The following is a 107,526-nucleotide window of genomic DNA, read 5'->3' on the forward strand; positions in this document are numbered from 1 at the left end:
TAAGAACCATTAGATGGCAGTAGGAGTCTTCCACAATCTTCAAGATCAGCTAGGCGGCAAGCAAGGAAACTCTATTCGAAATTAGATACCCCGCCTTTCAAGCAAGAAGACTAACCCCTCAACCTATGCAGAGGAAACTGTCTTGAAAGCAGACTGGCCACCCGAAGTAAGAAACCCCTTGTTTTTGGATGATAGGAGATTTTCCGTTGATAGCCAGGGAGAAGAGAAGATCCATTTCCATATGTCATTGCGAGTCCACTATGAGAACTAAGATCGGGAACTACCACTCAAGGTGAGCCCTTAGAAAGCCAGATTTGTGGAGAACGCGAACATGCGCGGGAGACTGAACACACCGTTTATCTCTCTGGCACACCTTTCAATGAATTCCGTGCTACCTTACCGTCTCTAGTACGAGATTCTGGAGCACATCATTCTTTCATGCTAGCCCAGCGGCTATGCTCAACTTGATATCATTTGATACCGTCACTCCTACTTGCTGGAAATACTTGTTCTTGAGTTGGGTCGACACCTATCTTTCTTTTTTCATGAAATAGCTCAGTCCATGGAAGTGAGTTCTGGCATGATTGCTAGCACGAATGCTTTAGGGATAAAAGCGCTCTAAGCTCTACTTGATAGTCTGGGGTAAAGGCATAGAGATCACTAGAAGTAAGTTCCGGGCCAACCCTAAATAGTTCTTCTATCTGCTTCGAGAAGAGGAGATGCTTTCATAATCAGAATTAGTAAGGGAAAATCTGGTATTCATCCATGTACGAGATGAAGGAACGCAGCACACTTCCTTCTAGGTCGCGGGCCATAGGCCTTAAGAGAACTAAACTAGTCGAAATCATGAATAGCACAGGCACCCAGATATTTTTGGATTCCTCACAGTGACTCTTTTCTTTCTGGAATCATTAAATAGCTCTGGCAACCCGGGAAGGCCATCCCAACAAGTGGGAAAACGAACCTTGTAGGTGGGGTTTCATGGAAACAAAAGGATTCTAATCCGTTATGGAATATGCATCCTGTCCCGTATTGGAAGTAGAATGAAGTGAGTGGAAGGGTATCATTTCTGTTGGAACAGTATCTAATCCAATGAGGAACTACGCCATGTGACGAATAAAATAACTTTGGAGCTGAGCAAAGCTAAGGATGAATGCAATGCAATCCTGAATCCAATGAGGAACTACGCCATGTGACGAATAAAATAACTTTGGAGTGGAGCTATTGATTATTGAGGGGAGGTGAATTCCTTCTACCTATCTGAGGATTCGGCATAGACTTTTGATTGGACTGTACGAAGATCTGTCTTGTTTCGCGATGCGAGGAAGAAAGCTGCTCCGCTCTGAGAGGTAGAAGAATAATCCGTTCTCGAGTCAGGGAAGCACGGCATGGACAAGGAAGTCAAATCCCACGAACTTGGCACTGTATCTCTACCTATGTAGATTTATTTGGAATAGTTCGATAACCAAGGAGCACATACCCTTGTGGGTGAGATTGGAACTCATATCCTACCACCTCTCTACTCGTATTATTGGATTGGCCTGGGCCTAGAGCTGTAGAATCAGTAGTAGCCCGTGGGGAATCAGCGGTAAGCAGAACTTGATTTGAACGGGGCCCACTAGACTTACTTCTCTATTTCATGATTTCATGTTATAGCGCGGGCTTCCATCCCTTTTGGAAGAACCAACTGGGGACGGAACGTAAAGGCTCACTCATCTAGATCCGGCACATCACAATCCATGGCTAGGGCTAGATGATCACCGGCATCATCAACAATAACAGCATGACCCGGCTGGCATAGGGTTCGGCTTATCTGTCTTCTATCGCTCTACGAGAAGGCTCTATCGCTTCATCCTTTTCAGGATCTACCAATGGCAGTATTCGGTGATCTGGCCTGTCCTTTGAGAACAGTGACTGGAAGGATGTCCTACCGCTTAGGAGTCAAGTATCGGATATCTACTTGGATGAAATCCGGTCGGGTAGAAGCATTTCTTGTGATATCGGAGAGAAGAGATGGGCTCATGCTTTACACTACTTCCCGAGGTCCACTAGAAAGGATCTTCTTACTAGAAAGGATCTTTACGACTGTTCCCATCAACACTTAGAAGAAAACGGAGAACTTTTTTGATCTCCAAGAACCGGCCCAGTAGCCCCCGAACTAAGGATCCATCCAATACTGCTTACTTCATATCTCCTAACCCAAATGGATTTTCGACTTCTGCATTTCAATGGGAATTTGGGCATCAACCGGATTTTACTTAAGAGATCGGGACAAAGAGTTCGAAAAATCGGAGTTTTAAGGATAGAAATCAGAAGTAAAAAGTTTTCCATGGCCCGGCTGAAAAGCGCTTTAGCACCCTTGACTCCGTGGAGATGCAACCTTTTTTCAAAACAATTGACCCTCCCAAGGTAGTTGGCTAGTCCTCCAGGCGCCAATAAAAGAAAAAACAGACCTACCAAGATCTGGAACTGCATATTCATAAAAAGCGTATCCCTGAAAAGAACATATATATCCGCGGGCACTCTACTTAGTTAGCTGAAAAGCGAATATGGGATTTTGCACCATAAGCAGATGCTGGTTTTTCAGATTGGAAATCTACTCTCCCAAGCTCCACTCGATCTTTTGCAACTCTTGGTCCCCTTAAAAGTTCTCGGGGGCGCTTAGGCCAGTCATAAAAAGAGTAAATAAATAAATATGTCCTGAAAAATGCCTTGAAAACTCTTCTCTCCTATCCAATGAGCTCTAAAAGGACAAGCCTTTTTCTATAGACGAATCGGGCCTAGAACTCACTTTTTATATCCTACGCTACATTCATTATCCCAAGAGGGGCTGGAATGGAACGACGGATAAAGCTTCTAAAAGCGGGCTTCTAGAGCATGTTCCATTATCCAGGTAAGAAAGAAAGACTGTTGCACTCGCTCTTTGAGCTGCCTGCGATCGACGAGGTTGATCGGGTGAAAATGAACCTCAACCTATAAAAGTGCCGGGACATTTCTCCAAATAGATATAAAATAAAATAATCTTTTAGTCCCTCAAAGTCAGAGGCCAGTCCCAAAACATTTCTTGCAGGACCACCTTTCTCCAGGTCTCTTTTTTATTGACTTTGGCACCCACACGTATAATGTGAGGAGAGGAATCCAAATTCGATGCATAGCTGTCCCTCTCTTCCCCGAATTCCTCTGGCAGGATCCCTTACTGGAAGGGGGGTAAAGTATCTACGCTCTAGTCGTATGTATCCTGAGAAGGGAGTGACCTAAAACGGAGGAATGCTTGTTCGTCTCATTCGGATATGTATGGCCGGGGTCTGGTAGCTCCCTATGACTATTCCTATTGGGATGGCAATCTCATCTCGAATCACATATCGTGTGTTCGATGTTCCTTTCGTTCGCATATCTTTGAATCGAATCAGCTTCTGCGGGCGGGGGATAACCGAAATAGAAGTGCTGCCGGGGTGATTGACCATTAGGATCCAGTCCTGTTCCTTAGTTTGGTTTTTCCTACCAAGGATCCAATCCAGCTATGCTATAAAGTTATGTTAGTGGCAGATATGGATAGAGTATGGATAGAGAAAGTAGCAGCTCGCTTTCTTTCGAAGACGGGGTTGAGAAGAAGGTAAGGCAGCTTCTTCGATCCAAATCTTATGAACAGATTCATTCATTTCAAATTAAGAATCATACGCAACCTCAAAGAAAGATAGCCCTCCTCTTTACGAGCTTAGTAACGGTAAGTCCGTTCCGTTAATGGATGGGCACGAGCGAGGGGCGGTGATTGGAATAGTGACTCATTGGCTATCAGATAAGTGAAGCCACCCAAAGCTATTCTATTATCATAAATAGAGGTAAGAGCTCCTCAGTTTCGTATATAGCCCCCTCCGATCCATGGTGGATTGTCTTGCTTTTCATCAAATAAGACCTAGCAGCTTACTTAAAGAAATGAAATTCTCGCTGGGCAAAGCTTTTTCTATTTATATAGGCAGCTCCATTCCTTGAAAGCCAGTCAATACTAGAGTAGAGCTCAGAAATCCTTCCTGGGCAGCCTGGTTCCAGCTCCCTTCATTCCTCTGTGAGAATAGTTCACGTATAATACTTTAGAGCGAGTAACTAGTCTTTCTATTCGCCTTTCTATTCTAGTAATTCTACGTTCCTCATTCTATATACGATACGTTCCTCATTCTAAAGCTAAAGTAGTGACTCTAACTAGAATATAAGACTTCACCTTCAACCCAAGCCAAGCTATGAAATAGGGATCATGGAAATCGGGCACACCCGAGTAAATCTAGACTAGATGATCTTGCGAGGCGATGCCAGACCCAGAGTATAATGTCTCCGGGACTAGACTGGCTAGAAGGCAGTGCTTATTAATATCGGAGCTGAAGTGCGGATCAGTCGTGAGAAAATAAAATCCTTTGAATGGATCAGTGAGTGTAGGAAAGCCGGTTCCGCAGGATCACTTATGTTATGTGATTTCGTGGGAGATGCTTCTGAATCAAAAGATGCTGTAAAAGCTCAGAAACGAGGCTTCTCAAATTCTTTTTGGCATGCCCCCTCTACTTCTACCTGTACCGATTCATGGAGTTGACACTAATCCATTCTTTCTATATTTCTTTCATTCTCTTTGATTGGTCAACAAAGAACTTTGACTCGGGCTCTTCCCCTCCCTCTTGGAGGAATATAGCCATCCATCAAGCCTACCCCAACATAAACAGGAATCACCTGATAAGCTGAGTGATAAAGCTATCAATCTATCCTTTGACTGGCACTTTAGCAGAAAATCATGAAATAAACCTGGGCCCACTAAAAGTCCTTATTTAGGGAATCTTACTTACTTAAGAAAATAATCAACTGCCACCACCACATCATTAAGGCCTGCGCCTTCAAGCCCAGTGGAATTCTCGTTCGGATGCTATTCTCGCTCAAAGATCTCAAAATGTCGTATCGAATCGAAAGGAGAGCGTCAATTCTCTTATTTCAGCATCAATCTGAAAGAGTCTTAGTCCCATAAGGCCGAAACTTGGAATTGACTTGATAGATCTTCTGCTTGTCTCTCGAGAAACTTTGTATTGGTCTCCACCTCAGCCCAGTCTAACTCTGCTGATAGACTGTGTTTATATTCTTCTACGAGTAGCCTGCCCAGCAATGGAACGTATGAGCGTTAGTTGGCAATGGAAATGGGTGCAATAAATCAGGTATCTAATCTGGCTAGAGAAAGGCTAACTTCAAAACTCAGGGCTTCTCATTGATAGCCATAGTAAGAGGTTTGTCCTGTTGGTGGTTGATTCAAAACTACTTCCTCTTGCACAACTATAATGGGAACTACTATAATGGAATGGGAGAGGAGAAAATACTCGAGGAGAGGAATATCAACTACGTAAGAAGCTTCCTCAATAAGAGTGGCTGTGCCAAGAGACCCTTGTTGGAATTGATCTACTGCCAAAGTGGAGTGGGAATATATAAGAAAGTCGAATGGATCTGTGGAACTCCCCCGAATAAAGGAATCAAAGAGTGACTCGCCAGACTGGCGATCAAAACAGAAATTATCCTCCGGTCATCCACTTTCCATCGAGGGAGAGTCGACTAGCTTAAAGAAAGGTGCCGGAAGAAAGAAAAAGATCCTAGTCTCCATTTCAGAGAGTATAAGCACAGGAAGAAGGTATCAGGAATGCTGGTTCGGCGGAATAGGGTGATTGGTAAGGCTTCATCCCTAAAGTTATTCAACACGTGGCTACTAAGATAATTGGATTCCTTTTTCTAAAGTTATGCTCGTAAAGCTGCAAAACTAGTAAACTTATCGACCTGTCATCCGTTCTTACCCGAGCTGAGTCTTGACTTCACTATCTGTGACTTAGCCCCACATTCTTGTGCCAAAGAAAGACAGAAGGAAAGAAACCTAGACTTGGAATCCCGGCGCCTTGACTTTATATGACAATTCTAGATGAACTGGGCTAGCTAACCAGACAAGAAGGAGGTCCCGGGCCTGGACCGGCACGATTCTAGTAATTATACGTTCCTCATTGGATCTCGTGGAGTGTACTCTTCCCTTTGTTTAAGAAGAAGTTGGTTTAAAGAGTAAGAAACACTTATAGACCATAAATACTCTTTCTCACATAAAGATCCAACTTTTCGGAGCGTAGCTTAAGGCCACACCTGTAGAGCCATGGCCCTCAATAATTCTATACGCAAACTTATCCTTGCGGAATGAGCCATTCTGGGCATCAACGAAAGAATCCATAATCATTGACGAAGAAGACAGCTGTTCAAGCAGTAACTGAGGTGTTGCATTGAAATAAAGTAGCATTGCGAGATACGAAGAAAGAAGCCGGAAGTCTATATGGAATACGCTCTTTAAGGTCGATTAAGGCTTGTGTGAATGTTGAACATCTGCTACCAATCAATCCCATTCCCATTCCCATTCGTATATGGTATATGACGCCTTCTTAATTGAAAGCATCTCCCGTCGAAACCGCTGAAGAATAGATAAGATAGGCCCGCTAGATTGGCACCCCCGTGGAGTAGGCTAGAGGCTCATCCGCGAACGTGGAATCAAGAGGGTTTTTTATGGATGTGACAAATATATCTCAAGCTGAGGCCGCTAAGGAAGTGCCAGCACAATCATGAACTGCGCCCGTCAGAGCTTCTTCTAGCAACCCAAGAACTCCGGCACGTCTGAGAACCCGTGTATTCCGCCGTGTATTCCGTGTTTTCTTCCTGCTTTCTGCTTTCTTGAGGAGAAAAGGGGCTCGTAGAATTAGATTCAAATAGAATATGAGTGAATATCTTTCGCTGCGCACCAGTTTACGAGCAAGCATCCTTCGTGGATCGGGAAAGGGAATTCGAAGAAATCGTATCTTTCATAAGTCCGATCTGCTCAAAAATAGAAATGAAATGGTGAACTTGCCTTAGAGAAAGAGGAATTCTTACTTCCAATCGGAATCGTTTTTAGGCAATACAGGGAACCGTCCCAAAGGGGCTAAAGTATGTGTGGGTCTCTCTCGTCGAGTAGACCTTTTCTCGCTCTCTTTTTCTTGCAAGAGTTGTACCAGCTTTGAGTGAGGGGTTGGATCAAATCAAGAAGCTCAGCATTGAGGGATCAAGTCTTGCTTGAATCGATTTTCTTTGACTGCCTGAGTGCATATCCTCACTCTGTCTCCAGCTTTTCCGAAGGATTGCTTATCCCATGCTTTGAGCGCTAGTTTGGTCTAAAACAGTTTCTTCTTTTTTCAGAAACATTGGATTTCCTGTGACCGGGAGCTTTCTTCACTACGGGGTGGGTTTCCACATGCTCAATTCATGGCTTTGGTCCAGAGCTGGCAGCCGGAATAAGACGAGGATTGGGGCATGATCACTGCAGCCCCGCGTAAGATATTCAGCACAGGAAAGGAAGCTTCATGCTTTTGGATCCACTCAGGATTCACTAAGGCTCGCTCTAGTCTGCCGACGATGCGTCTGGCCCCACCGGATGGATTGCTCCAATAGAGTAAGTGCCCCGAGGAACGAGATCGGTCAGGTTCGCATTCTGCAGACAGTCAAGAAATCCATGTTTCTGGCACCTTCTACCGGAGAAATAAGAGATTCTTGAATCGAAATCAATGAATCGGATTTTACCTTTGGGATGGGAAGTAGATTGCTGGAGCAAAAACTTCTAGAGTGAAATGAACAACTAACACCTAGGTTCTTTTACCTTACCTCCTAGGCTGCGCTGCGAAAAGCTTAGAGAATCAAGAATCATCCTCTGAGACTAGTTCTGTACACGCGCTAAAGTGGCGCTTGCTTCAAACTGGGTTGCCAGAGCTGGCACTTATCGATATAGAAACAAGAGCAGGGCTTGATATGATACAAACACAATCAACTTCCGCATTCGAGGGCAGAGGTATCGGCACTTGTGGAGTAAACCTGACTCCGTTCGTGTTAGGACATCCATCCTTCCACTCACAGCTATCAATCCGGTATTGGAAGCTAAAATCCTCTTCTCTTCCACTCCACATGTCGAGATTGCATTGCAGTAATAAGTTTGTCTATGAAGAGCTAATCTAATTGTATTAGTTTCTATAATGGATTTCTTATGTGGAATACTAATGGATAGGGCCTCGTTGCTAAGTGCTACAAGATCTAGTGCACTGGAACTCGTGGTTATGGACCCGAATCCTTTAGTATGGAACATTGTCTTTTCCAAGTAAAAACCCCTAGTATATGAAAGAATGAAAAGGTGCTTTCGTTCTTGTGGAATAAGAAGCCCTCGTACCTTAATGAAAGGAAAATAGGAATTTTTCGTTAGGTATTTGACCAAATAGGATTGTCCAGTTCCTATAGAACCTATCACTAAAATACCCGATAGGGCTAAGCGGAACGAAAAGGGTTTTCCATGAGATGGTAAATGAAAACGATTAGCCCCACACGAGGTTTGGGAATAAGTGATTGTCTGATAATGAGCAAGGAATATACGTCTTTCTGCTAAAGAGAATCTATTAAACTCATAATTCATTAGATCCTTGTTAGCAATGTCAACTAGGTATCATAAGTAAATGGATCTCGGTTGTTCAATCCTTTGATAACCAAGGTCATTCTTTGCTAAAGAGAAATGATCACTATGGGTCAGACTCAATAGAATTGGATCCATTCCAAATAGCGAGAATTAGGATTCTTGATCCCTCTCAATCTCTCTTTCAATTCGAGGATCCGGAGAGGTGTTTTCATAGTCATCTCCGAATATTTTCGATTTCATTTTTCTATGATATGTCTTTCTATATGAAAATTGGTTATTTACGATGTACGATGATCCCTGTTAAGCATCCATGGCTGAATGGTGAAAGCGCCCAACTCATAATTGGTAAATTTGCGGGTTCAATTCCTGCTGGATGCACGCGAACGGGAACCTTTGTCGTACCCCGATTTGTTGGGGTTGGCACGTACCGACCGACGGGGCCACAGAAGATGAAGGAGAGTGCCGAGAAGATTCAACTTATTCTAGATTAAAAGCTGCTCAGGACCAGGTACGCCGACCACGATATTTGGAGTTTGCAGTAGGTGATCATGCTTGACTTCGGCTTGAACCTACAAAGGGTGTGATGCGTTTTTAAGTGAAGGATTAGGTATAGCTGACCGATACATCGGACCTTTCTTGGCCCATATACCCCTAGCCCTTACTCCCTTGTTTCGGTGGTTGGTCTCTACCTTTTTCTGTCTCTTGGCTAGTTTGTCTTCCTCTTCTTTATATTCGAATAAGTGGGCCAATCTGGCTTTGAACCGGATTGCTAGCCTAAAGCTAACAAAGAATTCCCGCCCCCTTGTAAATCCAATCCCGGAACTACAGCTGAAAAGGATCGTGCAGTGGATGTGTCGGGTTCGAAACTTGCTCCCCCACGTCCTGAGGACAGAAATTATCGCTTAGCGCCCTGGGGAAGACTTCTAGACTGCTGTGGGAGCTCGAAGGAAGCAGAAGCAAAACCTGCTTTCTTTCCAACCTCCATGGGTTCCTCCCTGTATGACATAGTCCATTGGATTGGGGCAATGGTACGCACCTATGTTTGGTGTCCCCTCTCTCACTTCCTCGTCAGATCCTGGTCCCAAAGGGCAATACATTGAGTCGGAAAGACGGGCTTTCGTAAATTCCATTCTGTAGCCGAACTAGCCCCTGGATCAGCTCTCATAGTGGGGGAATCAGAGTCAAGTTAGGCGCAAAAGAGGGGGTTGACATCATTCGTCGTGATTGGATCAATCAGACTCCCCCGCAGGAAATGCCAAGGGGCGCCCTTTCTCATTATCATCTACCGCCCATTTCTTCATCATCTGCTGCTGCCTTAAGTGCGTAAAGTAGGCTCAGCTTCTTTGGTTTCTAAATATCTTGTGGTAGCCGAAGGGTCCGCTTGTTAGATTGAATTGAATCTTATATAACCTACGTAGCTAAAGAGAAAATAATAATAGTCTAAGTGGACCTCTCAAAGGTATAAATAAGTAGACATTAGTCTTACAGGTTCGGTCTTTTTCTTTTTTGTTATGATGCCCACATTTCATACTTCTCAATTCTTATTTATTCAAGGGTTCGTATGTACTGAGTGACTCTAGGTCTATTCAGATGCAGCTTCAAGAGAGCTTTATTCGGCCTTTGTATGACCGTCTTCCCTTCCTGTCTATCTCCCTTCGGTCAGGTAGTTCTGCTTCCGATGCCGGAGGAGCAGGGTGGGATAGAAGGGTAGTTTCTGAGTTCGAGATGTCTGAGCTTGGAGGTTCCGCTTCTCTAATGTGATAATAAAGCAACAAAGCGCTCATCCCTTGCTTGTTGACCCGAGGGATCCCTTCGTGACGGCCTCTAGATTGAACTAGGGCTTTGCTTCGCTCGCCTACAGATGATAGTCTTCACAGCCGACAAGCCCATTCCCATTCATTCCTTCACAGCTGAGTTTGTCTTGTGCAGGAGATGGAATGTTCACAAAGCACGTGCATCCGAAGACTCTGAGGTTTGATTTGAATAGTAGAAGCTTGTTTCATAGGATAGGATTCTATTCTATTTGCTTGCCGGGAAAGGTTTGGGTTGGGAAGCTTAGCAGAGGGAGAGGTATCATACATAGAAGTCTTGAAGAGCATGGGGCCCCCAAGGTGAATGTGAATGGTGACGGGGTGACGGGCAAGCCTGCCGCTGGTTAAGAAGTGGGAAACTATCCGGAAAGTAGGTATGCACTCACACAGAAAGAAAGAGTGCCGTAGGAAATTGGAGCGGGGATTCTCTAGTATCAACTAGACCTTTTTCCGTAGTGCCGTTGGCCAGTGTACCATTGACCACGGGCGAAGCGCCAGGTTATGGGGAAGTCAGAGTCGAAAAAGCATAGGCATTTCCCATTTCCATAAGGTCAGATCTCTATCCAGTGCCTGCCGTGCCGGGATTGTCTAGAAAGGATTAGTAGTGATTTGACAGTTATACGAGCATGAAAACTAAAAGTATGACTCAATGATATATATGTGAGGTTTTCTTTAATAGAATGTAAGGCAGCAGAGTCGACGGTGTCACATTCTATATCTGTATTGATCGTCCGATCGCAGCAGACGAAGCATCAGTGCTGGTCACAAAGAAGTCAGCTCTGTTGAAAGCATAAGCGCCCAAGGAATAGGTTGGGTTGTTTTCAAGTTGCCAGAGATAGATTTCTTAAATCAGTTCAAGTGGCTAAGAGGAAGCTCTTTTATGAATTGGGACATCGGCAGGTATATAATACGTGTGGGAAGTCCAGTCCTGGCACTTACACTTAAATAGGAGCTTGAAAAGAGATCTATTCTATCTGAGAGTTGAGGCTTATTCTTAAGTAAGTAGTATCCTCTTAGAACAGGCGGGTCTTTAGTCGCGAAGAGGTCAGGTCGAACAGTGGAAAGTATTGGATTTCCATATCAATAATATCTCCCAAAAGAAGGAAGTTGTTCGCCAGAGGAATCAGAGTCTGCGGGGGTTCTTCATCAGGAGGAAAGTAGAAAGTCGTCTGGCATATGACTGTTACGAACTAAAAAGTAGAGATGAGTCACCGACTCGTGGGACGATGAACCAAGTCGCCAATTGGCGATCTGTTTTCTAGAGAGTATTCTGTCCTGTGTTGGCTATCTTCTGGCACTGTCTTTGGTCAGGGATTTGCCAGGCCGGAAAAAGAAGAAGGCGTTGTTCCGTACATTCTCTTTATTCGTTGTCCATGCTGCGTTCTATTATTTAATACTCAAGTCTGCCTCCAGATCCAAGGGAAGAAAGAAGTAATGGCTCTCTAAACTCTGTTTATAGATTTATGGATCGGTCAGCATAGCTTTTGGCCTAGAATTTCAGAGATGCGAGTGCTTTAGCGCTAGTTCAATGAGTTTAAAGTTACGAACAAAGAAAGAAGACATATTGCCAACTAAGATGAGTTTATTTTTTGCTATTTTAGCTAAGCTAGCGTCATATTACTGAATTCATAAGGTAGGTTGTCCTGCTTATTCTTGCATATCCCTACCTAGGCAAGGGAAGGAAGAGTGGGTTAGCGGGCTTTCTTCACATGTTTATTTTTTTTCCTAAAAGGAAGAGTGGGAATGCGGGCTGTTTCGAAAGAAACTATGAAAAAATAAGATTTATCGTCCAATCGGACAGGGCTCGCGAACCTAGTCTAGTATAGTGGGATGAACTCCGCGCCTGCCTGAAAGCATGAGTGCCGAGCCTGCCGGGGCATTATCCATTTTAAGTTTCCCATCCTGTTGGCTGCCTTCTTCTTAGCCAACTGAAGAATCGGTTGAAGTCCATTGATTGTGCAAAACGAAACACACTTTCTTCTTTTCCTCGTACCGTCCATAGAGGGCAAGAGTGATGCCTAAAATCACGGGGAAATGCAGTTTTCGAAATCCATATTGTGGTTTCCAGAGGTCAAATCTGCTTACGTGATTCATGTGAGAACCAAGGCCAGCTCAACCAAAGCGTGCCATAGACTTCAGTGCTTCTTCAGTGCTTTAAGAGAATCAAAAGTACGATTGTATTTGTGGTCATTGGACGGAATAGGCCCGTCACCTTTCGAATCGAACACAGGAATCATCTGAAACAGGCTCATGAACCCTTGTTTTGGAAGCGGAATCTATCATTCCTACTCTTTTTCTGGTCTCGGGCCATACCATAAATCGTTAGAAAAGACGATTTCGATTAGTGAATGGGCGCGCTCCTGCTGATCCTGCACTTGATTGACCTTGCTTCTGGACTTGATGGAAGGAGAGAAGTCAACCTTTCCTGTACCCACGGATGATATCCTGAATGCAAATCTATGGATGTATGAAACCACGAGAGGGAACTGTCTACTAGACCCGCACCAAAACAGAGCTAGCCTTGGGAATGGATGAGATGAGTTCTAGTCCGTATTTTAGGAAGGCCAGTGCTTGAAATGATGTTTTCTAGCTGGAAAGCAGTTGCGCTAACGCTTTCCTCTTACTCACTATCGCGAGTCTAGCACATCCTAAGTTTTCTTGCTTGGTTCAGCATCCAATTAGGGAAGAACCCCGCCCCGAAATGAGTTTGTTTCTATGGCAGAAATGAGCTTAGCTTCCTTTCTGGAGTGAAGTGGAAGCATGAGTGCTTACACGAACGGAGGAAAGCGAATTACTTACTTGCTTGGGGCTCGGTGGAAAGCTATTCCACTGGCCGGATAAATAGTGGCTATCCCGGCACCTTGACTTGAATTGAGTTGACTGCTTCTTAGCATTGACCTCTTAGCCGAGTTCTGTCACAATCGCCGGCTAGGCTGCTTACTCGAAAGGGACTGACAACTCTTTGAGGCCGGTGTGAATCTACCCATTTCTTATCCATTGGCCAGGTCCCTGTTCTGTCTTTCGTATTCTACTCGCATTGAGTGAACTGACACATTGATTGGTATTGGTACCAGATGTGAATGAATGAGATCATTTCTGTTTGTCGGGATGGGATGGGAGCTGATATCGGTCCTTTGGACCTTGATAGGTGGAAGGGGAGTTCATGAAGTCGGAAGTTTGATACAGCCTAAGATTGGATCTCTTGATATCTGACCTTGTTTCCAATTCGGCTGCCAGCAGATCAGAAAAAGTGTGTCCAGCATTCAAGTAGGCAACCCTATTATTCCAAGCGTGGGCCGGGGCAATCATTCCTTGCTGCTAGAGACTAGAGAACAGACAAGAGATTTGAACCGAGGCTGCAATCAATCAACGGCTTTCCTCCCTTCTTCGTGTAGTGTAGATTGGCAGTACGGGAGACTGTTCTTCTTTTGTTATTGGAGTCGAGGTACCCACCACCGGGAAAAGGAAATCGGCCTTCATTCGTTTTTCTTCGTCGTAGTCGTTTTCGTCCTCGGCTAAGGTATCATCAGATATAGAAGAAGCAGAGAGTGGGGTAATAGCAAAAAAGGAATATAACTCGTCCGAGGAAGTGGGCTGTGGCAAGGTCTCTTTCGTAGAGAGGGTAAGTTCTTGCACCAGCATAAGCTTTTCTTGCACCTTCTTTAGCATAGGGTTGGGTTGGAGGTGAAGTTATGGCTCAGCTTTCTTGATCTGCTTTCTTGAGTGACAGTAGTTGTTTCTTTTCGAATAGGAAGTCACTCGGATTCGGATAAAGGAGAAGGACCACGATCAGAAAGAAAAGGGGAATGCCGAACTGGATACTCTGCTTAAAGGAATAAGCCTCCCTTGGATAGATCGAAGAAAGAAGCACTGTGCGTTACCAGGTGTAGTGGAGAAAGCAAGGGCAAAGGTTTCATCAGAAAGAGATGCTCGAGCGATACCAGGATCACGATACGATTAATCTGATGGCGCAGCACGAACAGGAAATAGATAACCGCAAGGAAAGGGAACAGTTTAGTCCCTCCGATCCGTCAATCAACGATAGGGTTACCCAGAATTCTAATTAATAGGAAGGTTGGACTACCTCGAATGGCAACATGCTCGCTGATTCCTACCACTCCTATCTACATAACTGCTCCAGAGAAGGGAAGGCAGATGTCGAACCAGCGATTGAGTGTACTAGTTCATTTAATGATTGCAAAGCGGAGGCTAAGGACATAACGAACAGTGCGCAAAGAAGAAAGCATGGGCATGGATACGAGACCAGAAGGAAAGAACGATCACCGTAATGCGATTAACCAGAGTAGCCGCCAGGGTGCAGTGCACCCTACGCTTTGAATTCTTCTTGGCAGCTCAAGACCTTTCTTGTTCGTTCCTTGCTCCCAGCAAAAGAAGCAGCTTCTTAAGTGGATTTATCCGGGACTGATACTCTTTTCCGAACTAATAACCAATGATTTCCATTTTGACCAATGGATACAGCTCATGGTAAGACAACATATGGCTTCTTCCTTGAGGGAATGTTCTAGCCGCCTCCTTCCGCCGTGCTTCCTCCGATCAAACAGCTACCTAGGCTTCCTCGCATACTCGGCTTTATCTAGTTTAGGATTGACTATTCTCTGGTGGATTATCTGGTGTCATAGTAGGAATCACCCCTTTCTTCTCAGATGGTCCAGTATATTGGTCAAGGCAGCTTGCTCCAATCATGCTTTGTTTATTGAATGAAGAGTTCACTCGTAGAAATGTCCGTTCTTTCCTTTGAGCATATCCGTTTGATTGCTCGTAGCGCTAACTAGCATAGCATCCGTTTTCTTGCTTGGTTTCTTTAGTATCACAAGCCACGGATTGAGCAACTAGCGCGGTCGGGTAGCTGCTTTCCTCTTTTCCAACCTCTTACCAACTCGGGATGGCCTCCTCTCGGTCAAGGATCCGACCTTCCCCTCGCTCCGGGGTTCTATACTTTCGATGCTTCTCTCGATAGCTATCCCCTGTTTAGTTTCTCGGCTTCCTATCTCTTAGGAAAGACTAGCTGGATCAGGTTAAGGGAAGGAAGTACGGGTCAAGTAAAGAAATACAACTGTTATCCACGAACAACCTTTTCTCATATGAATACCGTGCGCCAGTAAGTAGTCCATCAAAGCTAACCCGGGTTAACTACTCTCTAGGAAGCTTCCCCGTCCTAATCTAAGGAATGAATGAGGGAAAGTCTTGTCTCTTCTTTTCCGACACCCACTTCTGGATTGCCAATTCTCAGATTTCTCGGTTCCTTCTTTGGCTCGCCTTGACGGATTACTTCGATTACTACCGGACTTCCAGATTAGCTGCTTTTTACGCTTCACGCCTTTCCCTGCTGGGGTGGTGTCTTTCGTAGTCAGAAGCCTTGTTTGGCCATCAGGCATTATGTAGTTGGCACGGGATGCGTACTCCTCTCCTCCTAAGAAGCAAGGCAAGGGATTTTTCGCAAACTAGCGCGTTGTCGACGATGAAAAGAATGCGAACCGAAGACCCCTTCCTCTCGAAGTGCGGTGCGTGCCATCGTAAGTGTGACCCTCCATCTCATATTTATTCATTCAGCAGAAACATAAATCTACTCGAGGAATCACTCCTTTCTTCTTCATTATATATAATCTAAGGTGATAAAGAGTAGGATTTGGAAATTCCTGATCCCGCCAAAGCAAAGTCCGTCCCTCCTTCCTGACGAATGCTTATTTGCCATCTAATTTCCCAGAAGAGCAGAAGTATATCTGGGGATCGTCCACATTGAGGACTTGCCATTTGCATCTTTCATCTCAATGAAATAGTATTTTATCACGTTGAGGATTTCCCCGGTAGTTGTTTTGGTCTAATCTTGATTACTAATCATCTGGCTTAGCTCGACCTACCAATTTAACTTATCCTAGGGACTCGTTCGTTCACCGTGGACTATACTCTACTAAACTCAGAGTCGAGGTCTCTTCTTCTGGAATTGATCCTTTTCTGAGTTCGCTTATCAACTTATCTTTCCTATCGTCGTACTGGTTAAGGGTAGAAATCCAAGGATAAAGGAGAGGAAAAAGCGTTCATTCTGCCCAATGCCTTGAACCCGTTCGGTCTCCCTTAATTGTGATTGAAATGACGATGGCAACAGGTTTCGCTTCTGCAGCGGGCATATTATAAGCATCAGCCATAAAATCTAGAGATCGCAATGCGTTACCCACTTTTGGATCCGTAAAACGGAGAACATCAGTCCATAGAGGGACTTTCCTGAATTAGTGATACGAAAAAGTAAACGAATAAATGTGGGAAAAGTTGGGGACAGAAAAAGTTCCGTAATCGTCCTATTTTTTCGTCCTTGTGGAAGCGAGAAATGCGTAACGACTTGATTTTTAGATAGAGGATATTGGAAAGAAGTGCGTAGGTAGGCCTCAACGTGTTCATTGAGTAGCTTGAGGAAGTTTGCCATTGTGAGACGGTTAAGGCCACCCCTAAACTCCTGGACCAGTCTACCAGTGCTAATACTTTTCCCCCACATCTTTAAAGGAATCCTAACTTTGATGCCCCCACTATCTGTAAAAGAGACAAGCAACCCTGTCCCACCAAGAAAAATGAGAAGTTTCTCAGAGGTAATCTCCTCCCAGCAGGTCTAACTTATCGCAATAATTTTTGAGTCGCATTAAAGAAATTTGGAATTCGTGGAATGCCTAACAAGATGGTGATCCACAGTAAGAAGATAGTATGTAACTAGAGGGCGAGAGTTGTAAGCCAATAGGGGGAAGTAGAATGCTCAGGTGGGAGGAATCCAAGCCTAAGCACCGGATAACTCGTACAGAAGGATAGAGGAAGAGAACCGGGTGGCTTGACACCTGGTGATGTTAGAAAGAAGACAAGTGCTTATGCTTATAAGGAACCCCAAGGTTAGCTTATAGCTCTTGAGTCTTATCTTATCCCTCCTTCATCCCTATTGCTTCATGCTATGCTTGTACGACTTCTTACTGATTCCTATCTTCTCGGCGTTGGCTTGTACTTCTGCTTATAGGGTACCTGCGTTCTTCATCAATACTGAAAGCGGATGGACTGTTGGCCAAGCTAAGGCAAAGCCGAATCTCAACTAAATCTGACTTATTTTCACAGAGGAAGAAGCTTCTTTTTAGCCTAGTGCTTAGAACGAAAGCCATTGCAAAGAAGCGAAGGGCGCTAAGCGGGGATGGTCAAAAAGTAGAAACTTATACTTTCTGGTAAACAACTGGTTAGAAAACCGTATCCCTGCCCCATTAAGCGTGCTTGGGAAAGACTCCAGCTTTATGAAAGAGGTAGGCCCCCGTAACCAATTTGAAAGGGACACTGGCCTACTAGGAATTTGCAAATAGAAAGCCAGGACATGAAAGTAAGACAGATAGGAAAGGGGATACCTAACCCCCCACCCAGGAAAAAAACTATGTGTGGTCATACTCTCTGCCACAACTTTACTTTACTTTTGCCCCTTTCCGCCCTATGGTTCTTGCTATTTGTGGGTCCTTTCCAAAGGGTTTCAAGTGAGATAACTAGTAGTGTAGTGCAAATAGTGGGCTCGTAGCAGGCTGTCTTAGGGAGTTTGACAAGATCCCAAGTTTGATTCTTTTCAAGTGCTCTTAGCTCCTCCAACATGGCCTCTTGCGGCTCCTACGAGCTTAGCTTACTATCAAACAAACTTATATCCTGCTTTTCATCTGTAGGTTTTCCCCCATTCATAGGTCATCTACTTCGGCTTTTCCTTCTTCATCTTGTTGTTGAAGAATATCGTCTCCATCCATTTAGGGAATTCATACATCTGGACTCGTTGCCCATTCATTTCACTTCTGCTCGCAGCACTTCCGTACGGGCCAGCAGTGCCTAAGTCAAAGCCTTTGATTCTTCTCCCTTAGTGAAAGTGGGGCAAGATTAGACCTATGATGAGACTACCTATTAGTGTGTTGCTTTGGTGCAAGAGGTGATCCTATTTTATCATTCGTTGAGGAGAAGAAAACTGCGAAGGAAGTGATAGATCATGGCACCGGGGATGATGCGATTCAAATATTAGGGAGGCCACATCCAGTACCACACATTTTCTTCCGTGGATAAGAAAGCCTATTATATTATATTAAGTAAGGGCCTATGGCTTGGGCTACTGTGACATCTGTTTAGTCATAACTGCTTTTATAATTAATAAAGGCACTGCGGCATCTGTAATGGACTACCTTCCGCTACTGTTTAGTCTGTTCTCTTTAACTGTCCCTTTATTGTTTATAGGACTCGTATTGAAGTCTTGGAGTTTTATTTTACTTGATCTTTCTCACCCACTAGACTCTTTCAATATCATATAGAAAGGATGAATTAAATATCATTAATCAAGGCGCGTAGCGATTAAGGTGAATCAAATCCTCACTCTGTCCTTGTGTTCATGATAGCCCTAGGCAGCATAGTTGGTGTCCTGTAGGAATGGTTGTAGAAGGTAGGCAGTCCCAATCCTAGCCCATTGCTTTTACTTAGTCCATACACTCCATGGCTTACATGACATATCGGACATACTACAGCATGAGGCATACTGGACAGACTGCATAGGCTTAAGTAGTAGACTCATGGCTTACATACTGGACAGACTGACTCCTGTAATGCTTATTGCCAATCTAGCTAATGGGCTGACTTCATTGGCTTGCTCTCCTCACCTATGGATTCGTATTGAAGTCTTGGATGATGTAGTTTATCAATCTTAGAGCATGGTTCGTACCATACCTGTAGTGCCGTTCCTTGTGGTTCTTCTCCTGTGGTTGCTTTAACGAGCTGGAAGCGCCCTTCGACCGGCCCAGCGTTGCCGAAGAGGATTCGAAGACAAATGGCAATGAAAGGTTGTGGGAAGAGCTTATTTGAATGAAAAGAGCAGAAAGAAGCAAGTCGGGGTGAAGAAGACGTACGGTGAGACAAATACTGACTTGTAATCGCTGAGTCTACTGACTTGTATTCGCGGAGTCTATAGTATGCTCTTTTCTCTCTTTCTTGCAACTTCGTTCTTTTCTTTTTTGCATCCTTTTCTCAATGTCTTATTTGATCTCTTCCACCTTGCCTATGCCTATCGGGTATCCTGCCCCGGTGTATGTACCATAATGGATTTTAGCATAAGAACAGTGCTCTTCCTCGTTGGCTCGGTCCCCCCTCTCTCGTTGTCAGTTTGTCCACTAATTCTTCTTACCAAGGCACAAATCTGCTGCATCTATTTCAAGAGTTGCACCTCACTCGTCACCACGCCATATTGGCTTTTCTCTTTCCACTGCCTCAGCCACCACTCCTTAGCTGCATAATCCTTGACGAGATCGTAATGTTTAATTAGTTCCAGCCACGCTGTGTCAGATTTCATTCCTGATGCATTTTTCTTTTATTGTCTGGTGATTTTGAAAAGTCGGCACCCACAGATCTTCAGTGCGAATATTAGAGCAGACAACTCAAAATCGTGCGTAGGATAGTTATGCTAGTGGGCAACTGGCCTTTCCCATAGGCTATGACACAGCATAAGAAGAAAGCTTCGCTCAGCCTAAGTCAATAGGGTATGATCCGTCTCTGGCACGGGCATGGCTAGAATGGGCACGAACTGGTCATTGTCATAGGGATGCTAGCCATGGTGTAGTAGCATGATTATAATAGGGTTGAGGTCAAACTTTCTATTTGAATAGGGACCAGTTAATATATACATTTTGAAACTAGAAGGTGTTTCCTTAGCTTCAAAGTCTGGGTCGAATAAAGAGAAACTCCACTGGTAATGTGAAAAGAGCCCTACCCGCCTTCATAGAAGATAAGACGGAACAAACTTCTTCTTTGAAACTAGGCTAAGGCTTGTATTCTTTAAAGTATTTGTTTTCATTCTTTACCTTTCTTGCAGCTTTGGAAAGAGTTATCCAGCAAAATGAGATTCAAGTCCCTTGCCCTGGTACTTTCCTTATGATAGATGGTAGTTCGGTCGTTTATTCGCCCTCTCCCTAGTTTCAGTGAAGAATTGCTTGCTCTACCTACTACAAGAAGAACCTATCGTAGCATACTATGGAAAATTGAAGGGTGTGCGGACTTAATGACAAAGATTAAGGCCAGTACCTGTGTGTACTTGTGGTGTGGTATAGTAAGTGGTAAAAGGCAGGCTACTAAAGCGTCCGATGTGTGCACCTTTTTCACTGCTTCTACTAAGCCTTTTTGCATGGATTACGAACAAGACCCTCCTTCATCCCTATTGCTTCATGCTATGCTCTAAAAAAGCATTACCATTCATCCTCTCATTTTCCATAAGAGCAAAAGCAAGCTCAAAATCCAGAAACTGCGTTCGCAGCGGAACGGAAAGAAGACCCTTCCATTTTACTTTGAGGTGAAATGCAGAGAGTACACCAATTAATGTCTGCGAGTTAGGCACCAAGAGCAATAAGAAAGCGTTGGAAATGTTGGCTAATGGATGCAAATCTCATCCTTTGTCTTTGAGTTTATCTCTACCGCTGACGTCCACAACACTGCCTGGATTGAGACTCATTATCTCCTCCTGCCCCTACTTCTATGAGAGAATCATCCCACTTTAAGCCATATATCCCCCACATTGCTAATTAGTTTCCTTGCCAAAGTTTTTATTTCGGTATGTTATTTGAATACCGAACTTCTGTTCAAGCTATTTTTTAATAACCTTCACTGCAACAGGATAGATCCCTTTCACTTGAGATTCTTATTAATTATAGAGCTATCCAACCTTTTCTTCCTTCTTTCCACATCAAATCCACAGCACGCATGCTCAGGTTGAAAAGTCTTAAGTTAGACCATCTTCGCCAACTTATGCATGGATCCAAAAACGATATTCCTGCTTGACACACTTTGCCTTTACCCAGGATCACTCTTCTTCGGAAAAGCATACTCCATCTACTTTTTAATAGCTCCACTAAATGCTATTGCGTGAGGGTACTGTGCACCTACTTACATCTTAGCCTTGTACTGCGCCGGGTGCTTTGCTCACTATGAAAGCTGGTAATAAGATTCGATATAAGGAATGACTCAGCTACGCTTCCTTCTTCCGCACCAGTAGCTTCTAAGTCCAAATAAGGTTATTTCCTGGTCAATCGATCACATGATGACTTCTTCAATAACTCTTTGACCCTAACTATGTATGCATCTGCTTTGCCAATAATGAGATTTCCAAGCATTCCAGGCTTTGACACCACCTTTTTCTAGGCCATGTCAGAGCTAAAAAGAAGTTGTTAATTGATAAATAAAAGCAAAGAGATTTGAGCCATATGCATAAAGCTTAAACTTACTTATTGGCATACGAGCAGAAGCACAGGAAATGATGAGAGGCGCGCAGCGATTGATTACTAGCATATTCAATTAGACAGGTTTCTTTTCAATCAACACAAGCAGCAGGCGTAGCTTTTCATTCACTCGCTCTAAGCACGGGAATAGAATAAAGGTATGGGTCCCCCACCTTACCATCCGTTCTGTCAGACCAATTGCTAAAGAGTTTTATTCGATTTGAGACAATCAGGAGATGGGCCTTTCTCAAATTGAACAGCCGGCCGCTACTAAGCTATACTATATATAGGCTCTAAAGGTCTTACTTTAAGAGTACTCCTATTATGTATGGGTGGATCCGCTCTACGTAATGAAGCCAGCCTAATTGGATAGCAGCAGGACTTGCGAAGTACCCAGGCAGGATAGTAAGCTACTCATAAGGTTTTAGGGAATGGCGTTTGGACTCCAAGTCTATGCCTCCAACCATGTTACAAGTGCCCAAGTCTAAGTTCTTCCAAGAGTTCAGACAGGGGATAGGGTATTTACCGGTAAGCTCTTTCTCAATGCATATTTTAAAATCGATGGGGGTGGGTCGGATTTGAAAAGAAAGGACCCCTATTACGGAAGTAGCTCAGTCAGTCAGCTATCTTGAACGTTCTTTGCAAGCACTATTGAGCACTAAGCAACTCTTGCTGTCCCTAAAGGGCCCTTCTACCTTTTCAGAGATAGCTGGTACATGACATCCATTATATGCTATTTTGGAAGTGAGAGAATGCACAACATACTGACAGATAGGCCAAAGGCTCCCTTGGCTCCAAAAAGGAAGGACGGTGCCCTCTTTCTCGCTACATCGGTTTTCGTTTGGTTTATGCTTGCTTTCGTACTGTGTGTGATCTTTCCGACCTCTTCTCTTCCTTTCTTTTTGGCGAAGCGAAGAGAAAAAACGGGACCATGAGCACAGGAGCCGCAGGCGAGGGTACATGGACCGCATACAGGGTAGTTCCCCGCACTTGAAGCATAGCCCACGAGCACGGCGATAAGTTCGTTTGGTAAACAAACGGCTCTGCCCTAGCTTCTACTTCCTAGTTTAGTTGATATCTAGGTTCCAGTGTAGTAAGTCTTCCAAATGTATAAACACTTTTCTGGTGTGGTTGAACCTATGATTATGATCGGTTGGGCGATCCGCCTATAGCCAGCCTTGGTCCAGGGCGAGCATTCACAAAGGTTTTTCTTCTAAAGGAAAGAGGGCTAAGAAGTTCCAGGTGAGCGATCTACTCATCTTCCTGCTAAAGGCAATCTCTATTACCGGAACGTTTTTTCTTATTCTTTACCCAGGCAGGCCTATCTCAGTTCCGTTAGTAGTTAAAGAATATAAGGTACCATGATGTATTATTAGTTGGAACCAAGCATTATAGAAAGTACTAGTTATTACAAGCCTAGGTAGAGTGCTTTTATCCAGCCAGGTGAAGCTCCACTCAACAGCTTCCATCCGCTGGGCTCTTCTTTACAGTACAGGCCATCAACAAGTAGAGGAAGGTCGATTGGATCATGTCCGAATCCCATTGCAGAAGAGTGAAAAGCAGATTTATGTATACATACCATATGACTGAACAACTCTTTTGACTGCAGACCCGTAGGAGGAAGGTGGAGTTAGTTAGATGAATTGCACCCGACATGGCTCGATGCGTCGCAGCACGCCATCCGTGGAAGAACACACATGAATAGAATAGGCCTCCATACTTGCCCAGCCCACAGCAAGCATCAGTGGTGGTCACAAAACCTGCACATTGTAATTCGATCATAATGTGAGTGCTTCCCCAGAGGCAGAAGCTGAGTCTACAAAAAGGTGGGAGCATAAAATGTAGGTGAGTCAATTGCGTGTGGCCTTCAAGTATTTCGTATTGTAACAATATTCAATCGGCATCCAAACAAAGGTGCATGTACGGTTCCTAAGGGATACAATTTTGTCCTAATCAACCAAACAAGCAACGGATTGAGCAACTAGCGCTAGGCGCATCCGTTTTCTTGCTTCATCGAGAAAGATTAAATAAGTTGATAGCGCGATCTCGTACTAACACATACTCTCTAAATATTGAAGAACTTGCATGCGGCCACAACCGCGGTATGAGTTCTGATCTCAGACTTTGTTTGGGGGCTGCTTGCCCCTTCGCGTCGACAAGGAAACTGTGGACGACAATGGGTTTAGAATTAGAATAGAACGAGGACCCTATCGAACAAATAGAGGAAAGGGCAGAAAGGGGCAAAAGTAAAGTCTAAGCGACATATGGCACGAAAAGGAAATCCAATTTCGGTAAGACTTGATCTGAATCGTAGTTCAGATCCAAGTCGGTTCAGTGAGGGCGACCGCGAAAGTCACCGAATGGGTTCGGTCCGTCTTTTCCTGATCTTTGTTTGTCCCCCCAAAGGCGTGAGAGGACGTTGCAGATGTCCGGGACGGACACGACTTCTTCTAACGCTAGAAGACCACAGGAAGAAACCCGGGACCAGAGCATGTCGTGAAAGACGCACACGGGGCGGGCGTGCTTCGACCGTGTCTCCGGGGCACAGTTGAATGTAGATATCATGAACGCGAGGATAAGGATACCAGGCCGAGAAACCCGGGCAAGTACTCTACTCCCCTAATGTGCCGATCGCTAGCGCATCCAGGGCCCCGGCGCCCAGCTCCGCTGGAGAGGCCGTCACTGATCTTAAAAGTGCGTCTGCGGTTCGGATAGACTGATTCTGCGAACGCCTAGCCCCAGGAATCAAGAAAAAAACAAGTGCTAAGTTTCATTTCAGATCAGTGAATAAACCGAAAAAAGAGACCTTTTTCGCTCGGCGCCGCACTATGCTCCGCTTCAACAAATGAGAGTTTTCGGTGGAACCGGTGAACCACGCGAGCTGGTTAGATGCGTGGGGCAGAGGGCTCGTAGTACCTGATAGCGCAGCTATGCAGTGGAAGGGAAGGAGCCTAAATCGACCCCCTTCTTTCTTTTTTATTCAAAGACATAAAAGCACAGTACAAAGAGATTGGACTCTCGGATGAGACCTTGCAGCTACCGTTCCGACGCGCCCCTGACCCTATCTTGATTAAAAAAAACCGAAAACCCTCTCTAAGGTGGAGCCTAGTTGAAGCTGTCATTCAAAGAAAAAATGGGAATCAAAATCCACTTTTAGGGATATAGATGAAGTCTCGCTCAGTAAAGAGAGTTGTAGATTCGTAGAAGAGGATCAGAGTACGCGCGCTACAAAAGGCAGCTAGCCAATGAAAGTAAGTGGAAAGAATATAGTACTTTTGTACTGACCCCTCCGGGGCCCCCGGTTGTTTTGGCGCGCCCTACCCCAACGTTAGACTATTGCCTTTTTAGCCTACGCTTGCTGCTTGCAGCATGGATTCGATAGATCTATCGAATCCATGCTTCCCCCGCCCCGAAGCGAGACTCTATCCAGATCTCAAAGAATAACGAGCTAGGCGGCCGGCGGGCAAAGAAAGGGGGCGGGCCGGCCGGTCGGGGCCTTGGCGATACGTTCTTCTTTCGAAGCGTTTTGCCAATAGAGCGAGGGCGTCCTTCTGGGGTGGGGCGTTTACTTGAAAATGACAACCGCCTGTTCCAGCAGCGGGGGCCTTGCACGAAAGCAAACCGCCCGATTAAGTAGCAGTTGCTTCGCTGATGGGCCCTGCGAGGGGGGCATTGTCCCTCAGTTCTTACCAACCTCAGGTGTGTAATCGACATCTAACTTATTATCTTCTATTTTTCATGCAAGCTACTGAGATATGCCTCAGCTGTCCATTTCTTATTCATTCAGGGCGCCCCTAGTGGACTTGGCGGTGCTCCTTTCTAAAACCAGAACAACTCTGAACGTTAGGGAAAATAAGGGAAGACCACCTGAGCGAACCGACCGAAGGGACTTTCTTACTTATCCGAACCGAACGTTAGCGGCTTAAGCTAAGCCTATCACGAGCAGCGTTGCTGCTTGATCGGCGGGGAGGAAGATCTCCAAGTATGGGGCAAAGGATCAAGCGCTTTTACTTTGCTTTGTCCCCCGGGATCCACCACAGGTTGGGTTTGAGAGCCGTGTGATGGGTGACTATCTAGCACGGTTCAGAGAGCACGTGTATGTAGTCTGCGCTGGTGAATGGAAGCCCCCGCCGCAAAAAAGAAGCGGCTTTTCCCACGGCTCTGTCACCATTGACTCTATTTATTATTATGGTAAATCATTGTATCAAGATGTCAATCTTAGATCTTATTTCAGTTCGATACGTCCACCTACGAGACTCACCTTTGGCTTTCGTCTCGGTAGGTGTATTATTCTACATTTTCCCAAAAGGACATTCATTCATTTCTTTCTTCCCCGTCGACCACTACGACTAAAACGACGCGACAAATCAAGACCCGGAAAGGATAAGGGCCGGTGGTGGGCATTTGGGAAAGTCGGGCCGATCGGGTGTCTTCATTCAAGCGAGGGTACAGAGGAAGAACGAAACGAAGTGAGAGGCCGGGGGGCAGGGAAAAGAGTCGAGTCGATCGACCGGGAGAAGCAAAACGAAATCAGGATTTGGCCGAAAAAGATGCAACGTTATGGATACCATGACCGATCACCATCGAGAAAGAAGAATTTTTCTAAATCACTTCGGGTGAGCGGGGCCTTCAAGCATCCGAAATACGCCGGGGTTGTAAATGACATAGCCTTCCTGATAGAAAATGACGACTCCTTCATAAAAACAAAGTTATTCAAGTTCTTTTTTTTACCAAAGAAGTCCCGCTCTGACGGCCCGACGAGTCATCTACTAAAAAGGACCCTCCCCGCTGTGCGCCCCTCCTTGAATTATTCGGTCATGCAATACTTTTTTAATACAAAGAACAAAATGCATTTCGACCCCGTCGTAGTTCTCAATCATTTCGTGGCACCGGGTGTGGCTGAACCATCTACGATGGGGGGAGCGAAGGGAGGAAGCTTAGATAAGAGAATACGCTCTCGCATCGCTTTTTTTGTAGAAAGCTCGACCAGCGATAAAAAGTGTTTGGCCCGAGCCAAAAAGAGGTTGATCCACTTCATTCGCCAAGCGAATGATCTTCGCTTCGCGGGAACAACAAAAACCACCATCTCGCTCTTTCCTTTCTTCGGTGCTACCTTTTTTTTTTCAAGGGATGGGGTTGGGGTGTATAATAACCCATTTTATGAGTATGCCCGGGAACAACTCCTAGGTCAATTAAGGATCAAATGTAGGAACCTCATGGGTAAGGATAAGGTAATGGAATTGATAGAGAAATTCATAGACCTAGGTAGGATAGGCAAATTGATAAAGGGAATAGAGATGATGATAGAGATCATACTGAGAAAGAGGAGAATTCCGTACGGGTACAACTCTTATTTGAACGAAGTGCAAAAAATGCGATCTTTTTTGTCTAATAGAACAAACACTAATACCTTAATTGAGTCGGTAAAGATCAAATCAGTTTATCAAAGTGCTTCTCTGATTGCTCAAGACATCTCTTTTCAACTGAGGAACAATCCAATCTCATTTCGTTCCATTTTTAGTAAAATAGTTAAGGATATTCCATTAATAATGCCAAAAGGGGTGGAGGGGATACGTATTTGTTGTTCTGGTCGATTAGGGGGTGCGGAAATAGCTAGAACTGAATGCGGAAAGTATGGAAAAACATCTTGTAATGTATTTAACCAGAAAATCGATTATGCTCCTGCGGAAGTATCTACTCGTGACGGAATTTCAGGTGTCAAAGTGCGGATCTCATATAGTCAAAATAAGAAGGGACGTGCTATATCCGAAACGTACGAAATATAGTAAATATAGTAAATGCAGATGTAGTAGGGGTCGCGAACCGGATGGTACACAACTTGGTTTTGGAAGATATGGCACCAAAAGTAGTAGAGCTGGTCGTCTTTCATATCGAGCCATTGAAGCAGCGCGTCGGGCTACAATCGGACAATTCCGTCGTGCTATGAGCGGACAATTCCGAAGAAATTGTAAGATATGGGTAAGAGTTCTCGCAGATCTTCCTATTACGGGGAAACCCGCAGAAGTTCGAATGGGAAGAGGAAAAGGAAATCCTACGGGTTGGATTGCTCGTGTGTCCACGGGACAAATCCCATTTGAAATGGATGGTGTGAGTTTGTCAAATGCTCGACAAGCCGCTAGATTAGCGGCGCATAAACCATGTTCGTCAACCAAGTTTGTTCAGTGGTCGTAACGTAATTGGTTAGTGGGGAAAAACCGGGCCGGGACTCAAAATAATTTTACGAAGTGTTTGTTCCGGAAGTGGAAAGACAAAGAGGGATAGGGAGCTCGCCTCCTTCTTTTTTGTAATCGCCGAAATGGAAATTGTACGACGACCCTTCTTGTTCCAGGCATACGACCCTGAGACGTGACGGTGTCACTTTTCCGGCCCGGTAAAGTGACAGTTATATAAAAAAGAATAAGAAAGAGAAGCGTGATGTTGTCAGCAATCAAATTATCGTAAATAGATAGTATAGTACGGTTGCGTTGTTTCAATTTCTGTTCGTCGGTCCTTGGGTTACGAAGAAGAAGATGCACAAAGACTCCCATGTCTTTCTTTTGGTTGGAAAACCCAACCTGCGATTTCAGATAAGTCTTTCTGCTTAGAGCAAAGCAAGAAGCGGAGCTACAATCATGCTTTCTTAAGTATGGAGAACAATATTTTACTTAGTTCATTTGAAACGTCAGTACTACTCTGTGCTATTTGTACTATTATTTTAGTAGGCACGGCCACGTGCAGAAGATTAAGGGGGGAACAGACCTCACTTGGTAAACGACCGAGGGAAGATGAAATTCTTGACTTACCCCAAAAGCGAATTTGGAAACGGGGGAGTCATCATCCTCCGGTCAACCCGGAAGCCCCACAAATCGAGGGGGTCCCGGAAGCCCCTCAACTAGAGGCGGGGACTCCAGTGGCTTCCCCCGTCCAAGTAGAAGAAGTGAAGCAAGAAGGACACCAGAAATGCAGGGACATAATTGGAATTCAAGATGAATCACGGTAAACACTTGTAGATCTTTCAGCTACACCATATGACCTAAAGTGAGAATAACTATTCGTTCTGGTATCACCCCTCTAAGCACCTCTTAATGATCCTAATTACCTAAAAAGAGAAAAGACTGGGACCGTCTCAACTGTAGCAGGGGTAATGTGCCCAAGAGCTCCTATCCTAGGCTTTCCCAGGCACCTAACCTAGCCTTGACATAGCATTCCTGTCTACACCTCTAGGCTACGAGCAAATAGTATTTCTAATACATAAATTAGAGTGCTTTGTTGGCTGAAAGACTATGGAATTAGAGAAAGAAACAGTCTCCCACTGGCAATTCTTCACAAGTTCGAAACTTAACACGAACCCTTGATCGCTGTAGCTGAAGTGGTAAAACAAGAAAAATTGGTTCTTTTAGCCTTTCCTTCCCTATTTGACTTTCCTTATTCTAAATGGGAATCTTTCTTTGAAGAAATAAGAAAGGACTACTTGGAAAGTGACACAGACACTGGTACATCAGGAAAACCTTTAGAACTCACCGTTCAACTTGATCTTCGCAGGAAAAAGCTTCTTCTCTATTAGGACCTAATAGCAATAAATAGACCAGCCAGGCGAGTGAGAAAGGAGGAAACATTACTCTCTTTCTGCAAAGTCCGAGTCCCATTTGATGAGCCAAAAGAACCATCTCTATCTCTTCTTATATTCCAGAGATTACTCGCTCACCTACAATGCTTTGGGCCCAGTCTTCTCTATGCATGGATGGCTTTGAAAGAAAGATAACTAGAATCAATCTCTTCTCCTAGGAAAAGAATCGGATTTCTTCGAAGAGCTGCGAACTTGACCAGAAGAAAGGTCAGTGTAGAGAAGCTCGGTCAGTGATAGTCTTCCCCCGACCGTATTCTGACTAGAAAATCTGGCTTCTATTACAATTACAAGTTCCGTTCCTAATGAAACTACTCAAATAAAAAAGTACGTGTACAATACAGAATTGTTATATGGGAAGTTTACTATTGGATATAACATGAGAAGAGCAAGCGGAGAACCTGTGCCCTTTATCATAGGTCATGCTATTTCTCTTTGGAAGATTCAAGTGGGAATGCTGCGCCCAACATGGATGTCTATGCTATTATTGAGAAAAAATGAATCAAAAAAGCAGCAGAATACGAGAAGGATTTATTTTCTGAAAGGGTGTATACATTAGAGTGTACCTGCTTGGTAGGCATGAAATCACTGACAAAGAGTTGCCTAGCTCCGATGAAATTGCAAGCATAATTTGGAATTTAATAGAAGCGGGCATAGCTAGGGGTGAACCACGAGAAGTTAGAGCAAGAGCTCCGGGTAGGTATCGTAAACATCCTGAGTGTATCACGGCATTGAAGCAGAAGAAACAGAAATGTTTTCCTTTCATTGTAGCCGATATAGAGACTGTTATACTAAATAATGTGCTTGTACCTTATGCTGCGGGGCTCTTAGTGGTGAATCCGGGGGATGATGTGGCTGCCATGGATGATCAAATAGACACATATTTTTTTGAAGATTACAATTTGATAATACCTTCCCTTGAAGAAAGGAGTACTAAAATGTTGGTAGATTTTATAGAGCGTATAGCCAAACTGGGATCTACTCACAAGGGCGTGAAAACAGTTTACTTTTCGAATCTAATTTCTCGATCCGATCGACTTAATGAAGTTTTTAGCCAGTCATATGGTCGAGTACACCATCAAACCGCTGATGAGGAACAAGAAGCTTTACCAGTTATCAATTTATAGGAAAAAAAGGGGGAATAAGAAATTGGTGTTCCATCTACGAGATTCATACACTCAACTCCCTAATAGTCTAGAAACATTGGCTAAGACTTTATGTCCGCACTTAGGTTCAAAAGGCTCAATAGCACATGACGAAGTTCAAGTGTCTTCTCTTCAGGAGAATAGAGCCCAATTGTTGGATTATATGGAGCTGGATATCAGTCTTTTAGGTGATGTGATGCTTCGGGCTAAATCAATTTATTGGACTAGATACAATGTGGATATCGGGGTATGTTTGACATTGTCATCGCTAGCTAAAAAAATATATCGAATGAAGTATTTGCAAAATATGAATGAAAATGAGATTCACGAAGGGATTTGTGGCAGCCATCAAGGAGCCAGAACCTTAGCTAAGCGAGTCCTACGAGATGGGTTTTATTGGCTGGCCTACTTTGCGAGCAGAAGCGTAATATTTAGTGAGTCTCAGTTTGAAAAGTGCCAGTACCACAGTCGTATGACTCACAGACCTCCGACAACCTTGACGAGTATAGTGACCTGACCCCATGGCCGTTGCTTTTGAACCTGGGGAGTTTGCTTTTGTACTTAAGCAAGGGAATTTGATGAAAGTGATTGAGCTGACCTACTATCTATAGTAAGACATGCCCTTTCCACAGGAGTGGAGGAGCTCCCACGTGATGGTGTAGTGTGAGGCTGTTTGGAGACCCCTCTGGAACTTGACCCTAGCTCCATTTCTTTTCCTCTTAATAGCAAGATTTTCTTTGTCGTAAGACGGTCGATATGGGTCTTTCCATTGCATCCACACCTCACTGGCATAAGCTTATTAAATGGTTAAGGGTGAAGATCGGGCATGGCAAGGACTGGGCCGTATACATAGGTTCTTTGAGCTGCTGTAAAGCTTCTTACGAGTTCTTTTGAAACAGTTCGGTAAGCGGGCTTGCTGATCTACCCATACCCAGGCGCTTCTGAACCGATAATATCTTAGCCTGAACTCCTTCATTTAGTAGCCGAACATTTCACATTGCCTATATCTTCTGCCGGGTCTGGACACCCTCTGAGGCGCGAAGCGGTGAGCTCAGCTCTGAGACTTGCGCCTTTCTAGCTAATAAAACCTCTTCGACCAATCCCCACATTAGAACTCCGCGTTGTGGAACTACGACATATGTCCCTCCCGCGTATTCCCTAATAGTGCTTCTCGGAAGGCCGTCTTAACTCGGATTGTCCGTCCTTTGAGAGTATTCCCAATTAGGTTAGGGATTTTTATTGGTTGGTGAGGTATTTTTATCATTCCCTTCGTATTGCAGGAAGTATGCTATTACCAATGTGTTGCTTGTACTGGAGAAAAAACCCTCAGATCAGTTGGATTTTTTAGAGTCACGCGTTAGGGTAGGAGTCTTTGATCATCTCTGAATCAAGTATATATTTTGGAATGAAAAGAGGATTTTCCTAGTAGAAATCCCTTATATAGAGTAAGTATAATATATTAGTAGATCGCCATTCTTTCTATCTATATCATTTGGAGAAACTCAAGACTTTGTGAACTGGATGACTACAGCCCCGGGGTTCCCTCACTCAAAACTCTACCAAGTGAGCTGAATTGAGATACTCTATATAGATTTCGAATGAGCTAATCCGTATAGTGAACTCAACGCCTAGTTCACTTCACTCTTTCGCTTACCAGATGTGAACCAAGCTTCTTTTCTTTCTCCCATAGTTCTACTATCAGTGTTTTGCTTTGTTCTTCAATCCATTGATTTCTTCTAGTTATTAGTACAAGTAGGGCGTCTTACTTTGCTTTTCTTTCCAAGCAAGCGGACCACCTATTCAAAGAGATCTGACTTCTCCTACTACTACTTCTTCCTAGGTAAGCAATTCCACTACTTCTCAAAAGCCTGACGCTCCGCGCCTCGTGCCTTTCTTCAATCAACTCGTAGGCTCCTCGCTTGACTATATTTTATTAGTGCATATATTTCTATTTTCGTAGTGATTCATTGCGACTCGTCCCGTTTCATTAAGGTCATTGGAAGGCTGCCGGAGTAGCAAACTTCTCTCAAACCAGCCCCCAGCCAGAATTTTGATTTACCTTATCGCTAGTGCAAACCCAAAATACAATACGATCTCATGTACTCTTAGAAAAATTATATGGTTGCAAATAGACAACAGCTAGACTAGTGGTAGTAGTAGCAAAAGTAATGGGTTGCTTTGAATGAAGAAAATAATACGAAGCTAGGCCTCGGGAGATGGGAGTTATTAAGAAGAGAACGGATGACACAATCACCACCACTGGCTTTACCCAAATCCCCCCCTTTGCCCTCGAGAACCACTACAAGAATACCGCATCTTATGAAAAAAAAAAGAAGATAATTACCCACACCCCAATCATGATTGAATCGTTTCATCATATCATGAAAACAAGAATTAATGATTCTCCTTCTAGGCTGATCCCTACAATGGCTTACCATTACTGTGTCTTCTTTCTCTCTCTATGGAGCACTGTTACTCTATTATCTTCAGAAAGGATAGTAGATGGAACAAGAGACTCTCGAAGAATTTGCTATCGAGCTCTAAGTTGAACGATAAGTAACGATGGGTAAAGCAAGGTATGCATGGGCTAGACTAAGAGATGTAAAAGGATTACGAGGGTTTGCTTGAGAAGGTTCTAATAGGGGATCGGGATTCAGGCCCAGAAAACAAACCACTGACCGACCAGACCAATTCAAGAAAAGAAGGACTCTTGAATTCAAAGCAGGATGTGGAAGCTGAAGGAAGGCCCAATTCATCACAGAGCAAGCTTCACCTTCTGTTTTTTCTTCAACCGAAGCACTCTGGCATAAACGTTTGTTTAGGCCATCCCTCCAACAAAGTCATCAGTCATCTGTTCTATGAGAGGAGAATCCCAGTCAAGCCAGATGATCAGCAAAGTTGTTCAGCTTGCTGTCAGGCCAAGGCACACCGGATCCAGAGACCTAATCTACGATAGAATCACTCTAGGGTTTGATCCTCATAAATACACATCGATTCACTCATATCACTATGAACGCGCGCATAGGAAAAGGGAGAGGACAGAGCTCTCCATTCCTTCTTTGAGAGAAGAGATTGTTGAGAAATCCACTGTGAGAAGGCAGGGACAGGCTAACTGGTTGGTCAAGGGCTACGACTCAGCTTAAGAAAGCAGCACACTGGACCTACATGCGGGCCATCTGAGAAAGAAGAAGACGCATCTGAAAATACGAAATACCAAAAAGAAAGTAACTAAGAAAAGCAGTCCGCACTCCCATCCCAGAAGCAAGTCCGATCGGAATTCCTACTCCTGCGTATTGCCTCTCGCAAAGTACGAGTTTAGTCCAAGAGATGAGGGTTCTTCCTTTCTGCCACTCCGTCCAAACCACTCACACGCTTCTTCGCTGTACTCTCTATACTCCTGCCCCTGGTCTTTATGCATTAGTTTCTTCGAACCTTCTCTTTATTCTGGGTGAAGTAGCTCTCTGGAGTACTAATAAGGGGCTGGCTTTCCTAAGAGTTATTTATAAGTCAAAGTTTAAATTATAAGGTAAAGTAAAAGTTGTAGTCACTCTTGTGCTTGCAGACTCTTGACAAAGGTTTCTTTCCATTGACTAGTGAGATGACAGGGCGGGAAATCCAGGTAGGTGAATCACTGAAAGGAAGATTTCTATCACTACAATGAAATTTGTAAGCCCATCTTATTAGCTTATGTCATTCTTCCAAGTAATAAGCCAGCTTTTAACGCCTAAAGTATACCTTGAGTCTTTTTACCTATGGGCAAGCAAGCCCTTTTTCCATACAAAACTCATGTTCCGTAGGACAGAAAGAAACTGACGGGAAATACAGCACGGATTATAGGGAGTTATACTGCTATTTCTATTCAGCCGTAGACCTTAAATCTGAATTGGAACCCTTAAGAGCCCCTTTTTTCAGTCTCAACTCACCCACATCGCCAATGGAGGAGAAGTGCTTGTGGGTGGCCAATCCCTGGCATGCATTTCCACGAAATGGAATAGAATGCTTAATAGGCAGGCCCCTCCTTTCATGTTAACATACGTCTAAGATTTTAAGTTCGAATCGTTGGTGCATAGATTTGTATCGCATTTGCTAGTTAGTCTTATGTTACCTGACCTGACAGAGCTCAGTGGCTTGCTTTAGAGAGTAGAGGATCGCTTAAAATATTGCATTTCCGCATAGATGGACTCATGGGTAATCCAATCCCCTGACAGAAGCGGCTTCTTCTCCTTGTCAATGACTTTATACACCCATTCTCACCCGTGCTTGCTGGTGAAGCTACCCTTATGGAATAAGTTGACAGGAATGATACGTGCACGCCTAACAGTAGTCGATTCTAATCATTGTCTTGTACCCAACATGCATGAAGAAAGAGTTTAATAGCATTTAAATAGTTGTACAAACACTTCGTGCCTGTGGCCTCTGGAAGCAGATCTACGAGACGGAAATGAAATGATTGAGAGAGAGAAGCCCTAGTAATTCAATGTGACCAGCCAGCACCTATTGGTTGGGATTACTCAAGGTATACCAAAAAGGTTGAGTGTCTCCTCGCCATTCATTTTGGAATGCCATCTAGGCGAGCAATAGTTCTCCGTTTCCTTCGTAATATTTGGCCGAACCCTGAAAGAAATATATAGGGCCCAAAATCATAAGATTCTCTGGAATCTCCACTGTTGCCTGACCCGAGCAAGTAGTAAGCAACTGTAGCGAGCACTGACTAGTTTCAGAGAGTCACTGCTTTTCTTCCTTGGATTGGAATACGCGTTCCAACTTACTGAGCTACTGGACAAAGAGGAGTATATACCCGGTCCAGGAAAGCTAGGGATAGTTGTTGATGCAAGGGAAAAACAAAATAGCACATCTGTTTGCTTGGCTGTCCCAACAAATTACCTGCTCTTGACTGAGCTGACTGTTCGTTTCACTAGTCCTGTAGCAACTGAGCCACCAGCCCATTTCGCTCCAACTTTCCTTGGTGCATATCAAGCTGTCCCTAGGCATTCCACTGTCTCGCCTGCCTTGGAACCTGCTTAACTAACTACTGCTGAGCCAACTAGTGCCTTCCTTATCACCAGAAAAAGCTACTTGTTATAGTCGTTCATGTAGCACTGTGCTACCATTCCTTTCTACCCAACTAAACTAGTCATTTACTCAACACACCGGTTCAATATAAAAATCCCGATGAGTAAGTTAATTCACTGGGTCCACTAAGTCTTTCAATGAACTCGCATAAATAAACTATTCGAAGAACTCAGTCCAGTCCAATAAGTAGATTAACTTGAAAGTAAAAGAACTCCAACCTGGAAGTACACGCATCAAGTAAGTAGCAGCAGCTGAATGACCTGGAACCCGCATCAAAGCCAGCCAGGTACGAGATTCACTCTCCCGAGCCTCCTCTTTATTCAGAAATGAAACCAAGCCATCTGATCTAACCTTAGGAAGGCGGTATGGATTGACTATAACTAACCAAAGCCAGTGAGTGGGATCTCATTGGTAGCCTAGCCTGGGATAAGCAAGGAGCGCGCATCACAATCCATATGAGGGTGGAGTCGTTGGTTCGAACCCAACTTGTATATTCTATATATATAGGAAAGAGGAATCTCTAGAAAGAAAAAGAAGTCTCTTAGTAGAGAAGATAGAGATTTTCTCTATTGATGTGAGCCTATATAGTTGAAGAGATTGAAGGCTACCCACAAATCTCATATATAGACGAGTGGAATTCACAAAGTCACTTCGCTTCACTTTACTTCAAAGTCTATTGATCGAAGTAATGCGGTTCACATCCTCATCTTCGGGTTGGTTGCATATTTTTTTCCTGTGTCCACCAGGAGTTCTCGCTACCCTTGGTGTGTGTCTTGGTGGCAAAGAATGCATTCATATAGTTGATGTCTTTTTGGGGAGAGGTGAGATCCCTGTTTTTTTGTAGGCTTGGTCTGAGTGAGTCTGAGTTTGAAGAGTAAGCACTCTCACTTTCAAATAAGAAATAAGCCAAGCACAGTTGGAAATTCTCAATCTCTTTCTGCACTTTCACACAACATAAAATTGTGAAAAACGCTGAAGAAACAATGCACTCCACTTATGCTGATTCAAACATGCTAACAAGAAAGCAAACCCGAAGCGAGGTGAAATAGGATAGGGAGTTGGAGCTTTCATCAACCCGGAACGATAGTGGAGGAGAGCCCGGATCCAGAGTTTGATGGAAGGAGGAAAGGGTGAATTCAACCGGTCTTTTAATGCCATCGTTCCTAAATGTTAATCCTCATGCTGTCTACGATCTGCTCAGAGTTGAATTCAAGAGATAGGAATATAAGACAAAGTTTAGATTGACCGATCTTGTAGATAGATTGGATAAGAAGATCCAACAAGCTCGCCATGAGCAATTAGTTCTCAAACTAGCCACCGCCTACGAGGGGTATGTGTTATACTCCCCCTCCTGACTTGAGCTGTTATAAGAAAGGGACAGGATCTTGCTCCATAAGTATGAGGAGAGTCGGTACAGTAGGCTCATACACCAATGCTTTTTCCCTACAACCGGATCCTAGAGGAAAACCTAATGCACAATAGGTAGCTCTTAACTTCGTCTGGTTATGCCCATAAGTCATCATGAATGCGATAATGCCCAAGAGTTCACGTAAAAAACTAGGCTCTAAGGTTAGGATAAGAGCACTCTAATCTAGTCTAGGTAGATGAGGGAGATCCACCTAAGCCCACCGTCTATAAAGAAGCACACGATCTAATCTAGTCTTATTGTTAGTCTCTCTATAAAGATGATCCATCACCTAAAGGGCGGACTCTGGACAGAAACTGAGGATTTGCTATAGGAAAGACCCTACCCTATAAGTTAAGACAATATGCTACATTCTATGATATCCTATTCAATCCCCCGGTTAGCATGCGATGCTCGTCGTGCTAATAAATCCTCTCTTCTTAAAGCCCAACCCAAGTAGGACAAAGAAATGCAAGTAAATACCCTCGATTCATTCCTTTTATGCGAGTGGGAAAGCTAGCTAGAAATCAATGACAAGGAGTAGAGCCTAGAGCAAAAGGGCCAGGCGTCAGGTTAGTTAAAGCAAGAAAGTCAATGCTGGTGCTCGCTTATTCAATCCTTTTTTCTCTCCTCCTTTGTGCTAATCACTAGTGCTAAGAACTAGGTCAAAAGGAAAGTCAGCCCTTAATACGGAGTTTTCTACTTGTTCTTACTTGTGTTAGTGAAGCCTGATAGTTCAACTTGCCTGTCCAAAGTCAATCTATGAAAAGTCTTCCTTATAGGCGCACCCAGCTGTAAGAGAGTAGAAGCAATCGGAGTAAATAAATCCCATAGTGAAATGAGCGTTAGATGTTGACTAGACAAAACTAGCTAATACATGTAGTAGGGTAACTTTGCCTTTTTTCTCGGTTATGTGAAAAGGTAGAAAACTCGCTACACTTTATAGGAAATGAACTACTCTTAATGCAAGCTAGTCAAGCTGGATGAGTTGTTAGGAATGGCTCAACCCAGGCAGCGCTAACCCTGTCTTTCCCAAAAAGTATCGTCTTTCCCTAGGGAGGACAAAGATTAACCAATAGTAGTCCCGAGGATTGTATGAGCAAGGTCCGAACTGTTTCTATTAGTAGCAACATGAGGAGCCCCGAAGGGAGAATAAGAAAGATTAACCGACGCCGCGTTTTCAGAAGAAGCAATTGGATAAGAATCATACGCTGTGAATGAGCAGACGAATCGACCGAGGGCTTACACACAAGAACAGAACCTAACTCTACTTCTTTTTCCTCCTCTCCTCTTTACTGCCCCCGCTATCAACAGGTCAGTAAATAAATATATGTAGTGGAGAAAGAAGAGTAGCCCCCCAGGTCATCAATTAGTAATAGAATAATCCCATCCCAGTAGTAGTCCTCTTGCCAACAAGATTTGATCTACTTAGACTAACGGAAACCATGGCCTAGTTCCTCGAGTAGTTACTCGTTCTAAACTAAATACGTTCGTAGCAGTAGCTGAAGAAGAAAGAGATCACTAGAATTCCCAAGGAAATCTACATTACTTGGCCGAGGAAGAACTAGAGTTGGCAAGGTTGACCTCAGCTCTGAGAAATAAGAAATCCGGCACCTATTGATTGAGCTCCATCTAACATATCGATATCGAGACATTTTCACGCTTTTGATTTCTTTGCTGCTCTTTCCTCTATTGCGGCGCATGGATAGGATAGGCGGCTAGGAATAAGTGATTTTAAACCTGAGGCAGAAGACGAAGCTACCGACTCCAATGTTGATGCACATTAACTAGGAGTTTTTGAGATCAAGCAATCAATCCTCGCCTCGAACTGGTATAAAGGAAGAAGCTGGTGGTGCAGGTTTGTATCAAGTCAGATGTAGAATATTTACTTTACATAAATGGGTTGCCCAAGGGATACGATTTCCGGAGTTCAGGAATAAAAACTAGTTCGATTCAAGGAAGAAGTTAGAAGCGGGTGGAAAAGAATCCCGTGCCGGTTTACGTTCGCATACAGTCGCAGGTGCGGAAGAAGTAGAAGCAAGGTCAATTCCAGGCAGAACGTCATTCGATGCTATTTCGATTCAAGCAGAACTAGACCCGGCCACAATAGTAGTTGAAGTATTAGCACTCAGAAAAATCATAAGTAGAATCGGGCATGAAGAAATGCTTTGGTTGAACCAGGCCTATTAGCATATGCATTAGCAGATCTTCTCACTCTAGCGATTTCAAGCGGACCCATCTCCCTTGCAAAGCGTTAGCGCTAGCCAGGTCAATATCAATAGTTCATCTCTATTGGTCTTACTTCACCCAGCTTCCATATCCAACTCAGACGTAGCTGCCTTCTGGCACTTTTTGAACTATATCCCATGACTTGACCTTGCCCGAAGTCAACAATCAAAGGTCAGAATGAAACCGTATCCACCCACACAAGAAACTTGCCCTGAAACTTAAACCGGCAGAACCGACTATGGTTAGAGCTGGATCTTGATCTTCCTCGAGAAAAGCACTGATCAAACCTGGAATGCCTTACTAGCAGGAATGAAAAGGTATGTATGAACCAACAAAGGTCAAGTTTATATATATTAGACAAGATTTAACCTTCCTTCACCGTGGCTTACTTGGATGGGAAAGTCGTAGATACGCGTTCTATTCTAGTCTAGAATAGGATCCATGTATAAACCAACAGTCCTAGATGGACACGAAAAGTAAGGTGATGAACGAACTTCAGAATACAATAAACAGAATCAAAACAAGCAAGAGAACTCTTAAAAGAAAGAAATCTACTGCTCTATCATTGACAGATATCTTTTAGTCTATAGCCCGCCCTACCTAGGGGGAACTCACACTCGCTAGAAGGCAAAAGCACTTGAAACAGTAGTGAGGTAAGAAATAAAACTACTCGCTTATTCTCAATATGCCTGCTCTTCGAATTCAAAACTCCTCAGCTATACCCCTTTCTACATATGTATATATGAAAAAGACAGCAGCTATACAAAGCTTTATCTCGCCACTTGATAACTCGTTTGCTTCTGGCTTGGCTGTCTTACTGGATTTCATCTATCCTTAGCTTACTGGCCTAAGATGTATATGCTTGGAATATTCGTAATCTCCCTCGTGGTTACGTTTTATTATCTTAGAAGGAGTTGCAACCTACAAGGCCTATAACGCCGGCCGTATCAGATCTTTCCATTGCCCTATGGTCACTTGCTTAAAAACTGAAAAGAGACAGACTAAAAAAGAGACTGAACTTCACTTAGGCTTTCTCGCAAGCTTATTAGAGCATTGAATTGACCTCTACTAATCAATGAGTAAGATGGCTTGGATTCTACTAAATCCAAATCCAAATAAAAAGAATGCTGGCTAGGGTGACGCTCGTGCTTCTTTCGAGTAAGGCAAACTGAGTAAGGGGTCGTGTTATTAAGTAAATTTCTTAGCTATAAGCCTGGCCTTTCACTTTTATTAGTACCCCTTTTTCCAACCTTTTCCATTCCATATCTCACCAGTCTTCTTTCCCTGGGTTGTTCTTGAAACGCGTATTAAGTACTTCCCTCCACAAGTCGATCACACCAGATCACAAAAGTAGGAAAGACCGGGTATCAGAACTTAAAACTCATAAACGTAAACTTTTCTCTTTAATAGCTTCAGTACTCATTCATGCCTATTGGCAATAATATGTTTCATCATAAGAATACCGTGAAACCTAGACATATTAAAAAAGTCCATAACTGGGATCTTCTCCACTCTCATAGTTGCAACCATGAAGCCCCACAATTTATTGAGTAGCGAATGACTGAACATCAGTCATGTTTGAATCATGGAATCGTAGAATCAACGCAATGATGTGCTTCATACTGGAATCTCCTACTACAGCTGGACAGGTTGCGGGGTCTGCGGCTCCCATTTCGGGGCACTATTGCGGACCTCTATTGGTCCCCTAACTTTTGCGGAGAATCAAGATCTAACACCTCATTTCTTTTATTTCTCTATGATATTTTGGAAAGAGATAGATCCGGCACTGCACAATCCTCTGGCCTTGGCCTCCCCGCAACCGGTCATCTCTTCTTTTCATGGAATTGCTTGCCCAGCTGGAAATGCAGTCAATCAGGTCTCTCTGCGCCAGGAAATGGTCCTCGAGTGCAAGGGCAGAAGGGATCCAGAAGTATGGTCGAGCAGAGACATACCTTATCTAAACTGGGTCTGGCTCCGGTTTCATCCTGTTATTAGTTCTCAGGAGTTGGGAGAAGAGAAGCAATGACTAGATTGGTGGTTCCTATGTTTCCTTTCTGCCTTTCAGCCTCTCCCGGCGGGGCGAGCCGGCGCATCCTTTCCGCTTTCTATTCTAGAAAGGGGTTTCTATCACGACTGATCCGCAGTTCGATGTCTTTAGCCTGACCCGAAACACCACTCCCGCGAGTAGAAAGAAAGAGAGATGATCTACTTGCAACTTGCTACTGCTGGTACCTTGCAATCGTATCCCGGCACCTTTAAAGCACTTTCCGGTGTCTTTCGCTCAGTTGCTAGCCCTGAGCTGCCTTGCCCAACTAATACTAATGCACTAGCATCTACGGACGTTCTGCCTTGATTTGACATAGATAAATAGGATGAAATGGGCCCAAGGGAAAGCATTCTTTTACTTCATGGCCTGGCACTATGCAGGATTCGATCTCTTTTCTCGTAGGAGGATCTTCCGCTTCATCTATAGATTCGTTTTCTCGTTGAACTCTTGCTTGAAAGCAAACATGATATAGTGATATAGGCCCGGGGCCAATGGGAATCTCTTTTTCTCTTAGGCAAAGCAAAGCAAATAGAAGTGAAGTAAAGCTTTCTCGATTCGATATAGAATAGAATAGTGACGAGAAAGGGCAACTAGATCACAGGATGGGGCATGAAAGCATTGGATTTGAGCTTTTAAAGAAGAATTCATTCGATCAGTGCGGGTTCACTGCCTTGCTTGAAGCCAATCTCTATAAGGGAGATGCAAATACTTCATTCTTCCATAGTGCTGCCAATGGAAGACACAGAAAATGTCATATTGCTTGCTTCTTTGAAATAAATACTTAAGAAGCTTGTTTTTTAGTGAAGATCAAAGGAAGTCACTAGAAGATACTTTCTGGCACTTCTTTCAACTGGCTAAGATATTCCCATAAGCGGCGCTTGCATATTATGCTCTACTTTCCCCTTCCTTCAACCTTGCATTTTGATTTAGAAACATTGGCTCATTTAGATTTAGTTAGATCTGAGGCCGGCATAGGCTGCAAGAGATGTGCCGCATAAGCTGAAGTATCTAAATAAGATAGGCACCTGGATCTGGAAACCTGACAAGCTCCATGACTCCAGTCATCCTAGCATCAAGTACTGTAGATACTGGTGTGAAAAACCTTCTATGTCGTCAACAACTATCATAATTAACCCAAGAACCAGTTTGCAGCCAGTACCAGTACCTGTAATGGAGTGGAGTCATACCCAAACTTTAGGAGCCACAACCCACCATTTTCCCTTCCTTGCTTATGGTTTGGGAATGGTATCTCCTTGAACAAGGTAGCTGTGTCACATATATTCCGTTAATGGGATGGATTTTCTGCTTTCGGATGGTGTGATTTCAACGTTGAGTACCTACTAAGAGTTAGTTCTCGATGGGCAATAAATCATATTGATGAAAAATCACCAAGGAGCATGAAACAAAACACATAACTTACGTACCCATTGTACTTAGAGCCAATAAACTACCAAGAATCTTCTGTCTCAACCACTTTCTTATTGTCTTTACATCGATTTCTAAATATAGGAAGGGAAAGTAACGGAGAGCAAGCAAAAGAAATAAATCTATCAACGACCGACTTCGGACTAGAATCTAGAAACATACCTAAGGGAAGAAAGCATATTTGAGGTTTACTCCTTCCATGTCTAGTAGGAGTGCGTGCTTCTTATCTTGACGCTATACATTCGGTTCAGTCAGTCCCTGAGACTTCCCAAGGTAATCTTACCAAACAAGCAACGGATTGAGCAACTAGCGCGAAAGCCGTTGCGCGTTAGCGCATTCTCCACCACATCTTGCTTGGCTTGCTGAATCAGCATATGGATATGGATTACTTCATTGAATTTCTTGGCCCGAGCTCTTGTGATTGGTCTACTTGGCAGGTGGAATGGATCCTTAGCAGGTTCATGTGTTCCTTGTTTACGTAGCTCTTCTGTTGGATCACGTAGCCCCTCCGTTGGATTACGTTGCTCTGCCCTTGGATTACTTGAGTCATTTCTTGGTTTACTTGGCTGCTCCGCAACATGCTGGTTCCTTTTGTCATAATACCTAACGGCTGTGGGCAGAATGAATGAAAAAGCAGATGAAAGACACTATACATACCAATAGAATGATAAATTTAGAATAAAGCTAGGTGACGTCACGGCATTTGAGAACCAATTGCTTCTTTTGCTTTTCACCAACCTTCATGTACAATCTTATTTCGTATTGGAGTACAGCCTATCGTAGGCCCAGCAAAGGCAAGACGGAAAGCAAGCATTAAGTGAAGAAGCAAGGTCCAAACAAAGTAGTGAAAGATTTACATTGAAAAGCTTCTCCATGTCTATATCTGTCCGATGGACCAAGCAAGTTCAAAGGAAACGGCTTCTCTACTGCATAAAAAAACCAATCCAATGAAAAGGTTAACGATTCCTATAAATTGAGAAAGAAGCATGTTCTTCATGCCCAAAAGCGGATAAAGTAGATGGAACCTGTTCTCTAACCTTCTTTTTGTAGCAGATACTGCATAAAGTTTACCTGCCTTGTAAGGCTTTTGTAGGATTAATCAAATTTTCTTTTTATCGTTCTATCTCAGAGTATCCATTCATTCGATCTTGCTATCCGCTCTCAATTGAATCCCTTCTCTGTTGTCGACAGGTGTGTCCGCATCAGGACCAGAATCACGGTCTAGTACCTCCGTACTCGCTCCTACTTTATTAATTAGGAAGTGAAGTAGCCCCGTCTTATTTTCTCGAAATGCGTAGATCAATGCTAATGATGTGATTACTGCCTGGATTCTTGTCAAGGGAAATAGAAAAACACGACTTTTGCCATATAGCGAGATGGACTTTTGACTACGGCAATCTACTGGACCGAGGGAAAACCTTCCTCCTTTGTCAACAGTGAGTAGAGGCAGGCTATTGGTTGGTTCGAATCAAGCTGTCTTTCTATCTCTGGCTCTGGAATTGACCTAGCATCTACAGACGTTCTGCCTGGAACATAGAATAACGTTCTTCCCTTTCCGATTCCGATCTTCACTAGGCGTGAGAACTCTTAGGTAAGCTGCAGAGCAGCAGAAGTGAGAATTGGATTGCTTTGGAACTCTCCAATAGCGTTTTCTTTGCTGGCTTCGTAATGGATTGAGGAGCCTATTTGCCTAAGCGAATCCCATTCACTGAGATAGCGCTGCGCTGGCTTTCAAATGGATCAAATCTTCCCCCTTTCTCTCGAGGTCAAATCAGCTATCATCCAAACGGGGTTTCTGACGAAGATGCTTTCTTTCGTATCGGTCGTATCAGGAAGTGAGAACAGAACTCTTATATTATACGAGTGATTTCTATTCTAGCTGGCACTTCTACTTCGGGTAACCTATTACAAGGAATGTTTTCCTGGCCCCACTAACTATGAAATTCTTCGATTCTCATCTCATAAGATCTGCCGGTTCGCGCCGCACTCTTGCTTGAAACTCTACTTTCGACTCTCTAGATGACCCTGACACAGAAGCCGATTCTTCTTTCGCTTTCAGAACTACTTTGGAGCAGCTACCACTGATTCCGGTGAGGTTGGAGGTGCGAACTCAATAAAATAATTGGAGTTGGCCATCGGAAAGTTCTATTTGGCAAGCAGATAGGACAGTCAAGGTGCCGGGATACGATTGCAAGGTACCAACAGCAGCTTCTGTTCGTGGATACGCCGGTGGAAGGTCAGCAGTGCCAGTCAAGGGGTTCTCGTCCTTTGGGCAAGCTTTGTTGAGATGTTCGTGGAGCAGTCTTTCGTTTCAGGAAGCAGGTCAAGCATCGGATTAAAGTAGCGGGGGAGATTTGAGAAATCGATTTGCAGAACAGGACGGAATAGGCATTCTAGAGAATAGCCCCGCTTTTCTTATGCATATGCATGTGCCAGACTTTCTCTTTTAAGAAAAACCCTTTTTCTCTTTCTTTTCCTTCCTCCGAACAAGTCATCTTCCTCATCCGAATGAGAATTTACTGATTGCCAAACCACCTAATTATCTCTATGAAGGACGCATGCTCACACATAATGGGAATTGCATATCCTTGGGTTTTTTGGAGAAGAGTCGCAACTCGAAAGAGCCAAGAAGGGGAGAGAGAGGATGCGCTAAAATAAGGTAGACCGGACGGGAGAGAGAAGCGCCATACTCGCATTAGAGAATCAAGTCAGGAGAGGGAAGTAGACGACAATCATGAAATCGATATGCGGGAGAATACACAAAAGATAGGCAATATACTCCACCTAGTCGTTCTGTTTCGAAAGTAGGAGAAGCTATCACTTTCACTCAAGTCACTCTAAGTCTAAGGAAGGGTTATAGCCATATCTGTTTAAGGATCTGTCTTAAATGAGACCTAATCCCAGCCCCCTTTTGAACATACATTGTTGGATTCTTCTTCTAATGATTGGGAGAACCCACGCCACACTAATGAATGACCTCTTTAGATTAGAAGAAATAGAGGAACATGCGTCTTCGAACGATGCAGTCTCACTACGACCTGGAAATTCTCTTATTCCCCTATCCAAAAAGGGAGTCATGATGCCAATGAACCCCAACCCTGCCACACGCGAAACACACAGCGATCTAAATGCAAAGAAGATATGATATATATGGGCTTTTGGATTTTCAAAGAAAGCATGTTGTTGTTCTCCGAACTCTTCCCTCGAAGAACTTTCGATATTCGCGCGCCCTCATCCACGTCTTAAATATTGGAATAAACCAGCGCATTGATTTTCTATTTATCATAACTTGGGCTTACCACTGGGAATTCACCATTTCTCCATACAATACAGCTTTGAACTTCACTGAAATTACAAATCGATTCCTGGCTCGAGTAGAGTCTATGACATCAAATGAAAAGAGAATCCTAGGTTGTTTCATAGGCAAGACAATCAAAGCTCTTTTATTCTATGAATTATACCTCATTGGGTCTGAATCTGTTCTGTAGACTAGCCCCGTCAATCCTTTGCTAAATAGTCTTTCTTCAGTCGCCGATGTCACCTTTGGTACCGGAAATCCTATATGACCATCGTTGCTGCGAATGGTTCTCTTGGGGCGGCCCACCTAGAACTAACTCCCTTGAGTCCTTGACTACATGAAATGGGGGGTCTGACTGGCAGGAAAAGAATCGAATGGACGGAAGAGCACTGTAGCAGAGCATAGAGATCCGAAGCAATGCATTCAGCAAGATATCATGGATTGTCGCGAAAAGCTAGGATGGAAACTGGTTATTGGCTATGGCCCAAGCTATTGTCTTGCAGTGGAGGCGAAGCAAGCATACTCATCATTGAGGTCCCACCTGTCTTTGTTCTGCCTTCCTATATGCTTTTCACAGTCTCGTGAGGGAAGCTTGGCAAGCTAGCAAATGCTGGGTGGGGAGGAGATATCGGCGATCAAGAAACATATAGCCGGTTAGGTGTGACTTATGTGCAGAGTGCCTTAGTTCAATAAACTACAGCAGAAAAGCTCATTTCTTCCAGCATCATTTCTTCTGTAATTAGATTAGAATGGAAGCACAAAATTCACTGTGCTAGCATGGTACTGTCACAAATCAGTGCTGTGAATTTCTTTGTACTACGGAGTGGAGTGCTTTAATCCACTCGATTCCCTTGGGGAAGCAGAGGAGTATTCAGTGCAACTGTACCCGCAACCGAGCTATCTGAAATTGCTAACTCACCTCTGTCTCTTGATACGACTATTATTGAGGGGAGGGAGAGTCCATTCATTTGCCCATCCTGGATAACGGGTAGAGATCCTAGCGGTGAATAATAAGAAGCCTTTGGATTTCATCTAAGCTGTTGACTCCCAGTATGGGATGGGAAGACTGTGCCTATCTATGGCCTCTCTTTGTTAACGCCTTAACCTCGTTGCAGGTATTCCGTAAAATGAAGTCATCTATTATTAGGTAGCAATTCAGGAGCCTTTCCTGTACTTGAAGGCGGATTAGCAAGGGAATGAATCTGATGAAGCTGTTCCTCCGCTAGAATAAGGGGGGCATGATCGCTGATGCAGAAAATCTCTCCCGGGGTGAGACCCAATAACGAAAATCCATGAAGCAGTGAAAATATAGCCTGGTTAGAGTGCCCTCCCTCTCCTTTAATTTGTCATAGTTTGTTTGATTTATCAATGCGAAGAGTGAATCAAAAAATTGAACTAGTGCGCTAAGTACGTTGCTACAGACCGGAATGGAGAATGGCAATAGCATTTGGAAGGGAGTGTTTCTATTTCAATAATTAGACAACAGCCGTCAGTCAAAATACTGATATCCCCCTCGTTCACTTAAGTGGTAAGAAATGCTTTAGGTGAACATGCATGCAGCAATAATTATGTCTTATTCAATTGTTATTGATTCCTACTCCGTACTTGACTATGAGATAGAGGAAGGATCTTATAATTGCTTATATAAGCGAATTCAAAATTCTAAGACATAGGTTTCATTATGCGGGGCGTAGCGAAAGCATTCAACCTTCTAGGACTAAGCCTAAGGCCTATGGTCCCTCAAAAAAGAGAGATCAATCGTTCCTTACTTTACTGCAAGAAAGAACACATTGAAAGCTACAAGCCCTTACACCAGGGATGAAGTAGCTGCTTCGATAGGACCAGGGACACTACCAGACTGAGTTGAGTCTGACACTAGGGAACTTGGATTCATAGTACGTGCTCTACGCGATACACAGACAGATAGAATAGCCGGAGTACGGTAGGAATGGACTGCTGCCAAGCGAGTGGATTTATGAACGAGCCATTCATTTCATTTAAGTAGAACCGCCCCTTCTACGCCGCCTACTTACTTAATAATCAATTGCTCGAGCACTTATTTATCTTTATTTCAAGTAATTTACTGTCTGCTTCGACTGCCCTCAATTCATTGATTCGTATTGCTTTCACTACTCCTACTGATGACTTCGTGACTTTCCTCCTTCTAGGTGCTTCAAATCTACGTTATCAATACGGAAGAGGGCCACCTTACATGAAGCCCGCCCACCTTACGGGAATGGTAGTAGGGTTGTCGAACCGTCGTAGTGAGCGGGGTGTGTTGACAGCTTTCACACGGGCAGGACTACGTGTTAAAGTCGATGGCGAAGAAGAAGACAGGGCTTATCGGGAAGAGGGGGTAGTATGAGTAGGAGGTTTGATTGATTTCATTCCTGAGTCTTCTTTCTTGCATTCCATCGTTACTTGCGGTGCAATCTGGAAGTCTCAAAGCGAGAACTGATTTCACTTCTTCCACTGAATCCCAGGCTTGAGGGCTTCACCCATTTTATAACCCCGCGGTAAATTATTACTTTATCAGTTTCTGTGCTCATGAGAACTAACAACAGATCGTCACCAGCGTCTGCAAGTACACAAAGGAACTGCTGAGTTATGTAAAAGCCGGTTTCATCCCTTGGTCATTATGGGGCAGTGTCATAGTCTACACTGAGAACAGTGAATTTCATCTCAGGAACGAGATCTATAGTGGCAAGGCGGTAACCGCACAGCATAAAGAACTCCCTAAGAGCATGGAGTGAATATCCTACTCATCATCCTTGAATTAGTAGCCAGCCCAAGCATTGCCGTGTACTTTGCAATATCCGAATGTGGGTCCGTTCAGTTGGAACACGACTTCAAAGCCTTCTGACGAAGGTGGAGATAAGATTACCCGAATGATATAACGCGGATAAATAAAAGGAATGAAGTTGGGATCAGAAATTAGTTGCATTGGTGGTGTGGGTAACCAAAGCTGGGTGCGCGTAAAGATATTGGTAAGGACAATCTCATGCGTGGCATCTGATGCAGTGATAAGGAACTCATTTGAGGTGAGGAGATTTCCGAGTTGATCCAACTGTCCTATCTTTCAATTCGCTTATTGAATTTGTGGGCAAGGACGCATATCTTCAGCTGAGGAAATCTTCAGTGGGCTAAGAGATCCAGGGTTAATCCCTGATGTGGTCACATATAGAATATGAAAATATCAGGATGCTGCGGCGATTCCGCTAGAGCTTTTGAGCTGCATGAAGAAATGTCAAGTTGCTCCTCAGAAAATTAGTAGAATAGTTTCATTGGCCTTCGTCAATGGGACAAACGCTCCAGTGTATGCGTTACAGTTACTGGGAAGCTAGCATTTTTGCTTGTCATGGAATCAAGTCTATTTGTTCGAATGTTCTTTTTTTGGAAAAACCAACCACAAAAAAAGTCTCCCTTTCTCTTGGAGCAGAGCTTCATCATAAAAGTGGAGAGTCACAATGAGATTTAGTGGAATGGATATGAAGGGTATAAATATGCTATTTGCTGCTATTCCATCTATTTGTGCATCAAGTCCGAAGAAGATCTCAATCTATAATGAAGAAATGATAGTAGCTCGTTGTTTTATAGGCTTTCTCATATTAAGTCGGAAGAGTTTAGGTAAGACTTTCAAAGAAACTCTCGACGGGAGAATCGAGTCTATTCAGGAATCATTGCAGCAATTCTTCAATCCTAACGAAGTCATTCTGGAGGAATCCAATGAACAACAACGATTACTTAATCTACGGATCAGCTTGCGAATTTGCAGCACCGTAAAAGTAGTAGAATCATTACCAGCGGCACGCTGTGCGCCTAAGTGCGAAAAGACAGTGCAAGCTTTGTTATGCCGAAACCTAAATGTCAAGTCAGCAACACTTCTAAATGCCACTTCTTCCCGTCGCATCCGTCTTCAGGACGATATAGTCACAGGTTTTCACTTTTCAGTGAGTGAAAGATTAGTATCCGGGTCTACAACTTTGGTAGAAGCTTCTACCGTAGAACAAATTCGAGAGGCCTTCTTATTAGAACCCAGAGACCTAATTCGAGAAGGCTTTATAGTCCTCAGAAAGGTGAGGGTGGGGGGTATCCCCGGGACCTGTGGAGACGGGGTGGGCCTGTAGCTCTGAGGATTAGAGCACGTGGCTACGAACCACGGTGTCGGGGGTTCGAATCCACTTCTGAGCGGGCTGGCGGCTCCACCGGGAGCGAGCCTACTGAAGGAAAGTTTTATTGTTGAACTTCTTATCCAATATTTATCTTTTGTTTGGAAAAACCAAACCCACAATCTTTAAGTCTCCCTTTCTCTTTTGGGAGCAGAGCTTCAAAATCAATCAATCTTTTCCATGATCGAGTTTCTTCATTATGTGTACCAGACAGCGACGGATAATGCTAAGTTTTTTTCTATATTACTGAGTATAAGTGTCGTTGCCTCTATCTACCTACTACAAATACTCCGCAATTATGTGCGGATTCTAAAATTAGTGGAGGAAAATAATAGAAAAGAGGGTAAACTGTTGGGGCTCTGCGTGGTACATGAGTTTACCTACTCATGGAGAAGAGGAGTCACCCTAAGACCCATTCATTTTGGCTCGAAAGAGCAAAAGTGCGGAGTAAAAGAAAAAGAATCGGAAGGAGAAGTGTGATAAGCTTTGAATGGGATGGATAGTCAAGAAAAAAGGCACCTAATCTTTACCGTCTCCACTGAGATTTCAGACCAGAAAGGAGTAGACTCTAGTTTCAATTGCGTATAGAAAGAGATTCGTCTTGTAAGAGCGAGCAGGTTGAAGCGCTTAGGCTACTTCAGCTATATGCTTAACACATGCAAATCTAACGAAGTGCTCCTGGACGACTCTTTCTTTGAGATTCCGTAAGTAACCTAGTGCATGTGCCTTTGAAGAAAATGAAATGAAAGCTTTTGAAGCGAAGATTTTTTATAAATCATAGCCGGGAATCAATCATGGGCAGATGAAGTCCCCGTGCTGCTTTTCAAAATAAGGCAGAAATGCGTACAGGAAGGATGGGCTCCGGGTCACTCTCTTCACTGATGCTTCGAAGCTTCCACCTTTAACTCGTCAAAGCAAACCTACTGAATGTTGAATCTCGATCGATGTCAGAAACCAACCGTAGAAAGAGAGGTCGAAGCACCTGATCACTCGTTCAGCTCGTTTTTCGCTCGTGCCTGTATGAATTGCATCAGTCATTGTGTTTTGGCGGTGGAGAAGTACAGAAGTAAACAGTGTGTTAGTATTTAGTTGTGCGAAGCGTTGTTGACAAGACTTACTCAACTCACACCTGCTTCCGGTGACAACTACCACTCTCTTATGAATGGGAGGGTAGAGTACCAAGACATAGGGATTAGCCAGCGAAGGCGGTTTATTTAGTACCAAATATACGTATTTTGAATTCTTTTCAGTGATAAGGAAAACTGAAAAGCTTCTCAAACCAGAGTAGGAATTCGATCAATCGCTATCAATGCCAGGAGGCAGATCAAGATTCATGGGAACGAGAACCTTTTCCGAGAAGAGTCAAGCGAGGGATAGGATAGATGAATAGGTTTAAGCCTTTCTCCGCTTTTAGGGATTCATTTACAATTTCTAAGGCTTCGTTTTTCTCCGGCAAGCAGCTAGGGAAGCATTTATTCCCAAGCGATAGGGCTTATAGTTCAGATTGATGCCTTAGTCCACTCGGAAGATAGAACTAATAATGGAAAAAGATATGCTTAAGAACTCCAACAGTAAGTTGATCAGTTACTAATAGTATAGTTCGGTAGGGACGGGAGACAAAACTGCCACTGATGAGAAAGCGATAAGAAGCCTGAAAGCGATTCTTACACAAGATACGATGACAGGAAGATCAGGAATGGAACCGGAGAATATGAAATTGGCTCTCGACCCAGGCCTTGCTTTGTTTACCTGTCCTATCGTATCGAATAAGGTTTCCTAGCCTAGCCCATCACGGTGTCTGCTACCGAAAGAGAGAATAGGTCTAAGGGCAGCATCTACTCGTTCATCGCTTGCCTCACCTCGAAAGAGGCATGGCTTCTCTCTTCACTCACTCGCCTGTTCGCCTGCTTCAATAGCATGGAAGAAGGTGTTCTAAGAGCATAGTTTCACATATCTCTTGATCAATAATTCACTTATAGCTTATAGAAAGTAGAAAGACTCTTATTTCGAAGATCCATATCTAATCCCACTTCGTTCATAGCGACCGCACTTCCCATGCGCGCTCTACTCTTCACTCTTGCTCACCTCTCTTCTTCAACAAGGATTTGCCGTTCCTATCTGTTTTTCAAGGTAAAAGAAGGAGCCGGCCTGGGGCTGCTGTGCCCTTCCTAATGGTTTCATAGCTTTTGCGCGTATCGTAGGATTCGTACGTCTATAAAACGTAGTCCTCTATGGCTATTCCTGAATCGTGGGAAAAGGTATGCGTATACTTAAATTGAATTGATCGTCCGGGTATAGAAATGTGTTCAGTCTCCTTTCTCTTTTGGGAGCAGAGCTGAAAAAGATGGGAAATTCCAATCTTTATGCATAGACAACTACATCCTTGGGTAAAAGGTAGACTCAAAGAGCAGCTCACTAACACAACCTCGACGATTCAATAGCCACGGTCGGACATTGACTTTTTACACTCACTTATCTACATATTGGCAAGTAGCAAGTAATATATATGCTATGCTTAGTACTCGAAAATGAGCTTAGCTTAAAAATGGAATAGGTGTAAACGTCCAGGAAAAGATCTCTAGTTAACAAAACCAATCCTAGACCTAGCAGATAAGGCGGGTAAGAAGCATACTACGCACCCTTGATCCTTTCCCCTCGCTCTGAACCTGTGTCTGCCCTTTACCCTGCAGCCTGGAGGGGAACTTAGACTACTGGCACTTTAGATGGCCGGGCACTCCTTATTTGAACTCCAAAAAGCTGGAAAAAAGAGAAAATCTCGGATAGCCTAACGAGTTTTTTTGCCCTCGAAAAGGGAGCTACTATCCCTGCAGGATTTCCAGAAAACGGAATGTACCTAGGGAACCCTATTGATCAGATCAGAGACTGAACCTAGTGATCTTTCTCCTGCTGGCAAGCATCGATACCTGTCTCCTAAGGAATTGATCTTCTCTTTCATATACCAGGATAGGATATAACCTCGAAGGACTGCAATTGGAAGGAATTAGCACTCACCATAAGCAACCGCAGAGAAGGAAAATGACTGGCCTTAGACGGAGGAAAGAAAGAGGTAAAGATACTAGCTTTTAAGAATTACTGATTTTGGCTTGCCCAAGAGGTCAGATACTGATAAAGGTTATGGATAGTGAATAACTACTTAGGAATAGGCAAATACTCCGGATAGATAGGCAAGAACTATTCCTTATCCATAGTCAAATACAGCTTACGCATAGTTTACTACATCTCCAAAAGAGAACAGAGATAACTACTTAGACTGGCGCTATCAACTACTTGAACTCTATTACAGTCAAAATGGAAGAAGTAACTACTTATGATTATGACATACCTCTTTCAGTAGCATCTACTACTTCAGATATTATACTTTAGGCAAAAGGGATTTAGGAAACTAAAGGATAGTTATTGACAGTATAATACTCTAGAAAGGGAATATGCGCAGAGAAAAGGGTTTTTCTTTCGCCCAAGGCTTTCCTTAGATGACTAACTTGACTTTTCTTACTTAGACACTGGTGAAACTTCCTTTCCTAAACCTGCTTTCCTAAGCTTTTTTGAGAAACTCTAACTAGTCTTTTTTTTTCAAGGTATCTCCATAAGGTATCCTATCTATTACTACTGGTATTGTAAGAACTGCTAGGCCCTTTAGATCTATATCTATCTTACTATCGAAAAGTGCTTCTACTCCTAATAAGCAAATTCGCTATTTTCGTATCATTCCTTCCATGCTCAAGGGCTATTGGGCATTCTCCTAACAGTACTAGGGTATTTAATACCATGATAGAAGTATTAGGATTAAGACTAAAAAGAATACCATTCATACCGAACTATCAAGAATAAGGTGGATTGGCTAAGGAGGCGGAAGTTCCCAGAGAATAGGTCCCGGTCAATCCCAATCCCTCATTCTGAGAATAGTGAGAAAAGCAGTTACTTTATCGTCTAAATGTCGGAAAAAAGGATCCTATCCTCCAGCTGTCCTTCCCTGGAAAATCGAGTTCTTTTTCGTCGTCTGTATGAAATAGAAAAAGTAGTCTGAAGACAAAGGTCGAGGGACAGAAAATACTCCTCTAGGGAGCTCACCTATTGATTTTAGAAACCTATTTATTTTATAAATAAGTCTTGGTTCATAGTCATAGAAAGGATAAGCCTGGATTTCATGCTTCTTACTCACTCTTTCAATGCTATGTCTTTAAGAGATTGAGCTTTCCTATGTCAAGGACGAGATCTTGTGCCCTTCATCGATTGGAGCGGCATTTAATTTAATGCATGGACATGGAACTGTTCTAATCCCATCATACCTTGTGATACACATTTCTGGTAGGCGGGTAAAGATGCCAGGGCGGAACAAAAAGAGTAAAGGATTGGCAAGCAAGTATCAAGCAGAAGTGGTCCACTTTTGGCAATGTTGACTTGGGATGTTTCTTTCCGCTTTGCGAAAAAGGAGTCAGTCTATTATACGATTGATAGCAGTAGCAGCCACCAGTAGAAGTGGTTCATAGGTCAGCCGCTAAGCCTGGAAGTGAGAAGTTCTTTCTAGGCGAACTCTTTAGACTGGCTGGATAGCGAGCACTGGCATACGAGTCCGGGCTGCTGCTAGCGAAACAAAGTGCGAGGGATGCCTATAAAATTTATCCTAAAAGATCTTATTTGAGATAGGTCAGATTGGACTTAGTGGCCAACGTGCCGGGATGGTAGAGTCAATATGGGATGTGGAATTCCAGGAAACGTTCTTATCCGCGCTCACTGATAATGTGAACCTGGCCCTTAGTTTCCTCCAACTGATTCCAGTTTTTTTGAGCCTTTTGAAGTCAGTCCTTAATAGCTAAAAATGCTTTGTGGGTTACCTTGCTTTATTCGGATATGCTTCTTTTCGGACAGGAGGGGCTGATTGACATTCAGGCAATGGCACATGGATTCTATTGAGAAGGGCTGAGATGCGGCGCCTTGAATTAGGTCTCTAATGTAAAGTTAAGTAAAGTAAAAAAAACTCTTCTTTAGACCAGAGGATGGGTATGAATTTAGTTTCTTTAATCGGTCTAGCCTGGGAATGGTAATTGGCAATTTGCGGAGATTCTAAAAGGGTATGGTATAGGTCCGGGGGTCACTTTAATAGGGAGGTTGTAGCTGCTTTGGTGAAGGTGGCTCGTCATGGGTTGAGCCGGTCGATGTGCCGGGGCGGCTGATTATACCCTTGTTGGAATTGAGGAACATAACCCGGTGTGGGTTGGGAGGTGAAACACAGTCGATCTTATGATGATCCAATCAATTGAAAAGTGATACGCTTTCTTGGTTTGGTAAAAGCGTTCTTAAGTTTCCGTTTTTAGACGTACATCACGATATCTTTTTCTTCCTCATTCTTTCTTCGTTAGGTTCAAGTCTGACGAGAATAAAGAGAGAATCCCATTCTACATGTCAATACCGACAACAATGAAATTTATAGTAAGAGGAAAATCCGTCGACTTTCTATTCAAAATCGTGAGGGTTCAAGTCAAGTCCCTCTATCCCCAATAAAAAGCCCATTTTACTTCCTAACTATACTATACTATTGTACCAACCTCTATTTTTCATTAATGGTTCAAACAAGATTCACTATCTTTCTTATTCTACTCTTTCACAAACGGATCCGAACTTACTTCTTTGGATCTTATCCCATTCATACAAATGAACATATTATAGTATAGTATAGGCAAGTAATCCCTATTATTAAGTAAGTCATTATCATTATCCTGACATTTACTAAGTCCAATTTTAGAATACTTTTTTCTTTTTTAGTCCCACATAGATACAAGTACGTACTCTACTAGGATGATGCACAAGAAATGGTCAGGATAGCTCAGTTGGTAGAGCAGAGGACTGAAAATCCTCGTGTCACCAGTTCAAATCTGGTTCCTGGCACAGAAAAAAGGATCTACCGAATAGGTATTGATACAAATTACTCGAGATGGATTGGGATACATATTCTAGAATAATATAGAAGGAGTATTATTTTTTAATCTAAATCTAAATCTAAGTAGATAAATCTCTAAATAGAGACACTTCTTTTTCTTTAGGGTCAAAATCTCGGGTTATTTTCTTTTAATAGAGTTGTATCTCTCTGACCAATTACAAGGATAGAGGTGGGGATACCACAATCGGGTAGATACAACTAAACTCATGGAAAATCCCAATAAATCCATAAATAGAACAACTGAAAAGATACAAAACATGGCAAACACTCCATACTCCTCATGGTCGGATTATTCTTCAAGGTCGGACTTACCCAAAACTACAGCAATATCAAACATATGTTGCAAACTGATGAAGAGAGCATTCTTAACAGCTTTGCTAAAATCAACATGTATAAGCAATCTTTACTTGCTAAGAAGCTGTGCGATAGAGTTTTCCATAATGAATATAAAGTATTACCACAAATGGAATACACCAATGAGACTGCTTTCAGTTACTATACTATATAGATAGACCTATATGGAGTCTCGAATGTATATGATTTGATAGAAGAGTTTCATGAATTGCCTCATGTTTTAACATGCTGCGGTCAAACCCTTATTTACGACGGTGAGATATTATCTCAAAAAAATACAAACATTCGTTTAGTAGCTAAAAATGCATGGGAGAGGTTAGGAGATCTTAGAGACGATCCAATAAGAGATCCTGTTATTGATACTATATATGAAGGGGCAGACTATCCCCATAATGAGTTTTTATCACGAAAACTGAAGTGGGCCGAGGATTGAAAGGTATTTTGTTGGATACAATACAGTATTTTCTAGTGCTATAACGCAAGTTAGAACTTGCACTTTTAACAAATCAAACAATAAGTTTGTCTGGGGTATGTTTAATATCCTTGTATTAATGGGGATAGGAGTTGTAGTTTGGTACAGGTATGTTCAGTGTGATAACCCTTTTATTATCCCCCAAGAAATAGCTCACCCATTGGCAAATTTGAATGCTTTTAAGAACCCAGAAGCCGTTATTAATGGTTACAAGAGGGTGACTTTCTTGATCAATAAAGACATAGTGAATACTGTTCTTATCTTAGTACATTTATGAATGATCCAACCTTTCCTTTACGGAGGTTTTTAACGTTAACCAAGCCGAGAACATGGATAATAATGTTGCTATGAAGCGAGTGTCGGCACTGCCATCATGGTAGCAAGCTTTATAGCTACCAATGCGTTGGTTTTACCAACCCCATAAGATGTTTGGTAGAATACAATAATGATTATTCATATAGGGTTCCATGCAGATTCAACAATGACTGTTTCCCTTATTCTTTTACAGTAAGAATTTAGAAGAGGATTTACAAGCGTATTCTAATAAATTGAGCACACATTTCGTTGAACGGTTGGTTTCCTGTATAGTGAGTTCGAGTCTAGGTTACTGTACCTAAGATGGATTATATAGCCTAAGTCGGGGAACAGCTGAGTAGATATTAGCTTTAACCATAGCATCCTTGTGCATCAAATGGGTAGCAGTTTCATACTGTGACCCTTTATAGCTATAAATTCGTAGTGGTAGGCCGCGGGCTTTCCTGTTAATCAACCCCCGAACTAGGTGTGTTATCGAAAAGTAATCTCTGTCTGGGTTAGACCCTTTTGGAGTAAGAGAATGTATAGTCGAGGAAGACAAAACAGAAGTGGTGAAAGCTGACAAACTAAAACCGTTAAATAGTTTACTTCTTTTATTAAGGAAAGACGATGTCAACTGTTAGCTATGAATGTTTAAGGCAATCAGGTTGAAGGGATAAATGTTCAACCTCAGGTAATACTTTCTGTGGAAAGCAGTTGAGATTGTGATAAAGGTTGAGTAGTCATTGGTTGGAGGGATTCCAGTCTTTTAAGGATAAAGAATTCAGCTATTTCATTTCTAGGAGGCATTTCTATTTAGATTTCAAATAAAACCCTAACCTAAAGGCAGACTAAGACTAAATACTCCCCTCCCACCATTAAGTGAGATATTTGCCAACCCATTCTTTATTAATCCCCGCCGCCCCCCTTGTCCTGTCCTGGGGGCTCCCCGGCCGGGGAGGCAAAGGGGATTGCTATCGTCACCCTTTCTCCCGGAAAAGAGAAAAAGTGACTAACTTTTTTTCTTTTCGGTTGGTTGGTCCAAAGAACGAGAGTCAGCTTCCTTAAGTCCGTTCTTCCTCAGTAGCTCAGTGGTAGAGCGGTCGGCTGTTAACTGACTGGTCGTAGGTTCGAATCCTACTTGGGGAGATTTGATTCATTCTGAATTCGAATTGATAGTTATCGCTTTTCTGACCCTGTCCTTCTCCTTTTTCTTTTCTAAAGACGCAGCAGAATCGTCAAACGGGACATAAAAAGTGGGAAGTTGATTGTAGGATTTCTATTCCTCACTCTCGTATAGGTGAACTTGGTTCGTTCAATGAAAAGGATCCACTGGGAATGAATGGGAAGACTGGGGTAGTATCTTCATTAGCCGGAAGGAATTAGTCTCCACTAGCGTAATTCGAAGAACGAACAAGAAAAGGCGTCACTGTTTAGGTAGGAGGATGGATGGATGTGGTCCAATGGCTAAAGCTCTGCCAGCTTCTTGTAGACTGGCAGTCTCCGAGAGGAACCTTAACCCCCCGGGGGGAGGCCGGGTGGGATGGTATACTTTTTTTTCGCCACAAGTGGGAACTCAGTCCTTGGTAAGACACAAGGGGGGAAGGAAGATCTTCACTCATTCATTTTCATTAAGTGCCTGCGGTGAGACGCGACCCACAACAAACGAAGGGGGTGGAGGGAGACCGAAGAAGGAACAATTGTCTTGAATGCTACGCTGGGATCAGCAGCTTCCAGTGAAGACAAAATGAGTCGGGCAGGAAGAGGAAGATCGTGCGGGGAAAACGGGGTTCGAACCCGCGACTTCTGGCGTGACAGACCAGCACTCTAACCAACTGAGCTATTTCCCCCTTTCGTAACTACTGTCGATTCAACAGTCACCTACCGGTTACCTTTGTAACTATACCAAAACCAAAGTAGCTGTACAACAGAATGCCCTTCGCCTTTAGTACTTTTTTTTTCTTTTGACGACAAAGAAATGGCTCTGCTCGCTTAGACTCGGGGCTCCGCGCTCTATCAGCTATCAGTTAGTTGGCGCTACGCGCGACTTCAGTTGACAAAAGCGAACAAGATAGCGCTAGCGCCCGCGGAGAACTTTCGTTTGTTCGCCTTCTAAAAGGCCTACTGACCTGCCGGTGAAAAGCCGGTTACAAAATAAATAATAAGACGTAGGTAGTGCAAAAGTACCAAAACAACTGAAGCCTACATCCCACTACGTCTGGGTTCCCCCTTCCTATGAACCTTGAGTCAGAGGTCTTACCTTGAGTCAATAGGTAGGGTCAACTATACCAAACCAAAGTGGAAGGGCCACTATCTAAGCTATTAGTGGGCTGGTTTGAACTATTGATTTACTGAATCGAGTGAAGCTGTGTTGCGTAACAAGACTATAGGTCGCCAAGGCCTAGAAGTACAAGTGGTCGCCCTAACGGCCACTCTCAAACTCACTACTTGAGTGACGAAAGTCACTTAGCTTCTTTAATAGGGCTTGCCCTCCGGGGCCCCGGGAAGAGGAAGAAGGAGATAGAGCAAAGGGTCTCCTCTTTCTGTCCGCTCTTCCCGGCATGTAGAGATCCGATTGGGCTTATAGTTTAATTGGTTGAAACGTACCGCTCATAACGGTGATATTGTAGGTTCGAGCCCTACTAAGCCCATCTGACCTGCTTAATCAATGACTCCGGTAGTCACCTGAACCACTCTCTCGGATAGCCCACAGCCTCTCTTCTGGATGCGAAAGAAGATTCGATCAACGTACAAGGTTTGCCTTCTTGTGATGTGAGAAGGAGGGTTCTTAATTGTGTTCTCAGTGCAAAAGGAGTCTGGTTCAGTGAGTCTGAAGAGAGAGAAGATCAGTAGAGCAGTTCGGGGCTTTGGGATTTGCCTGATCGACCCCTACCAGTGTATTAAATGAAGATTGACATTCGTATGTACAATTTACCGGTTCTTCCTCCCGAATTGAGACCCATTGTTTATAGGTCTGGGGATAAAGTAAAGTATCGTAAAGTTAAGTTAAGTATCGTAAAGTAGTTGACAAAGCAAGTAGGAATAGGTCATGTCACAGATAGGCAAGTATAGAAGCAGGAGAAGCTGATAGACATTTGTGAATAGCAAGGCCAAGCTGTATACATATAAGCATTTTAAGGAGTTGTTTGTTGGCATATGGTTTGTTGTCACCACGGGATGCTTATTGTTGAGAAACATAAAAAAGGTAGGCATATTGTTCAGTTCACGTTTAGGTCAGTATAGAAGTAAAGCACGAGATAGGTGTTTACAAGCTAGCTAGGGTTTCTAATAGGTATAAAAGGGTAAGCTAATAACCAAGTAGTAGGGATAGGTCAACGCAAGTCACGGGTAGCCAAGAGAGACGTATTTAAGACTTTTAGTTCCAGGATAGGCAGTCATGTCAAGTAAAGTATAGCTTAGATAGTTCCTATAGAAGTATAGCTAGCCAAGTGACTAGGTTTAGCGGAGATAGAAATAGCGGGCGAGATATCAGGAGACAGGACTAGGACTTTGAACGAAGCAGGAATCTTGTCCTTTCTTTCCGCCCACCCAACTATAATAAGAGTTAGAAAGCTCAATCCAAGACATGAAAGCGGATAACCAAGGTAGTGTAGTCATTGGTTGGAGGGATTCGCCTACTGGTGGGAGGCTGGGAAAACATATTCAATCTCGTAGTGAGGAATGCATTTGAAGAGGGATGAAGGAGAGTTTCTGATTGAACTCCACCACACTGTTTGAATTAGAACTGGTTGCGGTTGCAGTTTGGGAAGGAGAGAAACCATTGCTCCTAGGTTTAGGGCTCAAGAGGGCACAATTTTCTTTTATGGTGGTATTCTTTTCTTTTCCTCTTACCTCCCGCTCCGTGGATCTGTGCTACAGCTCTACCTAGGATGACCTTCTATTATCATGTTATGTCCCTCAGCTCCCCATGTGGAGTCACAACCTACGTGCTATATCTGGAACATGAAAAGTGGTTTTCTAGAGCAGATTAGAATTTCTTCACCGTATCGTATGAGGTAGTACTAGCTTTCATCTCATCTGATGTTCGCCTAGTCCTAAGCAGCAACAAAGATTAGATAATCTGTAATATTGAAAATGGAAAGAGAAGGGATGCAAGGGTATCCCTTCTCTTTCTTTTTTTCTTCTGCTAATCCGGCTTGGCTTGGCCCTGCTCTTTACTGAACTTCAACAACAACCTGATCCCTATCTGTTAATCCGATTCGTGGCCCTGCTGCTTTCGTTGCTAGCACTTCCGTTTTCTTCGAAGGGCTGGCTTTCCTATGAATTGGAATTCCTTGCTTCTTGCTAAACCGTGCCTCCTTTCCGAGTTCCTGCTTTCAAACTAGTACCCACCCAGATGAAAGGAGAGTACGGCTGAAGGCAGGGCCAGTCAGTGCATTTTCTTGCTTTTTCACACTAGGATGCTTTGCTTGACAAGGGCTATCGTTGCAAGCGTTCCTCTTTCAATTCAAAGTATCACGAGCAAAGAACATTTGTAACTAGTTTTCCTCCGTCCACCATGGAATGAAGATGATCAAATCAAGGATTTGAAAGGGAAGTAGGGTTTACTACTTGCCAACCAGGAAGGTAGGACTTACTCGGATAGGGAGCTCGGGGAGCAAGCAGTAGAAAAGCAAAATAGCGAAGACAGGGAAATGGGGGAAGGGGAAGTTCTTGGTTGAGTGCGGTTGTTCTCCGATAATCCGGTTGAGAACTTTTCCAGCGATGCAGAGGAGAGATCATTTACAAAGAAAGCTATGACTAGGCTAGGATATTCTTCATAAAGATACTCTGGACAGGATCATCGATTCGCTTCCATGGTTGAAAGTAGTGGGACTGCCACATAATACAATGAAAATGAATTCATTCTCGGTTGAGCAGGAGATTCTGATCCAGAAGATGCCGCAGAAGACTTTGAAACGGTTACAAATGGATTGGCTCACTCCGCTCTAGATTTGGTTATGCCAGCCATAGGCAAAAGTGAGAAACCTCACCCTCGGGAGAAAGGAATATGCCTCCTACTAGAAGCGTTGGCCAAGGAAATACCCCCGTATGAGCTGCTTTCGGCAATGGGTGCTGCGGTCAACTAGACCAAAGAGGAAGGGCTACTACCTCCAGCTCCAGTTATTAGTGGGCTTTTTTCTCTATGGGAATACTTAATCGAATTCAGCCGTTTTTCCGAAGAAAGAAGACTCCTCTCTATGGGGCAAGGCATAGAAGTACAAGTGGGAAAACGAGGAATGGGGCGTCAAACTGTTGGAAATAAATGGGTTAGTTAAGTGCAAAGCTGATGGGTCTGTCGATAGATAGTTGGCTCGCTTAGTAGCAAAGGGATCCGGGTAGGTAGATTAGAATGAGACATTCGTTGAAAGAAAGGCCTAGTCTGACGCTTCCTAATTGAATGAACTGATCGAACTTCTTTTCTTCACTCCAAAGCAAGGAGATTATATGATAATCAGCACCAACGATTTGAAGGCCAGGATGAAGTAATATCCCTTACGGGAATCGAACCCGTGTCTTCGACATGAAAAGACGATGTCCTAACCACTGGACGAAAGGGACCAAAAAGCAATTCTTCATATACCTAAGAAAAGAGAAGAGAATAGAAGTGGTTCCTTTTCTTTCTATACGAAATTCGACGATTTCGTTTGTGTTCATGTTGGCGATTTCAGATGTGAATGAGGCCGGTCGTCTCCCCTTCCTACGGGTTCCCAGTGACACATCAACCACGCCCCTTCCTTTTCTCCGATCATAAATAACCTGATCTCTTTCTTTGTCTTTCATCCCCTTCTTTCTAATTCAAAAAAGAAAGGGGGGGCGGTAAGGCGCCTATGGTTTGACAGGCAGGCTCGCAACTTACAAAGGGCACTCGCTGCTCGCAGGCCTGCTCTTTCTATTATGATTTCTATGTCTATGAAAGCTCCTTTGACTCCAGCCCCATAAGCTATTCTTTCACCAGCACCTACGAGACGACTATTGCTATTATTTTTGCATTGCCATTCTTCTGGATACTTCGAGGGGATCTGTAAAGAGAAGAAATGGACAAAAAAATGAGCTAAAGCCAAGCGAACAACTCGAGTGAAAAAGCCAGGAAAGAAAAGCTCTAACTTGAGTAAAAAAGCCAATAACCAAGATAAAAAAAGCTCGGCGAGCGAGTAGGTTAGGGTAAAAGACACTAAGCTAAGATTAAAGGTAAGTAACTAGTATCGATCCACGGGAGCAAGGAACAAGAAAGGTCTTGAGCTGCCAAGAAGAATGTACCTGGGTCGGGAGCAGGGGTTGGTGGAACAACTGGACAAGCCTAAGTATCTAGCTTTGCTCACCTTGTTGAAACTAGCCCCGTTGCAATAGAGAAATCCTTTCCCGTTGAGAATGAACAGCTTTACCATTCCACTGTCTTTGCTGGAACTGCTGTCCTCACTGAACTAACTGCCCGTTTCACTTGTCCCGTAGCTGGCTTGGAATAAGAAAAGTCTTTTCTTCCTTCCCCGAAAGGAAGAGTTTTGGGCTTAAGGCATAATTGCTCTATTGCGGCTACCCTTGCTATGTTATCCGATGCTGTTCACAAAGCGGCTCTTACTATAGCTATAGACCCGGCTATCTCCGAGTTGAAATTGAACCCAGCCCCGTCCATCAATCCAGAGCTCAAGACAACCGCGATACTTAAATCGCTCAAATAGCCAGCCACCTTAGACGGACACAGCCATTAGAAGAAGAAACGGAAACTCGATGGAGTACCAGAGATCCTCGACAAAGAAAGTCCCGATTCGAGGAACGGAATACATTTCCTTGATTGAAAAGACCGGTAAGAGAAAAGAAAGTAAGCATAGTCTTCTGAAAAGACCGGGAACCGTTTGATTTTCCGTCAACGAAGAACAAAAAGTAACGCTGTGCAAACTCATCTGATCCCTGTTTGGGACTTCTTCTTCATGTCACGAGCCGGAATCGAACCGTAAAATGATCATTCATTCAAAGTAGACTTTTGTCATAGGGCAAAGGAGCTTAGAAGGGTGATGTAGGGAAGTCGTAAGGGATGACCTTAGATGTTGTATGACGGAACGATGACTTAATGCTTCCATTTTTGCTTGAGAAATGACGTAGGTGATAGACTCACTCCTTCTTTCCATTTTTTGATTGAGAAAGCGTCTGGCCCAAAGAGGTCTACAGTAGTGCCTTGCGAGGTCGTAGACCCGGTAACCCATCGTTCGCCTAAGATCGAAAATGCGATGTGACATCACTCTTCATTCAGTTCAGTCCATTTGCTTAACACATGCATGTCCAAAGAGATGGCGATGATCTGTCAAATCGAGATTGTGTGGGTGTTCAGTGGATCAAACCCTGTATTAATGGTTCTGGCAGGCTGCTGGCGTGGGACTTCTTTCGCTGGGCCCTTTGGACTCTAAATCCTTCCGGAGTGAGTGGTTCGATTCCACTCTCAGAACGATCAAGTCATTCCGAAAGAAAATGCAAGTGAAACGAGACGAGAATCAAATAAAATTGTAGGCTTATTTCCTAAAAGCGGTGGTTCTCGCCTCCCTGTGCCGCGGGGTGGGCGACTGCGGTTCGAGTCTTTTTCGATCGGGTAGATCCATACCATATGTTCCGGGGGGGAGACGAGGTGTAGCGCAGTCTGGTCAGCGCATCTGTTTTGGGTACAGAGGGCCATAGGTTCGAATCCTGTCACCTTGATGTGGTATTCACAGGGGCCGAAGTGCAAAGCCCCGTAGCCTATCCGTGGTCGGGAAGGCAGGCGAAAAGCACGCACCAAAAAAAAAGAAAGCTATAATTTTCTTTTTTTCTTTTCTTCTTTCGTGTTTGAAACCCATTATCAGGCTTTGCTTTTGATATTCTATATCTATCTAATATTATAAAGCTATTTCACTGGTTTGATTTACATACCTCAGTCATGTTATTTGTCTAGCCTTCAATCAGAATAGCCTCTCCACCGGTTCCGAAGATTCTTTCGGCATCAATGTGCTTTTGGAATCTTCCTATGAAACAAATAACATTCAGGAACTGTTTAGGACAGAACAGGCCGCAGATCAGTAGAAAGCGAGCTTTTTTCGCGTATAGCCAAGCCAACCTCGAAGCCCAATTAGCGCACGGGCCCTCAACTCAACCCTGGCGAGTACGCTAACTTGGTCAGGGAGCATTTAGACGGTGCAGTTAGTATTGACCACTACCGCCAAGTCCATAATTCCTAAATTGATGAAGTACACATAATGGAGCTCAAAAGCCGATTACAAAATATACTTTTTTAGCATCTTGAAACCGCACATAATAAATATTATGAATGAATCACCTTACAATAACATACGAGAGACTGCTTTCGATTTTTTCGAACAACAAGTCGAACCCAATGAACAATTCCATTCAAAGGAATGTTCTAGAGGGGGCCCTTTTCCGCTATATTCGCGATATTGAACAAAATGGAAGAAATTCTTCACGATTTCTAGAGTTCCGGGATTACTTCACTGATATCGATTTTTTCCTAAGCACGGCCTCTACTCTAGGTTAGTTCAAAGTGTAGTACAACGAACTATCGATACACCGAAAACGAGTAAAGATGGGTACATAAAATGAAGACATCGTGGATTACCCAAATTGGGACGACGATAGGACATTTCACTTTCTTTCGCAATATTTCTGATCATGACTCAACCACTAGGAAAGGGGATTGCTTACTCTCAGCCACGTTTTTCGCTTATGCTTAGTCAAGTGAGGATTCCATTCGAAGTAACGTAACAGGAGCACCATCTTCAAAACTTCTCGGGATCCGGAGTTTATCGAGAAAAGGTCCCATCCTTCAATATCATGATTGGGTCAACCAGGCCAGATCATAAGTTCAATAGTTTGATCGGGTCGACCAGGTCAGGCCCGATCATGAGTGAATAGAAAATCGAAAACGTACATAGCTGTTCCAGCGGAAATACTTTGTTTAATTCTACCACTTCTACTAGGAGTAGCCTTTTTAGTGCTAGCTGAACGTAAAGTAATGGCTTTTGTGCAACGTCGAAAGGGTCCTGATGTAGTGGGATCGTTCGGATTGTTACAACCTCTAGCAGATGGTTTTAAATTGATTCTAAAAGAACCTATTTCACCAAGTAGTGCTAATTTCTCCCTTTTTAGAATGGCTCCAGTGGCTACATTTATGTTAAGTCTGGTCGCTTGGGCCGTTGTACCTTTTGATTATGGTATGGTATTGTCAGATCCGAACATAGGGCTACTTTATTTGTTTGCCATATCTTCGCTAGGTGTTTATGGAATAATTATAGCAGGTTGGTCTAGTAAGACGGGGGGCGGCCGTTCGGTCGCCTATGATATACGGACCAATTGGTCAAAAATGGGTTTGTGCCGCAGGTGTTGAACGATCTACTCTACACAGGTGTGGGCTTACAGGGCTAGGGCTCATAAACCCTTTCTTTCATTGGGTCGGTCACTTTTCCGGGCCGGGATCGAGAAGTGGAAGTCATAAAAATGATCTTCGCACCCGAAAGGTAGCTTGTCAAGCTGGTCTCACTATTGGAATGGAAATTCTAGCTTTCTTTTTGGCTCTTCTTCTTTGTCAACGCTACTAAGGACCTGACGGTTCGCCTACTTGATGAATGAAAGAACATGAGAAAGGGTTCTAAAAGAAAAGGCGACGAAAGTATACTACACTACACTACAGTACAGTCAAAGTCAGCGGCTGAGTGCCTCGCCTACTATTTTTTGTAGGCGAGCGAGTTAGAGAAGAGGCTTAGGGATAAGAGAGTGTCGGTGCGTACGTAGCCTTCATTCTACTACGCTACACAAAGTCACTTAGCTCGACGTTAATTAAGAGAGTAAAGGAGGAATACCCTACATAGAAGAACCGCTGTTCGCTTACAAAGGTATAACCTTTCGCTCCCCGGGGCAAAGCTGCTTCGCACCACTGATAGACGACTACTTAATTAAGATTCCATTTCAAAGGCGCTACTTTGTTTCGCAAGCCTTTGTCATTGTCAGTCAACTAAGGTTGGCCCTCGGCCCCCTGCGAATCCGTAAATCAGAGAGCATGCCGCAAAAAAAAGGATGGTCCCCTATGCATTGAATTCTTTCCGGAACGAAAAGAATTCAAGTACCTGACCCCCCATCATGGTGAACCTCTCCTTGTGATCGGGATGAGGTAGATGCCTCCCAGCCGGGGGGCGGATCGAATCGGAGTTTCCTTAGGTAGCCACCGACCTACAGTTCTCCTTAAACTTCTGTGCTTGGTGGAAAAGAAGCGAACAAAGGTACGCTCGCTTGCTGTCTTGTTCTCTGCCGCGGACTGGGATCGCTCGCCAGCTAGGCCCTCTAGAAAAAAGTTGGAGCAACATTGTATGAGAACATATTACCCATCTTCGGGGACAAGGGGCGGAACGACCTCTCGATCTACTTACTGCAGCCCAGGACGGGCGTCGTCGTCTAGGCGTGACTTCTTGTTTTTGATCTCCCCTACGCCTAGGACGTTGTCTGGGCCAAGAGCCATAGTTAGTTGCTGTTTCCATTTGGTTCTTCTTTCTCGTTGTTGATACCGGCAAGACCCAGCCAGATGATGATGTCTGCTGGTTGGTAGTGAGAGGACTCTTAGTACCCGCAAAAAAAAGGGCGCTGGTCATGTGATTTAGTTTCTTGCTCTCCCTTAGCAGCGGGAAAGGAGTCTATCTATCTGCCTAGCTTTGGTAGATTTCCCCCAACGCAATTCAAAAACGGAAATTCCACGAATCCCTGAGGTGGATAAGCCCGACGACTCAGCAGCAGTGCGGAATTGAGTTTCTGGTCCGGTGGATCTGATCTATTCTATTCTGGGGCAATACATACCAAAAGGTTCGAAAGAAGGAAGGCGCAGTATATAACCAACCCGCCCATAGCCGGTCTAACTGCTGAGAGAGAAAAGTGCTTTTCTTTCCCTAAGAGTCCTCGAGTACACACAGCTATTGCTGATCCTTTGCGAGATCAGGATGAGACCCTTCAGAATTTCTAATCAATCCATGTTAGGTCAACATCGAGACAGAGCATCTCAGTTGGCTCTGTCAAGGAAGTGAAACAGGCATTCCTAGGTTGAGGTTACCATAGGATTGACCCTCAGTCAGGCCTCCGATTCCAAGGAGTTGATTCAGCAAGTTCCCCGTGCTACCCCGCGGGAAGTCTAATCGGATCAATCGGTGGTTCCGTAATGAGTAGTCGAATACACATTGAGGGGGCCTTGCCTCCTCCTTCCCGCCCACACCTTCATTCTTTTCCTCCTCTGATCTTAGAAAGCCAAGAGACTTGAATTTAAGGCTTCAACAGTTATAATTATACGAATTCTACATACTAATTCGAATTAGCCAATAAATTAGCTATCATCTTTTCAATATAAATTATTGCAATATCAATGAATTGCAAAAATGCAATATTCAATAAGTAAAAAACAATACTCTGAAATAACCTACTAAAAAAAAGGATATTATTAAACACTAATAAGAAAATAAGATTTGATTTCTATTCATCTTAATGTTTCTTATTATTATATATGCCCCTTTGTTTAGGGGATTCTATGTCTAATTATTCCAAAAATTGGATTGATTGATACGAGTTGATTTCCTGTTACGATGGATGGAAGAAAGAATGGATAGTCCAATAGCTGCTTCAGCAGCCGCAAGGGCTATAACAAAAATGGCGAAAATGTAGTTGTGGAAGTAGTCTTGCCCACTTTGCCTTACGCTCATAGAGATCTATAAGTATCCCTCTTGTCTAAGTAGGTAAGTACGCTCTGCCCAGTACTTTGGCATTAAAGCCTGAGTCCTTTGACCTTCTTTCTTGAATGTTCTGGAATCCCAAAGTTAGAATTGAATGCAAAGAAAGAAAGTGAATTCCAAGTGAATCACGAAAGAAGCAAAGCCGTAACTCGCTTCCGCCGGCAAGTAGGCATGAAAAGTAAACAATGGTGACCCCTCTTGCATCTCCTCCTTCAAAACCCTATCCTCGATCAATGGTATTGGAATTTGAGCCCAGACAAAGCTTTTCTCCTCAGGAATTTCATTAATGAATTTTATTATCTTGATAGACCGATGAGCTATAATGTCTCTGGGTAGGGGGGCCCGCCTGGATCTATGATCGTCAATATTGGGGTGCTATCATAAGGTGGTTAGATCTCAACCAAGTAAAGGGCGCCCCTGAGGACGTAGACTTAAACTAGGGGGCTGAGATTGTCTGCTGAGAAGCTCTGGAATGATAGAGAAGGCAAAGGATGCTAGTACTGGACGAGTAGTAAGAAAAAAGAGTTCCTGCTGTCCAACTACCCGATTCGTTAAAGTAGCACTGGTAAATGCGTAGATAGCTGTCCAACTAGTCTATTCGAGAAAGTAAATAGCAACGGAGACATACTACTAGCACAGGTCGCGGGAAGGAAACCCGGGGGAGGAGGATGAGATAGCTTGGTGGGTTTGTTTGTAACAACTAGCAATACTCGTTCGGTTTCAAAAGTAGAGCTATAAGACCGGGTAAGCAATAGGAAAGAAATGTAGTTGTAGTATAGTACTGTACAACACAACTAGCACAGGAAAACTATTCGAATCGCTTGTAACAGCAAGCCCGGAGCTAGCCTAAAAGAATTCCATATCTGAGCGTTCTAGTCATTCCTGCGAAACTAGAAGCTACTACTCGTTCCAAGGGTGGAGGAGAAGTATCCGTCTTGTTCTTACGCCGACGATGTCTGGTTTATATTTCATAATAGAAGAGGTGGATTGGATAGTTTATATCATGGAGAAATGTGCCTATCTCTCGATCAAATAGTAATCGGATTGTAAGAAAGAAGTTATGGTAGTTTTGACTTAGGGGCCTACTGCCTATTAAGAACCTGGAGTGAACCTTATTTATTTTTGGGGAGAAATGACTCTTGTGAATTGTAGAAGCAATAGCATGTACAAAGCTAGGTTGATCTACAAAGATAAAGAAGAAATAGACCTACCTTTCCAACTATCTTTTGAAAACACTAAGCAGGGATCAAAGCACTATTAATAGGTCCTCCTGAAGTAATCCTTAACAGTTGTGAAATAATGGCTTTTCTAACCAACAGGTCTATTGTTTCAGCCAGTAATCCAACCAACAACTGAAGTTTTTCCCATCCCAAGTCTAAAGATAGAGATGAACCCTCTGCTGTTCAAGATTGGCTTAGTGTTAAATCATCCACTGCTCTCTTTCCTCTTGTTTTTGGTGAATTATCAGTGTGCAGATGAATTCAATCCACTGCTATTGAAGAAGCTTTTGGAGGCATATCCTCTCTTGTCTTGTCGGACTAAGAGCTCTTGTCTCTTTCTTTTCCCACGGTAACTAGAGATTGAATAATAGAAGCCAGATTCAATATCATAAGAAAATAGAGATTGTAGCGTAGAGTCAGGCTATCCCATGTTAGCAATAACAGCTTTGGGATCTTTCCTGTTAATGATGAATAGCTTGCCTCAACAGATAATCAGAATTCTTTCTATTCGCGGTATAACAACCGGAAAACGAATCGATCTAGATGCCCCACTCTTGCCTTGAAGGAATTGAATCATCAACTGACTTACTTGAGGAATAAATCAGCTGCTTTCGATTCTTGTCTATCGGATTCTATTGAGAAGAAGGGACAACCATCCATCCTCCCCGATAACGATAAGTGGTTGTCTACTTCCTTGAAGCCCTACTTCCCTAGAGAATTTATTTAAGCAAGTATTGGCGTAGGAGGTGCGAAACCACGGCAATGCAATGACAGATAGGGTTTTTGGAAAGCGGGTAAGGAGGCAGGTAAGTATTAGTCGGTGGATAGCTGTTTTGGAAGAACACTCGGATTAGGGGGAACCCCAAGCGCGAGCGAGGAAGTAAGAAAGTAAGAAGCTAGCAAGGGTTGTCAAACCAGCTAAGGATGTAGCTGTCATCAACCAGAAGCAAGTAAAGACGGGAAGCCCTCTACTCTAGTATTTCGCTTAGGAGGGGATGCCACCTCGGAGAGCAAGCCTGGTCTTGCAAATGAATTGAAATGAAGTAGTTGTTTATTTAAAAGCAAGGAAAGATAGCAGTTAAGGAATATCGGATCGGGTTGCTCGGGGAACAGGATCTTAATGATCAAAGAAGTGATTCAAGAAAAGTGCCGGTAATGTAATGGTACTCCGCGCCATGGCTCTGGTACTTAGGAATGATTGGGTTGTCCCTTCACTCAGAAGATAGGGTTGTTTCTTGCTTTGGTTGAATCAACCCTTCACTCGGGCTAGACTCCTTCCTATTGATTCCCTTCTTCTATAGACAGACCCCCGGCTAGGGCAGCAGCGTTTTAAAGAAATACGAACAGTTTGGTTTTCAGTGAGCCCGCTTCTTATTCTTAGTGATAGGTTTCTAAAGTATCTATCGCTATGTGCCCCTCCCCGGAAAAAAACAAATAGGCTCGGGCAATTATCAGCTTAGGGACAGCAAGCGGATAGTAGATCTGGCTCCATCCCTTGAATCCGCTGTAACTGATAGAATCTTGTACGAGAGACCCGCAAATAAATAGGGAAAACCCGCTTAAAACGCTTTTTAAGTAGAAGCTGAGCCATTACCTGCTAGCATATCTCCCCACCAGGACTCCCCCCAAAGCAAAGCTAAACCCGTTCTTTAATTCAATACCTAGAGACCCGAAAGCTCCAGTCCAAGTTGAGGCGCAGTAGGAGGGATTTCTGTCACCATTATTTATGGACCACGTAAACATACTTTTTTAGTTTAGATTCTTATGCTGGACCTGCAGCCCTAGCCTGGGACACCACTGTGCGACATAAAGATCGGATCAAGTTATGATTTTCTCATTAAGAAAGAGTACCCGAGAAGAATAGATATGATCCGGAAACACTCTTATTCGACGAGGCGTAGAGCGTTTTACTTTCTTCTTTACAATTTCCTTAATGCGCATGAATGAGAGATTACAGCACTTAGTATGAGCATATCGGCCTAGCTTCTTAGCCATAAGAATAGTTCTACCTACCAAGTCAACCCTACTCTTGCCCACAAGAAATTATTATTAGATACTCAATTCTTCATTGACTAGCCCCCCCAAGCAATTACCTATGCCCTCCCTAGCTTATCCATAAGATAAGAAGAGACATATCTGAATAGATAGTATTAGACCACTTCTCACAAGCCCAGTCATACATAAAGGAGGATTTCTTATAGGCAAAAAGAAAACACATCTATATCGGCGTCAAGAGTTACCCAAGTCCGAAGTAATGCGTCTTTCTATCTAGTCCAACATGCTTACCCAAGACCCAACTTCTTCACTACTTGACCTACTTTCTATAACTCCCAGACTCTGCTTATTATGCCCGAAGGAGCGTATTTAGACTGAATAAGTAAATAAGGCGCGGAGCGATAGAACATCTCTCAGTTCACTAAGGATGAAATACTCTTGCTAGCTTTCGATGAATGCCTCCAGTTTTGGAGTAGATATAGGCAAAATTTAGCAAGTAACATGGTTGCTGTCACAATTCCTTAATCTTCTCGGCTGGAATCTACAATGGGCTACGTACGCCCTTGTTTTTGAATCACGGAAATGCAGAGGTTTTAATTAGTGCTTACCTGCAGTCCACCCTTTCTTTGAACCTTGTAAATGATCGAATTTACAGATATGAACTGAGTGCCATTTGATGAGTAAGATCGAACAAGGGAGAGGGATATGGAAAGGATGAAGTAATGAAAGAGGAAGTCATTGCTAGTAGTAACGACTTGTCACGATCCATTGGTTCATATAGAATCCATGTCCTAGGTCTATCAAAAAACATTCTTTTCGCTAAGCGTATATAATAAAATAGAGTGAAAGGGTCCACCCGAAACCAAGGGGGTACTAACTAACAGCTGAGTCCTCTCCGAACCGCAGGAGATAGTTGCCCATCATACGGCTCACCAACTTCACTTGCCTCTAAGGGGGGGCTCGCTCCGGGCAGGTTCGGATCACTTACTATACACGGCCCTACGAAGGGGTTAGGAGCGTTTTCAAGATGATTCTTTCTTTGTCGAGACGAAAAAGGAACCCATCTTTTCGATTGAAAAATGTGAGTCTGTTTTGCCCACTTTATCCATCCCCCTCTATAAAAATGATAAAAAAGGCATTTTAAATGCTTCTTATTCCCGTGTTTGATCTTATCCATCTCTGCCCCGCTTCCATGTGGGCAGAGACCCCTGTAGAGAATGAAGAGGAGCCAAGGATCTTACTCTCAAGAGTGCTTCGATAGGCTCCACTCTCTCCCCTGAATAAGTCAGGCTCCGTTAGCCTGGGCTGAGATGGGGATAACGAGTCGACGATTGAAGCCCCCAACGTTCTGCCAGACACTGGACAGGGGTAAGCTCTGTAAATGTGTAGAGCCAAGTGTAGTGTGGTGTAGTAGTAGGCACTTCTAGGCCCCTTCCCGGCTACTGGATCACTCCAGTGCTTCGGGTACTACGGACCCTCTGCCATCCATTGCAGCAGAGCCGTTTCATGAGCGGGGGGGCTAAGCGCAGTTCTTTGAATCAAAGGTTTCATGAAATCAAAATCGATTCTTTTTTAGATATCTGGATAGATGGATGGATCTATCTTTCTATTCAGATATCTTTTGCAATCAGCCCCAAATCCTTGATTTGGCCAGGAAACAAAGCACTGCTTTGGGCCCAGGAAGCGAAGCTGCTTCTCCTCCACACTTCTTTATTTCTCCGTGCCCCTTCCGCCTTCGCGCGCCATTGGCGCTTTGCTCTCCTCTTATTTCTTCATTGGAGGGTTCGGATGGACTTCGCCGTTCTTTCCCAACGAAATGGAAAGGGCTGTATCACATCGAGATGTCGATTCGTTTTCCGCCCCAAATGAGATGGGGAATTAGTCACCTCTGTCCCTTCATCTTTATGAAAGGAATCGAGGCCCGGCTCGCGTCGTTCCAACAACCGACGGGGAGCACCCCAGTATACGATCGCGCGCAGTAACTGGGAGTCCTATTACACCTAAGGCCAACTTCCATTCACCAAACCCAGGTTCATCTCGTGTAGTGATTGTGGACTCGTACAAGGATATGGAGTCGACGGTTGATGTATCAGACTCGACCCTGTCTTTCGTAGCATGCATTCCCATCTGTGTTGCAACTGATTCGGTAAGCTACGTGTCCGGTGCACGGAAAACAGCCTTCGGTCTCCCAACCTTACTCATGGCAACCTTCCGGCCGCCCAACGACCTATAACGCTAGTCACTACTCCCACTGGGGCTAGGAAGTAAGCCCCACAACCCAAAGCGGCGAAGAACAAATAGAATTTGCTACAAAAGCCGGCTAACGGGGGTATTCCTGCGTATGAGAACATTGTAATGGAGAAGGTCATAGCCAAAATAGGATTCGTTTTGGCTAGAGCGCCCAAATCCGCTATATATTGACACGGGTTTGCCGTAATGCTGGAACTATGGCGAATGCATCTATCGTCATTGATGCATAAATAAATATACCAATTAGTAGTGATTGAATTCCTTCTATGGTTCCACATGAGAAACCAGTACGAATATAACCTACATGTCCAATCGAACTATGAGCTAGAGGTCTTTTTACTTTCGTTTGGGCCATGGCGGCCAGTGCTCCTAAGATCATAGAAGCAATGCTGCAGAAAAAGAAGATTTGTTGTAATGTACCCCCATAGGAAGCAACAATAGAAACACGTGACATATTTGCAGAAATAGAGATTTTAGGCGCAATAGAAGGAATGCTGTCACCGGGGTGGGTGAACCCTCATAGATATCAGGTGCCCACATATATAGAGTCAAAAGAGAGATTGAGTCCGAGGGAGAGGGGGGTTTTCTTGGGGCTCGAGAGATTGAATAGATAGGGCCCCACAAAGTTGGTTAATTCGCCGCTGGGGAATTCACACAAAAGGGAAGGACTTATTCTCAACGAAAAAAGTGCTCTCTGAACCGAACGTGAAAGTTGTTTTCCATCAGACGGCTGTTCACGTAACTCCACTCTCGGCTTGGATTATATATCCATTTGGTCCGCTCTCGGCCATTCCACACGCTGCCTAGCAGAGACGTGGTTATCTGAAGTGGATTCTCTCTTTTCTTTGGGTGTAGTCGGACATTCCACTTTGTTAAGTTCTTTTCTTTTCTTTTGTATTGTAGTAGATGCCGAACCTGCTGCTCAGTGGGCGGGCGCAGCAGCTACATGGACCCCTTTCTTTATGTTGTTGCCAGCGCTTTCCCGGGCCGAGCCGGAATTCTTTATTAGAACGTCGGCAGGCAAAGCCCGAAGGAAGGCTGCTATCCCCTCGGCCTTCTTCCTTTTCGATGAAAAACAAATCAATCTCCGAAAGCGTTTTCCTTACCCTTCCCCCCCTTCGTCGAGCCTTTCCTTTAGTGGTAAGGGATATGCACCTTATCTGAACGTCGGCAGGCATTCCGGAATTCTCCTTTTTGAGCCCGGGTGAACATAGGCTCAAACATGATTGGGGGGGTCCTAGCTACGCCATGCGTTCAATACAAAAAAAAGCCTCTGGGAAGCAGCAGAGATTACAAAAAGAGGGTGCTTTCCTGTGTTGCACTGAAAAAAGGACAAAGGAGAAGACGCTCTTCGACTTTCTTTCTTCCTCCCGCGCCCGCCTAAGCCCGGCCCGCGTTAGAGGGGAAGATTAGCAAAGCGGAAAAAGACAGAGGGAGGGGGAGCTGCATCTTATTCTCTTCGCGTTCAGGATCGGAGAAGCATTCGGAAGGGGCTAGGCCTTCATTTCGTTGGCAGAAGCAGAAACGATCCAATCCATTCGGGGAACCCAAAAACGAACTCTGTTTACTTTTTTCATAGATAGATGATATATATAGGAATAATATATACATCCCTTTACTGTATATGTCTATGTATCTTTTAATCTCCCGATTCTCTTTTTTTTTTAGTTCGCACTGCTCTTTCTCTCTAAATTGCATCAAAGAAAATAGAGAGAGAGAGCAGATGGATCCTATCCCTATAACGAACACTCATTCCTATCTATTGATAGAAAGATCTTCGTCACGGACTTTGCCTTAGACTGACGGAACAAAGCTAAGAAGTAGGCTGAATGGAAAAAGGAAAGGGACAAGGGCGGTCGTCGCTTGGCGCGAAGGCTGCTGGTTCGGTACGGTACTAAAGGTCCTCGGACTTCCAGGCGGTTTTTCTTTTGGGCTGCTGTGAACCCTTGGATCTCGCCAATACAGCCTCCTATGGTTTTCGTTACCGAGATATCTTTTCTTTTTTCCCAGGGATTTTTTGGGTAATCAGCTCCCATGCTGCAAACAGTCAAATCTGAACCTTGCCGCTCTTCTTTCCTCGTGGGCAGGAAGCACACCAGCTGCGTGCGTTGCGTGATTCCACTGTGTTTTTTGCACTTGACTGGGCGGACAGTTGACCGGAAGATAACTTCGATTCGCCCGGCCAGCAGGCGGGCGGCGTGCTTATCTTGTGTGACAACACTACAGAGCGAGTAGCTCTTCTAGTCGGGCAGCTGTGTGACAACACTCCAGAGAAAGCGGCGCTTTTGTGTAACATGCTATGGTCTCAACGCCCTTACGAGGTAGTGATGAGTTTCACGCGCTCTAAGCCGGCCCGCGCGCAGTTAGGAGGATTGGCCGCTATCTGAGCGGTACCACCCATCCTACCCTACTACCTATAGGGGGCCGTCCGTCCTACAGCCGCCCGAAAAGGAACTGCAGTAATCTTGAATAGGGATCCTACAGCGATAAAAAGAATCCCCATAAAAATACCACTAGATCGAGCACCAGTGATTTCGTATCCGGTCAAAATCTTGGCTAATTGATCGAAGTGGGTAGCTCCAGTAGACCCATAGATCATGGAACAAATAGGGTGGGTAGGCCCAACCACCACACTACACGTATAGACGCGAACCCCCCTCCTTACCGTACGTGCGACTCTCACCGCATACGGCTCGCACAAAGACTCAAAAATCCATCCCGAGCTTTTATTCCACCTCTCCTCTCCAATCCTCGATCAAACCTCTACTTCAATGAACCACGTCGCGTTCTTTATCTTTCTCACTCGTCGTTTCGTTGGTCTTTTATTGGTCATTGATTGTTTAGTCTCGTGGAAGCAACCGATGCTTTGGTCATTCGACTCCTTGATGCCAGTCTGTGCTTGCTGTCATGCTGGCAAAAGCGGGGGTTTCGGCCGGTTTTACCTACTATTGGATTTGAACCAATGACTCTCGCCGTATGAAAGCGATACTCTAACCGCTGAGTCAAGTAGGTCAAGCTGAGTCAAGTCAGAGAAAATAGAAAAAAAGAGAAAGCCAACCAAAGCGCAACCAGAGTTCCCCGCGGGGTGGAGCGCTAAGAAAGAGAAAGCGTTTATCGCTATACGAAATGAAGCAGCGGCTAGCACGCTAAGATAAACCACTTGGTTTAGGCTCCTGCTTAGTGGCGTGTGATTTCAACACTATTCCAGAGGTATATGACAAAAATGGTGGGAGAGACCTCTATGTTCCTCAGCTTAAATCATTCTAAGATTGTTTACAATTCTGTCATCTATTTGACATGAGGGCTAGAGGGTGGTCTTGGAGCAAGAAAAGTGTTGAGTCCAGGCGCATTATGGTACGACTGAGACTGAGTTGGGCAGGAGCAAGCGGTTGGATTGGCCTGACTCTTCAAGACCAAAGATACTCGGCTTCCTCTTCATCAAGTCACGAAATTCGACCCAAAGATTAGTTAGCTGCACCAAAACTAGAGTAGGGCCAAGCAAAGCCTAGGATGAATCTCTCTTCTAGTCTAGCTTCCGCTTACACTGAAGCTTCCACTCCCATATGGGCAAGAAGAGCTCCTTCTCTTTTTGCCAAAGCAAAGACTCGCCTTTCTTCTTTTCTGGCGGGATATGAAGACGGAAGCATGAGGACTGAGATGAATAGCCCATCCTTTAGTGAGCTGCTGAAAGACGTGCTGTTAGCCAACGCGAGTCATCAGTATGCAGGGAATAGGGTAGGTTAGCATATATAAAGGACGTGAGATTGAAGCAAGAAAATCTCTTCCTTCCCCTTCCTATGCAAGCCTGATTAGCTAATGGAGACAGAACGGAGTCATTTTCCCTATACTATAGAGCGATAGACAGAACCAAGGCGAATCTCTCTGTTAGGCATGATGACTACGTCATGTTTTCTTTTGCTGGAAAGCATCCACTCGGCCTTCTTCCCCAGTCTACCACTGATGGCAGACTAATCCCTCAATATGAAAACAATATCGAAGCGAGGACAGAGTCTTTGATCTCTGTTTTCGAACCTTTTGCTCAACCGTGAAAGGCTTTGACCATTCCCAAGAAAAAAAAAGCAAAATCTATCATCCAATTTGATCTCTAAGATAGACAAAGTCTGGTTCACCAAAGAGCCTTATCCTACGTCACTGCCTCGTCAACCTGACTTCCATCTCCTGACATCGGTACTTGTTTTCTAGTTTGCCCAGGAAAAGTGGAATTGAAACCTGCCGCACGCGTTCAATAGTATGCGCAGCTGCTGGTCTTTCACTTGGAATGGAACAGGTATATCTCTTTGGCCCGGGGAATCCCAAACAAAATGTCGTCGGCGTATCGCGCATAGTAGATCCTGAGTGACCATTAGCAGCCAGCCAGTGCCATACCAACTCTGCCTCACCAGCCAGCGAGCGTAAGAATGGAGCGAGCGAGCCTGCAACTATGTAGCGAGCCTATTTTAAACGATGCCAGACATTGCAATGAAAGAAAAAAACTTTCCTGTCTGTGTTATAGCTAGGACTTGGATGTTCCGGAATCCTCTTGCCGAGCTGGAACGACCCATCTCCTATTTCTGCTTCCAACGCCTACACGTTGAGTCTCAGTTACTCGAGAAAGACTTATTCATAGTGGAGATAGTCAACCTCCACCAGCAAGCAGCACCGGAGTGAATCCTTTCGATCTTTTTTGAGAGGGTAATGAAAAAGGAGAAAAAAAAACGCTGAGAGACACATTGCAAAAAGAATCGCTTATTTCAATGTTGTAAAACTAGTGAGTGGTACAGGAGTTATGTGGTCAGTAACCCTCATCCTAATAGGGACACCTTGATTAGTGAGGTCAAGAATAGGTTTCTGTGCATCCAAATCTGTAACCCAGTTGATGAATTAAGAAAATGACATCAGGTTGGATCTGTAAGGGAGTATATGAGCCAGTTTGAAAAAGTAAGGCCGGACTGGACTGATCTTGGAAAACCCTAATCTTACTGAGAAGTTTTTCTTTTCCTCTTTTCTAAGTGGTTTAAAGGAGGAAGTGAAGTATATGGTCACTGCTCAACACCCTACCCTAATAGTGTGAACAAGGCTTATGAACATGCTATGCACTATGAGTTAGCACTTGAGTCAGCCAGTAAGAAATCTAGAGTGGTACCTAGGTGCAGAATTCCGAAGAGAGAGCGCGGCTCACTTCAAACTACCGCTTTCTTTCTACTTATGAGATTTGCACTAGAAAGACAGAAGTGGAAAGAGACAGAGAGGAGACTAGTAAAGCCAATTTCACCTAAAAAGCGGAAAATGACACTAACTTCTACTGTGGGCAAGTCATCATTTCCAGAATGGATTCAGTCGTAGAATGCTGAAGTAGAGCAGTACCAAGGTTCGGTTTTGGGACAGACAGAAAGTTGGATAAGAGGATCGTTCTTAGCCCCAGCTACGAGAGAATAATATGCATCTTCCGTCATTTCATTAGACGTTCTTGTTGGATTTGAACGCGCATCGGATTACTTACCTTCTACAACCTTCTCTCTTTGAATTCATCTCTCAAAATAGAAAAGCTTCTTTCTTCTGGATTCAGTGTTCAGATTAGCTTCCTTCTGAAAGCAAGTATACCGAGCATTCATTCGATGACATCTAGGTCCTAAATCCAAAACCTTAAACACTAGATCACCGGCATACCTAGCGTAAAAGAAGAGTTGCTGCCCATTTGCATGTTCCATTGCTTTTTCAAGAGCTAGGTCTAATGGAAAAAAATTCATTAATAATGGTGAAAAGGGCTCCCTCACACTCATCTGCCTTTCCCTTCTTCTACCCGCACCGCAATCAATGTTTAGGAATTTTCCCGGCTCCCACTTTTCCACTTCTTCAGTCGGCTCACTCATTTTCTTTTCCTTCTGCTTGGCTTCGGGGGTCTAACGGTTTACCTTTTCGCCTTCTCTTGGTTCGTCCCATGGATCCTCTTATATCACCTCTTCCTTCTCAACTGCTGCCACATGCCCCTTCTTCCCCTTCAGAGACATCAAATAACATTCCCTCGCCATTTTATGGTGACCGGACTCTACTCCCACTCCTGCTTCCGTTGGGATCAATTTCATCATCAGATGGGATGTAGATACTACCGCCCCTATCGCATTCAACGTTCCTCGTCCCAGAATCGCATTATACGCCGAAGGAGCGTCAACTACCAGAAAGTCTATCATTGCCGAAGACCGGGCCGAACTCGACCCTTAGGGGAATTTTGCCTAACGGTTGCAGAGTATCTCCAGTGAATCCCACTAGGGTGTTCGTACCTGACCTAGATGACGCAGCTCTAGGTTCATTTGATCGAATGCTCGTTTGTATAATATATCCGCCGAACTCCCTGTATCAACCAAAACACGTTTGACTCTGTTTCCTCCTATTTTCAGGACAAGAACTATCGCATCATCATGAGGTCGCTGTATGCCCTCAGAATCTTGATCCGAAAAGCTGATCACGCTACCTTCCCTTGGCCTTTTCTTGTCGACCTGAAGGATGATCGGGAACTTCATTTTGGTGCTATACTGTCGCCGTCCTTTGTTCGTGTCCCCTCCCGACGCTATCCCCCAGCGATTACGTGAATTATAGGGGGGCTCTATGGATATTGTTCGTCTCCTTTCCTTCCCTTACCTTATTATTCGGCCTACCTTGTCCCGGGGTCCCTATTTCCCACTGCGGGGGTCCTTCAGGCCTCTTTCATCCAGCCTTCCTGTTCCCTTGCCATTCACATACTTTTTTATGAACTGATATAACTTCCCCAGCCGGGCTCTTCTTTCGAGCTCATCTTTGAGTTGCAAGCACTCTATTTGGGTTGGGTGTGACCCGGACTTTCTTTATATTCACAATACTTGCTCGCTTCTCTTATTTCATGCACTTCCAACGGCCTCGGTCGTCGAAGATCAAAGTCGCTTCTATGCTGAATTCTTCTCCAAATTGAATCCCGGTTGAATTCGGTGTATGCGGGAAATCGTCGCCGATACTCTGTGGGGCTATCCGGTTTGCTCGCTCCGCCCTTTCACTTACTTCGAAGGGGATCGCAGACTACTTTCTTTGGGGCTATGCTAACTCATAGCAGCACCTATCACTAGAAACTCTTTCATTCCTCACTAGCAGTTCTTTGGAACTAGTTCCGTAGTACCTGTAAGAGCAGAACACTTCCCTCCACTCATACTCTTTACCTGTGGGGCTGTATGGTACTTTAGCTGGACTTTACACCAGCTCTATTCACTGATAGCGTTACTGGCTCTTTTCCAGCATTTCTGGAAAGCAGCTCGCACTCACCGCTGCGCGCCTAGTTAGGCTTAAAAATAATAGGAACAAAGATCTTCCGCAATCAATGTTGTACTCAAATCCTCTCTGGCCGGAGAGGGGGATCTCTTAAGCAGAGTATTCCGAGTCTAGGGCTAGTGGAAGCGTTGAAGAGGGATATCGTTTTCAAAGAAGGCATGGGGCCCTTTCGTCTTTGTAGAGACTTTCACAATATACCAAGTGGATAATACCATCCAAGAGAGAAGGCCCATAAAAAGAAGCAGGCAACAAAACATCTTGATTTATAGGAATCAACGACCTCGCCACTGCAAAGGAGGAAGTCGAATGATTTGGATTCGGACAGGCTGTCTCGACAGTAAGAAATCGACATCATCATCTGTCTTTCATGATGGTGAGAGGCAAGATTTCGTGGTAAAGCACAAACCAAGCATAAGTGGATAGCAACTTATACTATGGAGGCAGAGTCTCCTCCCCTCATTTCGCAGCTTCTTTGCTCTGATCCTGATCTCTCTTTCGAAATTGCTACATGATTTGTGAAAAGTGAACAAATAGGTCAGCCACATAAAGAAGAATATGGGTGGTGTAAGCTTTCCCGCCTGATCTTTACCTAAAAAAATGGAAGTAGCTCGATTCCAGTATCAAGGAAAATGGGTTGTATAAATAGAATGAGAAAAAGTTAAACACTAGGAAAAAAGATTCTTTTTAGTAATACTTTATAAGCATGGAAGACCCTAGCAACGTTAGGTATTACTAAAGATGAAGATCGAAGTCCATCCAAGTCTAGAAGTAAGCCGGAGACAAGTGAACAAAGGCTGGCGTAAGCACAAGGGCGAGCTGAAGAAAGCTTTTGAATTGAAGAAATTGGTTCTGACGTCGAAGATAGGCTAGCTAGGACTGAAGCTTTGAAGCGGATTGGTACTGCTTTTCCTTTGGGCTCAGGCATGGTTGACAAGCGGGACTTTCCCTTTTTTTTTCCCTTCGGAACTGGAACTACTGCTGGAGCATCCAATTCGTCAGTTACTGGCATGTCTGTGCTGTGGTGAAAGCACCTTTTTTCAAAGCAAAGGCGCGATTAAATAATGGGCAAATCGGGAGTTTGCAAGCTACGAACTTGTGGTAGTGTAGAAGAAGGTCCGGCATATCGAGGAATAGGAGCCACACCAACCATGAATGGTCGAATCGTCGAGTAGTAAGTAGTAGGGGAAGTTAATCTTCTTCTTTTTTCGAAGCTGTCGGTTCATCCTAGTTTTTGGTGAGTACTTCAATATCTTTACCATCCTTTCCCTTCGCCAGTCTTAGTTCTTAGAAAATCAAGTAAACCACTGCCCAGGATTTCTTTCTGGGGCTCGCCCCATCCTATAATGTTTCACACACCAGAAAAAACCAGAACGAAGCAAGCTTCATGCGTGGTACCAGATAGATGTCATCAAAGACAGATCACTGATTCGGAGACTACCTAATAGTATGATCTATATCATCCAGGTGGAGTATGCATGAAAGAGTCAGATGCTTCTTCTATTCTTTCCTCCTCGCCTTGTGCCAAATAGCGAATCGAATATAGAAGAAAAGTTCTTCTGCTTCCTGCTCAACAACTTAATAATAAGGAAATATCTATATACGCAACATAAGCTCCTTCGTACCCAACAACTTAATATAGGAGAAATCCAAAGTCCTAGTTTGAAACATCAAGAAAATGCATATTCTTTCTATACCAGTGGACAAGAAGAGATGGAATGTTCCATTCCTGGACGTAAGACCGTGCTGTAGTAAGCTTTCTTTTGCTCAGGAAAGTGGGTCATTTCAGATACCACAGTTTGGAGAATAATAAGAATTCTCATAGGCAAAGAAGTAAGTCAGCACTAGTCAAGTAGGAAAAAAACAAGTAGGAATAGCTAGAAGTACTTACTATAGCTATAGTAGTTGGCATGTCAAGCTCTATACATAATAGGTCTTTTCATAGCTTCGAAGGGTCACAAGTTTACTTTCAAAAGGAATAGAAAGACGGGATGGCAAGTATAGGTAATTATAGTCAAGAAAGTAGAAGTAAAACCTACAAGAAGCAATGGTATTTCAGGTTGGATATATGCAAGAAAACAACTAGTAGAAATGCTAGGGTATATGGAAGGTAGACAGATATGCCTATTTCAAAGTTACTAGGTAAAGTAATGTAAGGGATAAGTAAAGTAAGAAGAGAAAGATAGTCAAAGTTGACATCTTGAAATCGACTCGCATGGGCCAAGTAAGTGCTTATAAAAGGAGGCTAAAGCATAAAACAATAATGAAAACTATAGGCATGTTGGATCATCTATAGTCCTAGAACATGTAGGACCTGGAAAATGAATCCGAGCGAGCGACAATGCCCTTATAAGGAAGCCTCTCTTTTTAGACTAGTCAACCTATGCACGCCTTTTCCAATATGCTAGAGCAGGCGATTGTTCAAGGGTAAGTTACTTCCTCCTTTATGCAGATGAAATACTTGCTTAAGCGTGAGGCTTAGCAAAGTGCTTTGACACAGTAGGAAAGGTCAGTACTTATCTTTGAAGAAAGACCTAGGCCTTATGATCGATCCTATGGTAAGATGTTTTCCCTTACTTAATTAATAAGCAGCCATAGTCCGTGCTAGGAAGACTTTCATTATAAGAATTCTAGCAGTCGGACTTTGAAACAGAAAAAGCCTTAGGAATGGAAACCCTAGGCCCAGCCTGACAAGGCTAGAGAGAAAAAGCAATAGCAAGAGATCAGCGAACGAAGCGGAGAATGATCACAATTAGGTCGATCCTACCATAGCCGAGTCTACATCCAGGACCTGACACGATGAAAAATAAGATTCTTTCTAAAAGAGCTAAGAAAAGGAGTACGAGGACTAGCTCAACGTATACCCGCACGAAAGACTTGAAAGAGCTCACGCGTATTATGCCTACCTTGGCTACTGGTGAAGATGGAGTCGTAAATTCACTTAACCAAAGCCATACCTGATTGCCTACGAAGGTCTTAAGTCTCCGCATGCCCAACACCTACCCCTACCTCTATCCTAACAAGGTCGGGATATCCACGCAGAATACTAATAAAATAAATAGATTAATGATTTGGATGGCAGGCGGATGTACTAGTCAAGATATATCTGTCCTTCTTTTCCATCTTAAAAATAAGACTTCTGGCGAAAAGAGTGGAGTTGACTACCCTTGCTTAATAACTAGTTGCAGGCATGGCTTATTAGGTTTCTGAAAAGAAATTAAATTGAGTTACCAAAGAAAATAGACGGCACAAAACGGGCGTTAGCGATAGAAAGAGGGCTAATTCGACTCCCTGTCCGATCAGAAGAGTTTCTTTTCCCCCACCATAAACAGAGTTGAATCTACCATCTATACCCTCTCTACCACCAGTCCTACCTGACAGACGGTTTATTCCCACTTTCCTCCCTCCATCCCCGTACTCTTCGGGTGGACGGTATCCTAACCTTGCTTCTGGACGGTCTGCTTTCTCAATCAATCCGGTTTCTTCTTCCGCTCGGTACTCATCTACCCTACCCCTCGCAGGAGCTCGGCCGTCTGTACCACCAAGAAATCAAAGGAAAGATGAATTTTTGCCATCTTGTCCACGAGAAAGCTAGAACAGACTTGTTTTGTTGGTACCAGCTAGATAGAAAGAAAGGACAGACTCGCTAACGCTCACACATCGTTAAGGTTTTGCTCTTTTACGCCCACCAGAGTCATGTTTTTCTTCGCCCTCTCCGACCAACCAATAGTTGCTCCACCACTCTTCCCCAAGTCCGTACTAACTGGACTCGCTTCTATTCTCGATTGGATATAGATGGGGAATCTCTATAGATCGTCTTTTTCGACAACCTCTCTAAACGCATACGATAAAATTGCACTTCACGGCACGGCCAAAAAAAGAAAGAGCTTCGCTCGGTTGGCCCTCCTAGGCTTCCGCCTACTTTCTCTTCTCTTAAGTCTACAACAAGTGGGAGAGGCAGGATTCGAACCTACGTAGAAAACCTTCAACAGATTACAGTCTGTCGCTTTTGACCGCTCGGCCACTCTCCCCTTCCCTGGGATACGCCCTCCTCAAACAAGGGTTCCTGAATAAGAAGGATGGCGGCCTTCGTTCTTATTCTTAAGTTAAGTTAAGAAGAGCAGATGGAACTATTAGATTTGCTAGCGTTCCGGGAGAATAAATAAGGTCATTTAGTAAGTTCATAACAATTTATGTAAAGCAAGGGGCAAAGCTTCTACGACAGCTTCCCCCTCATTGCCATCGTCGGCCTTCCCCAGCTCCCCTCCTTCGTCTGGCTAAGCTAAGCATCTTTCGGCGGAGGAAAGGAGGCGACTAGTCGCTTCTGGCGAAGCTGCGAGTTCATGAGCAAGTGAATGAACGAGCTGCGAGTGAAGTGCAACAGTCGTAAGTAAGGCTCGCCATGTTCCTAAAAGGAGTGACCATCTTTTCTTCCCTTCTACTGACACTGAGCGAGCAGCAAGCATAGGCAATAGTTTCCGTAGCGTAGGGGTGGGGCGCAAGCAAGCGTTTTCAGGCTCCGCTAGCTAGCGTACTCTTCTGCTATCAATGAAACCAAAAGAAAAAACCTGTGCCCTTTCGTATAGATCGAGACGCAGTACTTTTTTCTGACTTCTTCCATACTAGGAAGAATGGAAGGAAATCCTTCGATAACACTTCTTCTTCCTTATTTGAAGAAATGATATGATATCCGACTCTTTCATTTTTAAAAAGTTCTTCTTCTTATCTTAAGTCTTAAGATTAAGAAGCAACTAGCATTTTCCTATTGATTTGTCCCCTCCCCTGGACTAGACCTATGTAGATTCGGAATTATCCGTCGCTACGCTGTTCCCAAGGACTAGCAAAATCAAATAGCGAAATTCTTGGGTCATCTCAATGGGTTCAGAAACCACACGTTTCTCTGGATCATCATAGCGTACTTCCACATATCCACTCAGAGGAAAGTCTTTTCGTAATGGATGACCCTCGAAACATAATCAGTTGATATACGGCGTAAATCCGGATGATTGATGGAAGAAAACACCAGACATATCCCATACTTCTCGCTCCCACCGGCCGGCTGATGGAAATGGACTGACTACCGGAGATATTCGTGTTACTTCGTCCGCACTTGTTTGTACACGAATGCGTGAGTTATACCGAGTACTCAGTAAATTATGGACAACTTCAAATCTGCGTTTTCGAGAGGGATGATCCACTCCGCAAATATCGATCGAAACTTGAACCCTTGTATAGGTATGCCATTTTAGAAAGCACAACAATGGAAATGGGTAGTCAGTATTGGTATAAGATCTATTCCCATGTTCCGATCTTTTCATTTTATGTACCCATTTCTTGGGTAAAATCTCCCAACATATTTGAAAATGGATTGGTTATCCATAAATGAAAATAAAGAAAGGCTTGATTTTTGTTCGCTTCTTGCTCTAAGCAGAAAGACTTGTCGGAAATCGCCGGTTGGGTTGGTCCGACCAAGAAAGGCATGGGAGTGGAGAGGCGGAAGTGAAAGACTGGCTACCAATAAAGATCCCTCACTGCACACTTTCTATAGTTCTGTATCCAGGATCGGCTGCATGCTCTAGTGTTGAATCGGGTATAGAACCCAGGATGCTTGGTTACAATTCCGAATCCGCTAAACCATGTTTGTTTTCTTTTTTTTTTCTCGACTGGCTTTCTTTGCCCATGGGTAATGAGTTTCGATGTATTGGGCTGGGCGTTCCGTTTAGAAATAGAAGCTTTTTCGTGCTTGCTTGCGAATGGCCTGAATGGAATGAATATTAAGATAAATAAAAGACAAAAAATAAACCATTGAGAAAGTTATTCATTCTTATATTAATTTCCTATACTTGACCGAACAACTTCCAATTCCGTTATTTCAACTACACCAAATGAATTGGTCAAGACTCTCCTGTTTATGGCCCCTTCTATTCTATTAGTTTTCAGATCGTGCGGGGAAAACGGGGTTCGAACCCGCGACTTCTGGCGTGACAGACCAGCACTCTACCCAACTGAGCTAACTTGCTGTTTTTCCAGTCTTCGAGCAATGATGTGAGACATACCTGTTCCCTTACTAGAGCCGAGCGGTTGCCAGGCCCGCGTCCTTCCCCAATTGGCAGGCACGATTGCAGTCCCATAAGGTCCTTGACCCCTACCTTTTCTGAGATTCATGGAATCATCACATCACTATATTTATTAATTACGCATTTCTCGCTTCCACAGGACGAAAAAATAGGACGATTACGGAACTTTTTCTGTCAATTGCTAAAACAGCAGTTCTAGAAGGGACATAGCCAACCGCATAAACTCTGGTTTGAATGCCCACAGAGCTACAGGAGGGAGAACCATTCAACGAGAAATGACGATCAACATGGCATATCAGTAACCGTCGTTTGAATCAGTAAGCGGTTCTAGTGCTTGAGTACTAATGAGGGAAAGGGATACATAGCCTTTAATGACAAAGATAGAGAAGTTCCACAGCAAGTTCAAGAAGAGATGGCTGAGCCATACATAGATTCTATATTTCCATCGCCTAGGAGTTAAGTTCTTAGCGGCCAAACCACTCCCTTTTGTGCTCTTTCGCCCAGATAGATATCAATATCTATCTCAATCCGCATAGGCGAATGCTAAAAGACAAGCATAGGCAGAAGCAGAAAGAACAGATTTACCCTATCCCAGAATCAGATCTCTAGGTTTACCAAATCCTGATCAACCAAATGTCTTGTGAAAGAGGGCTTTAAGTCAGGTCTGGAATCTTTCGAACAGAAAGAGGTGGCTGATCCCTCCGCATCAGAATAGGCATACGAGTCTGCTTTAACCAACAGGGGTGTGTATTTCCTACTTTCCTGGTAAGATAGAGCGAAGACAAGCTTGCCTTCATCTGTGTGGAGCAAAGTAAAAAAGTGGATAAGATTGCCAATCTCAAAGAAAAACGAGGAGGAAGGGCAAAGCCAAATGATGATGGAAACCCACAGCTTGCTCAATCATATAAGTAGTAGCTTCTTCCTTGTCTTCTTTTCCTGTGAACTTAACATCACCACTACCAATAGGAAAAGATATTAGACATTTAGCAAAGTCCCGCTCGTGAAAGTGTAGTATTCCTGCACGATAGATGCGCCCTCTAAAATAAATCAATGCTGGAAAGTAAATATCATACCCAACATATGCACGTGCCAATGCTAACAAGCCTTGTTCATATCTAGCGCGTTGAATGCGCTTCACAATCACTCGATACATATAAGATAAGAATACCTAAATTTACCTTTAAATCTATCAGAGTTTAGCTCATTTTTAAGAGCCAGCCTCACTACAGAAAGAAAGCAGCAATGCCCTCCCGAAGGAAAACGTTTGGATTAGAGCTCGACACGAAGCAAAATGTAGATGATCTCCGCAAATGGGCGAGGTAGGAGGACGTGGACGTGGTTGGATGTTATTTGACACGAGGCCTTGTGCAAAAGACGAGTACTTCAGAGTCCACCAGGAAAAGGATATTGGTTCGCATCTCTATATTGATCCGCGGCGCTTCTATTTCTATTTCTATGAAGTAGTTTTCCTTGTCTCCGATTTCAAAGCTGAATGGATGACTGAATCTGTCGAAGCATCATTCGATATTTGCGGATTAGCGTAATGCTATGAGGAGTTAGAGTCTTCCGCGGGAAAGACATTTCTTGAAGATCTTTTAGCTCTACTTTTTAGAGAACTAGTATTCCTTACATAAGATCTCGGAAGAGCCGATGTTTCCTTCCGCTTTTCTTCCCGGTAAATAGGAATTCTATATCCTCTAGCTCTTCGTGACCTGTTGTGTCTGCCCTCGACTTAGCCTAGCCGTCTTAGAATAGAAAGGTTTCTAACCGTTGAAAAAAGGATACTTCTAAACGTTAAGGGGCGCTCAACCTTCCACTCAAATCCTTTTTGGAGTGAGCTGTGCGATGAACCTGCTGATATACTCTATCCTTCCCAGGAATCCTCTTCTTTCCTTTCTTTTCGGATCAATGAGACAAATCTTTGAGGTAGTTCAAGCTGTCGTTAGGGTCTTTGGCAAAGGAATGGAAATGGGACCCCCTCGACTTCTAAGCGAGTCAATCCTAGTAGAGAGAGGAAGACCTTTAAAAAGGAAAGTAGGAACGATTCTGAAGCGGTACTCAGGAAAGTAGTAGCCGTGTAAGTCAGTCACTGGTTAAAAGCAAGCAATTAGTTAGCAATCAAGCTCTTCCGCAGCGCGCCTTGTCTACGATTAAGAATGTCATGCCTAACCCACCCTTATCCACTAATAAAGGCAACTCTAGCTTCTGGCACAACTGGACTTATGAAACCGATCATGCTGGACAATAAAATACTTCTTCCCTCATACTTATCTACTTCGCTTAGGCAAAAGATTTCAAAAGTCTGTATCTGTCTACATGTGCCTCCGTCTATGTTACCCCTTCCCCGGAAAGGTGATTATACGTATAGTATAAAAAACTAGAATAAAAAATAAAAAAGAAAGAAGAGAAAGGGCAGTAGAATTTCTGACTACGTCAAAGGCTCGTTTCACTCTAATTTAAAGGCTGTAACTCCTACTTATTTATATTAATTAAAGCTTGCCCATGGCTGCTTTCTTCCCATTCTTTCTTCTTTCCACTAATCTAATGGTTTCATTCTCCCATCGAGAGGTTATGATACTAGCAAGAGTCCTATTCTTCTCCTCTCGATCCTACCTTGGGTTATGTTTGACAGGGATGGTCAGTGAACTTCTACTGGTTTCAAAGGAGGATAGAGATCCATTGGGGAAGGCTCGAAAGGTTATTCGATATCAACCCTCGACGCGCCGCAGCCACTATTTTGACTCCTTTTATGCAATTATGAACGAAACTTTCTCGATTCCAATGCAACTTATCCTTTTGGAGTTGACGTAACAAACTACGCGAGCCTCCCGATGAAGCCAACAGAAATCCTATCCGAATACTAAAAATAAAAGGCAATTTCATTATGGTGGTATACCAGCCGCCAGTTCTGGAACTTCCAGTTCCAATCGGAGCATATAGATCCGTCAATGGATTTGTATGTATAGCCACTTCAGTCGTGCTCCTCGTTTCTCGCGACCAGTAGTATCTTCTTTCTGGGAACATGCTAAACCAGAAATTCTTATGTTCGTGATTCTTCATCAGAAAATCTTCCAGTTTTCCATTCTCATATGAGGCAGGAAAGTTTATGGGCAACAGGTCGGCACGAAGTGATTCATCATGTTCAAACATGAACCTTTCGCTCGTTGGGGACGGTTTATAAATCATAAAATTCCCACAAATGGAATGAGAAGTGGGTCCATGTAAATGATCGAGACCTCGCAAACAACAACGTTCCTTCCCCATATGGAGTTCGGGACCCAAAGGCAATCGTTGAGTGAACTGTATCTTATTCGTATTAGTTGACCTAAGCTGCACCATTATTGCAGGGGTGGGGCTCGGCCTCCGAACCGTACGTGGGACGAGTTTCTGCCTCATACAGCTCGGGCCGAAGACCGGGGAAGTTGAGGAGAGATGGGGAGACCCAACTGCTGCCGGTCGGGACGGACAGGAAAGGGGGCGGGGATAAGCTTGTGAAGAAGCAAGCTTATTGCCCCACCCCCAAAAAACAAACCAAGAAAACGTATGCGCTTTAGCAACAAAGCGCTCATCCCTTGCTTGTTGCTTCGCGTTTCCATCCCAGTCCATTCCGGGATAGGCGGCTAATATAATATGTGCAGTAGTCGTCGTCTGACCAATCGGCTCGGACACCAGACCGCTTGTGCCCGCCCATTCTGTCTCGCACTAAATGGAATGGCTCTCTTATCTTAGTTACGCTGTGCCCCGACCCGAGTCCCCACGTCCGCTTTTATCCGCCCGCAACCCGGCCAACACAACATTAGGGCCGTCCCCCCCCCATTCTATGCTGACCCGGGCCGGGGCTCGCTTTTTGGGAAGCCCGTTCCCACCGCGCTCACGGCCCGGCTGGCCTGCCTGCGGTAGTGGGAATTCTCCCGTTCCCTGGTAAAAAAAGGGTTGGTTGGATGCGGGATCTACTCCACGAGGAGCGGTACGGACGTAGATGATATCATCACGACCTCTCTTTGCGTACCGCTAGGGATGCTTAACGCCACTTCGCCAACTGGCATTACCTGCGCTTTCGTGTCTCTCAGTGTGGTCAGCACTGGGTGTTTCCGAGCTGCGAGGCTTACACCCATTCGCATTAATTCATCCAAAGTTCCTTACCCTTATGCACGAATTTAGGAATAAGCCATCTTCCTATCAAGGTTAAGGAGTCAACTGAGCATCTCAGCGGCGGGATTGAATACCCGGATCGAATCAGAGTTCACGCCGCCCGCCCTGAACAAATAGAATAGGAGGCGTGGGCCACAGGTCGCACATAAGCCATCGGGTCGCACGACAGAAGAACACCCAACATAAAGATGCACACTCCTCCATGTGAAATAGAAAGATTCATCTTCACTTTTTTGTAGTAGTCGTGACCAACAGCCATCAACAGTCGGCTCGTTGGTAAGGCGAGAGCTTCAAGCCCGATTTCAGGTGGCACACCCCCCAAACAAGCACCACTCGACGAGGGGGGGGCGGGGAAAGCTACAGGCCCAAAACCTTCGACCCTTCTTTCTATATGGGGGTGCCCGGGGCACCTCATCTTGTCATTTTGTTGCTCATTCCCCTTAGGCCGAAGTGTTTGGCCTTTACTTCGGAGCGCCCGCTCACGCTTCGCTGACCTATCGCGTGGTAAAGAGAAGAGAGTACGAAAGAATTGTAAACAGAGCAGACCGCAGAAAGATTCTAAATATGACAAGTCCCCCATGGATTCGATAATAAGGAAATGAAGAACGGGAACGAAACGAAATAAAGCATTTCTAGCGGATGAGCTTCTCCCAATTTTGTCTGGTAATAGAATAGGGCGGCTTGCTTTGACCAACACTCCACTTTTTGCTCTGTCCATGGAGCGTATGAATTTCCTTGAATGTAGATAGACCAAAAAAGGGAATAAAGAGATAGGAATAGGAATTATAGTACCATTGGAAGAAGAGGCACCAGTGGGAACATCTCTACTGACGAACCATTTCAATAGTACGGGTGCTGCCGTGCCACGGGGCACGACCATGGAAGTAATGAAAAAGAAGAAGTTCTGTAGTTGGACCATCTGCTCTATCCGTTCGATTTGAGCTTCTCCAGAGAAGATGAGACGCTAAAAATGAAAGTGTTCGCAACGCATACCGAAAAAGGGTACCTATGTTGCCGACCATTAATGACTAGTTCGAAGACCAGGAGCAGGGGCACGTGCCAAGAAAGATTTGTTACTTTCCCTATGGTTTTCGAACGTTTTCAATAAAACCTTCTCGTACTCGTAGAAGTATAGTGTGAAAGCTCTCGGGAGAAGGGAATCGACAACACAACTGGAGCTGCCCTTTCTTTGGTTTAGTAAGAAGCTTCCTCAAGTATGTCGATTTGTAGTACGGTCAGTTCACTCGAATCCACTGACTTCATGCACGGGGACTCGACCATCATTTCTTGTGACGAGCTGTGACTGGGTGCTCTGAAACCTCCTTAAAAGGAGGGGTAAGGTAATTGAAGTAACTAGCCAGTATTAAGATTAGGCATAAGCATAATAAACTGATGCATCCGAAGACGGTGAATCTAGAATAGAGGCCGGGTGGGGAAGCAAAAGATGCAAGAGAGCCTTTTTCCGGGATTGGATTTCACTCATTTAGTGCTTGGGATGCAGACAGGCGTGGAAGATGAACATAAGAGAGCTCCGCCCTTGCCTTGCACCGGTGAACAAAAGAAAGAAAGGAGACAAGGTCGGAACTAAGACGTCAATAGCTTATTTTAAGTGACGTATTCCGCGAGCAAGGATAAAATGAGAGTATGAGCCCACACCCATATAGAAATCAGTCATATGCCTGATAGTCGTTATCTATTCTTTCTCAATGATAGTATTATTACCCGAAAACAATATGTACAGAGGAAGCTAGTTCTGTACTCTAGTTCAGTCCCCAAGGCGCGAGTGAAGCCCTTCTCCAGTATGGTAAAGTGAAACCGCTTCGGAGTTTATGGTTCGAAAGAAAGAGAGAGGAAAGCACTTCTAAAGCGGTGGGCTCTTATTCTTATTCTTATTCTTATAGTAAACAAGAGTTCCGTTAAGCTCTGGGACTCTAGGCAAGATAGCTGTAGTTTTGAAAACGTAAATTGACCGAAGTTTGTCTTTACTTTCCCCTATTCTACGTATACCATCTCCGAGCCTCTCGTTAAATCGAATCAATTGATGAAAGATGCCCGTCCTTGCTAGGCCAGTTAGAAGTTCCTGGGGATGTGATTGACCTAAGAAGCCCGTGTTATCGATAGATGTAAGTTCATAGTTGAAGACAAGGGAGTTTTAGCTTTTTCGTAGATAGTCTGAGTTCGAGCTACTGTAGTCTCCCCCGTTGACCTTCTTTTTTAGATAGAATCCTCAATGAGTGGAAAGGACTCCCAGACTTGCTCCGCAGTACGAGCCCCATACAGAGCCGCGCCCTTGTGATATGATAAGAAGAAAAGGGGCCAGGCCACCCTCTTTTCTTTTCCGCACCAAGCCTTCTTGTAAAATAGGGTGTATAGCTCAGTTGGTAGAGCATTGGGCTTTTAACCTAATGGTCGCAGGTTCAAGTCCTGCTATACCCAAAAAAAACCACTCTTGTATTCGTAAGGATGCGGGACAAAGACCCTAATCAATGCATCCATTTAGGTCAGAATTCTCTATACCATAACTCCTCTTTTCCCTACTGAGATAGATTTCAGGAGTACCCTGGCCGATGAAGGAGTCTACTTTCTTGCTTACCTACCCGAGTCGGCAACTTCCTTTGATGAGTCACATCCCTCCTTTTTATCGAGTTCCGCTAAGACCTCTTTGACTTATTACGCCTTAACCTACCTGGTACTAGGACTCATTGTGGAAATCCCATAGGCCTATCCTCCTTGGGCTTATCCCCTAACTACTTCCACGGAGCAGGTGGTTGACCTACTTCCTCGGGTTGGAATCCTCCGTTTTGGAATACTTTACCTCATCCGTCCTGTGACCTATCCTCAGCCTCAGTCGTAGCCTGATCCACTCTCTTTTTCCCAGCAAGTGAATGCGAGTCCAGTTCACCCTCGGCCTCGAAAACCTGTGAAGTACGAGGAAAGAGTAGGGATCGAGTGTGAGTTCCGATCCCAGGCAAGAATGAAATTGGACGGTCTCAGCCCAGAAAGTGAAAAGAACGAGATCTATAAAGAATTCTACTAGCTGAACGAGGCTGTGAAAGAATCTCTGTCAGGTGGTGCAGATGAATAGAATAAGCCAAGCCCTGCTTTTTCTCTTTTTAGCCTTATCCGCTCTCATCTCGCATGTAGAAAACAGCGCTCATTGTGTATAGCTATCATTGAAAGACCCTCTCAATAATAACTTAAACAAAGAAAGTACGTAATGGCCTCAGGCCTGCTCTATTACATCGACCACCTTCGAGTTCTCTATATGCGAAGAGCCTGGAATGGTGATAGAACTATCGGAAACTACCCAACGACGAGCGAGCCTGAGATCGCCTACCAGTCATTCCATTGCTTGAAAAAGTTAGCCTGGATCTTATCTTATCTTATCTTAGGAGGAAGGATTGAAGAGCTCTAGAGAAGGTCTGGAAAGGATGGTCGGCCACTAGAAAGCAACAATTCAGCCGGAAGTTTGGACACATTGGCTCTCGTCTTAAAGTTCCCATTGACGACCAAAGGATTAATTCCTCATGGAGGAAAGCCTCACTACCGATGCTTTACTTTCGGCTCCATTGATCTTACTCCAACCTAAAGAATACACTGTCTTGCTCAATGTGCAAGGGATCATTCTATAAACTTGGTCTTGGAAAGCCTATCAAGAGTAGCTCGGCATCGGGAATCTATGAAGGAAGAATACCCCTTTGCTTTCTTAGGGGAATAGCCGATCTTTTATCAGAAGCGAGATTACCGGTCTGTCTCCTTAATAAAGAGTCGAGGAATAGGAGGAGAATCCACTGGCACTCTTAGCAAGAAGGAGCTCCCCTCCAAGTCATGCACCTAGGAACGAATGTTCTTGTGGAGCCTGTCTCTTTATGTGATACCGCCGCTACTCATCACATGGAAAATTGAACTCGTACTTGCACTCTCTGATTGGCTCTCTATGACATGCCAACAAATGCTCCCAAGCAATCAGTTACTTCGCTATTGATAGTACCGGGGTAACCCTATCTCAGATCAGAAAAGTAAGTCGGAGAGGAATAGCTATCCTGAAGCAGTAACTCTAAAGTATGGGCTTTTTCCACTATATATATATAATATATATAAAGTATGGGCGTGGATGTTCTTATTTGGGCATCTTGTTTAGGTCCCGGGCCTAAAGCATTTACTAGGAACTGGGCTCAAGAGTCTGATTGCATTACTAGTTGTTCAGCCCTAAGGTACAACATGTCTGGGCTTGGAATGTATGTCACGCATGAGAGGACGCATTGGACTTTATTGGGAATCTTCTTGCCTTGCTGTACTTCACAGTAAGTACAAGATTGACAGAAGAAGGCATAGGCTTAGGGACTGATAGAGAACTGTGAGCTGTTTAGTTAGCGGAGGGACGAATACTTACTAATAGCACTATCCTAGTCGTAGGAGGGGAATGCTTTCCCGGCTAGCTAGATGTAATTCACCAGCTTTCAAAGGTTTTTGAGGTTGGAAGGGGCATTCCTATTTTATTGACTTGCTTGCTAGCTTTCCAACTGTCACTACCGAGTATACGACGTTCACAAGGTGTTGGCTTACACATCAACAGTTCGTTTTTAGGATTGATATAAGAATATCCGGAGCATTTAGTGTAAGCTGGCCTACTTATGCCTCCATTTCAGTCTCGGGTGAATATTTCCATGCTGCGAAGAGCTTTCCAAAGGTTGGTTCAGAAAGGGGTTAACAATCCCGCAAAAATGAGTTTTCTGGCCGCAGGAGCTTATTAGTGAGAAGGAATCTATCCTGGCGCTCGTACTTTACTGAACTGATTGAGAACCTTATAATGTCGAGGAGGTCTCGTTGATCACGCTAGTTATGAATCTTGTAATCTTAGGAACTTGGTATGGTTCTAATAAACCAACACAACATCTCGTGCCAGTCTCTAGCTCAGTGACTGGTGGGAGTAGTTTGCAGAATGAGCAAAGCTTTTTAGAAGGCAGATCTCTATGGAACGAACTCCCTTGAGGGTATACAGACCTATTCAATATGTCATTTCCGAAACCGTACCCGCCTGCTCAATCTTAGACACAGTGGCTACGTGCCTTCAAACCACCGGGGTTCCGTCTTATGTCCGCCGACAGGACTTGACTTCTAGAGCCAAGGCAAGGAAACAGAACTTCCACATCCTCTGTTCACACTACCTGGATTGGAATTGGTTCTATCGAGATATACAGACTTGAAACAGGAATTTCTTGGTAACAGCTTCTTCTTTGAAGCAAGTGCTTTCGGGTTGGCTCTTCTGATATGTTTATTTGCTACCCATACGGAACAATTTCATTGATGAAAGATGGATGGCTATATGATCAAAGGACTGGAAGAGAGTATTCTATGGTGGATAGGATGCAGAATAAGAGATAATGAAAGAAAGAGGAGCAGTAGCTTCAATCTAAAGCATGTAATCTGAGCTGTCTATCCCGATAGGAAGTCAAGACCTAAAGTAAGCGGAAGCCAATCCTTATGAGAATGATAGGAGGGAGGCTAATCCGAGCAGTGGTAGATGCTCTTTATAGTTGTTCAATATGGCTCTTCAAGCTGAATGCGAGGAATGGAAGCAGTAGCACAACTGACTCATTCTTAGCTTCATTGCAATATTAGGCTTAGCTTTAGTATTAGTAGAAGTACGGTGAAATAGATCGAGTTTCAAGTATCAGGTATCGCAGAATTTCTGCAAATTCCCGTTAGGGCAATGAACTCTTCTCTGGCAACTCAACGGCATCAACACGGCCAGCACTCTTGATCAACTTCCCATTCTTATCTCGGGCCATCATCATCCCCATTGAATCCACTTCTCCCATGCCTCAGAACTATGGAAATCGGTTTCAGTCCCATATCAGTTTATCCATTGGTAATTCTAAAGCTTCACCATTTCCTAAGCTAGTCTATCTGAGGTTTTCTTTGCAACTTAGTTACTTTACCAGCCTCGACTGACCCGGATTATCACAATCGCAACCCTAACCTAGCGAAGGCTAGGGCCTATCTAGTTTAGTCAGTACTTTATCTAGATCTAGTTTAGTTAGTACTTTAGAGTTTAGGGTGTCTTCTCTTCCTTATGGGAATTCACTACTTATTTGATTGTTCTTGGAATTCTTATGGGCATATTTCCACAAGACTACGCTACCTTTCTTCTAGGATCTGCAGTTCAGGTTTAGGCTTTCATGGCTCTTTCTTTCGCTTGTTCCACGTTGCCATGGGTATCGAAACCCTGATACTCCCATCACTTGTCAATGAGACAACCAATCCTAGAACAATTAACCTACCTTTTCTCTGGCCTTGTGGCCTATTCAATCTTGTTTGTTATTTAAGTACATGAGAACTTCAGTTGTAGAGGGCTAAAAGCGAGTTACTCCCCTCTACCATCAAAGGGTTAAAGATTAGTTGACACTAAACCAGACATAGCTCATCTTAGGAACACTGCAGAAACACTGCTTTGAAGTAGTAGATTAGGGGATAAGAAAAGAAAAAGGCGAGTGAGAGTCTCATTTTCAAATGAATAAAGAATTCCGAGTGAAAAGTAATTTCTCATTTACTTTCGTTCCCTCTTTTGATTCCATCAATTGCTTGATTTAGAATTGACATTGCATCAAGCGAAAGGGAACTCAGCCTGCCTACCCTATACAGTTGGTCAATAAGCTACCTCCCCTCCTCGATGACTAGGGGAGGGGGGTTCGCCCTACATTCAAAAAAGCCTTTTCTAGCTCAATCCTATCTTTGCTTTAAGCTTCAACTGGGCTTAGAGCTTTCTTAAAAAACTCTGACATGGAATGGGTGCTTAGTCATCTCAACGGTATTCTAATTCGACTCCTTCACCCTTGACCGAACCTCTTCTCTTGACCAGACTTCAATCCGGACTGTTGAGGCAGGAACTTATCTAACCCATTACGATTTCGGAAGAGAAAGAATGTCTCGCTATAGGACCTTGCTCTATCCCCAAGGATAGACATTTCTTCTTTTCCTCAGATTCTAGTTCTCCTAAGCTCCGTAGAAGAAGCCTATGGTTGACAAGCAATTCCATTATACTCCTTAGTTAGACTCCTCGTCCTATTCCAATCACTAAAGGAATACATAACCTAAGACAGATAGATGATAGTCGTCCCAAGCAACAAACTCCTAGCCGCCTATTCCTTTCCTATTGGTTGATACTCTTTGTGAATATGTCAAAAGTACACCTACTTTAACTCATTCTTTCTTTACTTCATAAACTAATATGACAGATTCTAGGTGAGTGCTGGTAGACTTGACCCCAATCAATGATCTCCACTGTACTGTACCTATGCCAATGCCTATATGTACTCATCTGTGGTCCTATGTTTACTTTCCCTATATTCCAGCCAGAAGGCAATAAGCTTCTGACATTCATTAACTCTTCCCTCAGAAAGAAAAGAAAGGAATATCGAGTTGACTTATCTAGTATCTTACCTATTTCCATAGCCCTACCCAAGCAAAGACTCAGCTTATGCACGAGAACAGAAGGAGCTGTACCGGCAGGCTAAGGAGAAGAGGAGTCAGTCCCTCGGCAGGCATCATCGAACAGAGAAGACAAGATATGAGAGTTGCTTATCAAGTAGTACCACCTGAGTAAGAAAGGAATAGATTTCCGCAAATAGAGAATCTAAGTTAGAGTATAGTTGAGGAAGCTGACCCACATTTGCTCATGTCTCATGTAGAGTTAGAAGAAAGTAGAGCCCTGGTGGATTTGCACTAGTAGATTGATTAGCAAGCAGCACGAGCAGAAAGAGGACCCCAGCCCCAGACTCAGTGAATCTCTGAGAGCAACACGCCTACCTCTTGGTTGTGCGCATCGCATCTAGTTAAGTGAGTTAATCGACGCTAGCTAGCGTTATTCCTTTCTTTGATTCTCCGCTACCCACCAAGGTAGAAGACTGCTTGATCCGCAAAAGAAGTATGCTTTATTTGCTTATAGAACAAAAGTATACGCTTGGGAAAGATAGACTTCATATGGAATAGGGCATTCAGCAGATTGAAGAAGTAGCCTTTTTCAGTAGCTGTCTTGTAAGCAAGCGCCATACGTTCAATCTATACTGGCGAGAGTCTTTCCTCTTATAATACAAAGCCTGAGCGCGTTGGATGACTTAATGCCAGCTCTTTATCATACATCTTCTGTAGAACCAATAAATTGAAGGGATATGTGTTAGCACAGTCTTCTTGCTCGTCCTCTGCACCACGGTTTTCCTGTATACCGGCAGCTAGCATCCCATCAGTAACCTACTGGCGATATTTATTGAGGGGGGCTGGCCATGGTTTTTTAACCCACCCTTCCATTCAGATCCCAATCAGGGGGAGAGACGGGTTCAGCGAGCCCAATCTTACCGACGGTGAAACCTTAGCCCCCACATTTACTACATTTCTTTTTGGAGTGAAGCTAGCTACCATCCTAGTCAGAGGGAGAGGTCCTTTGCTTTGAACTGCCTTTACTCGGCTTCCGTTCAAAGATTCGTATCTGTTTTTCCGAACCAAATGATCAGATCGAACTCAGTCGTTCCTGAACTATGCTCCCCAAGGGTTAAAGCAACTCGAATCTCTCTCCTTTCCTCAAAGGAATCGTTACGAGCAGAAAACTTGGAAGAAAAGTAAAGTACTGTACCACACAGTAGCGGCGTATTTAGCTACCTTAGAACCGTTACTCCACCGAGGAGCCGTTTATCCGACGCAAGACTAGCGCAATCCTTTTTTTCCAATGGCAACTATAAAATCCGAAACAATAGGTGTCTTCGGCCGATCAATTGGAGCCGAATCCCGTAGAGTAATCCGTTTTCGTAGCAAGGAAGGTGCCCTAAGCTAGGAAGCCGTGATTGGTAGGATCTTTCCTTAGAAGGAAATTCGCAACGCTCTAAATTTATCTATTTTGATTCGCCATAGCCGCTTAGGGATAGCGCCGTTACTGTACCTGCTTTCGCTATTGCTGTTCCGCTTTGCCGTTATCCGTCCCTGGCCTTAGCATAATAGGAGGGTGCCTTTTTAGCGCAAGACGATGAAATAACAACCTAAGCTTTTCGGCATTAGCAAATTGATAAATCGAATAGATCCCCGGCCGTTGGATAGGAGCACTGCCGTTACCGTGCTTAGAATTGATGAAATTCGATTTATTACTAAACCCAGGATATTCCTATTCGTAGGTGGTATACAATTACCCCTATCCCTATTGTTTTGATACATGGCGTATTGGCTTTGCCGTAGAGCTAGCTAAAGATCCATCTTTCCTGGATTAGTGATTACTTCAATCCATACCCCTATGGAATAACAAAAAGCAAGGGCAGAGGGACCAGGATCCGAAACCATACAATAATTCGTAGGAACCCACACCGGATAGAGGGCCGTCCCTTCCTCTTAAGAGGTGTAATTGGGGATGAAATTGGAGAATCCGAATCGTAGTCCTCGTGGGAATGGTCGCAAAATGCGAAGGAGGACGCCTTGTCGAAGCTGGGGATCTAGATAGGTACCGATCTCGGTGGGGATGACCCTATTGAATCTATTGAATTTGTTTCATTCCTTTCATGCGCAGATGAACCTTGTCTGCTTTGGAAGTACCTTTGCCCTGGAGTGGAGGATTGTCCCGTGATTGAGGGATGTCCTTTCTCCTCGGAAGTAGGGTATTCGTATTCGTATTCGTATTTTAGTAGAGGAGGTTCCGCCTTGCCTACTGCTTTGTTACCAGAGCTGGATCGATTTCATCTTTTCCCAGTGCCCATGCTCCTACTACTACTTATGCAGCTATTCAACCTCCCATAGATGGTAATGGTGCTTCCCCAGCAGCTGTTCCTACTCCTTTGGCCCAAATCAGGTGACTTTTAAGTTGAAGCTTAGCTTGCCCGCAGAACGATGTAACCATGCTGGCAGTACTATACTATACTATACTATACTATGATTGCCTTAGAGCGCAGATGTCTCTGTCCCTAGGAACGTGATGCTTAGGTGCGAGGTGAAACACAAGCAGGAGATCGAGAAGAAATCATACGGATTGCAACCTACAGATGAAGAATCTGCTTCATTGTTCCCACCATCTATATCAGATGTTTAATAAGAATAGGAATCGAATAAGCTGCTGATTGACTGAGGAAGCATTTGAAAAGAAAGGAAGGGTGATGCTTGTTAAACAAAGCTGCGTGTGGGGCCGCCACGTATAGCTGTAGTTTCTGCTGTAGCATCGGTTATTTCCGTTATTGCTGTAGTAGCATCGGTTATTGCTCAGGTTACGAATGACCCAATCTATCTATGGCAACCACCCCTACTTTTAGTAGATAGAGATGCGCACCTAGAAAAGACGGATGAAAGAGAACCTGCCCTTCTGACTTCTTCTCTTGTCTGTCCTTTACGCAAAGCGATCTATGGTCTCAACAAGCCCCGATAGCGTCGGTTTTTGAAGTTCAGCACAGTGGTTATCCAGGCAGGGTTTGCTCGGAGTGATCATGATTCGGCCATGTTCGTATCAGTTTATCCTCGAGGACGTGCTATTCTGTTGTTGTATGTTGATGATATCAAACTGACTGGTGATTACTCCGTTACCATATCGCTGATCGAGTGTCGCCTTCATCAATTATTTGCTATGAAGGCGCTGACGCGCCCTAAGCCTTTTCTTGGCTTGGAGGTCGCATCGCACATTCTCCTCGTGGATATTTGGTATCTCAGATCAAATAACGTCATGACTTGATCACTCGAGCTCAACTCAATGATGAGAAGACTGTTGACACTCCCTTGGAGCTTTACGTTAAACTCCGTCCGACTGATGGCTCACCATTATCTGATCCGACGCAGTACAGACAGTAGGTCGGCAGTTTGGTTTATCTGACGATCTCTTGCCCAGATGGCTTTTCTTAAGAAAGTCAGCCTTTCATGGCTGCGCTGCCCCCCGGTCAGTTCACTTTGCAGCAGTTCATCGGATTCTTAGATATATTCGAGGTACCTTTTCTCGAGCCGTCCTTTTTTCCGTCATCGTCTTCTTTAGAGTTGCGTGCAACTACTGATGCCGATTGGGCCTTCAGATAGGTGCTCAACTACAGGCTTCTCTATTTTTTGGGGAGACTCTCCACTATCTTATCTTGGATGAGATAAAAGCAATAGACAGTTGCTCCTTCCACTGCCGAAGCGGAGTACCGTGCCATGGCACACTACTAGATAGATTGTATGGCTCCGTTGGTGACTTTCTGATCGCGGGTTTCATTTTTAAAACCCCAAATTCATCTTGCGTCAAATCCGGTCTTTCATGCAAGAGTTTCATTTGCTACTACGTTCGTCGAAAACTTCTTGATGACACCATCATCTCATTACCTTATTTTTTCCTTCGACTTCGGCTATGACCAATGCCCCACCTAGCTGAATAGGCGTAACAAAGCTACCTGAAAAAGGCAAGGTAAGGTGTACCTTAAATTGAAATCGACAAATTGCGTTTTGCCAGATGGATTCTTTAGAAAGATTCCCGGATAAAGTTCAGTATAATATTTAGTTAGAATCTAAATAAAGGCGCATACGTGGGCGGGCAGGGGGCCCCACTACTTCTTCATTCAGGGGGGCTAGCCTCATGACTTCCCACTGGGCGAGGGGTGCACCTAACCCACCTACTCACTCATCAATTACGGTGTTCAGCTGACTTGCACAGAAAGACCCCTATTGTTTAGTAATTTGGCGCCTGATTGACTGTTGTCAACTAATCTTTTCAATGTTCGATTCTACTCTATGTTAGAACATTTCAGTGAATGCTATTTCGATCTAAGTGGTCCTATTCTCTGTCCCGTGCTAGGAAGCATTACTCCTCTTTTCATTCCAAATTCTTCAATAAGACCGATACGATTGATTGGTCTGTGCGTTTCTCTTATTACTTTTTTGTATCCCCCTGTTCCTCGGATACAATTCGATCCTTCTACGGCCAATTCTCAATTTGTGGAAAGCCTTCGATGGCTTCCTTATGAAAACATCCATTTGTATATGGGTATAGACGGTCTTTCATTATTCTTCGTGATATTGACCACATTTCTGATCCCTATTTGCATTTCAGTGGGTTGGTCTGGTATGAGAAGTTTTGGGAAAGAGTATATTACAGCATTTCTAATTCGTGAATTTCTAATGATCGCCGTGTCCTGCATGCTGGATCCTCTACTATTCTATGTTCTTTCCGAAAGCGTGCCAATCCCTATGTTGTGCGGAGCTGAGCATCTTCTATTCGCTGGGATCAAGCTTTTCCTCTGCAGGGGCCTTGTGCAGTAAACCCCCTACGGGCGGTCCCCGTCGTCGTAAAGTAGTCAAGGTCCCCGCGAAGCTTTCGGGAAGAGGGGTAGTCTTGTGCGTAAGCATAGCATTTCTGGTCGAACCACCGAACCACACATCTTTTTTTGGTGGGAGGGTACTCCGAGTAGTGGGTACCTCGTAGGACCTCGACCCGCCTACTCAGGTCTTGTATGGATATGCAGGAAGGGGTGCTCCTAGGTGTGTGTAGGGGGGTGTGTTTGTTCGCGAGAATGGATTCCTCGTCAAGTCAGGGGGGGTGTGGACACACTTGCGCGAATTCGGGTAACGGCTACAAGGGATAAAAATAAAGGAAACTGTACCCGACCAGGGATGGACGTAAACTCGTAAGCTACCGAGGGTAGGGATAATCGTCCAGGTCTTATTGTTGTTTAAAGCCGCCCCGCCACAGCAGGCAGGTTAGTTCCTCTGTCGTTGCCGGAGAGTTCTTGGCGAAGAGACCTTAGGATAAGTTGCTAAAACAAACGGAGGGGAGGATCGACCCGTTCAGTAGAATTCCGAAGAAAGACTGTTGGCAGCAGGTGGAGACATTTCTTTGGCCCCCTTCCAAATAAATGCGGGCAGGGTAGAGCTCGGCAGAGGGTTCGAGAATAGGGTAGGGTCCTGTCCTAATAAAGATAAATAAAGGGGCGGGTCCCTTTATGCATGCATCTTCGTACAAGTGGAGGCCGGAAAGATCAAACCAATAGAACCGCTCACATCACAGTAGTCGTAGTTGCGTAAAGGCCGTGGGGGGCGACCATAACATAAGGCAATGACTTTCACGGATCTCTCTCTATCTATAGATATAACGAACGGGCGGGTTCGAAAGGTAGGGTTTTTTACGGTCGGGTCCCCTACCACTAGTCCGGCTAGCCTTCTTCGGGCAGGAAGCAGGCCGGGCCCGACGGGCGGGCATCTCCCGCAACGCAAGCTGCATTGTTCGCCACCACCCGAGAAGCAAAAGATTCGAGAGTCAAGGCGGAAAAGACAAGCATAGTGGTCTAATGACAAGGGCCGACGACGGAAGCTCGGGACGGAGCCGTATGATGCGGAAGTCTCACGTACGGTTCCCTGAGAAGGGAGTGGCTACCCACTGGAGCTTCGACCAACCACCACCGGTCAATTCCGCTTTGGGGCCACCCCTGACTCTACCATCATTATAGGGGTATGGGGTTCGAGACAAAGAAAGATCAAGGCAGCATATCAGTTTTTCCTATATACTTTACTTGGATCCGTTTTTATGCTATTAGCTATTCTGTTGATTCTTCTCCAAACAGGAACCACCGATTTACAAATTTTATTAACCACAGAATTTAGTGAGCGGCGCCAAATCCTTCTATGGATTGCCTTTTTCGCCTCTTTTGCCGTCAAAGTGCCTATGGTACCAGTTCATATTTGGTTACCCGAAGCCCATGTAGAGGCACCTACGGCTGGATCCGTCATCTTGGCAGGAATTCTTTTAAAATTGGGAACCTACGGGTTTTTAAGATTTTCAATACCCATGTTTCCCGAAGCGACACTTTGTTTCACTCCTTTCATTTATACTCTAAGTGCGATTGCTATAATATATACTTCCTTGACCACTTTAAGACAGATCGATCTTAAGAAGATCATTGCCTACTCCTCAGTAGCCCATATGAATTTGGTGACTATTGGTATGTTTAGTCGGGCGGCGGCCGTTAGGTCACCTATTTTGAGTTATGGACACACAAGCAAGGCCAAAACATGTGTGCCGGGCGTGCGACCCATCAACCTACTAGCAATAGGGGAGAAAACTTAGCATGTCGCAACAAAAGCGTCGATTCGAGGCGTCAGCAAAACACCGCCGTCTGTTCCTAAAACAAAACCCCTTAGCGCCCCGGGACGGGAGTGGGGCCCCACGCAGACAGCAGCAGCACCGGCTCTACGAAGTCCGAATCGAATCTTTCGGTTGGCTTTCCGAATAGTTGGGCGCGGCGAAGCGAGCGCTTCTAGCTGTTTCGCTTGCTTCTTTCTTATTGTGGCGGCGCGTGGCTGAAATGAACGAAAAGCGAGATGAACCTTTCAAATCGATTGATAGATGGCCTGATCTGTTCTGATAGATCGAAAGGGAATCTATCAATAATAAGGGTTGACCTCTTTCTATCTATTGATGATACAAGATATCTATCTATTCTGGATCCATCATAAAGAAATCGATATGTATCTGATGGAGTCTACATCGTATGTAGAGCGCCCAAGCGCTTTTTTGGCCTGCTCAGTTCTATTATCCATCGGTCCAATGCACTGGCTCATCTCATGGAGGGAAAAAGCAAATGTAGTTAGTTGTCTTTGTTGTTGTTCGCCGCCTCGACACATTCCCCGGCATCGTCCCACACAGAAAGAAAGAGCGTGGAGCCCCGGCCCGACCTGTAAGTCCGCCTAACGTAAAGCGAGGAGTTGAGCCTGAACTGGCGAACCGAAGTCACTTTCGTAACCATACTTCCTACAGCTAACACGTGTCCAGTCCAGCGGGAACGCGCAGCGCAAACGAACGTAAGCTGCTATACCGAATCCCCCGCAGGCCATCGGGGACCTAGTGGTAAGGCCATGATCCGCAGGGGAAGGGAATCACTCATTCTTCTATTGGGGACAGGTGCACGAACGACAACTCCAAACGTCATACATCCGCCGCCTATACCTACCGTTTAGGTGGCACCAGCGAGATCCAGCTAAGGTAAGGAACTTCGTGTCGCGGCTGCTCCACTCCGCTGCGGTCTTTTGAACTGAACTTCGTTGCCTTCCCGCGCGCGAAACGAATGGGCGCTGTGTCGTGGGTCAGTTTTGGGGCGGGGGGCAGAGAGAGACCAGAAGAATGATTCATTTGGATCGACGAGCCATTTCGCGAATCAATAGAATGTCTCTCTATCCATATCTATTCTATCTTTATATGACGAAAAAGAAGTATTTTTTTTATGGCATGTGAGATGATCGCGCCCTAGTAGCCACATATCAGCAGCGCTTAATATGCGGGATTTCCGTTGGATCAGATCTTTCGCTTTGACGAATTTGGACCTAGCGAAAAGGACTCTAAGCCTTCGCGCAAACAAGCAAAGTAGAAGCAAGACGAGGAAGCGGAGCTGTCGTAGAAGCAGTAGCTTCCCCCGACAATATACAATACAACAGTAGCGACCATGAATAAAAAAGCCCCTAGTTTATAACGAGTTCGCAGCTTTTCCCGGGCCGGAGAAGGGCAACTACTTATTTTATTGATTGATCGCCTTTCTTTGATATGTGTTCAATTTAGTACAGTACAAACTACAACTAGATCAAAGCGGAAGGGCCACTCACTATAGAAGCTATAACTAGCCTAGCCCTAGCCAATAGTATAGAGTTTAGTAGTCGGCCAAACCCCCATGCTCACGACATGTTCTTGATATTGATTGAGTTGGAGGGAGTCAGAGACTACCACGGAATCCTTCCATAGTCACCCCGGTGACCTTCGTCACCAAAGCGTCACGACAGTTTCAAAGACCT

At 44.1% G+C, this 107,526-nt stretch overlaps 3 protein-coding genes, 7 non-coding genes and 1 pseudogene across 11 annotated transcripts; 8 read left to right on the forward strand and 3 right to left on the reverse strand.

Annotated features, from left to right (window-relative positions):
• The first annotated feature begins 23,793 nt into the window (after window positions 1-23,793).
• Window positions 23,794-72,705, forward strand: LOC118473676 (ribosomal protein S3, mitochondrial). Of its 2 annotated transcripts, XM_035963615.1 has the most exons (2): window positions 23,794-23,886; window positions 25,729-72,705. In XM_035963615.1, exons 1-2 carry the CDS (start codon window positions 23,813-23,815, stop codon window positions 27,332-27,334), a joined length of 1,680 nt encoding a protein of 559 aa, XP_035819508.1. In that variant the 5' UTR covers window positions 23,794-23,812; the 3' UTR covers window positions 27,335-72,705. The 2 variants fall into 2 exon arrangements, with proteins under 2 accessions (XP_035819508.1, XP_035819507.1); XM_035963614.1 differs by lacking the exon at window positions 23,794-23,886 and having other exon boundaries at window positions 25,595-72,705.
• On the forward strand, window positions 27,967-50,038 carry LOC118473677 (ATP synthase protein MI25). Its single transcript, XM_035963616.1, has one exon. It carries the CDS (start codon window positions 49,262-49,264, stop codon window positions 49,919-49,921), a length of 660 nt encoding a protein of 219 aa, XP_035819509.1. The 5' UTR covers window positions 27,967-49,261; the 3' UTR covers window positions 49,922-50,038.
• TRNAF-GAA (transfer RNA phenylalanine (anticodon GAA)) lies at window positions 55,795-55,867 on the forward strand. The gene has a single exon. It is a non-coding gene; the product is annotated as a tRNA-Phe (tRNA).
• TRNAN-GUU (transfer RNA asparagine (anticodon GUU)) lies at window positions 58,117-58,188 on the forward strand. The gene has a single exon. It is a non-coding gene; the product is annotated as a tRNA-Asn (tRNA).
• TRNAD-GUC (transfer RNA aspartic acid (anticodon GUC)) lies at window positions 58,816-58,889 on the reverse strand. The gene has a single exon. It is a non-coding gene; the product is annotated as a tRNA-Asp (tRNA).
• On the forward strand, window positions 59,617-59,690 carry TRNAM-CAU (transfer RNA methionine (anticodon CAU)). The gene has a single exon. It is a non-coding gene; the product is annotated as a tRNA-Met (tRNA).
• Window positions 62,530-62,601, reverse strand: TRNAE-UUC (transfer RNA glutamic acid (anticodon UUC)). The gene has a single exon. It is a non-coding gene; the product is annotated as a tRNA-Glu (tRNA).
• On the forward strand, window positions 64,654-64,728 carry TRNAP-UGG (transfer RNA proline (anticodon UGG)). The gene has a single exon. It is a non-coding gene; the product is annotated as a tRNA-Pro (tRNA).
• Window positions 72,706-86,347: 13,642 nt separating the features above from the next.
• On the reverse strand, window positions 86,348-86,918 carry LOC118473678 (NADH dehydrogenase [ubiquinone] iron-sulfur protein 3-like; annotated as a pseudogene).
• Window positions 86,919-94,130: 7,212 nt separating this feature from the next.
• TRNAK-UUU (transfer RNA lysine (anticodon UUU)) lies at window positions 94,131-94,203 on the forward strand. The gene has a single exon. It is a non-coding gene; the product is annotated as a tRNA-Lys (tRNA).
• Window positions 94,204-102,056: 7,853 nt separating this feature from the next.
• LOC118473675 (NADH-ubiquinone oxidoreductase chain 4) lies at window positions 102,057-105,698 on the forward strand (the record flags this gene model as incomplete). The annotated part of the gene is given in 2 exon segments (XM_035963613.1): window positions 102,057-102,060; window positions 105,108-105,698. Coding segments are annotated over 2 exon segments (595 nt in total), but the record flags the coding sequence as incomplete, so codon positions are not given.
• Window positions 105,699-107,526: the final 1,828 nt, after the last annotated feature.

The sequence above is a fragment of the Zea mays genome, unplaced genomic scaffold, assembly GCF_902167145.1.
Source record: "Zea mays cultivar B73 unplaced genomic scaffold, Zm-B73-REFERENCE-NAM-5.0 scaffold_106, whole genome shotgun sequence".
NCBI classification, from domain to species: Eukaryota; Viridiplantae; Streptophyta; class Magnoliopsida; order Poales; family Poaceae; genus Zea; species Zea mays.

Bases quoted from the DNA above. Each gene is read 5' to 3' on its own strand.
- LOC118473677 (XM_035963616.1), top strand. From the start codon at position 49,262: ATGAGATTTAGTGGAATGGATATGAAGGGTATAAATATGCTATTTGCT.
- LOC118473676 (XM_035963614.1), top strand. From the start codon at position 25,610: ATGGGTGACTATCTAGCACGGTTCAGAGAGCACGTGTATGTAGTCTGC.